The following is a 132,137-nucleotide window of genomic DNA, read 5'->3' as shown; positions in this document are numbered from 1 at the left end:
ACTAACAATCTCGTCTTCAGAACCCTTCCACAAAGAGAATCATGCAGGTGGATAATCTCCGATTGGAAGATCAGATGTTCCGCGGCTCCATACCCTACGAAGAAGGTAAATAAAATCGTGATATGAAATGTATAGATCTTTCAAAGTTGACTTACATGGCCAGGTCGACGACCCCGAAAATGTCCGTTCGGTTGTCCATTCGATCTATCTGATCGGGTGTACCATTGTACGAGATGGAATCGCTGTCTCCCTGTCTACGACCACTACTGCAGGTACATTCGGTCAACAGTCTACCTTCGAACCTTGAAGCCGTACTGCTTCCTACTGTTCATCTTGCCCATCGACGCGGCTTATAGCACTGTTATATCACTATACGCCCTTTGTGACACGTCTACAAGATGGACAGCTCCGTTCGTTGGTTCAATCATCGCCTGTTCGCTGGTGGTCTTCATCATCGTCCTCGACAACTTCATAGACGGCTTCAGACGCCTCGTATTGAGGAACTGCGTAGGACCGGAGCTCGGTGTTCGTTCCCAAATTTCCTTCTAGTCTCTGTCGTATATCTATCAATCGTAGCTTTGTGTGGATGCTAACTCATCATATAGGAGGATAAGTGGACACTCGCCTTCAAGTACCAAGACAACGACGAGTACCGCCTTCGAGTACACGAGTTCGAAGAGAACCCTTGGGATGTAAGTTAAACCTCTGTCATTACTATATCGAAATTATCTGACAAGAAGTACTAGCTCGGCCCGATGGAGAACTTTCGCCAAATATTCGGGCAACGTTGGTGGACGTGGTTCTTTTTCTGGTGGACTTCGGAAACTGTCTTGCGTTACGGAGATTATTCGGATAGAGATCTCCCGTACGCAGACTTCGTCACCAGGGAGTTCACGGATCAGATCATGCCGAGACTGACCGGTGTCGCCATTGACCTACCCGCCCCTTCCCTGGGTGGCGAAGGCCTAAATCGCCGACAGTCAGCTCTCTCGGATATCGAACGCCGCCGTCAACAACGACCGGGTGATACGTCTACAAACCATGTAGGAATGATCACTACTCGGTACGAACACGGCAATATCCGTCGGCTGGTCCAGGGCCACTCAAGCGGCCATGACTTGGGACCCTGATCGACATCCGGTTCTTCGTCGAACGGCGTGTAAGGGCATGTAGATGGAGCGATGGGACCGGGGATAGCCTTGGATTGACTAACCCAAAGCTAAGTCTACCCTCTCTTATTTCTCTCTTCCCCTTTGCTTCTTCTTTTCCCCTCATGTCTTTCTCCCCTTTCCCTTTCCCTTTCCCCTTTCCCCTCATGTCTTTCTCCCCTTTCCCTTTCCCTTTCCCCTTTCCCCTTTCCCCTTTCCCCTTTCCCCTTTCCCCTTTCCCCTTTCCCCCTCCAATTGCTTCCTTCACATTTCCTTTCGTCGTTCGTTTAAATTGGTGTCATTACTGAATATTACGTAGTCGCGTTTCGGCGACTCGCCGAGTCCTCCGCCGCGAGTCGCCCCCCTTTCAAGAACACCGCAGCTGCCCCGGATAACGCACATATGCTTGCCTAGCTGCCGACGTGAGCACCTAATCTTAGTCAAGAACACCGCAGCTGCTCCGGTCAACGCATTGTATGCTCGCCTAGTTGCCGACGCGAACATCAAACTTCGGTCAAGAACACCGCAGCTGCCCCGGATAACGCATATCTACTCGCCTAGCTACCCACGCGAGAACCTAAATTCGATCAAGAGCACCGCAGCTGCCCCGGTTAATGCAGGTTGGAGTTGGTATTGGGTTGTATGGGTTGTATGGGTGGATGGGTTGAGTGGCTTGGATAGGGCTATGTGAATTGGATATGTGGATTGGAGGCATTGGCCACGTGTTTTTTGTTGTTGTTTTCTTTCTCTTTTTAGGAGGGTTCTTGGTTCTTTTTGTATCTTGGTTTGTTTGTTGCCCATTGGGTGGGTGGTGGGAGTCTCACTTCGGTGAGCGGGTTCAACCCCTTTGGGCTTTTTTTTTCTTTTCACTCAATTACGCGTTTTCGTTTTTGCGAAAAAAAAGAACCTTTCATTGGCAATTGATAAGTTTTGTGAAAGTTCAACGTAGTAAGACATGAGATATCCCTTTTAATCTCCCAAGTAATGGTCATTCATGTTGGATTCCATTCTATCCGAATCCTTTGTACGATCTCAACCGCTTGAACAGACTTCAGTTTGCCACCGATTTGACGCCTCGCGACATCCTGGCCTACAGCTCGCACACGCATCCCCGATACAGAACTGAAGGTGCTCGTGTAACCAGGCCTGAACGGGAATCCACTTTGAATCTTAAAAGTAAGTTAGTAGTTTCTTCTTATAGAGAGGGATTTAAGTAAGAATTGTAGGAATGTCTTAGGGATGACTACCCAATCAAAATGATTAGGAAATTATCGTTCCCAAGGCAAGCCAAAGGAGGGGAAAAAAGAAACAGGAGAAAGTGGCTTTACATACGGCACCATTGGTGAACAGTTAGTTTCCTAACATCTCCGAGACTGGGCCAACCATTGTTATGGTTTGCGTTGATACAGTCTTGATAGCATTGGGGAAGATCCTGGAAAGGGACAGGGTCATTTCGGTGGTATCTGCTAGTAGTCGATGTAAGATTCATATTTTCTGGACTATAAAGGTGAAAGTCCCCAAGGATATCTTCGTCTGCTTGGTTTGGGATCTCTCTAGGAATGGCATTGTCCGGTTGTGTTGGTATAGGAGCTCCGATGATGCTGCCTGCAAAGGCTAGCCCCGTAGACAGTGTAGCCAAGAGACGCATGGCTATTTTTCTTCTGCCTGATTTAGGTTGTTCTTTTCGAGTTGGTATTCTCGGGTATGCTTTTGTCAATCTTATTGGTATTATGCAGTAGTGGCTGGGGGGAAGTTGCTAGGAGTAGCGTCTGAGTATTGTTTTGTTCTTGGAGGAAAGAGAAGATGTGCCGGTTGTAAGATGAGGGAATGGATGTGCTTTATATACCGGGACTTCTGGGGAGATGATGGGGTTGAATCATATCTCAGTGTCAATTATCGGAGATAAGTTGGAATAGACGTAGATTCTAAGGGTGAAACCTTAATCTGAGATTAGATTTATTGTAGGGTGTATTGCCATGAAGGCAAATTTCATTATAAGTCTATTATAAAAATAATTGCCACATACCTACCTAGGTAGATAGTAATACTTCACTTGACAGTATCATGCTGACTTAAATGGTGCATGGTTTGTTAACAAAAACTCTGGATTAAAAAAGGTTAAGTTCATCTATAATTTACACGCCACCAAACAAACATTAACGCCTATCAAGGGACCTAGATGATGTTGAATAGGTAGTGTACGAATTTTAACTAACACATGTCCCTGAGAAAGTGGATGATATTTATACCTTCACCTAATCACGTGCCATTTGGAGGATATCCATGGAATCACTGAATCACTTACCTCTCAAGTACACTCATGCTTTTTCTGAACTAAAGATAAAGACTAGACTAATTACCTACTTTCCTAGGGATATCATCTCAAGAGCATCTCACGTAAACAACATATGCTGCTAGGTCTAAGATAGATTCACAAACCAACCGCGCTTTTAATAGAGCAAGGCTTGTTCTTCTTACAATAGATCAGTTTCTCTTAATCAACTTTCTCCATTGGTTTGCCACAGCGCTCTAAATCGAGTCATGAATCGAGGCGTACGGGGTCTATAAACTAATCTTTCATGCGAAGCTAGGTCAATGTCGTCAGAAGTCTAACTCTTACTACCTAATTAAGTATTCACGTATATATGACTCCAGAATAGCTAAAATGCTAATCCATGGCACGATTTATTTGTGCTTCATACACTCATATTATGGAATAGGGGCATAGTCCTCGAACCCGTGAACTAGGCCATCACGATCCCGTCTCTTCACCCCGCTAGACAGGGCAACGCCATCCTTCCCCGGTTTCAACCCTGCGATAGCCTTTGCGACCTTCACATAATCTCCAAGGAATGGGTGGGCACGGGCATCCCTTCCGCGAATCACACCGTGGCCTAGCGTAACCGCCCAGATACCGCCGAATTTAAGGGCATGGGCTTCAGTGTTGCCATCTGGCTCGAGAAGAATCGAGTAGATGGGCCCTGAGTAGAGCAAGAGCTGAGCCTGTCCTGACGCAAGCACAAGGTTGGCTGGGAAATTCCATTGAACAGCTGTTCCTTCATTGTCGAGTCGGATTGGGTGCCACGGCGTGATGACTAGATCTCCAACCCTACACATGGAAACTTCGTGAACCTCCGTCTTTAAAACAGCTGCGACGGACCTGCTGCCGACTGGCGTGCGTACAGATGAGCCCTGCCGTAGCTTGCGAACAAGTGATTGTAGGCCGTTAGCGAGCGTCACCCTGCTCGTACCAGTGAAGCAGGGTCCACTCCGGGTATTCAACCGCGACATAGAAATACGAGCGGTGGTAGCAACGCTGGGACAGGACTGCTTAGGTGGGGGAATGGTATCGAAGGATCGATCGAGGTTATCTCGGCATTTGACGAAAAAGGGGTTCTGGTTGTACATCAACGGGCCAGGGTCCTTAAACGAATTGCATCTATCAACCAATGTGGTTAGAATATAGGTGTACCTAACTAGCTCTTAAATGGGTTGGGCGGGATGCTAGATCTCTATCCAACGACAAGACTTACAGTTGCTTCGCGTGTGCGTTCCATAGGCTGAAGAAGTAATGACAACCCCATCGGCGAAAATAGCTTTCGTTTGACAGAGCCAGAGATACCTGGCCAGACGGTAGGCTGCCTACGAGATCTTCCATCAGAGACCTGTTGTACTCGTCATCGTAGAGCCTAGCCGGTATGTTGTCTAGCAGGTGCCGGAAACCTGGCGCTTGGCGCCTCACATTAATCTCCCTGCGAGTCTCGTATTCGCCGTCATTTTGAAGAGGGAAGAAGGAGGAAAGAAAGTTGCATATCATCGATCTACTCCGGTGGTAGGCGACTTCGGCCTCGGGAAGATCAGAGGCTTCTAGTACATCCTTCATTCCGAAGCTGCACAACTCTACGGCTCTCATCTGAGAGAACCTGAGCATGGCGTTGATAGTAGTACTTGTAGCGGGATCGAATATGGCTCTATGACCCTGACTGTCGATGTTCTCGAGGTATATATCCCTAGACTGGCCATATTGCAAATTTCCAAGACGCACAGTAAGTTTCCTGTGGCCTCCTACGTCTTGTGCCTGATGGTCTATGGTTTTACCAGCCGTCGTTCTTAGACGAATACTAGCTGGCATTGTTACTTGAAGCGAACATTTCGTGGCGTACGTCGTTTGAAGATGGGCGATCGCGTGGACGAATACTGTTCCCTATATTGGATTAGCTATTTAACTTCGGATAGGTCACTGTAGCTCTCGTACTATCATGCCAGCATCGGGGATGAAAGCATAGTTGCCGCCCCCGATCTCCGCAATAGACTTTAAAAGTCCTGATTTAATGTCATAGCCAAAGCCAAACGTATGAATCGTCGCAGGGAGATCTTTCCAGATGCTACGTATCTTTGGGACATACCCTTGGGCAGGACATCTGCGAACCATGTCAGCGAGTTTCCTTTCCAGGTTGCTTAGGCAGGGTAGGTGGGCATTGTTGATACAAGTAATTAGGCAGGCCGTCTGTTAGTACCATAACCGCGGGTGCTCGCCCCGTGTCTTCCTCTCCCTCGAAAAGGCCAATCCCTCTCTGTAGGCCATGCCAAAGGTTAGTCAAACTATCTGGTGTCATCGTATCAATGTTGGACTCGCTCAGTCTCTTATTGTCAGGTGTCATTGATAGCAATTTCTGGACTACCTGTTCATTGGCCACACTCGATTAGCAGGAAATCTTTGCAACACGGTTACTTGGGAAACTTGCCGTGGCGTCTTTGCTGAATGTTACGATTCCGAGCCTGTCTCCCTCATCCAAGGTGCTCAGGATTGTGCGTGCAGCGTGCTTCACCAAGTCAAGTATCGACAATCCAAAGTTCTCCAAACTCAGCTTTCCATCGTCACCGTTCATCTTCGCGGGGGCAGGCAGATCCATGCTACCGGAAACGTCTATGACGAGTACGATATCACATGGAATATGATGGAACCGAGGGTTACTCGGGTTTTCTGGTGGCTGTACGCGGACGATAACTCCATCGTGAGCTGGTACGGGATGTATGCTAACTTGGACGTCCTGGAGAACCCCTTTATCCGAGGGAGAAGCTTGGGAGACATGTTCCGAGAGGCGTTCCCTTATGGGAAGTGCGTGTTGCTCCCTTTTTACCTGCGCGTTTGTTAGTGCGGCAACGGAATCCACGATATCTATTGCTTACCATATTGGCGGTGATAGTTTTGATAAGTGAAGAGCCACCGATGGAACTACTTCAAACAGGCGTTTCAAGTGCTTGGTTTATAGTGTCTTAAAGCAACTTCGGTCACCAATTCGAACTAAGGAGAGCAATAATTTTAGTAAGTTCTGGTCACCAGGAGTCCGAAACTGACTCTATCACCCATATTAGCATGAATCACAGACTGAAATGTTGAGGCGCGGGGCGTCATGGAATGGAATTATCAACTAGACTGTGTAATGCCATTATAGCTAGTTCCCTCTCTACTTGTCTCCATTTGCCTCCATCACCCGAGGTGGAGAGTATCTAGTAGTGGCAGTGCGATATCTCGAAGCGACTAAGTTCAGGTCGAACTCCTTGACCTTCCCTGTAGGCCGTCGATTCAAACCAACTGCCAATTTTGGGAGTGTCCTTCTTTCCCATTTGTCTAGTGTTTGCCTACTGGTTTGGCGAATTGTGGACTCTTAAGGTGGCTTATTACCGCACTACACGACCTAGTTAAGCAGGGCTGACAAGTGGATTTAATGAGACTTAGCACTATGGTGAGTCTTCGTTCTTGCTTCACCGACGGCACAGCTGTTTCTTTATTGTCGATGGTTCCAATCGGTCGGTTCCGGCGAGCATGACAAGCATTGGATTGCTCTAGGAGGTTACGTAGCATTTCAACCATTTAGTAAGTTGGGTAGGTATTTATTTTTCTCTCTCGGAGGAGGCGAATTGTGAATTGTTCAAGTCAGATCATGACTAAATATCGACAACGTCGGACAAACCGAGTGGTGAGGCCAATGATGGATGGTTTATGAACCCCTGTTATATGATGTGCCGCATAAATCTCTAGGTATTCATTGGTCTGATTTACAAACAACCGGGTCTTGAGGCATTGCTATGTGGGGAATACGATTGCGGGCTCCCTTCTGCACCGGTGCACTTTTACACCTCGCTAATCTCGCGTTGAAACCGCTCGATTTACTTGGGACTGAGACGTAGTCTTGGCATATACGAAAAATCGTCTCCCTTACTCGGATTGACTTAGGAGTCTTCCTTCCTCTTCTCAAGTTCCTACACGGCGTCAAATGTGTGATGTCTCCTTTAAAAGGCAGGACGCTGCGATTCGAAGAAAAGCCGCCAGAGCGGATGTGTCAAGTCATCATTAAGAATGTTAATTCCAGAAGGTATTACACCAATAAACCAGTAGACTATCGTACATCCTGTTACGGCGATGGAAGCCATACGCGAGGTATTGTAGCTGCCCAGCACGGGAATATATATCCAGACCAAGACCTAATTAGAGCTAGAAGAAGACCCGAGCGTCGTTCGTTGCCTCTCCTCTCCAATACCCAATCCCCGATTCATCCATTACCATTACTATATAGCATCGTCGCCAGGAAGCTACGTAAAATGATCCAACTAAATCGCGATCTTCGTGAGACAGAGCTTTGCCGACGTCCCACCACGAGACAGCTGACCGCCTGTGTTGGCTCGTGGCCCAATCGTACGAAGATCCGGCCCCGCCGCGACTACGAAAGAAGACAAGAGGCTGTGCCTTGGTTAGCCACGTTCGTCTGAAAGGACAACTGCGGGCCTGACCTATTCTCAACCTCGCCCTCACTGTCGCTGTTTGAAGCTAGCTCAGCTCAACGACACTCGGTACATTCTTTATGCTTGCACCATGTGCAGTTCGTGTTGATGACAAAAATACCTCCGCATTTGCAACAGTGGGCGGCATACATGATGGAGAGGCAGCGAGTTGAGGGTGTTGATATCTCGAGATTCGGATCGTTGTGGATAGGTAGGGGTGTAATATGTATTAGTAATTGTCTCTCTTGGTGTTTAGTTTAAAGACTTTCGAAGGTGCGTTGATAAATTTCGAATGGGAAGAAAAGAGTGCGGGTGCCTCGAGGCCTCCCTCCACGGGACGCCGGCTTGATATACATGGCGCAAGGGCGAACTCTCTCCCTTTACAGCGGAAGCGTGGGAGCAAAGGAAAAAGCCAAAACCAAGACCAAAAAGAAAGCAAATATCGCAAACCCTCGTGCTCAGGTAGGTAGTCATATTCGCCGCGCAGGGTCCAACGGACGAACTGCGCGTGAGTCGCACCACAGAGAACTACCCCGCATGGGATTCCAGTGCGCGGAAACGAATCATAACTTGCGGTTAAGATGCAGTAGGACCTAAGAGGAAAGGCTGGTTGTTGGGGGTTGATCGTGAAGGATCAACTGCGAGCGTGACCGGCGATTTCGCAGCCATGTCGCACCCCACGTTTCTGCCCATCCCCGGACGACCAGACTTTCTACTGGTGCGTTCTATTTCCTTATACCATCGCAACACATAATCACGATGTGTGAACCACACATATTGCCCAGAACATCTCGGGCTAGTGGCGACGACGGCGACGGCAGTGACGGTAGTGACGACCGCTGGTTTCCGCTCTTGAGATTCATTGGCTGTGAGGCTGCGGGAAAAACCGGGAGTTGGAAAGACGTTATGGTCAATCATCTCTGGGGGGCATATCCTAGGTTACTCATTAAGGCTTCAACGCCATGTTTTCCTGGTCTCCGTCGCTTGGGATGTGCAGGCGACTCTCTCCACGGGAATACTGTGAATTCCTACCTACCTACCTACCTACCTACCTTTCTACCAATCTCGATCCCCGTGATCGCTCGACCATAGGCCTATTCGACATGGTTGCTTCCGACTACTAAGAGTTTGGATGACGTTTTGGTCATCGCGAAACGTCTTGGGACGTGCACATCTCGGTCGATCTCCTCGAACGATATATGATGGGCTTCCACAGGTGGCGATATCCCTTTCGACATAGAAATTTTTGACTAGCATGCGCATCTATGAAAGAATAATTGCATATCTAGGTAGGTATAAGTTGGAATAGCCGTGTAGTACCAACTCATCGACAGGTCGGATTAAAAGATGACTGGTTTGTTTCCTTTTCTTTTCATCCCCATGGTGGGCCACTTAGGACGCAGACCCCGAGATAATATTTCGAAATTAATGATCATTTCTACATAGAACTTTATACCTAGCTAGAAACTAACTACCTAGGTAGGCATTTTGCGGCTAGATAATATGAGGAATGTTGTCCTGGCATCTCATCTGAGACTTGATTTACATCGAATGCCCCTCGCGTAATATATTCACTATATGTACACCTGTAAGTAAGCCGAATATTAATAAATCCGAGGGAGTTTGTGTGCCACGATTATAACGACCAACGACCTTCACTTTACGGTGCTGCGTTACGATGCGATACGCGAAGTCCGGGTTAAGGCTGTAAACCCTCCCAATCCAGTTAACTGATCAGAATGTCGAATATGATACGTAAATTAGGGTGCGCTTCCTACATCCTTCGATTCCTGTGAGGCACGGTGTTGGTAGCACATTGTCATTGACGATATGCATGTTGCAAGGTTCTGTCAGAGGAGCGCGTGTGTTTGATAGAGTAAAAACATGAAAAGAATTCTTTAGCGGGAGAATCGATCTTCTCTGGGTTCCAATGCTAGATGAAGCAAGGTATTTCTATTGGAAACGCAAGGCAAGTAGGTAGTGATATATGTTGGTAACACATTCATCTTTAGTTCATGCATAGAACCGTCTGTACGGCGGTAATACGTATGTGGCTGCTTGTTTGCTTGTGTCACCGATACATTTCCTGTGCTCGTCGTGGTGTTTTCGATTCTGTCGATCTATGCCTTGATCTTCGGTCGAGGTAGACGTCGATTCGAGTGCTTGGGTCGAGGAGTTACAGAGCTTAGGAATACTAATTTGCACGCAGTACCTAGGTATGTATGAAAATTGTTTGTAAAGCGCCTATGGCGATGGTTTGCACTTTCTGGGTTAATATGTCGGGAGAGTACCGCTGCGAGTGATACTTTTATCCACAAGACTGGAACTCGACAACTTGGAAGCCAAGGATTTGTCATCGAGATCTCACAACTCAGAACACCCAGAACACCCTGAACACCGTGCTTAGGTACATACCAAGGTAGGCAAATCAAGATGCGAGATGTTCAAGATTTGAAGCGGGCCGGTGAGTACGGAAAATGTGGATTCTACATAGCCTGATAGTCCGCACCGTCATATACACCCAGACCAGCCTGCCAGCCCGACGACTCGGGAATTGGTTCGTTTGATAGATATGTAGATGCCCACGTAAATAGGTACCTAAATAGGTAATCACATACATACTATGTAGTATGAAATCTGTGCAACCCTGTCTTGTTTCATAATATAGCGTTGGGAGATAGACGAGAGGCTCAGGCCAACGATGTCGTCTTTCCGTCCATTATGTGACGAAGGTCGGAAAATAGTTGTGATGCACAAGGGACGTACGTAAAAGATATATCTGTGAATGCCCCACGCAGCGTGTTTCAGCTTCGAGAGGTCCAGGAGGTCCAACAAGATATTACTTTACTTCTTCTAGCTAGGCACACGTCTCTTTTGCTCTCGCCTGAACGGCCCGTAAGCTCGTAACTCCCGAATTTACTATGGTCCATCGTGTATTCTGACTTATAAGAAAACGGTCTGACTAGGAAGAAAAGCCTGACTTAGATTTTGTCGATGATAGAATGGGGCGCGGATACCACCCACCATTTTCAGGGGTTAAAACCCAACGCGGTCAAGCGCCAGGAACAGGAGTGTAATTGGGCCGCGGACTCCTTGACCAACCCACAATAATGGTACCTAGCGCACGTCGATGCATCCATCACCTTGTAAGTCATGGCGCGGTGTAGCTAGCTGCTAGCTAATGCGAGATCCCATGATTAACTGTGTGGCTACGTACCCTGCCTACTCTGCCGTAACTAGGTACGTACCTTTCAAGCGACGGGTGGAAAGGGATGGGCTGAACTGAACTGATTCCCACGAGCCCCTGAGTTCCCGCCTGTGCACCTTTTGCGTTGTCGCCACCTAGTCAGCCTCAAGGATTCGTATTCGAGTCTTACCGTGTCGTTGGCGATCAAATTCCCGTGGGCCGTGGCCGTTGTGGCGCGGCAAGGACACACATACGCCTGGGCAGGAAGCTGGCAGGTAATGCCAAGCCGCCTGTGTCTTAAACGCCATGATTTCTCATTTTCGGGTTTACTTTGATAATTTTATTTCATAGCGAATTGATACTATGCAAGGTGGAAAATGATAACCGTTAAAAGCAAGGTGGTCGACTCCTCGCAAGCGGAGGCAAATTGCAATGACACGTCTTGAGAGGAGCCGTGTCTCTCGTACTATGTAGAAACTGATGATAGGATAGGAGCAATCTGATAATATGGGTCAATATGTTCAGGTGAGTGAGCTGTAAGGCGGGGAGGAAGACGGGTGATGTGCCGTGGCTGCATATTGGCTTGAATCGCCAGGGACGGGGCCTATGCTAATCTGGTCTTAACTGCTTCTTTTCTTCTTCTTGGGATCAATAGATTCCTCCTTAGCTCAGAGATTCAGCTGACCAGACTTAACAGTTGGACAGACGCCATAAGCAGTAGTGCGACTATGAAACCGCCAGTTCCTCGAAGCCCCTCGAGAGCTAGCGAAACAAGCCACTGGTTAAAATGAAAGGAAAATTGTACGAATTCAACACAAAGCAATGAGAGGCTAGGAGGCCGTCCAGTCATCAAGCCACCGAGTCATCGAGTTCTAGGAGCTTTGACAGAACGAAAGGCTTAGATACATATGTACCTACCATACCTACGGGTATGTAGTGCAGTACTTGCGTCTGTCTTTCACACGGAATAGCCGTCGGTTCGGTTACTTTTTACGCACATACATACCTACACATTAGATGGAGGTAATAGGACCTCAGCTGAACGGAATACGTATCCACCAATAACAAGATGGATAACCAAGCATTGCGATCGTCGGATTCTAGAAGAACCTTGGAGTCAGTCATCTCGGAGCTTATCTGGGCAAGTTGATTAGTTGATAATACATATCGTCGTACCTTGCCTTGACTTGCTCACTCGCGTAGTCTTCGAACAATTGACGAGATGAGGGTGAATACTCACAATATTAGAACAATATTAGAACAATCAGAACAGGAGGAACTATCATTTCTCCACTTCGATTTTTTCTTTCTTTTTCTTTTTAGTCAGCAACTTCGATCTTCCCGTCCTAAGTGCTAGGATATCTCATACTCATTAGGTACCAGTAGTGTGAGTGTCCTCGAATAACGACATTCCACAACTTACCTGAGTAGGTAATATATATAAGTCGAGATATCGAATCGGCATCAATGTAATGCTCTTTTAAGTATAAAATCCAATACTGTACATATGTATTATTATATCATGGACGTGTATGTACCAGACCCGGTAATACCGATCTAATGCGCTGGTCAAAAGTTTCTTTGGCAATCAAAGCTCGGCACCTAAGCTATGAGCGGTTAATCACTTTTCGGAGTGGTCCTGGCCCACCATACTAGAATACTAGTTGTCCAATAAGTCGATTTGATTTGGGTAGAGAAAGGTAGAAACAGAAGCGACAAAAAAGAGACAGTGCAATTTCCCGACGGATAACACTGGCAACACGCACTATCTAGTGGTAATTAGTGGTTCTTCATGCAGGGGAGGTAACCTTGGAACAGGGGATACAGGAACCTTGAAAGAGAGGGGTTTCTCTTACAGGATAAGGTTCATTTTGGAATTCCTTGGCAGGAACCTGCAGGAACTCACAGCGTACATATGCCTCAGTAGTACCTAGGGCTACATTCTAGTGTAGTGTATGTGCAGCATAGTATGTAACGGACAAGCATCAATGTGTAAGTATTCGTATAGTACCTGTATCGGATTGGTGTAGGTGTACGGAGTACCTTCTACGCCCTTGTTCGATACCTAGGTACACGTATTGAACCCCCGTTTTCAATGTTCCACTCGCTCGGTTTTTTTCCATTTTCGCATTTTTTTCGCCATGACCCGTCTTCAATTCACTTGTTTTTGTCTCGTCTAATCTGGTCTGGGTCTGTTCCTATCCTGCTCTGTTGAGTTGATCAGTTTAGTCTACACTGGTCTAACCCTCGTTTAGTTTACCAGTCAATTCTACCCTACCAGGTTCTTGTTTTTTTCCCTTTCTTCTGCTCTGCTCTGTCCGTTCTTTCGTCGGCCTTCCTTCTCTGCGTCCGCCTCCACGTCCGACTGTTCCACTTCCCCGACGGCGACAATCCGCTTCTCACCGTAGTCATTCCTTTGATCTCGACAACAAGGCGAGTAAGACGGATAGTGTAGTACGTTGGCGGAAACGATTGTTCAACGTTACCGGTTATCGAAGAAGACGAGGAATAGGAATAGGAAAAGGAAAAGGAAAAGGTCGATACTCTTCAAAGCGAGAAGACAACAAGATCCATCATTCCACGCAAACCCAAGTCCAGATCTTGCAGATTCGTCTGTCACAACATCGGATTGCGGCATTCATCTGTTACCTGCCTATCCTGCACGAACCATTGGCCCGGCCTGTTGTGCTACAAATCAATCATTTTTCACTCTGACCATCTTCCACACCAATTCGCGAATACCGTCTCCAGATCAGACTTTCCCAGACCCTCTCAGATCCCTTTGTCTCTTCTTGAATCCGTCTTCGTTTCTCTTTGTCTTTCCAGGACTTGATGAACTCGATCGTCTGTTTCTGGGAAAGGGACGAGGAGCATCGCCTGAATTCGACTGTCTGATCGTCTGCCGGCCCATCTGCAAATTCATGCTTGATTTCCTCCACCCCCATCGATCTGTGAAACACTACCGATACCATTCATCCTGTCCTCAGGTAAATTCTTCCAATAGATTTCTCCAATTCCATATCTCAGATCTCCCCCTCTTTCGAGACTTTGTTCTGTAATTCCATATCACTGGACGAAAATAGTGGGAATTCTTCCAATTAACATCCTGTCTACTGAGCATTAAACTTGTACATATTTTGATACCCCTGGACGAGACCGGGGCTAGCCCCCTTTTTTTTTTTAACTACTGCCCACCCCCAACATGATATCTAATGAACATCCCAGCTGACATAACTGATCATAGATCCATTCATTTGCAGGCCGAAATCCCTACATTCATTCTGTTGATTTCCGTGTCTTTTGACTTTGCTCGCACCGACGAATGAGCCTGAAGCTGCTGGTGTAAACTTACCCTAGTCGATCCTTTTTTTCTTTCCCTCCGCAATCTTTTATTACTTTCGTTAATGTCATGCGGAGGGTGGTGTTGCTTTAGTCATCACATTCAGGCCAGGACTCGAAGTCATTCATTTTATAGTGCACCACTATCTCGACTGTTGTTGTCGCTTTAATTATCAGAGAACGAAGGACAGTCTATCGGATCCACGATGAATCGATTTCGGACTAAGAAGAAGGTGAAGGAGGAGATTTCGGCCCCTAGGCCTTCCCAGGACTCCGAGTCATCCATTCCTTTCCGGCCTTTTAGGAAGGGGAAGAAAACGCAGGAACCCGAGAAAGTCGAGATTGATCTCTCGATGGCATTGCCATCCAACGACGAATTTCGCACGAGCTTATTGATGACCGGCCTTTCCGCCCGATTTTCTATGCTGAGGGAACAGGATGACCCGAGTACAAAGATCGGCAAGGCCAGTGATGACAGCGTCCTATTTCCCAAGAGACAGTCGAGACTAGACTATGGAGGTTTCCGCGGGTTGGGCGATATTGCTGAAGTAGAATCCATCAAAGCCGCCGCTCCTTTTGCCGGAAAAGACTCTTCCACATTTGACGATGGGGATTCGTTCACGGCAAGTAGCGTCATGGGGCGCTCTAAACCGATAGAGGGGAATAACCTTTTTGGCGGGCGCCAGAAGATCTACAAGATTCCCGTTGGCACCAACCCTTCGAAAACACTTGCTGGGGGCATGGGCGGTCGGGCATTGTACGATGACGACGTGGCGTTGTCGGCTTTTCAAAAATGGAGGCAGGCTGAAAGAGAGCGTAAATCGTCCGAGGAAGACAGGGACGGGAGTGAGAGGAGAAATTCAGGAGAGATGGAAATAGACGTCTTTCGCGCGGAATCGCCAGTTCTCAGCAACTACAACCAGAAGCGAGAGACGTCGTCAACGACATTTTCTATACCATCGCTAGCTAGAAACTCGACCGCCGCAACTTCGGTGGCATCCTCTCATCGCGCTCCGTCCTTGAAAGAATGGCAGCCATCTACTAGCTCCGGCCCTGCTATGGATAGAAGCGTGACACGTACAAGGCGATTATATGAGTCTGGGCTTAACAACGACCTTCACGAACAGCAGTCTTCGGCGTTGTCCCGCATCGACACCTTGAGCCGGCAACGCACCTTCGGGACTCGAACACCTGACCTGGCTCAAAACTCCCCATCCCCTACAACTATCGGGTTTGCGGAGCGATTCGCCGGGGAGCGAAAGATCTTGGCTAAGTCTAGTGCACCGAATCTCAGATCGTTGAGCCCCCCTACCACAGCTTCTTCGGCCGGCACCCCGGATCTAGGTGTTCGTGTCCCCAGCGTAACGGAGATGCGATCGAACTTTGGTGGAGCGCCGCCTTTGAGCCCACCCATCAGCGAAACGGAGGAGAATTCCATATTATCCATACACCCTAGCGATCGAGGGAAGGCTACCGCTCTAGGGGTATTCCAGAAACCTTCTCAGCCGTACGATGAGTCGAGGTATGCCCAGCGGCAATTGCAGCGACAACAAGGACGGGAGACGCCGACGCTTAAATCTAGAGACGAACTAGGAACGTCTTCCATAAATCAGAGATCCAGTTCCTCATCGTCGGTGCATAGTCGAGGATTCGAGTCCCGAGTCGATGCTACCGCTACAGCTGCCAAATCGACCTCAAACGAGCAACCGGCGACATCTTTCCTAGCAGATCCCAATGACTCAGATTGCTCACCCGCCGTATCACCCAAGCCAGATCCATCTCCACAAGTCTTCCTGAGGCGTCCATCTGACCGCGAACACCCGGCTTTTCGCGACTCTAGCGTCCCGACACCCTTATCACTAGATTCAAAGTCTGGTGATGAGACATCGCAAATGGCAGAGAACTCGTCGTCTCTTTCGCCAAATCCAAGAGCGGTCTCGCCAGCAGATTCTCCCACCCTCGGTCCAGCCCCAGGTGCCGGTCTCAGCGGGATGGTACGACAGCATCTTCGAGGAGACAGCAACGCCTCGTCAATTTATGGTATGATCCCTCCCACTTCTGGTTTCGAATCTCGGTTCCCGGCAGATTCGGAGTCTGCCCAGGATTTCCACGAGTTGGGGACAAGCGCGAATCCGTGGGATTTGTCTGATGCCGGTCGCGATTGGTCCTTGGACCTGGATGTCAACGAACCTATGCCGGATGTCCAGTCTCGATTTTCCAACCTTCCTGATTCCGAGGACGTTCCCGGCATCGTTCTTGGTGCTATGCGTAATACCAGCGAAGACGACCGAGATGAATTTGCGAGTCAACTCGCAGACGGAGCCCGCCGAGTGCGCGAGCGTTTAACTACATATGTCGAGACCGATAGCCGCTCCACCTCCCCTAATCGACTTGGAGACTCTACCGACTCGTTTAGAGACCAACCGCCGCCGCCGAGGCAAAATGGGCTCAGTCTTTTGCGACCAAAGAATAGTCGTGGATCTCTAGTTGACCGCGGTCGAGATGCATCGCAATCAAAGGCAATGAAAATGCTTGGATTAGGTGCGTCTAGCAATTCCCAGACAGGGGGCTCAGTGCGGGAGCCACCGAAAGAAGAGAACGTCAGGGCCCCGAATTCTTTCGATTACGGTGAGACGGAGGACAAGGCAGATGGTACAGACGAGACCCACGCTGGGCTTCGTGCGTTTAGGCAAGCAAGACGTGAGCTGCAGAAGATGAAGGAACAAGAAACGCAGGCAAGGTATCACCAGCAAGAAGATCATGTATATGATGGCAGTTCGGTGCGATCAACGCCATGTAAAGACCGCCCCTCTGGACGGCAGTCACCTGAACGAGAGCGAAAACCGCCTCCAGTGTTCTACAAGGAACGATCAACAAGTGAAGAGTCAACGCAAGGAAGCCACAGCTCTAGATACGAAGGTCGGTTGAGGCCAGACGGTGATAGGAGCGGGTCGGATTCTAGCAACGATGGACAAGCAAGCGGCTGGCCAACAAGACCGACGAATCCTTCGTCTCTCCGTGGGAATTTACAGGTTGGTCCAAACGGAGCCATGGCCCGACCAATGCGTTCCCCTGGTCTCCCGGGAACTGATATCAAGCGTTCGCCTATAATGCCGCCTCGGCCGTATCCCGGCTCTTCTCAAACTAAGCAATCGAGTTCCAACTCTAATGCTGGCCTCCACGTCCAGACAGGCCGTAACTATGAGTCTGGTCAAGCATCGCCTATCTCGCCCATGCCTTCTCCTTACTCCCATAATCCCTCGACCCCTGTTACATTACCTTCTTCGCCTCGCCCGTCAGCTTCACCAAATCGTGGCCAGGAGAATGCAAGCTCTAATATAAGCGATGCAGCTAGACGCAAAATCAGGACAAAAGATATATCTGACCCGACGTTTGTCATGTCTACCTCCCGAGTTCCAACAGTAGCACTCCCTGACGCGCCACGGAACAGGTCACGCAGTAACAGTCGGACAGCGCCTCCGCTACCTCCTATCAACCCGAGGCGACGACAGGATTTCTCCAGCACTCGGGCCGTCTTTGATAACCTTAGTCGGCGGAATGACGGCGGATTCGATACTGGTGTCGGTCGCGGGGATAGAGACGACTCAAAGCCTGAGCGCAGACGTCTACGTTCGATTGGGCCCGATGCCTCGGGCATCCAATCGAAGACTCCCAATAATCAATCCTCCATGAATGTCGGCCCCCCCACGTCCAGGCAGGCCATGAATCAAGGAGCGAAGCATCCAGGTATGAACTTACCAGGCGGTATGATTTGATTTAATCGACTGGACTCGACCCTCAGCTCCGATCCTTGTTTAATTCCGGACCAGGGTGATTTACCCCTGTAACATTCACGAAATGTAATGAGATACCAATTTCACCTTATTTCTTGTTCCTGGCGAGGTCAGTGTCGGACGGTTATTGTATATTTTGTAAATTTGAAGTTTGCGCTCGGTGTAACAAATCTCACATTTCCCTTAATTTTTCGGTATGCGGACTCGCATGTCGCTCAAGCATCGGGCTGGCCTCGGGGTTGAAGCATGAGGCGGAAATACCATCTAATTAGCCAAAGGAACTACGGTGCGGTGAAGACGTAGCCTTAGTACTTGAGCATCATATATCCGGAGCATATGTACCTATGTATGATTATAAAAGGCGTCAGGCCAAAATGGCAGAAAAAAAAGGGTCAGGTGTCCGAACAGGCCGTGAATACTTGCCTTGAGGATTAAATAACAATTGAGAATCCATTATTGAGCTAGTATAACGATGGACCGTTGAATACCAGGCCTGAAGTATCATTTCCAGTGTGATGACGCTGTAAGTTGCTTGTCCCGTTCATTATCTATCGAAGCATAGTAATTTCGTGACAAATATAGAGTCATAAGGCCCGGGCACCTTTTATGGGTAAGTAACTGCGAATTCCTCACATTAGCATCTAATTTTCGATATAGTCCCACTTTTGAAAATGATGTTTAATCCGGCAGCGTTATAATGTTTATCTTCGCTCTCCTGGCACCTACCATAGGTATGTCCTTAGAAGGTCGATAGCCACTTTCTGCAGCGAAACTCCATATGGATAGTAAACGAATAGGCAGTGTCATTTAAAACGATATCTAGAGTGTCTTAAAAGATCCAGGTTTCTATCTTTTACACTTCAAACTTGGTGACCCAAGGCTGGACGACCGAGGACCGTCCTTACGAAGCAATTATCTCTAACAAAATTACTCTATATTCTCCAGCATGCCCTCTACTTGATAAGAGCCTTACCCTTTCTCGCCTAAAATATCTCTTAGTCTTGGAATGAGAATGGAACTCATCAGACATCGAGTCTTAGCGGAAGTTGGATAGGACGAATGGCCCATAGCCTGTTCCTCGTTAATAAGCGTCACGGCATCCGTATAAGTAAATGACTACGAGTATAATCAATCATATTGCTTCTATCAATCTTTCCCCTTCGAATGTTTTCTTCCTCTCATATACTCTAACCGTATCAACATCACAATCGCGTGAACACAACACTTCTGCCATCACCAGGGGAATATGACTACTAGTATAGTTTAGAGACTGTATATTTCTAGAAATTTTATCTGCGGAAACCTTATAAGCGAATGAATAATTTTGAAGAGATCATATCATACATCCTTGACCCCTGTTTGTGCTGAAGACTGTGCAGTCAAACCACAAGGGCTAACTATATTCCCAAGTACTTCACTTCGTCTCTTAAAGACGTACTCTGATAATGTGAGAAATCGCAGCCTGAAGTTGGGCAGGCCATGTCACTTTATAGCATCCCCGGATAGCGTTGTCTATGATCAATCGTAGTATATTGTCAAGATATTTGTAAAGGCATCCCTACTTATCTACCTAGATAAGAGGCGTGGTCACAGAAATGGAATATGTGACACCGCGGCCAGAACAGTTTACACGACCGACCTTGCTGAGCCCAATCAACATATCTGTTCCACGATAAGTATCGACAATGTAGTACCTGTGTAGGATCTATCCCACGGGGCACTCTCAGAATGATGTCACACACTGTCCTAATAAGGTATATATAGGGATCACCACAGCGGTGCTGCCGTAATACGTTGCTAGTATCCCGATTTCTGCGAGGGACAAGCCTGTATAGAATTCGTGGTGCCAAATTCCTAAAGGTTTATTTTCCCCCTTTTTCGTTCACGACCACGTACTTAGCATATAGGTATATGCCGCATTTGAACAAAACTACTTGCGATGGTTGGATTCGCAATGTTTGGAGCCCTTGGGCTATTTCTCCCGATTGCATGCGCGCAAAATTGCACCCCCCTAACACCATCAGCGCAGATTAAAATAGCTGATGGTTATACGGCACAAGTAATCATGAACGGGCTGAAATATCCGCGCGGCCTTCTTTTCGACACGGCAGGGAATCTCCTCGTATCTGAATAAGGTGAAGCAGGTGTGAGGAGAATCGTCTTGGACGAGATCGACGGAGATACGTGTGTAGCCCCGAGCAAGCAACTGATACCCGATGCTTCGGTGAGCGTGGATTATGAAAATACTCATAGGAAAGGTCATATGCTCATACCTACGTCAAGCTGAACCACGGCATTGCACTCTGCCAGGACGGGAAAACTATCTTCGTGTCTAGCATGGCGGAAGTTCACGCATACTCATACGATGCCGAGGCGGGAACTGTCGGCACAAAGAAGATTCTGATACAAGGAATGCGAAGCGGAGGCCACACTACTAGAACGCTGCTTGTTCCTACCGGTGCGCCAGACGTACTCATAGTGTCGCAAGGGTCGGATGGGAACATCGATAATGCTACCACCGACATCACGGCTGAAAGGAGCACGATCAAGATATTCGATATTTCGGAGGTACTAGCCTCTGAAAATGCGACGGACTACGCGTCGGATGGCGAGGTCTTGGGTTGGGGGTTAAGGAACTTCGTTGGAGTCGGAGAGGACCCTTCTACCGGTGGCATAGTAGGCTCTACATCCCTCGAAATTTCATTAGTGTCTATGACAAGGCTGTAGCTAACCTTGCGATTAGTGGTCCGTCGAGAACTCGGCCGAGGAGATACATCGCAGCAACGTAGACCTGCATAATGATAATTCAGCTGAGGAGATGAACTATCATGGTAGTGTAAAAGACGTAGAGAATTCCATGAAAGAAAAAAATTAAGGTTATCCGGCATGGTTCTCTGCTTGGGGAACGGTTGATATCCCGTCCAACGCAGGAATCATCATAGGTTCGCAGTTTGGTGGCATGGCCGGGACTTCTTTCAAGCAGGTGACCTCAGGCAGCCCGGTGGAAGAAGTCGACGAATTCTGCCGAACCGAACGGCAAGGGCTGCGCCTGGTCTTCCCAGCTCATACGGCGCCCCCGGATATTAAGCTCGAGGAAGATGGGAGTGCCGCGTATATAGCCTTCCATGGTAGCTGGTGAGTATCGTCTATCCCCCCGCCGATATCTTTCTTAGTGTACGTGTTCGAGTGCTGTTGGTTGATCCACTCATAGGGACCGAAGCCCACCGGATGGGTTTCGGTTAGGCAAGGTCAAATTCGCGGATGGTCAACCAGTGGCTAACGTTTCCGATACGGCGGCCGTAGAGTATGTCCTGGAGAACCAGGACACTACTAAGTGCCCAGGGGCTTGCTTCCGTCCCACTGGGCTTGTGTTCGACAAGAAAGGCCGTCTGTTTATGACACGCGATCAATCAGGAGAACTCTTTGTTCTTGCTATTTAGTGCCTAATAACTCCGTAATGGACCATCTCGAATAGAAGAGAAATTTTACCGCCTCTGCTGGGTTTGGAGGATCTTGAGTCCTGGTCATGTCTTTTGGTGTATAAACTGAAAAACAGGGCCATATATTTCTGTCACTCTTGGTATACGCGCACTGCCGGATCACACTATGGATGGGATTGATCTTCTATTTGCTAGTGATCGTTATGTCGTTTTAGTTGAACAATCTAATTAGCGCTAAATGATCGACGTCCTATGATCTAGATCTCGCAAAAGTATGTCGATGTGTATCAAGCTGTTCTCTTATTAAGATGTACACGCTTGCGAGCGCGCAACGTTCTATTAACGAGCCAGCAATTAGTATCTAAGGTACGTATACCAATCGTCCCTCGCTTGCCAACGATGCGTCTTTCCAAGCTGTGTCGATATTCTTCAACGGAACAGAGCGGGCGGGAAGAAGCTTCCAACGAGCCATGGTCGGAACCAGGGTGTGAAGCTCCTCTTGCAGTGCTGATATGCTCCATGACCCGGCGCCGGCGCCGCGGATGGTCAGGTCGAAGGACCTAAGCAAGTGACCGGGAATTTCGGCGGTCCTTTGAGCAAGACAACCGATCTCGACATACTGTACCGTTTTCTTGGACTTGCTTAATGACGACAGCAAGTGTACGGTCGTGTCTCCGTAGACGTAGTCTAGAACGAGATCGCAGTCACGCACTTTGGAAAAGTCGGTCTCGACAACAGGATCCCGAAGCGCGACGTAATCATCGAGGCCGTCAACATTTTCTAGAGTAGCGGCGTTTCGGCCGATGCCGATGACCTTTCCAGCCCCCAAGGCCTTGGCAGAGTGCGCGGCCAAGCGACCACTAGCACTTGTGGCACCGATGATGACGGTGGTAAAGTCCTTGGGCAAGTTGGTGGTGCGGTGAGTGATTGCCATCCAGCTGCTCATGGCAGGGTTGACGCTGGCGGCGAAGGAAACAGGATCAACATCGCTTGGGAGCGGGTAAACGATAGATTTCTCGGCATTGATGCGCTCAGCAAAAGTACCGCCTTGGAGAGTGAAGAGGTAGTAGAGCTGTCCGGTAGCATCATCCCTGCCGACGCAATCAACGCCAACAGTGTGAGGGAGTTCTCTGGCCGAATAATGTTGTCCCGAGGCACGGGAACGAACTACTTGGTGGGCGCCTGTCGCCAAGACGCGGAGTTGGATCTGACTGTTCGACGGCGTGGGCAGGTCATCCACTTCGACATACCGTGGCCCCTCAGGCCAAGATTGGACTTGTGCGATATGCATTTTTCTGTCTTCTCCCTTTTCTTCTTCTTTCTTCGGATTTATTTATTCCTTTGTTCCTCGATTTTCAACGGTGCGTTTTATTCAGGTATAGATAGAGAAATGCCGCCAATATTCCCAGACCGACGTACGTTCGATACGTCTACTTTATGTACGAGACCGAACTGCCTAGGCAGCATGGCCAGCTTGCTGCTTTCAGGCGGTACGTATCGAGTTAGCATCGCGCTGACAGGCGTTTAACACTAAATCAGTAGCCAATCCGTTGGCGCTGCCTACGGTCCGAAGCTGGGAATAAGATTATATCAAGAAGCGAATGGAATGACGCGTGCTAAACACCGAGAGAGCGAGCGCTGCTGGTGCTTACCACGCACTGCACGCACAGCACGCACAGCACGCAGTAGGTATAAGACGTGACAAAAGTGTCCTGCATGCTCCGTAGGCAAGCATCCTCCAATCGGATAGGCTAGGAATATCTCCCGTATGCGTTGATCGTTAAGCATCCGCAATCGGGGGTGCGAAATATCAACTCTTCATGACTATGCATCTTTACTCGATGTCTGTCCATGATAGCCTTCGGGGCCCGACTTGGGGGCGGAGCATCAGAAGATCTTTATACATGTTATGCGTCACGACACGTAGGGATAATAGTCTAAAAGTTATTACGGCCTTGTGGGAGAAGTGGCGACGAGATAGCAGGTTGACAATGAAAAGGACCCCTTCTGCCCTTTCTGCTCTTGAGTTGCAACTCTGGAATATAATTAGTGTTGTCGAATCATGGCTAGTTTCACCAGCCTCGAGATCTTCACGACTCCGCAGTGGAAGAGGAACGGCCCCTGTTCCAAACTGCCAACTTAGCCGGCACACCAAGCCTTACAAGCCCACAGAGGAATTTAGCTGAAAATCCTCCAGAGGGTTGTGGGATGTGGGTTGGTCAGACCGTCAGACCGTCAGACCGTCAGGCCGTCAGACCGTTGAAACCAGTTAAAGAGTTAGGGTTCCGTGATTGAGTCTTTTATGCCCCCCCTCTTTCAATTATCTCTCCTGCTGTGCACTAATTCTGTGCACCAATTCTGTGCACCAATTCTGCAGCAGCAAGGCACGGGAACGAGGGTAGTTTGAAATCAGCCTTGAGGTGATGTTGTAGAGAGAAGGAAGTAAAAAAGAACAGAGGAAAAGAAAGCGACGCATACCTACCTAGTAGGTACCTATGTACCTAACATACTATCTACCTAATGTACTATAGTACATACCTACCTACATAGGTATGCGCAGGTGACAATCCTTCGAAAAGGGAATTAGTATCCTGGTCATTTATGTACTTCCGCATACATTTTATTAGTAGCGTATACCTATTTCAAGTAACGTCATATGCTTCTATTTTTTAATCCCCTAACTTTACGCTGCAGCCCTGCCGCTTCTGTTAGGTAGCTTCGGACTAAACTGACTAATACATCCATGGTACGTACATAACATACCTGCATATGTGTGTACTGCATATTATTTCTCCTGTCCATAATTATACAAAGTACCCGGATACATCATTGGACACATTATGTACCTAGGTAAAGAAGGGGGGCGCAGCAGAACGGGCCAAGAATGTTCTATTAAGAGACTAGTAGGCAATCCGAGCTCTGTTCCCCTTTCTTTTGTCTTTAAACATTGGAATATCCATGTAGGTGAAAAGAGACGCCTACAGAAATACATCATATCATATTCCGGGAAGTCTAGACACATGTACGCAGTATACATATAAGCGTGGTTCATGACTATAGCGGAGCATATTATAACGACTTCAATCAGTTACGAATAAATTGACGAACAACTAAAAAAAAAAAGTAGAAAGGTGGGCAAGTTGGGAAAAGTGAAAATAAAGGCGAAAGATTGGAGTTAAATAAGGAGGGAAAAGAGGGAATATATAAGAAAAGAAAAGAATAAAGAGAAAAAGGAGGGGAATTGGTATTCGAGAGGGAATCGCGCGTCGCAAGTAACAATATCAGTCATAACGACGACGACACGACACGACACGACACGACACGACCGACAACAACAATATGTCGGCTTCGACATCAACATCTCGAAGCCGAAGTCCGCAGACGGCATCTAGTGCGCGCACCTCATCTTCTTCCGATCATACAGCTGTAACGATACACAGTTGTAGTTGTCCCTGCGAGAAATGTTGCAACAATTCTTCCAGTACGAGCGAACCCGCCGTGACGCGCTTCGATGCTCCCTTGATAGCTATCCCGCGACTCTTCAACGCCATCCTGGGCCTTGCCACCGTCATCCGTGTCCACACAACCATCGACGCCGGATGGTGGCCTTGGGAACACAAGGTCTTGTTCTCCCTGTGCTGGCTCTCCTTATTCTGGAATCTGGCACACGGCTTGTGTAGTATACTTGGTTACGCCTACTGGCCTTCGCCGCGCCGCACCGTCGGCTTGCCACCCGTCACCCTCGCGGTGAATGGTCGGACTATCGTCTCGTTCGGCGGTCCCGACGAGGATGACGGCGCGAGACGGAGGCGCACCAAGCGTATCCAGTTCACCATCATTGATATGCTCCTTGCCGTTCCCATCTTGGGTTTCCTCATCTACTCGGCGCACATCATGTACCCATGGTGGGGTTCTAGATACGTCGGCCTGTGGCCGCCCACCATAGGCCTCATTGCTTCTCTCGTGTACGTTTGTTTGCCTTTATTAGACTCTGGATCATATAGCTTTATTCCTTGAACTCCGTCGCGCTGACAGTAGGCAGGTCTTTCCAATTTCTCACAGCCTTCTTCCAGCTATTTCAATTTTTCGAGGCTAAGGTCATCGGCGTACAGCTTACGATGCGAGATATATACGAGAAGGATGACCCCGTCGGTCGTTTACAATTATAGGACGACCGAACAAAAAAACGAACCAACGAACGATAGTAAGCAGTGTCATTTATTCTTTCTTGGGGGGAGAGGGGAGAGAAGGTCAAGCGGAGCGGAATAAAGCGAAGCAAAGCGTAGCACGGTCGTTTTTTGTAATAAACATTTGGGACGGCGCAAGGTGTTTCGAAAGATACCACGAAAATAAGGGTAACATTACGCATATACTACACACATACCTAGTTGGTCGTCATGAATCACGATATACCAGTACGAGATAGGAACACACCACTTCTTACTCCCGCATCCCACTATTTCATCAAGCCCTTCGGTGGACTGAAAATCCAGCTCAACGAGTATATCATGCCACCTATAAGAGATGTAATAAAACGCGGGACTCCACTCTCGGTCTTGATTTCTGCCTGTGTAGACTCTGGGTAGACTATGGGTAGGCAACTAATTCGCTTAATAGAAACGTAGATATCATGCACTCCATACTATTTACAACTAGGTAGATGTGCATAGAATACGGACCCCAGATGTGCCATGAAAAAACAATAGAAAACATACCAAATTTACCGAGCCTGTTCCTCTATTGACTAATATCCTATCTATATACTACCCAACCACGTTGTGACCTGTCCACAAAATCATAGCGACTGTCGGTCGATCTAGTCTAGCCATCCTAGAAAAAGAAAGAAAAAAAACGCCCAGTACAATGCAATTTTACATGATGTAATAAAATGGGAAACGTCCGCCGCAACATATAGGGGTCGTGATATCGGATATAACCGGTATAAATTAGGAAAAGCTATCAGGATATGAATGTAAATGTGAATATCAAAATGGACTCGTGAAGAGAAATATGCAGCGAGGTCTCAACAGACCATGACCGCCTTTCTCGCTTTTACTCTTTCTTAGACTTCTCTTCCTTCTTCTTGCCCTTGGGAACACGAGCGAGCCAGTAAAAGAGCAGGGCACCGAAGACATTGAATACAATGTAGGCCCAGAAGATACCGAAGTTGCGCCATCGTTCACCTGCAGCAAATAACGTTAACTCAGATCAACAGACGCGGATATATACACCAAAAAGGGAGAAAAGGACTTACTGTAATAGGAGTTGGCCTGGGCCAGATACGTGTTCGTCTCGTAAACGGTGCAGTAACTGCAATCGCTAGTGCGGTTCTCAGTGCCGGCTTCGATATAACCGCCTGTGGCGTTCCTGTAGACGTCGAGGTATTGGAAGCAGGTCATGCCCTCAGGGGGGTCGAAGTGCACGTATTCGTTGGCGGCGCATTGCACGTGAGTGTTGGCGAGCGCCACCGATAACATAGCTGACACCAGATACGTGAACGGACTGACACGATACATGAAGATCCAGAATCTTGGGAAGGTGCTTGGGCTGGCGAGGACACCGCAGAAGATCAGGCAAAGCATGAAGAGCAAGTTGGCAACATTACCACCACCCTCAGCGGTCTCGAAACCTGCGATGATCATGTCGGTGAATGTCGACGTGAACAGCATAAAGGCCCAGAAGAGCAGGAACATAAGAGCACCACGCTCTGTAGTTTGACCTAGCTCCGTGGCGTTGTTGTAGAGACCGACAGGGTAATACCAGCAGAAGAACATGAACACGGCCATGAGAGTGTTCCAAGGCAACTCAACGATGATCTGCGACAACATGAAGACCTTCCAGCCGTACACTTTAGAGGGACGCTCGCGGACTTCGTATAACGACCGCTGGATGACAAAATGAGGCATCGTCTGCTGAACAAGCTGACCGAAAACAGTCAAGAGGTTGAAGATGGCGAACATTTGGTTCTGAAGACCTTGGATCGTGTTCGGGGCCCTGAAGAAGACGAAGCCGATGAAAAGAGCGATCAAAATACACAGAGTAGCCTTGGAGTAGATGTACGACGGCGTTCGCCAGTACTGCTGGAACACACGGTACGTAACAGCCCAGAGCTGGGTCCAAAAGCCGGCGGCGTGCTCACGGTAGGACTGATCGTGCTCGGCAGGAGGATGGCTCGATGCGCCGTCCTTCAACGCCTGTAGCTCGGCCTGCACCTCGGCGTATTCGGTGCTGTCACGCCAGGTCTGGAACCAATCGATATCGGACACACTACCGGGCGCGGCCCCGATAGCATCCAGCATCCATTCCGCGGGGTTGGCTTCGGGAGGGCAGGGAGGGGCACCATGTCGTTCGAAATAGCTAGTTAACGTCTTAGAGTTCTCCCCGATATCGCCGAAGTAGACAGTCCTGCCACCTTTGGCGAGGAAAAGCAGGCGATCAAATCGCTGGAACAACATGGCCGAGGGCTGGTGGATGGTGCAAAGAATGGCCTGTCCGCTCTTCGTGAGCTTCTCGAGGAGATCCAGAATGGCCCAGGAAGTCTGAGAGTCAAGACCGGAAGTAGGCTCGTCGACAAAGAGTAGTAGAGGAGGCTTCGCCGCAAGCTCAACTCCAATAGTGAGACGTTTACGCTGTTCGACATTAAGGCCTTCACCGAGAACACCGACGACTGCGTCCGCGTACTCTTCCATATCCAATAGCTTTATCACCTCGTCGACATAGGCGAGCTTCTCGGCACGAGGGACGTCGGCAGGCTGGCGGAGAAGAGCGGAGAAGTTCAGAGCCTCGCGGACGGTGGTGGTCGAGAGATGGAGATCTTGCTGTTGAACATAGCCCGTCTTCCGCTGGAAGGAGTTGTCACGGAGATGGCCGTCGACAAGCATCTCACCGGTAATGACGCCCATGGTGATTCGGTCAGCGAGCGTGTCCAGAAGAGTCGTCTTACCAGCACCGGAAACACCCATTAGAGCTGTCAAAGTCCCAGGCTTTACCCAGCCGTCCACATGATCGAGGATACGTCGAGGCTCGCCCTTGATCTTGATGTCGTAACACACATCCTTCCAATGGAAAACACTGGACTGCTCCAGAATAGCGCCGGCTTCCTTGCCGTCACCATTGACGCGACTAGCATTGGTTACAGTAGGACCAACACGCGGACCTTCGCCTTCTTCGACGTCACCTTTCTTCTCCTTGAATTGGGCGGGTTTGTGACCACGTCGGAAGACCAGTACCTCTCCCTTCGACTTCTTTTCGGACACGAGCTCCGCAGCGATCATATAAGTGATCAGGAAGCCGATCATGAACGCAATCAAGATACCAAAGTTTCGCCACCGATGTGAATTATAATACCTGAATGCGCTATTGATATACGCATCGCCGTTCACGGTGGAACTTCCAGCCACACTTCCAGCAGGACTGCAGGCATGGTTCATGGGGCCGACATCCCCGTATCCGGGAACCGCAGGACTGGGTACGAATGAATCACACTCAAACTCACGGTTGTGGAATTCATTCACCATGAGTGATTCGAATGCGTAGGCGAGAGGATCCAGATAGTTCAACCAGCGGCACCAGCCCAGCATATAGTCGATAGGAATGACGAAGCCGGTGAAGATAACTAGGTCGAGAATCAAAAGGGCAGCCGGCACCATAGCTTGCGAGAGGGTACGAGAAGCAGATGCGATGGTTCGGAAAATCATACTCATTACCATGACCGTGACGAACGTGATGAGTAAAAAGAAGAAGAAAGCCCCGGGTTCACGTCGTAAATTCGTCATGAAGTAGAGACTGAGGTTGAATATGATAGAGTTGGCGATCTTGTACGGCATGTCTACGAGCATGGAGGCGACGGCCTCAGCCGATGGATGATAGAGGGCATATCGACTATGCTTTTCGACAATCGGTCGTTGCGAGTAGAGCGTGAGAATCTAGAGACGGTTAGTATTTGGTATTTTGTACTGGATTAGTTCTGAAAAACGCTCGGAAGGGTTGAGACTCACTTCCAAGGCACTGGAGAAGGCATTCGATAGACAGGCGAAGAACAACAAGGCGCCCCGTTGATAGAAGCTCGAGGAATAGTTTTGGAGGTTGTAGAACACACTTCCGATGATCAGAGACATAACGAAATTTCCTGCTAACGAACCAAGCGTCAAGCTCGGATCTCCTATCAGTCGTTGCCAGCCCCGCCAGAGACACAGTTGAATTTGTTGAAAGTAAGATAAGGTGTAGGGCGATTGTGGCCGTTGCGATCCAGCCTGCTGTGCCCTTCTCGAAGCACGAAATACTTCGGCGTCCGGGCCGTTGAGCGGATGCTCCGTCTTATACTGTTCAATTTCGGCCTGGAGCGCGACGTACTCGGCGCTGTTCTTCCAGGCGGACGCAAATTCGTCGGGGGTTCGCGGGACCCTGCCTTCAAAACCGGGCCGGACGACGCGTTCAATCGGGCTCGTCATCGAAGTCAAGAAATCAGGGGTGGTTTGGCGAGCGGGGCACTCGAATCCTAGGTTTATGAAATATTGCTTTGCTTCGTTAGCTCGGCCAAAGAAGATCTGGCGACCCTCATATAAGACGAGGGCCTTGTCGAAGAAGTCGTAGGCCGTCTGTGGCGCTTGGTAAATCGAGACACACGCGGTGGTCCCGAAAAGTTCCGTCTGAGTACGAAGCGTCCTACAGAACTCCACGGCGTTGGCGCTATCCAAACCCCTGGTACTGTTGTCCCAACACTGGAGAGGAGCACGGCTCAAGGCGGCCTCGGAGATGGTTACACGTTTTCGTTCACCTCCGGACACACCACGCACGTATTCGTTGCCGACGCGCGTGTTCACTGTATGGGAGATACCAAACATGGCCATGGTGACGTCTCTGAGATGGGTAGCATAGGTCTTCTTGTCGACGCCAGGAGGAAGGTGACGCGGAGCCCTGGCTTGGGCGGCAAACGTCAACGTATCCCCAACCGTTAACATGGGGAAGTGGACATCGACTTCGGCCGTGTAGATGGCCTCTCCACGGTGATGACTATGCATCTCCTCGGCAGTTAGACCTATTGGCGTGATTAGCTCTAGATACAAACCCATCGGAATCGGTAGATCTAATGCTCTTCTTACCTTGGTAGTTGAAATAAGAACCATTCTCGACATAAATACCATTCGTCTCACCTGCAATCGTCTTCAAGAATGTCGAGCAGCCGGACCCCGGAGGACCTAGCACGACCATCATCTCACCCTTTTGAACTACACCGTCAAAATTCTGAAGAATGTCAATCTTAGTCTGGCCCTTTCCCATGGCCTTGCGGACGAGCCCAGCCGTCTCCAGCCAGATATTGGCGACATCCTTCTGGTAATCGGTGGCAGCTCCGAAGCCATGGACGTTGAGGTTCTGGAAGCAAACCCCGGCGGTTCGGAAATGCTGGCCTTCGCGATCGGCCACATTGACGACGGCCTTAGCCCAGGCGCGCGGGTTGAAGTTAGGCGAGTGAGGGTTGAGCGGGGAGTTTTCCCCGTCGTCCAAGTACGGGTTCCGTCCGGTGACTCCAGTCGCATTGGACTGGGTGGTGTACCTGCGAGCCAGTTCATGCACGATGGACTCGCGTCGTTCCAGCTCGGAATCATCCTCTACCTGAGTGGCATTGCTAGAGCCGACGGTGTCATCCTTCTCCACCTCGTTGTGTGAGATGTGAGATGCAGCTGTCGTCCCTTTCTCCTCCCCAGCTTCCTCGGTATGCGAATACGCCATTGGGGGCGCTCCTGATGTTTGCGCCGTTCGATCGTAGTTCGTAAAAGCGTTGCCCACAAAAGACATAACAAAACAGGGGGTGTACCCTGAACCACCTAACCAATCACCACCTAGCGACGATCGCGAATTGCTGGCTGACCTCTAACGATTCTCCCTTCCCCCCTTCTGCAGTATATTTTCTGGCGTTGCGTCGTGTTGGTGTTTTTTTAAGGGGAGGAATTAAAAAACGTTGCCCGGACCAGGATAATTCAAGTAGCAATAGACTTTTTAATATAAACTTTGCGCTACTGGCACGGGATGGTTGGACCTCGCATACAGTTATACTGGAATTTCCCAATTTTCAGGTTAAGGTTTATTAAGGAATAAGGTTATAGGGATTAAAAGGCAATTAGGTAAAACGAACTCCTACCTAGGTATGGTTAGAGCTTCAATGGGGGGATGAAGGAGGAAAAATTAAAAGGGAAGGATTACGCCCTCAACTAGCGAATATTCACTGAGCTGAAACGATGAGGGAAAGAGAATCCCGAGAGTCAGGATGGACGGTTGTTTTTAATAGTATTCGCCTCGTTTTCGTATTCCTACATACATGCCTCCATGTAGTCAGGGTCCTCGACTCGGCTCGTTTCTAGCATATACTACCGGGCTACGAAGTACATGATACGTATTCGTACAAAGTTTCCATGTGGCTCCATGGGTACGAATCTTACCGAGAAAGTGCATTGTACCCTCAGGGGCGACCCGGGCGGGAAACCGCGTGCTTGGGACTTTCCGGTCGGTGGATAGATGGATTAGGGTGGAACGGATAGGTACGTACACAGGTTAAGTGGGTAAAACAGATAGGTAGGGCAGTCCTTATCAAGTTATGCAAGCTTCTGGCCGTTTGACTCAATCTCCGATAGTGAGATTATGAGATTATGAGATTATGTAGGGGGTGATTAATGACTCCACGAGATTGCGGGCTAGGGTGTATACATTTACAGTACATGTTTATGAGCAGGAGCTAGCGTTCTCGAGGTCCCACGCTATTACGCGTAGCAGCATGATTAGCTGCAAGATTAATAAAAGTCTACAAGGGTTTACGGGTGGGTCTTGCATAGCCCAGTATATTCTAAGTACCCATCCCCGCCGCTTGTTTGCTTCGTCAATCATCCCCAGACGGACTTAGCTCAAGCCCGCAACCCGTCAACTTATAATAAGATCCGGTCGACGGGTAGTTGTCAATACCGCAACACAACAACAACTTAGAATAGACCTCCTCGAAGAGTCGATCTTCAGCACGGCTTAGCGGGTGTGCGGGAGCTCGAAACCACTGGGTAATGAAAAGTGGAAGATGGAATAGAAAGGAACATGATGTGAGAGGATAAAATAATAAGAGCCGGAGAGGGAAAAAAGGGGGGAATGTGTTCTATGAAGACGATAGTGGTAATTCGCAAATAGAAAATGATATTTCATAGCAATGCAAAGTTTGAAGAGACTTTGTTAACTCGGAAAGGATGCATCATTAGAGTATCACTGATATATGAATCATGATGACCCGTTAAGTAGGTAAATTATTCAATACTATACTACGCACACGCTCCCACATGACATAACATATAAGAATAATGTCATTGTCGCGTGATGTGAAATATTCAATTAGTAGAAAAGGCACGAGTCAGCATTTGAGCTATCCAAATACGTACCTACCTAGTTATGCACTACATTAAAAGCTGTTACATGTCAGCATAAGAGCTTTCCTACATATGGTTGGTTATGTTTTTGGAAGGTGAGCTAAGATCAGAAATATATGAAATCGGAATTCGCATCTTCTAACCAATAGGAGAACTTAGATGTGTCCCGGATCGAGAAAGAAGTCCGGCAGTTTGTGCAAGCCGAGAGCGACGCGAAAATACTGAAGGGCCGTATATTTTCGGGGTCTTCTATCTGTCCGACAACCCGGAACGAAACAGAAGGATGATACGCAAAAAAACCTTCCATCACAACCCTAGCACGTTATTTTTATCTTTTTATCTTCAATGGAATATAAAAACTTGAAACATACCAACATTGAAGAGTCATCAAGTCATGTACATAGGTATGCATATGCAGAATACTAAATATAAAAATAAAATAATATTTCAGCTACCATTATCTAGGTACTTATCTACTACGTAGGTATGTGCGCAACAATATTTTGATACAAAAGACAAAGAAAGAAAAAACATCCGAGATCCCTCCGCGTCCGGTTCTAAGTTTTGTGACACGTAGTCTCCGAACAAGACCCTTAAAATATTTCTAATCCGCATTTCGGGAATCCCACATTTTCCGCACCCCGAACCCGAACCCGGCGGTAGTATTCTACATAGTACGGCGAAGCAGGAACAACCAACTCTTTGAAAATGAACGGTCTAGCCTTTACGCCTTACACTTTGCCTACATGGTAAACCTTACCGAAAACATGCATGCATTTGTTTGTACCATACACATGAAAGGGGGAACATGTATTACATGAAACCTTGGAGTCGTATCGCTTTGACATATTTTGGGATCCTTCTATCCATCTTATAAACAGCATCTTCCTAGGAATCATTTTTCTACTTCGGCAGAGTCTCTAAACCTGCTCGCATGTCAGACAGTCGCATCTCCCCTAAACTGATATCTCGTCGCAACGACAGTTTGTTATAGCTGAAAATTATACACCCTACCTGTTTACAAAATACAACTAGCTGGATCATGCATGCAGAATTACTGCTTAGGTAGGTACCGAGTTGGCCAGTGGCATTTGATGACATCTCTAAGGCTATGGATCATTGGCTCCCAACATTTTATCGGTCACCGAATCCACGTGGACCCGATGTCAGTGCCTACGTAAGTAGCTAGGTACGAATGTATCGTATAAGATTACAGCGGCGAGTTATGTAGAAGCGTGTTGCCGATCTAGATATACGGTACTTGCCGATCTAGGTACATGTAGATAAGACCTAACCAGGTAGATACATACCTAAACAAGTACTCGCATGTGCATGTAAGTCTGCAAATAGGAGCTGGGTCTCGTACTTGCGATTGCTTCATCGATGGCTATACTAGCTGTATGCATACCCTTGCAGCTGAGAGTACTATATCAGGCAAATACCATTGGGTAACCGAGCACCTGTAGCCCTAGACGCTGATTAGGATGATGTGCAGCCAGTCAGTCCCAATGGTATTCCGGCCTTCCGAACAAGAGCAGAAAGGTCGCCAGGGGCCAATACTACCTAGGTATCTTAGCCCAGCTTGTCATCCTAAATAAAGCACCTACCTATGCATGACTAGTCTGTCGAGACCTTGGCTAAGACTCGGTCGTGCCTGCGTAGCTGTCCATATATCCCAAACCTCGTCGAGACGCCTAAATTTCCAAGACCTACAAACACCGTGGTAGGTGTATCCATCACATTCCTTTTTTTTCTTATAATAAGTCCCTATCCACTTATCATTATTGAAGATACGTTTACCTAGGTCTTGTGCTCACGAGATTAGCCGATCCCTAAAATATATTGGAAAAGGCTACCTAGGTACCTACCTTTTAAACTACTCAAAGCACAATGTTTCAACTACCACACAGATCAGGCTTACCAGGCAGCTTGTTAAATTGCCATGGAAGCCATTTAGATGTATCTAATAGTAGAGAGTATCCAGTGTGTGTGTGTGTGTGTGTTTTTAATAAAGCCATCTTATTCTCGCAGTTGCCAGATAACTCACTGTCCCAAATCATTTCTTGTTGGACTCTTCCATAATATTTCTATTATCTATTAAATAGAGCATACTGTTTAATAATATATGGGTAATTCACGGTGATCGCTTACTCCATTGTCAGCTTCTCGCTCCATAACGATGAACTAATAAAACGACACGTTATCATTTTAATGCCAAGTTAATAAAAATGTATTCTATTTCTCGTTAGACTCTCTGAGGAAATATGGGAAAGCTAGGCGTTTATACCTTCAATACCTAGGTGGCTTTCTTTGTTATTACATGGCTCTTTTGGAACCACTAACTCTGTTGAAGGAGGAGATATACTTACAGCCCTAATTTATTCCAAGATATTCCAGGCAAACCGTACCTAGGTATCTTTTAACCACTTCACTACAGGCGCATGAGATACTCGATTTTTCTAATCTCGACAACTTCTACGTGTGATGCTAGTTTAAGGTTCCTGACATGCGAGACAAGAGCTGATAGCTTAGTACAACTTCAACCGTGGGACTGCTTCTCCTCATAGCTACTGTTACTAAAACTGAACATTGAGAGCCGGTTATCAGCGTCATAGGTAACGTTTCGGAAAGCGCGGAAAAGGCAGAGTGCCGAAACTAGGTAGATCACGCCATTACCTAGCATCTATGTCTCATCAGGTATTAACCAGGCTGCTGGAGGTTCGTTTTCTCGCAATAGCGTGTTTCCGAACTTGATTGTTTAGACTAGCGTCCCTACTATATAATGCCATTTTCATAGACACTAGTCTGAATAGATCGCCTAATACGGCTCTCGTAGCCAACCTTTGTAAATTTGTCAATATTTCAGAATCTAGAATAACCAAGTATACACAAAATTGATATGTCAGCAGAGGATATCTAATACGTTTCTTTATGATCAGAATTTTAGGCTTTCCCCTTTCTCCCCCTTGGGAATACCGATTTCCAAGCGTTAGAACTCACAGCTAATCTAATGATGTGGGAAAATAACAGGCAGTTTCTAGAGTCATAGAGGCAATCCACAAATTTAATGTCTATGAAATACAAACTTCATACATTTAAACGTAATCTACTAGGTTCAAGTATATTTTCATCTCTTGATCATTTCTCTTTTCCCTCCTCCTTTTACAGTAAAATCTCTTCATGTGGCTGTCTCCATTTTGCTGCAATTGCTTAAAGCTATCGACTCACTTACAATCTCCTCTATTATCTTCGTTTTCTTCTCAAATGCTTAAACGGAACTAAAAGGCTGAAGAATACCGACGTTATTGCGCGAAGAGCTCTGACTACTCCCTTCTAAGGGATGCGGTATACATACATAGACCTTTATCTACAGCCAAAAGGTTAACTGCTAATAGGGAGGCCTCGTACAAGCTGACTCCTGATCCTTCTGGGCTACTAGCTCCTACAGTGGAGACTTCTGCCATATATGGTAATGGCAAAGCTTGGAAATTAACTTTCTTTGCTTGTTCCAGACAAAACAGTTCCCTCACGCATTATCTACGCCAAAACATCCGGTACAACGTTAGGTATCGAACACCTTTATCATGATACAGCCCCAATGATATGGCAGTGATGGCATTACTTGATGAACTTTAATTATCTAGGACCATGATTGCTGATATAGGCCGCTTTATTCGGATTGTATTTATCTGTTCTTGCCTGAGACTGGCTACTAAGAGACCTTCTCTCAAAGAACCAAGCCCCTGGATGGTCGAACTCCAATCCTACTAGACTTCCAATGGTAGCCACAGTGTTCAATACCTATGGCCTTTACGTATTGCAGACAGCCCTAGAGGATAGGAAGAATCATCGAAAAACGACATGGGCGAAAATTTCCAATGGGGTTAGTTCTGCCTACCTACCTAGGTAACACACTGGTACTCCAAGCGTCCTGTGCATTTATATATTATACCCATAGGCATATAGGATATACATCCCTCAGACGTAAGTAAGCTCATCATCATTTCGATAGAGAAACCCAACACATAATACACACCATCATTCCAGTATCTATAGTGTTAACAACAGAACAGCTACGGGATTCCAGGCGCAATATGTGTAGGTGTGGAGGCATGTACTTTGCAACATGATTCATGTCATGCTTGAAGTCCCTTTCTAACTGCAACCCAAATAGAACATATGAAAGATTAGCCAAGGAACACAAGGAATCACCAAAAAAGTCCTCGCAGGTAGGCGTGTAGAAGCTGCTAAACTAAATTTATTTGATTATATCCTAGACGCCCAGAGCCTTTTTTACTGTCGAACAACGTTCTACCATGCCTTCAGACCAACCGGAGATTTCCATCCACATTTCCTATGCACTCGTCCAAGTCAATCCTTTGCCTGTGCCAATTTCCTCCAAGGTCCATCAGTTCCGCCTCGAGCACGCGGCCATTCTCAATGAGACGGATATCCCTTGCCGTAGAACTGAAGTTGCCGGTTGATTGACCGGGTACCTGCAGGTTTTGCCCCGGGTAAATCATATCTGGGTTACTGAGGTTATTGGTCCTCGCAATATCCTCGACCCTGCAGTTGAAGCGCCGCGCGATATCCATCAGAGTGTCCCCTTGCTGAACGGTGACGCTGCTGGCACCAGAACCACCTTTCGCCCAACTGAAGCGCCCGTTTTCGTTGCTAAGTATCTTATTGAGATTTAAACAGCTGGTCTGGCGACCACCGTCTCGGCGTCGGCAAGCAGCGTAAAGGTCGTAGTCACCCTCCAAGTGAATGTCGTCAGATGAAGATGAGAAATTTCCGGCGTAATTCTTTATCGACCGGTCATGGCCCGGGGAGTGATGTCCTCCGTGATGAGGCTGAGGTGAGTATTGCGGCCCCGGGGAATAGCTTGGTGGTGGTGGTCCCGAGTGTAGTTGATGTTGCAGCCTCTCTTCCTCTTCCTTCTTTTCCTTGCGGTCATGCACGAAGTCTTGTAACTTATGGCCGGCCACAGCACCGCCTATGGCTCCAATAACTCCATGACCCATCTTGTGGCCACCGTATGCCCCGGCCGCAGCCCCAGCTAGCCCTCCCATTAGACCGCGCTCCCCGTCTCCCTCCGGGCCGGCATTTTCAGGTCCGGGCCCCGGGTAAGATGAATGATGCTGACGTTCGTCGTATCGATCTCCGTTACCGTTATGGGGGTATTGAGGATTAGGCTGTTCGCCATAATAGGAAGAAGCTTCGCCGCCGTAGCGTGGGTCCATTCCTGTTTATAGCAGTCTTCGGTCGCTTTGGATAGCTTTGGTCACGGATAGGATAAGGCTAGTTCTGAAATGCTGTTTGATCGAGAGGCTTAATGGGGGAAGATGGAATATGGAAGCAAATATAGATATGTATTAATGTCTGAATAATAAAAGTCACCGCTTAGGGCGGCTATTTGGCGTGATGCTTCAGCTGACGTGGGCATCTTCAGCCCCTTACCTTGACGATTAAGTGGCTCCTCATTATGTAGCGCGGCAACCGTTGTTTTAGTCCCATGGAACTCGACTCACATATTATGGTGAGATTTGATTTGTGGTGGATGGTCGGGTCAGAGCTGCAATACGGATACTCGGCAGTGGTAGTGGGTCTGTCATGATTGGTACTACGAAACGACGGTTTATGACTGGATTCGCGTGAGACGAAAATCATGCTGCCTAAACAGAAGAACACTATGACTGTTGGTGGAGTAATGCCAATAATATGAACCCGACTGCGTCAAGATGTAGAGCTTCCTGTCCATTGAAATGGCCAAGTGTGAGGCTTACCCCCTATTGGAACAACGCGTCTTATCCCTAGAAGACAGACAACAAAGTAGTTCACCTAGACACTCTTTTAGATATGCCGTTGAGGATGCATCATTCTTCGTGTAAACTGCGTGTATAAAGCCACTCGTCATTGTTGCCGACGACCTTCGCACTACCATTTCCACCAGAACAAATAGGAGAGTACACATACTTGTCCACACGTAAACCCAAGCTCTTTCACAAACAGAATCCAGCGGCTTGTTCCGGGGTCCATGAGATACCATTCTGATGAGCTGACTGGAAATAATACGAGAGTGATCGCAAGAGGACGTGCATGTACCACAGCACGTAAATCACGGTAGGATCCAAGTCGTGACACTATTACCAAGTAGGTTGCCACTCCATTGCTCGCCGCTGGTAGTATTCAGCGTAAGATAAACATCGTTGCTCAACGTGTTCTCGATTACGACCGTCCGCGTACCATCCGGATTCTTCGAGGCAACTGACTGGATACCCGAATACCTATCATAAGTGTAACTACCGGAGCCGCTGAGGATGGTTGCACCCTTGGGGATATACTTAGAGAATTGAGCCAACATGTAGTAATCGACAGTGTACTCAAACGTTTTTGCACTTTCATCCACGATAAACAGGCCACGGCACGTTGAGCACCCGCCTGGGATGTAAGGCCCAAAGGTACCGTCCGAAGCTTCGGTCCATGTGCCCAGAGTCCACATCAGAGAGCCTTCAGCCCAGTTTTGTAGCGGGCCAACGGTACTTTTAGAAGACTGATACCATGACGTCTGAGAGGCGGTCCAGCACTACAGCAGCGGGAGTCAGTGATTCCTTCTTCAAGGCATATTTTGGAAGAAAATCCTCCTTATTCGGTTGGGTTAAGAAGCTTTTGCCCTTAAGCGAGCCTAGAGGAGAAGCTAGAAAACTCACGGTGTTACATACCTCGGTCATGTACTGCGATTTCCCGGGATTTGTATTATGAAAATCTGTGAGGACAGTCCAGTTGAGGTCAATAGCATAGCAATGCCACGCAGTGGCCTGAACGTACTCGCTCGCGGCGTCGATGACCGTCTGTGGGTAACTAGGCGTGTCCGTATTGTGATCGTAAGCCCAGATCTGCGTATCCAAGCCGGCGTCACGTAGAGCAGGCCCGATATAATCGCGTGTCACCTTTGCGGCCTCGTCGGCTTCCTGGAGCATACTTATGTGTCCGTTTCCTACACTGATGAGCGGCTCGTTCTGGATGGTGATCGCATCTACGGCAACACCAAGATCCGCATAAGCCTGAAGATACTTCACGAAGTATTGGGCATATTGGTTATAGTATTGCGAATCTAACGAGTTGTTTTCGGCATTGCCGGTAAGAGCCTAAGTTATAGAATATGAGCACAGGTGGTTCGTGACGCGGAACTGAAATTGGTTACCCTGTTCAGCTTCATCCAACCTGGTGCACTCCACGGACTTCCGAGGATGGTGGTATCGGGTCTGATTTCCTTTATTTCCTTCAGTAAGTTCGCCATAGCCGTCCCCCGGTCTCCTAAGCTGAAGTTGCTTAGACTGGGATCCGTGTTATTGCCGTTATCATCGTAGGTGTAAGCAGGGGGCTCGGACAGGTCTGACGCCCCGATGGTATGGCGTAGCAAGCTCAGATTGGCCCCGTCCGAAGTTAACAGTTCTTTCAGCAGCTGAGAGCGCCGGTCCGAAGAAAGCGCATTTGCCACGATCACCGTCGCATCCGTTACAGTGCCACCGAAACCGCTAATCTTTTGTTTATATCCGGTTTCTGTATCGTCGATGCTCAAGCTCCATGTTGATGCACCCTCCGAGTTACCTGCTCCCGGAACCGGCGGGTCAACTATATCAAGCTTGTATCTGAGGTCTGAAGTTGAAGTATACGCTTGAGCTGCCGCCTGGTCAGCCCTGGTAAATAGCGACGAGGGAGCGGCGAGCGCTCGCCCAACAAGGACAGCAAGAATCGATAGCAGCATCTCGTCTGACTGAACGTGTCAAATAGGGAGCAGGCTTCTCACCAGCATATAGTCAGCGGATTGTTCAGCTACCCATTCGTCTAAAAGATTTAGCAAAGAGAGTATGGGTATGGTAGATTTTAAGTATCTCCCTCCCTTCACCATTTTTTTCAGATCGTTCATCTATAAGTACCGAAACAACAAGGCATCATTCCTGAAATGTAACCTCGCTGAGTGCAACAACTCATGGAGCATTTCTGCAATTTTATCCGGTAACACGGCATCGAGGGCGGCAGGGTCGAGGTCTAGTCCGATGGCTTTGCGGGGATTCTCTGACCGGATCTGGTAGGTGGCCATTTAGGTAGAGACTAAGAATCTACTACCATGAACAATGTGAATAATCAGAGACTCGTATGGTTTGAGTATCGGAGAAGTGTAACTATGTCCGGGAGAGACGAGATGGGTGTTAGATGGTTATAATGCCCAAAATACGTGATTATTTCTTAACCAAACGTTGGCCTACATTACCATCTTATGGGTAGGTAGGTACATATGTACCATAACAAAACATAACAAGGCGAGAGAATGCGGCTGAGAAGTTGTGCACTAAAAATAGAAATTATACTCCAAAAAGGTCTTATTCCAGGATCCTGGAAAGCTGATTTGACTTCCAAAGAGCCAGCAACTTGAACTACCATATAGTAGTTTTTGAAATTTATATATTTCTACTTCTGTATGTATTATTACTGATATCTAATATTCAAAAATTAGGATGACGAAAGTATTTTTTAACAGTCGGGGTTTTTTGCCAAAACTCGACCTCTGTTGATAAGAAGCCCCCTGAAATCATGAAATTTGGTCGTGACGATGCCACTCCATAGGTAGGTAGTATGCTAGCCGGACCGACTGTCAACGAAACATCTACTAAAGTAGGTAGTTAATGGGTAATCTCATGAGCTGCATATGCCTGCTATGTATAGTCTTAGGTCGCATGTGTACATACATCGTATGATGTGATGAAAGTCTTTTCGTGTCCGCAACAACTGCCGAGCATAGGTATATGGTCAGGTTTCCCCAGGAGTGTGAGGGCTCGCTGGTAGCCCACGCACACCGGAGATACGGGAGGCAAATATTCCAACATCTGGAGAAGGGATCGGACACAACTTTTGTGTTAATTTGTTTGCGTAACATAAGTTTTGGTATAACCTGTTTGTAAGTCGCCCCTGTCTGCGCTTTTACTGGCTCCTATGGTAGACTTAAAACCCATATGCTATTTTGAAAACGATGAACAACCAGTGTAAATTCAATCAAGCTTAAATTAAAGAGCTTCGAAGATGTCTGGTACCTAGCTAGGTATGTACTTACGTTTCTGGCTAGGTTTTTAAATATGTACCTACAACGCAGAACACCACCAAAAATCCAGGTTCCCTTAGATATTGACCTTGGCCAATTTGCCTATGATTATATCATGGGCTGCCTCGAAAACATGCCTAGAGAGCTCCGTTCGCATTAGGGGATAGGTCCTCAAATACCGAGTGTCACTTCCGACTCGACCGAGATTGCTACAAGTCGTGAGAAGTAGGTATGGCTGAAGATAACTTGTTACAATCTTGACGGATCTCGGCAACCCTAGCTACTACGACCAATATTCGGCATGAGATTCCGAGGATGCCTGACCTTAGTAATATTATAGAAGAGTATGTACAAGTTCGGATTTGTCCCTGAGAAATGAAAGTATTGTTAATAGTTTACCCCTTTAATTACCCCTTTATCTCTTACTCTCTTACTCTCTTACTTTATCATAACAGTTATAAAATTGTGCTTTATGTAGGGTGTGTATTGATTTTTATGCAATACATCCATATGCTGTAAATTTACGCGCGAGCCGGGATCTCTAGGGCAGAGACGAACTTAGATCCGCTGTCCCGATGGCAGGTTCTCCCCGCACTAGGAGGGTAGGGGTATCGCCGCTTCAGGCGCCACAAATGCTTATGCCACAGATTCGGAAGCCACACCACCACCTCCACCTTTAGGTAATATGCACCATAAACGAATAGTTATACATACGGAAAACTCCCACTTGGACGCTTCACATTAACTTCTCTTCCGCTCCTCCTTTGTCCTACAATTTCGCATAGCCTCCCGGGGCTCTTCACTCCTATCACCATGGGTCATCTCGTAACTGTTGCGACATGCTCATTGAACCAGTGGGCCTTAGATGTAAGTGTTCCACGACTCGACGTAATATATGCTGCCCTTGGCCTGTGATAAGGGGGACTAAGATTGACATATACTGTCTAGTGGGAGGGTAACGCTCAGCGCATCATCGAGAGTATCCAGTTAGCCAAGGCAGCGGGTGCACGGCTACGTGTCGGGCCGGAGGTGAGCATCCGTCTTATTTGCTTATCTATCCTTCTCATCCGTCGTCCCTTTTTGACTCGGGGCTGGCCAGTTGGAAATATGCGGCTATGGATGTCTCGATCACCTGATGGAGCAAGACCTCTACCTGCACTCCTTGGAGATGCTTAGACGGATCCTCCTTGATGAGAGTTGCTACGGGATATTATTGGATATAGGCATGCCTATCCAACATAGGAATCAGCGGTTCAACTGTAGAGTCATATGTCTCAACTCCAAGATCCTCATGATCAGACCTAAGATGTGGCTTGCGAACGACGGTAATTATCGGGAAATGAGATTCTTCACACCGTGGATGCACCCCCGAGAGGTCGAAGATTATCACCTGCCTCGCATGCTTCAAGAAATTCAAGGGGCTATACATGTACCATTCGGCGACGCTGTTATTTCCACCCCAGACACCTGCATGGGCGCCGAGACTTGCGAGGAGCTTTTCACTCCCGCAGCACCTCATATCCCTATGAGTCTCGACGGCGTGGAAATAATCACGAACTCTAGTGGATCACACTTCGAACTTCAGAAACTTGAGACTCGACTCCAACTCATAACGGAGGCTACCCGAAAATGTGGAGGTCAGTACCAGTTGCCCAGTTCCCTCATACCCCTGCACGACCCTTATTAAGTGATCTTTTATCTAATTATCTAAAATTTACCTGCTTAACAAGTCGTCCCTCTTATGGCATATGCTAACATTCGTACGACCACGGCTTAGGCATTTATCTCTATGCGAACCAACGTAACTGTGCTGAATTCCAATTTGAGAACCAGTCGCTAACATAACCGCAGAGGGTTGTGACGGTGACCGGCTGTATTACGATGGTTCAGCCATGATTATCGTGAACGGGGATATCGTTGCCCAAGGCTCGCAATTCAGCCTCAACGACGTCGAAGTGGTGACGGCAACCGTAGATTTGGAAGAAGTCCGGGCCTACCGGTCGGCTATCTCTCGAGGTTTACAGGCCGCCAGATCCAGCGCCAAGTATAGACGTATTCAGACTACGTTTGAGCTCAGCTCAGAAGAAGACGACTTCGACGTTGGAAAGCGCCCATCCCCACCGGTCAGACCACGGTATCATACGGTGGAAGAAGAGGTTGCCCTCTCTGCAGGCTGCTATCTTTGGGATTATCTGAGGCGGTCCGGTGTAGCAGGATACCTAGTTCCCCTAAGCGGTGTGTATCACCGTATTCCCCGTCTCCATTTGCACGTCCAATTAACTCATATAATATAAAAGGAGGCATAGACTCCTGTGCTACGGCAACTATCGTTTACGTATGTATCTTTTGCTTTTCAATTATTATTCCATGATTTCTCTCCTGTTGCTACCCCTGGGGTGGAGTTTCCCCTTCGCCTGGACATGACTTTTGAGAGCAACTGCTGATGCATGCTGCTATAGTCAATGTGCCGCATTGTGATGGACGCTATCAAAGAAGGAAACACTCAGGTGATCGAGGATGTCAAGAGAATCGCTAAGTACAAAGGTGAGGGTGTTCTTCCCGAGACCCCACAAGAGCTTTGCAACCAGATATTTTCGACCATATACATGGGGATGAAGGCGCAGAGTTCCCGTGAGACAAGACAGCGAGCAAAGGACCTAGCAGAAGCTATAGGGAGTTACCATGTCAACCTAGACATTGACGACATCTATAATGCTCAGAAAGCACTTGTCGTCAACACGCTAAGCTTCGAACCGAAATTCAAGGTCCACGGTGGCAGCCATCAGGAGAATCTCACATTACAGTGTCTCCAAGCACGAATTCGTATGGTCACGGCTTATGAATTTGGGCAGATCTTGCCGACTGCCCGAAATAGGCCTGGAGGTGGGAGTCTGCTTATCCTTGGGAGTGCGAACGTAGGAGAATCTCTGCGCGGTTACCTGACGAAGTACGTTTATGGCCCTGGCTGATTCTCGCTATGATGCTAACAATTTCACAAGATATGATTGCTCAAGGTCAGCATACACTTTTCTTCCCCGATCGCGGGAATGACATTCTACTTTTTTTTTATACACAATCGATTTGCCTCGCGCTTAACCATTCTTACAATCGCTAACTTCCACTGGATCCAGTGCCGACATCAACCCTATTGGTTCAATTGATAGTAAGTTCTCCTTTCATTTAATTAATAGCTGTCCCCTTCAGCTCTCATTATGAATCGTGGCAATCGATTCTTGGCAAAATTACCGCCGTTGGTATCATAAAGGGTGAATGCTAATCCTCGATGTCATATAGAAGCCGATTTGAAGTCTTTCATAGCATGGGCCGAGAAAAATTTCAATCTGCCATGCCTACACGATTTCCTAACTGCTACACCAACCGCCGAGCTTGAGCCTTTGACGGAAACTTATGTCCAGAGCGACGAGGCAGATATGGGAATGACTTATGCCGAGCTAACAATCTTCGGGCGCCTGCGTAAGGAAAATAAGTTGGGACCTTTCGCCATGTTCCAGCGGCTTGTTCACGATTGGAGCGCCGATCGTGTCAAGAGTCCAGATGACGATGCCCCTGAGTACACGCCCACCCAGGTAGCAGAGAAGGTCAAACGCTTCTTTCATTTCTACGCCATTAATCGCCACAAAATGACTACTCTTACTCCTGCCTTGCACTGCAACCCATATTCTCCAGACGATAACCGGTTCGACCTCCGACCGTTCCTGTATCCTTCGTTCTGGAAGTCGTGGTCGTTTAAAAAGATCGATTGGGAATTAGAAAAGATCGAGAAACGTATGAAGAAGAAATAAATCAGCAGCGTGCAGGCTTGTTTCTCAGCTTGGAATGTAAAATAAACAAAGTCGTCACTCGACGCATGATTCGTGGGAGTGATATAATTGGAGTGACTATTTGTTAAGACATATCAATGTTACTTGTTAGCGAGGGCTACATCATAACTTAACCATTATAGAAAGAAACTCAAGATTTACGATGAGCTAGCCTTAGCTTACAAAATGAGTAAGTAAATACGCTTCATGGCATGGCATATCCTCGGGACCTAGAGGCTTCCAAGACCTCATGCGACGGTAGACGACGAGGGAAAAAAATTAGAGCTGGTGAGCTGGTTGAGTTGGCGGGGATACGTGAGATTGCCTACATTCTTACATTTAGAATCACTGGAGCAAAAGGGTCGGTGCTTGGGGGATATTGTTCATACTAATTAGGCGGGCTGGCACTCGAGAATCTGTCTTTGGGAGGTGTTTATTCCTTTAACTGACAGTTACCGCCAGCTACGGATTAGGGAACAAAATACACCTGACCGCCCACCAAAGATGATTAGGAGAGGATAAGACGTTGTATTGCTAGAAATAATCTAGACTCCGGTTTTAAGTCTATTAGCCCCTTTATATTATATGTCTGGTACATCGGGCCGTGTGAAACCATCTATTTTGCCTCCTAATCTCTGGCTGGAAAGGGTTAACATAAGTATGCATAATACGAATAAACTTTCATATAAACACGCTTAAGTATAAAACAACCCAACTTATACTCGAGTGGGGTGTTAGTTCCTTGTATATATATCACTGGAAAAGAGACTTTAGTTTTCCTCGCATGCCCCATCCTGTCTCCAACTGTGCCCGTATGAATCCGTTTCCCCTTGGCCAGGGGCCTCGAAGACATTGTTGTCGGACCTGTCAACAATGACCGTATCCTACAAAGGATTATCCTCGCCAACCCTCGAAGTTCCATAGCCTATTGTGCTGTGGAAGGGATTATGAAAATCTGTGACGTGTCCCATCCTCCATGCCAGTCTTCTCAGGATTGACGTGCGAATCCATTCTCCCGAACTTGCTCACATTGGAATAGTATCAAGGTATGAGTGAATTATATCCCACCAACCAGGTGCGTTGCGTCTCTGTCTTCGTGACACATTAATGAAAAAAAGAAAGATAAAGGTATCTTGATTCTGATCGAAAGTCATTCCGAGATTTGAGACTTAGACCATTGAGCTCCTTCCCCCAGGGCAAACAGTAAACTGACTCCTCTTCGAGCAAAGTAGGGTCGAGGACGACGACCTTCCAATTGATCATATAGTTTATGCCAAGGTCCATGAGGATGATCGCAATCCTGGCACTGCCAAGAAGTTCCTGGTAGAGAAGGAATATAGGTAGCCCGTTTCGTGGACTCATGAGGTGGTCGATGGCTTTGTCGGTGCCATCTCCGAAAAGGTAGTTGGCGTGGACCTCCCCAACATTCGGGGGCACCACGGGGCATGGCTCAGTCCGGGCATCAAGACTTAGGGGCATATCCTCCAGGGCTAAGGTGGATGACAAAGATTGCAACACTGCTCGGTATTTGGTGATCATCTTTGACGGGGCGGCCAGTCTTGGTGCGTGATAGTATGCGTAGCCCGCAACGTTGATGGGCTCATAGTAGCCCCTGAAATGACACACCAAAACTTTGTCGGCGACACTTCAGTGTCATACACACTGGACTCCTTTCCTAGTCGTTCGTGGAGGCAGCTGGATTGACTGTTTGGCACCTGCGGGCTCTCTGTAGAGTCGAGTTATAGAATCAATCAGACTCTAGTCATTAGTTTCTTTCTCCGACTGAGAGCGCTCGTTGTCGATCATGAACGCAACCATCCTAGCGCTCTGCTCCTTGAGGGCGACTAAGGTAGCCTTCGTATCGAGGATTGAAGTCAGCACGGCCTGGTACTGCTTGTTGTAGTCACTCCTGGTAAGTGTAGGAGTTCCTCCGTATGTCAAAAACCTTCTCTGTGAGAGCTGCTAGCCAGAGGTCTCGTCAGAGTTAGCTAGTAGCCCAGAAAGATCAGGAGTCGGCTTGTACATGGCCGCCCTATTGGTAGCTGGCCCTTGGCTGCAGACAAAGGAAGGTCTATGTATGTACCGCATCCCCTGGAAGGGAGTATTTGGAGCTCTTCGCGTAAAAACGTCGTTATTCCTTGGCCCTTTGGTTCCGCCTCGTGACACCGTAGGAAGCTTGCTTCAGGTAGAGGGCAGTCGTGTAGCATTCTGACTCCCTTTCTTTTGAATTTCTCTCTGTGTGTGTGTCGAACAGGCTTTTGTAATGTACGAATTTAGCCGATTCGGATTCATTGATAGTCTGACTCTTGACTATTATATCTAGATAGCAACTCCACATGCGAGAAAGACCGCTTCCAGCTACCGGTCGGTGGCGGGGAAGAAAATGAAGGCACTGAGATCATACCAGTATAACTGTGATCGACTACCTCGCGTAGTTCTCCTTGTTTCTTTGATATCCAGGGAACTGGAGTTGAGTTCGCTGGAGACGAGTTGCGACGTTGACCCAGTCTTTCACCTCGCGGCATGGTGATGTGGTAATTCTAGGATACCGTGGGCTGTGAGTTGTGGGTTGAAGGAAGCAAGAAACTGATTGAGGAATCCGATTGGGCGTATAGATAATATAATTGGTGGCTACATGGGCAATCCTGTAGTCAGATTAAATCCAAGACGCTTGCTGAATATCTCAACGTTAACTCATCATTTATAAATAATCAAAGCCTAGAAGATGCGATCTTTTCACGGTGTTTATAGACACCCCAACGCTACAATCCTGTCTGATTATTGCCCACTGCGCTGGAATAGGCGCGGACTAGTTATACTTGTTATACTTGTTATACCAGAAGGTTAAGTTACTACCTACTAAGGGACTTTCGCTTTGTTAAACCATGGAAATATTGTCGACAGGATATACAGGTATAATTATTTCATCAGATTTCCTGTCTTAGAAATAAATCATCTCTTTCTGAAGGTTTGGTCCAATCGAGGTTTGGCCTGCCGGAGACCCCTTACTACTTATTCCTAGGGCAGAAGGAACAGAGGGCATCGCCTATGCCTATCTATACATCAGTCCTGGTTAGATAGGTTAGGTTAGATCTCCCCATTCACTAGTAGTAGAATATGATAATCATATACCATAGCAAGTCCAATATGCCGTCAGATATTCTTGACATATCACGATAGCATCGGAAAATTATGCAGTGAATCTTAGTACCAGGTACGCTTAGATACTCGATATCATAGGCCAGAATCTTCCTTAATAGGGTAAGCATATTGTTAGACGCTGTAATGTATACACTCACCCGGGGTTTTATTAGGAGCAAGGGATTCCTGTGGCATTCTGCGCATGGTGCCGAAGGAGAAAATCTTTTCGAACGTATGACCCCTCGGGCTTGCCGACAAGACTATGATCAGCTCGCCTAATGATGATCTTGAAGTAAACAACATCTAAGTACATACATTGATAAATTTCTTACGTACAGACAATGGTGAGTTCGGACTAACACCGATCCTTCAAGGGGTCATGGTCCTTTATATGCCATGCCTAATGCGTGGGGGCCTATATCGAGTTGATTGGATACTGTCATGTATAAAGTCTTACGATGAATGGCGAGGGTATTGCCATAGCTGTGGAGAATAAGAAACTCCTTATGCGAACTGAATGTGGCCGAGGTCGATGAGCCTGTGCTATACCCGGTTTACAGACACTGGAAATAATATGAATTCATAACAAGAAATGTCAATGTAACCTTCCATACCCATCAGTTTCGTGGCAGGACGCCATGGTTGCCGTACCGACTGGTTTCCCAGGGGTAGGATGTAGAACCTTGATGGCCACAACTACGACGTCTTAAACCCTGACGATTTCCTATCCGCAATCCGTTACCCTCTCCGCTTTACTCCTCTCTCACAATGGAAAATCTCTTACACTGTGAAACGACAGGTCCCTTCGCGATACTAAAAGGGCGTATATCCTTATCCACCCCTAAAAGTCGACAATCCCACTACCCACCCATCCTCGGGGATCCTCCCTTAAACTCGACAGCAGAAAAATCGAATACGATCCAAATCCCAACTTTAACGCTCTCGATATGAATAACCTTGGAAAATTCTAAACTCGACGTTAAGAAGGTGCCCCGGTCCATCCCAATAAGCCTACCTAAAGCAGGTCTTTTCCAGTTATCCACACACATACACGCACACCCTCACGAGAGGCCGAGATTCCCAGTGGATTTAGAATCACCAGACTTCGTCGGACCTTCTGTATACTGATTAGGTATCCCCACCTACCACTCCTACGCGGCCTGAGCCAGGATGCCTCCCGTAGTCGGACTGTCAATATAGAGTACAAAGTGTTAGGAAGAAAGGATTACTTAAAGAGATATGGATATTAATGGTTACTATTGGTGGATTATTTCTGCGATACTAAAAGCCTTGTTTTCTTTCTCTTTCTTTCTCTTTCTTTGTGAACGCCGTAACACCACAACATCTGTGGAACGGCGTCAAGATTTTGTCACCCTACTACTGGGGACACCTGCGATGCTTTCTAAGGACAGCATTGGAGGCGACTTGGACAATACCATAGTGGTCCTTTAAAGAGTATTTCGTAACCTCTATGCTTTTAAAAATGTATGCCCCTAATCAAGTTGCCATGTTTATATGTACCTAGGTAGGTAATCATAAGACGTTTCTAGTGTACGCTTTTTCTGATCCTGTGACGAAGCGAGGGCTAAGCAGGCGATTGGCTGCATTATCGAAACGAGGCAGACTCTCATTTTCAACATTCATTGCTGTTCCCCTATGGCAACTAATTAACAAGACATATATGTATTTATTGACTCTTCATGGCTTAGTTTATTAGCTAATAAATACTACGAGTGTCAACGTATAACAGCACCAAGCTGGATCGCAGATGGAGCTAACACAGCAACAGGCAAGAAAATTTCCCGCCGATGTCGATGTTACATGCAGCCCCTTGCAGGTCTACAGCAGTCGACTCAAAATCTCCGGGTTCAATGTTCCCTACTATGCAGCCTACTGCGTGCGAATCTAGATTATCCCTTGCTGCCAAGATTGTCTGACGCACCGCTACCCATAGTTCCTATATTCTGGCTGTCACTGAATTAGTATTCGAGTGGGTATTAGAGGCCGTCTGTATTTCTAGTATATCATCCTATCCTTAAGGCCGCGGGATATGTTGCAATCTAGGGTTCTGATGTTGCTATTTTCTCACTTTCGCCCACGCTTCGAGGCTCTTCCAAACCTGGCGCGGCTTGGAGTTGGCATTAGCTAAGTGTAAGTTTTAGACCGAGATACTCTTAGGAATGACACACATAATTACTTTATGGCATTAGTCAACGGTATATTATTCTCTCAATTTGTAATCATTCCGTCTGTAGACTTATTATAGGTACTTGTCTTTAAGCATCAGGAGCTCATTAACTGAAATCCAGCTTATTGCGCTCGAGTATTACAGTGACGGACTTTATACCACTATATTGTTTTCATTAGGAGGGATTTTGAAATTTCCAAATGGGGTCTTCTGTTCGCCTATGGCTATGACAGAATTCCCGGTTCAGGCGTACGCCGTAGAAAGCCGATATCGAGTCAACCCACGCAACGTCAGATTTATCGGCGGCATTTCTCATTCGACACAGAAACATATGGATACTTAGATTAGTAGACTAGCAGACTAGTAGCGGGTGCTGAGGTCGGATCTCAATGGCTAAGTTCATTGGACCTACTTTCTACTTGCGATACCGACAACTGGATTCCATTAGTCAAGCGAGCTCAAGCGGATCGAGCACGGGGTGGGCGTGCTGATATGGTTCCCGAGGCGTCGTATATCACCTGCAGGCCAAGTCTGTGGGGCTCTCGAAGGAGCCAAAACTCGGACAACACCGACCAAACAGCAGTTATCGGGTGCCGCACCTGACCACACTCCCCAGACTCCCGCAACCTCGATCAGCATAAGCTCCCACGCCTTTGATCCGAAACGTGGCAAATCCCGTTCAAGGACTCAGCCGCGCACTGGACTAGCGTGTCGCGTATAAGCTGGCTAGTGGAGGGTTGATAAAGGACGGCAATGAGGGATGGAGGGAAGAGTTGCGAGCTGGGCTTAACAGGAGAGAAAACGCAGGTATACTTAGCCGACGGCGACGATGCGGAAATCGAAAATGGCAAAAGGGGTGTGCAATGTACGTCTCATGAGCATGTTGACGAGCTTTCCCCCAGATCCGTCCTTTGGATTCTCCAACACTACAGTAGATGGAAGCCCTAGAAGAAGTTAGTGAAGCAATCTCGATATCCCTGCCGATCAAGACACGTTAGCTAGGGTTGCACGACTTCGACGGACTGTATATCCCCCCGCACTAATCCCCATCCCGTTCGGTATCGCGATCTGAATGGATGGTCAGCATGTGATAGCAAGCCACTTAGGCCGCGTGAAGCGCCAACTCACACACCCACCCCACGACAATCGTGTAGATAGCTAGCCGTAGTCGATCGAGGGAGGGTGAAGGTGACCACAAGAGGATTCCTGCTACGACTATTCCTTGTAGCTAAAACGACTATTTAAGGCCATCAAGCTCCCCCCTTTTCGATAGATCGTAATAGCCACATAGTCACATAACAGCTCCGTACAACCAAGACACCTCATACACCAAAACAATTCGATTATATATAAGCTTCAGCTCAACCCCCAAACTACCTTCAAAATGGAACCCGCCACCTGTGGATGCGCTACTTGCTCTTGCGCTGACTGGTAAGCTTCCAACCCCCTTTACGCGTAGCCCGTGTCGCTCCTCTACCTTCTCTTCCTCTCCTTCGCCCTTACTCTCCTTCACCCTTCCTCCCCGTCCTTCTTCTCATCCCCTTGTCTCTCTCCTTCTCATGCTCTCTTCCCATCTCACCCCCTCTTCCTCTCTCCTTCCTTTCTATTAAAAGCTCATGACTAACATCGAGAAACGCAGCAACTCCTGCTCCTGCTGCGTAAGTCCCTGTCCGACAGTTGTAGAATGTCGTCCTCCCCCAACTCACACGTACATATAGAGCCACTAAGCACAGGTCATTTCGGCCTAGAAACAAGCGTCCTCGTCGGATTGAGGTCAGGCTGGTTGGAGGATCAATTGGGAGATCGTAGGGGATATATACATTACGGGGTGGTGTTTGCTTCGCACGAGACTCGCGTTGTATGTGTTAGCAGATTGGCCAGTCGCGTCGAGATAAATATACACTCTTTGAAAATCCATTGTTCTATCATGCTTGCATATGGGTATCGTTATGCCGACCATCTACTAACGCCGCCTATTTCATGTGCCCATCGCTCGTGACTTCATTCATTAGAGGGTGCCCAATTAATTAACCAACCCCTTGCCCTATCTAGATCAGGGCCCTCAGCTTCACACGCTGCAATGCACCACTCCAGATCCCAGTCGTCTTCGGCCGCCAGCATCTCCGCAAGCTTCCTCCTACGCTGATTCGCCTCGTCGACGCAGAAGTATATTTGTTTCTGCGTATCACGGACGGAGTCCATCAGAGGCCGAATCTGGGGCAGCACGAGCTGCGCGGTCGACGGTTTTGCCTCCAGCTTCAGGTTAGCACGACCCGTCTTACACCACTCGTTAGCACACCACCTCTTTCCACACCCTTGCATCATTTGCGTTAGATAACGACGTTCGATGCGTCTCTTCAAAGCCTTCCCCTCAGGATCGTACAGGCTCACGTAGAGAGGAGAGAAGCATAGAGAACATAACCCTAGATCGTTGCCAGGGCCCTGTCCCATTCGGGTGCCGGCGTTGACCGTGCCATTCCTACCGACGCCGTGCAAGGTCCGTCCACAATTAACGTTCCGGCAGATTGGGGGCTTCGGCCGATGAGCCTTTTCAAGCTCGTGATACTTCAGGTGAGTCGACATATCGCGGAGCCGGATAATCTTAGAGCACAAATGGCAATCCGTAGTTCTCGCGCCATCGATAAGCTCATGTTCCGTGAGGCCCGTATGAAGCATCTCGGCGGATGGATTGAAGGGGTCGCCTTCTTGGCAAACTTCCAGGTGGCAGAACTGGCACAAGATGATCTTACCAGGACAAAGCGTGGTACGGTGGCGCGCCAGATCCGGGATCGAATTAGTAGTGAATGGACAAGATGGACATCGCCGCTCAGTGTGGTAGATGGCATCGTGCTTAGCTTTGGTCATCTCTGACGAGCCGTACGCCTCGTCACGAGGGCAATGCCAATGCTTCCTCCATTCGTCCGACGTCTTCTGGAAGACATTTCGACATTGAGGACACGCTACATTATTGCGAAGACAGAAATTCTCATGCAGGATAATGGTACGCTTAGGAATCCGTTGAAGACAATTCTTGCATGTTTCTTCATCCGGAGACTCCTCCTGCATTTCCGGGGTGGCCGACTCGGAGACTGCTGGTGCGTCCGTCGTCATCGCGTTATTCTTGACCCTTAATTTATACGGGAGAGGGGAGGCGTCTGTCGGCGAGACGCTCGGATCAGGGGTATACCCAAAAACGGAAATAAGTAGGCTTTCGGCATTCTCAAGCTCGACGTTGGTGGGCTGGATGATTATACGCTTGCTTCCGTGTTCCGTATAGCTGAAGGCGCCGAAAACATATTCCGACTGGCGAGGCGGCACTCTCTGACGCGAGGATTTCGGACTCACAAACAGGTCTACGCCGTACTCGTCCTGTAACTCGCTGATCTCGATCTCGAGAACCCTCGACCGAGCCCACGAAGGGAGTTCATAATCCACGTAATCTCCAGGAAGAACTTGGCCGTCAACGGCTTTCCAAATATTAAGCTCCTGGCCGACCGAACTGCCACCTACGGTCCCAGGTGCCTTTTGTTGCCTAGCTATGATCTGTCTCATGGTTTCCCTGGCTTGCGCCTCGTCCAAGGCCTCAATGTCGACTTCGAGATCAGTATTCACGACGCAAATGCCGTCCCCCTCCGGCCTGAACCCATCAATAAGGAGGCGGAATAACTCGCCCTTGACACCTGGCACGGATAAAATCGCGCCGTTTGTCAGTGTTGTGAAGCTCTCACGGAGTTTCCTCTCGAGCAAGGATTTCCAGTCGTCGGGATTATATCCTGCTTCCAACGGCCTCAGGCGAACATATGTCCCCTTCGGCAGATGTTTTGCGTGAACGGTGATTCGTGACGTTGTGGCTTCGTTGCTAGACGAAGCAGTTTCCTCATCTGACGGGTCCTTGGTGGAATCGACTCCCAGAGCTTCCATTAGGTACGGGCTCAGCAATACCTCGTCTTCCTCGGCCGAGAATTCGCGTATGCCAGCGTAGACGGCGTTACCATTTGACGGGTTAACCAGTCGAAACATAAGCGGGCTTGGAAGCTGCTGATAGGGATCGCCGTCAAAAGCATACGGAGCTCGACTGTATGATGCGGATGTTGACGTTGATATACGGAAGGGGTTTGACGAGGCCGAAGCCGAGATAGAGGTGGAGTTCGAGGATGAGGTTGAAGCGGCGAGTAGCTGTTCGAGTGCAGACTGAGGGAGGATGATCTTGTCGCCATCCAAATCTTTAGATGGGTATGTGGCTCGAGAGGCAACATTTAGAGTGGTAGACCACTCGATAGTAGGTTGTTCGTTCATATTGGACGGGGTTTATGGTTTATGGTTTATGTCGAATGTCGAATATCGAACGTCGAACGTCGAATCGGATAGCCACTTTTTCGTATTATAAGTGCTTGTGTTTTAAGAAAAAATAAAACGATTCGTAAGCTACGAGAGACATCCCTAAAAGAAAGGAGAAAGGGAAGAGAAAAGAAGGATGTGCGATGGGGCCAGCGGCCAGGCCAAATAAAAATAAGTTGATGAGAAATGAAGTTGTGTGGAGAAGTTCATGGTTATGGAATCGTGGATGAAGAAGATTGCAAAAGGATGAAATTGATGAAAATGACGAAAATCAGTCAGCTATTTCCTTCGAGTTCCATCCAACGGGATGACGCAGCTGCCAACCTGCTCAACCTGCTCAACCTACTCAACCTACCTAGGTAAGGTACTCAACCTACTCAAAACCTAAAATTAGTCGATACGTGTACTCGAGAAATACAAACGCTCGCCCGGGAGAAGGAGGGTTCTCGCAAGTAGATCGGTGGTCACTTTCGTAGATTGCCGACGAGGACTAGCGGGGCTGCTCCTAATGAAGAAAACGTGTCACCGGTATCTCCGCCGCTTGCCGCATCGGGGCTAGGTGGGCATTTCTGGCATTTGAATATTGGCAAGTCCTAACCGAACTGGGGTATGTGCATGCTGAATGTAGTATTTAACCCCGAGCATGGCCATTTCGGCAGGTGCATACTATGTATATGCCATGTAAGAATTCTCAACAGAATTTCGGACATAAGATTTATTATCATTTGTATCGTACCTAATACAATATTTATGTACATATTATTCAAGGTCGACATCTTACCACTCGTCACGACAAGCACAGACCCAGACTCATACAAGACGATGATTGACAACATCGAAACATCGAAACATCGAAACGGCTAATAACTGTTGCATATTATGTGCGCCCCTGGCCAAGAAGTTCCAAGACGGAATGGTGTGGGAGAACAGGGAGAAGTAAAAGAGGCCAAGCTCGATTGGTGAGTTGGTCGAGGAGCGTCGATCTCATTCGTAATGAGAGTTATTTAAACGACAGTGCTGGCCACCAGACGCACTATGAGATATACCTACGACCATGGCCAGCATGGCTAACGCTATCCCCGCATCGACGAGGAGGCGAATGACTCCGACTGCTGCAACCTTGGTCAGTCTCGTCTGGAGTCTGGCAGTCTGGCAGTCTGGATAGCCTTCCGGTCTAGATTCGAGAGCATCCAAGTGGTGCAGTTGCACTTTGCTGGCTTTGTTCTATTGACTTGCATGTGTGGGATGTTGGGAGGTGATGCGACGCTGTTCGGATCAACCTGCCAAGGACAGGCAAACTGCAAGACTATTGCCATCCTTACCCAAACGATACGCAATAGTGCGTCTGTCTTAATGAGCGAGGAGCCCTCTGCCAATGCTTCCCATATGTCTTGAGTAGTCTTAGCTTCTTGGGCTCTTAGCCTCTCACATACACAACCTTCTCACGGTGGTGGGAATAGGGGATAGACGAGAAAACACCTCACTCTACAGTAGGTATTCATAAGCCTCCCGGTGTTTTACAAGGGAGTATATTAGATAGCCACGTTTCTCCCGTCACCTTCTCCGTCGTGAAGCGGTGCTCATCCGACTATTTTGCTTGCTCGTTTGCTCGTTTGCTCGTTTGCTTGCTTCGACGTTGAAACTTGTTACCCCTATCTCGATTTTGTAAACGACCTATATACTTGTATAACTGCTCAGATATTCAAGTGCACTGTGTAGGTATACTCCTAATACCTATAATATTCCCTATAAGACGTCTACGGTCTCAGACACCTCTCGAGTCTATCCACTTCTGGTATAACTACTCTCTTACCCCGGACTGCCCAGACTCCACCACCCCATCTATTAATACTACTTATTGATACCTTGCTACCCTACCCATCTCTCTACCTAGCCCAGCTTCCTAACCTTATTCATTCTTAATAGCTTTCTTTTCTGACTCGTCATCGCGTCGCCTTCTTTCTTAACCGGCAGCTGGTCTGTATTTGTCTGCATGTAATGGCATCAGGAGTCGCCATTCAACAACACGCGCGCCACTTTTCCGGTTCCCAATCCGCCGACGAGTTCACCCTCAACCCCCTCCTAAATCTCCTCACCAACACTCTCGTCCTACACCAGACCATCCCCTACCTCCCCATCTCGAGCCTTCTCAACCTCGCCGCCACCTCGCCGTCCTTCCACGACCTGCTTCTGCGCCGCACCCCCGGCGTCTTCCGACATCTCGACCTCACCCGAGTCAAGACCGCCCAGTTCGAGATCGACGGCGGCATCGATCATGGCGGCGAAGTCTGGCGCAACGTCCAGGTTGACGAGAACCTGACCGAGGACGACTTCTACTCAGGTCCCCTGCGCGGCATCATCCAGAGCATCCGCCGCCGCGACATTCTACACCATGTGCAGACGTTAGTCCTTGACGGCCTCTCGGTCACCGCCGAGTTCTGCAACGACATCCTCGTCGACCCCACCCTTCGCGTGCGCATCTTGTCTATCCGCGACGTCAAGAACCTCAACGAGCGCAAGCTGATGCAGAGCCTCCGTTACGTCTGCCGGTCCACCCGACCCGACGACACCCCTCGACTGAAGGGTCTATACGTCTTCGGCGCTAGGGATGCGCCCGACCTAACCGCATCTTCGCCGACGGGGCAGAACGGAACGGCTCGAGCAAGCTCTAACATTAGCATTGGTTGGAACCACAAGTCGCAGCACGCGTTGAAGGAATCTTTCCGGGCGGAAGGTGACGACTGGTATCATAGGAGAGGGCGCATCATTGGCAGGCACATCACTGACGGCTGGGCCGAGACGCTTTTAGACTGTCGCGAGATGATCAGGTTCGACGCTGTGCTCTGCACAGGGCCTCGTCATCAGAACTCGCCCGCGTTCGGAAAGGTGCCGGTTATGTCGGGTGGGACGGCGCCCGGTGTCGACAGCCCATGGGGTGTTGCAACTTTCGCTCTTGGAGGGTGCGCGTCCTGCGGATCTTCGCCCGAGGGCTTCACGGAATACGGAGACTCCCCGGCGGAGCAGTTGCCGCTACTGGCACCCGTCCCGCTTCATTCGTCCACCATCAAGGCGGCAACTTGTCCGAATCCCAACTCCGGCTCCGGGACAGGTAAGGAGACGCATAAGTTTATCCCGAGGTGCCTGGAATGTATCCGCGAGAGATACTGCTTTAGCTGCGATCAGTGGTGGTGCGAGTCGTGCTATCAGGTGCCGAGCCGGCAGGAATTGAGCGCCCAGCACGTCCACATTGTCGACCAGACTGACGGCTTGTTGGACCACGAACTGGCAGCTCTCGAGCCGCCCAATGTCAAGGTACGGAAGGGTTATTGTCTTAATTGCCACCCGCAGTCCACCGAAAGGAGACCTGGAATTCGGAATCCTTTTCCACCCTGAGTGGTTCCGAAGGAAGCCATGTAGCGAGGGATATATAACAACCACCATTACCCCATATGATCCAAGTTCATGTAGGGATGGGCGAGAGTGGGCATATCGACTGCTTTCGATCATCCTTGGAAATTGTATGCGGCGAGAACCCCCTAAACGTAGTCACATTCTCTCTCGAGTCCCCTCGAATCCCCTTCGAATCCCCCCTCGAAAAACTCCTCCATGGAAGAAATCGTGCTAATATTGTTCATTACTCTAGAAGCCTAAAATCAGCCGGAGCTGCTGGGAATGCGAACACAACGTAAGTTCCTTACCGTCCATCCCCGCGTAAGGATGGTAATAGTCCTAATCCGTATAACTTTAGTGTTTAGATTGCATCGCCAATACTCAGAAGCTTTGTAGAGGATGCGGCGGCGGTTACTGCATCATCCATTACGAAGGTTCCACGCTCACATTTGTATGTCCTCGTCGTCCTACCCTTTTATACAGCTGAGCTAACATGAAAAACAGTGTGACTGTATGAATTGTCATCCTATCTTTGTAGACTCAAACTCCATGTGCATTGGCTAACTGTGCCACAGGGTGCTCAAAACGCCGTGGCCGAAGATCTCGAGAAATGTATTGATATCAACGACCGACTAGGGCCAACCAAGGCCAACTAGGGTCGTGATGATACTTAATATGAAGGGTTATGATGCCCTATCATAGCTAATAGCTAGTTACCTGTTTTTGGCATTTGAGCACATGCATAAATTGTTCGGGACATATGGTTGTATGGTCGGTTGCAGGCGTTGAGGATTCTCTACTCCCTTTTGGCTGGTGCTTGGTTCGGGCGGTTGGATCAATTATGAATGAATTTTGAGATGGACTGCAGCAGCACTTGCTCTGGTGCTTGGGATTTTGCACATATCGCGACCTCGCAACTGTTGCCCTCAGGGGTTTACAAACTGAGAGGACGAGAAGATGATACCCAACTTACGTACCTACCTAAGTAGTTTTTATGGACAAATCCACTCCCAATTTCTATCAATCATTGTGCCAGTATATTTCTAGGATGGAGATACTTTTAGTTTTGCATATTTATGTACCTGGATAGGCACCTATGTAACTACTCTATGACATGGTCTAGAGAAATGCAGCACACGATGGGTAACTATCGAGTCCTTTAGGACTCGAACGAGCACAGAGCCCAAGTGGTATAGTTGCAGTATTAGGCCCCAACTGTCGACATGCATACAAGTCTCACCGCATCTATGACCACGTTCTCTCGCGCCCCAATTCATGTCATGGGAAGACCGGACCAATGGTCTTCCAGGCGGAATAGCACATAGAGTGAATACCTACTTGTTATTCAATCCGTAATAAATTTGGGATGCCCATGGACCTAGACGTGCTTGAAGGTGTCGCCTATGACACAAATTAGTACACGTACGGGCGTTCAATGCCATAGAATCATTCATAGATATTCAACGCAACAAGCCACGACTTTTTCACGGCTTTTTCATGACTCCAATCCGACCGAGAACTTGCGTGCAACCCAGGCAGCGCCAAATTCTTCATACTCCTGCTTCGTAACAGAGAGGGCGTTGATGTGTTCGTGCTTCGCTAGGTTGGCACCGCCTAGCCAAGTGCTCGTTAAGGGGTCCGCGGGGCGGGCAACCCGGACAAAGCAATCGTCTGGGACGAGCTGGACGATCTCTTTCTGCAGCCTCTCGACAAATCCGTCGAAGAGGGAGTTGCCGCCAACAACGATGATGTTAGCAAGGAACCCAGGCCACAGCCCAATAGGTAGGCCACGCAGCGACTGCATGACGAGATTCGCAACACCCGGCTGGCGTATGCCGATATCTGAAGGATGAAATAGAAGTTCCGGAACAGTGAAGCGTTCGTTCCTGAGGGTCAGCACATCCTCGCTAGACTCGCCTACCCGGCCGGCAGCTAGTTTTCTAGCCCTAGAAGCTTGGACGGGGTCGAACTCGCGGACGATACCTTTCGTTCTCGTATGGAAATCCGGTAGTACGTAATCTTTGGCCACTCCTCCACCACTGAGATAATCTTCCCGGCGTTCGCCCTTGGTACCCTTCCAAGTACGTTCTAGGTCTCCTTTGAAGTCAAGAGAGACGTAGCAGGCCGTCTCCTTCATCTCGTTTACAATATACGTCTCGTTGCGCATATCATAATGACGAAGAGAAAGCAGTCGGGTCAAGTAATTTGTCAACAATTTCCCCCCTACATCGAGTCTCCGGATGGCCGGGTGAATCGGCCTTCCTTGGAGGATGGGCGTAATGGTGGTGTGAGAATACCCGCTATCAATGAGTAAAAGGATCTCGGCCGGGAGTTGAGCGATCGTTCCCGGATCTCTGGGTGTTCGGAGGATGCCTTGCACATCATGATAAGAATTCAAAGACGGACCTAGTAAGGTCTTAGTAAGCTGCGAGCTGCGAGCTGCCTGACAAGTTTCGCTCTAGGATGTAAAATGTGACGACGACAACCTACCGATGGCCCTGTAATAGCTAGCAAATCCAAACTCCTCGAATACCATCTGATCGCAGTTTGTTTGTAAGGCAGGAAGAGAGTTGGACGGTTCGGCAAGTAAAAGTCGAGTGTCGGATGGATCACACAACTGGGGGGCTTTATCGTCGAAGAATTCGCGCTCCCAGATCTCTTTCTCGGCCTCCCAGTTCACGATGAAGCCTTTCTCAACCGGCCGCCTAAATGCGACTTCGCTGAAGTCGGCGCAACTGTCTAGTTCGGATGCGACATAGAGTTTCTTGTTGCGGTCTCTAGCGATACAATTCGGTATAGAGCGAGGCTCGTCGACGAAATCTCCGGCCACGTATCCTGCTTTTATCGTGTACGCGCCGTTATCGAGGACGAGAGTCCGAGATGGCGGCGACGGTTGGTGAACCTTGGATTTCCTCGCCGGCGCCATGGTGTTGTCTAGGTTGTTTGGTATTGTACCGTATTTTCATCTGGATACATTACAGCATTGACTATTTCACGTTAGTCGATGAACGAGTGGTGTTCCGTCGCAACATATCGAAGAACGTTTGCTGATCTGGTGTCAAGTGGTAGAAAAATATATATGCAAAGTAAAGAAAATATGACGTACTCAGGTATCTAGAAAATATTTAGGTATCTACACATTTCACATGTCACATGTCACGTAGGTATAGGTACGAAGGTACTAAGTACTGAGCTACCCCACATTTTTGTATATAGTGGTACTACTCTCTCACGCCTAAATACATACATGCCCCGCTACTTATTAATCCATCATCGGATGTCCGCGAATACTAAATAATATCTCTAATGTGAAGTACCCCTATTATATTATTTATATACCCGCCTATCCCTTCTTCCCTTCCCATACCATCTATTTGATGTTATCACCATGTCACGCATGTATTCTTATCTCTGCCTCTACTCATCGATTATATACAGGTACACATTTTCTTCTACTCGTTTTCCTCTACCTAGGTAACAATTAAGCATGGTCGCCTGTCTCAGCCACGCCGTGATAACGAACGAATGCCTCGAATATTATAACTCTGTACTGCTCTGATTATAAGTCCAAGTTTTTGCAATACCCATTAGACTATCGTCACCTACGCTGGGGTGTTAGTCGTCACCCACTCCTCGAATTGATCAGACCTCGCTCCGGCCAAGTCATGAATCCATCGTCCGACGTTATCGTGGATGCTGAAGCCGGACTCCGGGTTCGCCGGCTCTTCTACCGGCGTGTTTGAGAAGGCGTACGCGAAGTTAGTGTCCCCCGCGCCGTTGAGGATGTATGGATTTCCGTCAAAGTCCGTCCAGCTGGCGCAACCCGTGCAAAGAGCCGTGAACTTGAAATGCGTTTCGTTGACGCCAGTGCCTTTGAGGACCGTGTACTTGGCGTCGTCATACGTCGCAGGAACATAGTATCCGCTTCTTCTAATCAGCCCGCCGTTTCTTCGCCTTCGAAACAGGAAGTCTATGAAAGTTGGGTGCGTCACTCACGTGGCCTGGCGCGAAGAAAACTGGACCGAGTCGCCGTCCTTCCACACAACAGTGAGAGGGTTGTACGTCATCGCGCCTCCCCAAGCCCATCCAGCCCAGCCCAACTCGGTCGGTGCTACAATTTGAAGGATTACGTCGTAGCCAGCATCGCCGCTTGCCTCTGCCGGAAGGGCCAATCGATAGGTGATTCCGTCCGTGCTGGTATAGGACTGGAATGTAATCCCAGTATCAGCGTCGACGAATGGAGTCGAGTCCGTCTGGGCGATGACTGCGACATCGTTAGTACCCACCCTACTCAACCACTTTCTCCGGAATTGTCTCTCGTGAAGATGGCATAGTGCTACTCACCAGACCCGGCAAGGCCGATAACACCGGTAGTGACGGTGGACAGCTTCATGATTGATTATTAAATAAGGTGTCGGAGGAAAATAGAAATACCAGACCTAAGACCTATGAACAAGCCGACACGAGTATCTAGAAGGGACAGCGCACTTTATATCAACGAAGGTTAACAACAGACAGCGTCATCGCACTCCAAGGGCATGGTTTCAACCGAGGGAAATTAATTTGGAGAGCTCCTCCGTAACATCCAATACGGGTAGAGCAATATAGTGCCGCTGCGAATCGAGGCACCATCTGGGTTACCATCCCGGATAGGTTCTTCATGATGTAAGGTCGAGGAATACCAGGGCTTCCCCTTGCCACGTTCACTTGAAGGGACATGTTATTTCCAACACGGCTAGAATCAACGTGGCATAAATGGTTAACTATTTTGAGCCGGAATAGCATACAGCGCCAAGTACGAGTCCCTTGAATGAAGTGTGGCAGATCATGGGCTATGGAATATAGATTTCTACTATGAAAAGTTGGGAATGGAGTTCTTCACTCCGCGTGGAGACTCCTGATTACAATAACCTAAGTTGGGAAGAGACGCAACCGTAACCTTCTAGCAGCATGTGCCAGGGTAGCTGCGAAACGAGGCCAAGAAATTGTCCTCTTCCACGCACATCAGCGTCGTGGGTAGACTGAATTAGTTTTACCTCGGACTTGATTGGGTCTGTCGGGGCCCCTGGCGAGGATTCCCGGAGTCAGTATTAGCCTGAATTTTCAAGCGGCTCTACTCTATCTCTACGTTCCGCCCAAGCTTTTTAGCAATAACCCTCCGTGGCAAGACCAAGACTATCCTCTTCAAATGTAAAATCATAAACGGGGGGTTTTTTTTTCTTCATCGAAGCCCCTTAATTCCCCACGTGGAAATGAAACCGCCAACCAAAGTCAACAATTTAGCCTATCGGCGCACGACGAAATACAAGTTAGAGATACTCACACGCATTCATTTAAATCCAACGTGAGCCTCATACTTTATTTAGTAATGCTATTACTTCACCTAGGAAGAAACTTAAACCTCGCTGTCGGGCCACGACCTGGACTATCCGCAATATCGCGTGTTCGCTACCGTGAGCAGATGTAGTAGGTAGGAATGACTGGCAATATCATATCCTATAGTTAGGCACGTGTTGGATCTATACGGGATTCACATCTCAATCTAAGTATTGATATGTCATCGTAGACAGGTTGAGAAAAAAAAAAACCAACGACTTGTTAGGTACATGTTCCTCGTATGCCCTACAAATCGTTAACTGTGATACTTCCTAGGGGTTGATTGGGTATCTATCTAAGTTGTCCTAGTTACCAAGAATAAAGATGAAATAACAAGAGCGTTGCCGGCCATTGCTGTCATCATCATACCCTCACACTGCCTTCATACCAATGGAGTATTATTCGATTTAATAAGCTTAACATGAGAATATACTCATGCTCTAGTGTATCAGTCATTCACAATAGGTGAACGACTAGAAGTGAATACGATTTAGTCTCCTTAACTAGTAGTTATCGTTAGTTACCTAGGAATTAATTAGGAGGCATGATACATCCAAGCACCCGCCAAAGCTTGGGTTTGAATAAATAGGTCAGTACATTAAGGCACAGCTGGTGCAAGGCGAGGTTGGGTCAAGATCATATACCTTTAATATGACCTGAGATTCTTAAAATTCTAGGCTCGGTCTATTCGATCATGTAAAGCTGTGTCTCTATTTCTAATCCCTGACGACAACTACCAGTTAAGGGGATAGGAGTGTTTCCTACCTATTAAAGCCCAAAGCAAACAAGTAACCATCAATCTTCACACATTCAATCATAGAGTTTTTAGTACATGAAGATGAAAGGATCTCGAACATCATATCGAAGCGGCTAAACGATCATGGTACGTACACATGACGCCAATCAGCCGAAATGAGTCCTCTCACCTTAAGCTACCTGCCCTGGAGTGAAGGGGCTATCGTAGATCTATCATGCCGCTATCCATTCCCCGGAGGCGATTGACAAATCAGAAAATAGGTACAATTTCGTCGATATAAATTCCGAGTCCATTAGCGACCCTCTTGCTTTTGGAACTGCAATGCGCCGATAGGTTAGAAGAGATCATCCCGGAGGGTGCCCGGAGGGCTGGGAGTTTTCTACGGCGGTTTTCCCAAGTATAAACTGAATTACCAGGGGGCTGATGACTTATTGCCTTTCAACGTGATGATGAATGCAATGTGGTGGACCTCAATGTAGACACGCGTGGAATTGAGAGTCGACGGGTCAGTGTTGCCCCATGCCCAGCATTACCACTTCGATATACGCGATGGTCAACGATGAAGATAGTAGGTAGGCCGTGTTCTTCTACCTTACAGAGGTAGGCTGCATATGTGGGCTAAATTTCTTGTTTCGGGGCTGATGGTGTTAAATCCTATATGAACATAGCTGCGAAAGGATACCGTACCTTGTATTCATGAGGATTAGATATAAATCATAGGTGGATGATATCTATCTAAGCTTCATATTTTTAGGTTCTTCCTTCCTACGTTACAATGTACTTAGATACATGGATAGCTGTTTTCGTCTCGGTAAGTGCCGTAGCGGCGCCACAAGGCTAACCGTGCGCGTGCGAAGATCGCTGATAGGACAAAAGTTAGTCTTGATGACGTGCTTCCAAGCTCTGTTATCTTGCATAGTCCGAGATTAGATTCCACATCTCCTTGAGCTTTCTTTCCTATAGGCCCAGAGGAGACAAGCCACTTTGCTCATTACCTACATAGATACCTACCTAGGTAGGTAGGACCTAGGTACCTAGGTATTCACCCAAACCAACGCTTCCCGCTTCATGTAAGAAGTTAGAAGATATGCACAGAGCACTAACTTCGATTCCGTACGACATAAGCAGAATCCAATTTCATCTTTTCTTTTCCTTGGCTTCTTGCCTGTCACCTTGTCACCTTGTCACCTTGTCTCGTAGATGTTTCACCGCCGATTTCCTAAGCCGTCTTTGTTAGAATCTACATAGGGGTTTGTATAAGTGATGGTGATCCGTCTATTATAAAGATGACGATGACGATGACGATGATGACAACGATCAAGATGGATATTCCGACCAGGACAGCAGACTAGGTAGCTTACGTTCACGCATAACTTCTCACTACACACCCCTTTAGCTTTTACCTCTTTTCCTCTAGATCGATTTCCCTATTCTCCTATTTCCCTACTCCCCCCCCACTTTCATGTGCAAGACCCTGAAAATCCCTCGACCATATTTTTATTTTCAGGTGCTCGTCCCGACTGTACCGCCGATACCTATGTAACATTATTTTCTGGCCTACAATATAATATAGCATAACAAACCAACCGGGTTTCCTCCCGCAATATCATCGCTACATTGCTGGTATACCCTTGGATAGAGTCGACCAGGAGTCGGCCGCCACCCGTCTTCGCAATGGGTTCCCTAGTCCCGGACCGTCAACCCCTCCACGACTCCATCCCCCCTCTGATCCTTGGTACGGCTACGTTCAATACGCAGTACGTCCCGAACCCTTTCGACCTACCTGCCCTGTCTATCGTATCGCGCGCCCTCGAACTGGGCGTCCGTGCTTTTGATACTTCGCCATACTACGGTCCCTCAGAGTGCATCCTGGGCGACGCGCTGGCGCACCCATCCGTCACTCAAAAGCACCCTCGCTCATCTTATTTCCTCGTCACCAAGGCCGGCCGCATCGCCAGCGACGTTTTTGACTATAGCCCAGCCTGGATCCGGTCCTCGGTGATGCGTAGCCTCGAGCGCCTACATACTTCCTACTTAGACTTAGTATATATGCACGACGTCGAGTTCGTCTCCCCGTCCGAGGTTCTGGTCGCCGTGCTAGAGCTGCGCCGTCTACGGAGCGAAGGAATTGTCCGATATGTCGGCATCAGCGGGTACCCCGTCGAGACGCTGTGCACGCTCTCCGAGATGGTGAGCCGTGAGACGGGCGAGCCGCTCGATGCTGTGCTAAGCTACGGCCACTACACCGTGCAGAACACGACGCTGGGCGCCGATGCGATGTCGCGTTTCGGACGCGCCGGTGTGGATGTCGTACTCAACGCTAGCATGCTGGGCATGGGCCTGCTGACGACGAGGGGCGCCGACGCAGGGCCTATGGCCAAGTGGCATCCCAGTCCGGAGGGGCTGAGGAAGGCTTGTCAGGATCTCGTACCTATCGCGGTAGGCGCGGGCGAGAAACTGGAGGTCGTCGCAATCCGCTGGGCTTTAGACAACTGGGCTCGAGCGGGCGCGTCTAGAGGTGGCCGTACTCCCAAGTTGCCAACAGCCGACCGGGTCGGTGTTAGCGTCATGGGCATCTCCAGCGTTGCCGAATTAGAGGAGACGTACCGTGTCTTTAATAGCGTGATCGAGGGGTTGGCACCGGAGACGACCGACATCGAACAGATGAAGCGACGGCGATGGAGCGCAGACCGACGACAGAAGATTCAGGGGGTGGTTGAAGAGATGTGGGCTGTCCTAGGCCGGTGGAAGGACTACAGCTGGAGTAGTCCTGATCCCGGATTCGTCAACGCCAGGAACCCTCCCGAGGACGTTAAATCACCGATGAGCGTAGACGTTGAGGAGTTGCCAACGATGAGTGTATGACACCCCTTTCTTTCCAGGTTACTTGGTCGTTATCTGGGCATGCATACACATATCTTAGTATCAGTAGTTGCTCAGGAGTTAGATCTTCTATACTTGCGGATTGATAAACGTTCGCAATAGTCGTCGCCTTATCTCTAAAGCACCGTAGTATGGTATCTTGCTTTCTTTTTTATCCCCACTATAGATCCAGGACCAAGACTAGGTATATTTCTTATGTTGGGACATGTAGTACCAATGTGTTGCTCGAATGCCACCGTCACATTTTGGAGATATAAATCATCTCCACGCCCGTACTCAGACAACCGATAACTTCAATAATTACCTACCTGCCTGGGTACCTACATATCGTGCAGGAGCTCACTACTAGATGTTGTGTTGGCATGGTTTCGTTGTCAACATGTCACTAGGTTAATTCAAACCCATACATATATTAGTCGTAGAGTTCTCCATTTTTGATCCCTTCCCTATTTCAAATGTGTCTTGCGGCGATCTGCTTGACGATGACCTTTGGTACCGGATAGATTTAGTCACGCAGAAGTACCTCGATACTTATTAACGCCTTAAATCACCCGACTTCGATTAATGTAGGCGCAATCCATTGACACTGTCTTAATCTTCTCATCGACGTTGCTGCTAGTGGGTTTAGGTACAAAGGCGTCAAATACGTTGATGATGCTATTTATTGTTCACAGCAGCGCTGGAGATAGGAGACTACTACGCCCTATTCGCTTAGGAGATCTCTATTTCCGTCGAAAGGAGGGAGACTTTTTTTTTAATCCCCATATGCCTCATCGCTCAACGACCTCGCTCGAGGGGATTATGTAAATAACCATTGAATCCACGTAATCTATGTATACAATCCTTAACTCCAAACGAATGAAAGTCAACAGTGCCTGCCCCCCCTTTAATGCAAATATCATGAACCTTGGACCTAAAGTCTCCATTTTACCAGACTGTCCCGTGGCGGGGACATAAGAAACAGCGAAGAAACGGGGTAAGTTTATTGCGTGACTTCGGGTGATCTCTCCGCCAAGTTAACGTGCCCGAGTCGCTTAGAATCCTCGCTGCCGTCATCAGCGGGCGCTGGAGTGTCGGGTGTGACCATGAGTTGCGGCGGTGGCGAGGTGACGTCTTCGCTCCTTTCTGCCGGGCTTTGATTACCTTGGCGAGCCTCCTGTTTTTGCGGTTCCCCTTGACTGCCCCATCCGTTGCCTACGGTGGGACCTGCGGCATGTTCTATATGCTCACCGTGAGCCTCCTCGGCATCAGCCGGCTTGCTACCCGGACTCACATCTTCGCTATTAGGTGACTGTGCTTCACCGTCAATGGGGACGCCGACCATCTCTGCTAGACTCCGAAAATTGAACATGGGTTCCGAGTTCGTACTATCGCCCTCTTCGCTACGAGCGGCCAAACTAAGACCGCTTGACCGTGGGTCCTCGGAGTCGCCACCTGGGTTCTTGCCAGTATAGCTGCCTGGTATACTATCGAGCCCGCTGGAGCTGACAGAGCTGGCGTTGCTCATCTGGCGGAGATGCGACGATCCTCGTGCGGGATGTGATGGTACGGGGATTGGTAGAGATGCAACACCTGTATCGTTCTTTTGGCCTTCTTCATTATCGCTACGGTCGATGGCCTTCCCTTTGCTGCTCGACGCCGGGGTTGAAGCCGACGCTGATGCGGAAGCTGGGGTTGTAGGTTGGTCGCTAGCTTGACCAGCGATAGTAGAGCTGGCAGCGGTCAAGCTAGCTTCCATACGCAAATTGCTGGCAGCGCTATTGCCACGCCTTCGCCCAAGTCCCAGACTAAGGGAACTCGCGCTCGCACCACCACCACCACCACCACCACCACTACCACCACCATACACATCGCCCTTCTTTTTGGAGGCTTTTCGGTCTTCCTTCTCTCGCTTCTTGGCTTCTTTTCGAGCTTCTTTCTCGGCCTTCTTCCGTCGCTCTTCCTCGTCTGCTAAGCTCAACCTTATCGCTTCAGCCATCATGAGACTCTCCAGATGCGCGGCATCTATCCGTTCCCGGCTCGGACCAACCCGGCTAGATGCAGTACGAGCACCCGGATCAGGGGCAGAGGGAACATCAACCTCGCCATCGTTGGGTTGTAGGTTAGAGCCGTTGCTTGGGCTCTCGTTACCCCGATGCCCCCCGGTATTCCTACGACTGAATCGGGACGATCGGCCAAAAATCGTACGTGGTTCCTGGTTACCCATCATGAAAGCAGCATGATGTAGGGCATCGGCGGCTGCTGCTCTCCGTTTCTGCTGGGCTCGGGCCGCGGCTAGCTTAGTAGACCAGTCGGGTCGAATGCGGTCGGTGGTGATGACCCCGGGCGCGTTGGCAGACACGCTCTGCGTCCGCCGGCGATTAGCGTTGGCGGAAGGCGTAGCTAGAGTCGGAGAAAGGGTCGAGCTGAGAGAGCTAGAAGAGGACATAGCCGTGCTCATAGCACCTAACGTAGACGGGTTGAACGCGTATGTGAGGCCGCGGCGGAAAGGAGGAGGTTCGTACGTCACGCCAAATTCCGTCTGAGTACAGTAAGGACATTTGGCCGGTTCCATAACGAGCTCGCCCTCACGCTCCTCCGGGTTGGCCGGCGCTTGGGCACCCTCGTCGTCTGCGTGATGCTCGGGAAGATGCGGGTCGGGGCGCTTGATTTGCACGAAGCATTCGCTACAGATGATCTGGCAGCAGCACCGGGTACGATTCAGGTATGGCGGATAGTACATCAGGCAAAGAGGGCACTCGATTCCTTCTTTATATAAAAATACTTCGAGGGGCTGGCCGTTGACGAACGGGTCATTAGGCAGATTGATCTCGCGAGGGGTAATGATATCCGTATGCGGCCCACTGCGAGACAGATTGAGAGCTGCGGCCAAAGACTTCTTATGGGGTTTAAAGGGTGAGCTAGTCCTCGGCGCAACAGGCGATGTGGGAGACGGCAAGGTTGAGCCAGGATTAGACGCAGGGTTGTCAGACGAGATCGAGAGGGTTCTAGGGCCCATCGGGACCGTGAGATTCGGCGTCGAAGTAGCTGGCGACTCGACAGACCTGGGCTGCGGAATAAGATTCTCAGGAACTTCATCGGCAGGGGGAATATCGAGACCACGAGCGGCAGCGATGATTTGATGCTCGGCCCAGTTATCCTTGAAGTCGTCCAAGCCACGCCAAAAAGGCGCTATCTTTCTTTCGATCTGTCGTTGCCGACACGCAAGATTAGTCACATGGCCGGTAGATGACCCTGAAATGACACTGCGACGAGGAGGGTGCGTCACTTACCTGTAATTGACGAACCACGGGCTTGTTAAAGTCCTCGGATGCGGTATATATGCCCATCGTAACCAGATAACCGCCATCCACATGTTCCTCTCTCATACTGCGTTCGCGTTCCTTGAGCCGCGCTACTCGTTCCCTCTCGAGCCGCCGTGCCTCCTTCTCCTGTTTTGTTTCTCGATGCTCAAAGGGAGCATCCTGGTGACGGGAGCTCGACGAAGTGCCGAACTGCAACGATAAGCTGCCTAGGTCCGGTCGACTAGCACGCCTCGATCGATCAGGTAGATCTCCGTGATACCCAGCACCGGTGGAACTCCCACCGGGATCCATGTGAGAGCCATGGCCTCCCATACGGGAACCACCCCTCGCATCTTTCGTATGCGTATTCCCCATCTTTCGACGTTATTAGAGAAGCCCACGAGAGATGCAGCGCTAGATACGTCTAGGCAGATCCGTGACCTGTATGCGACGAATATTTGCCCTTCTTTTTCTCTCTTTTTTCCTTTCTTCTTCTCTCCTTCAACAAGAAAAAAAGCCTTGGGGACTACACCGTTAAAGCCGATCGGCAAGGATGTTGGACATATACATGTATGATGTTGGATATTGGACTAATGAAGGTCGAAGGATGAGGTTGGTAGATTAGGGCTAATCAAGTAGATGGTGAAAAGGACGCGGGCCTTCGTGCGTGGATATCGCTATTTCAAGGTGTGACCTAATAGGCTCGACCGGTGGGTGCGCCGTATTTATATCCTGTTTTACTGTACGGTCGTCAGAATGCGGCTCCAAATGCACAGGCGGAGGAAGGAAATAAAAGGACAAGAGACAAGACGGATAGAGTTGCGGGCAGACGGCAACATAGGCAATATACACACCAGATAGACAGATAGAGAGATAGAAATAGACGTTAACCAAGTCGTAAAAAAAGTCAAGGGGGCAGATAGATGCTGTCAGTGGTGAAGTTGGAAGCGGAGGTGGTGGCACCGGTAACACATATTGTTGATGTTGTTCTCCAGTGACATGAAGCCCGAGTCCATCTGGGGAAATGGCTAGTCTTGCTAGTGCGGTGCGTCACCGAACGGAGGCCGGGTATAGAATATGTGTACCTAGTACCTAGTAGTCAAAGAGCCAGGGCGTCGGGGTACAGTATGTAGTGGTAATTGGTAATGTACCTCCAGAAGGTAAAAATGTAAAGAAAGGCAAGCACTGTACCTTCTAGTGTAGTGCGTAGGTAGCACTGTAGCAGCTTAGCAAGGTAAGGTACGGGCGGATAGGAACCGATAGGAATTGATAAGGATTGGGGACGAAAGCGTTGATGCGTTGATGCGTAGATGCGTAATGCGTAATGCGTAAATGCGTAGGCGGGATTTCCTTATTTCTTATTCCATGCCTGGGCAAGTCGGGCAAGTCTTTCCAAGTATTCCGGTTCCCATTCGTACTTTCCAGCTTTGGCCCCAGTTCTACGTACTACCTAGTGGATGTATCGTGTAGTTCCAGTTCCAGGCACAGGGCTGAACTTGGCTGGTTGTCTAGCTCTACAATTCGCTAGTTCCTCGAATTCAATCTTGCCGCTAGGTCGGTAGCTCGGTATAGTCGGCTAGAAATCTCGACTCTAGAATGCCCAGACTGCCTTAGGTGTCAGTTCAGCTTTAAGTTTTGCTCAGACTTGATCTGCTTTGCTTTGCTTTGACTCAATTCAATTATCTTCGCCTGTATTCTTATTCCGTAGGAAAAGAAAAAAGAAAGGGAGAAAGGAATGGAATAGATACCTATATTATCATTATTATGTGCACCGAGAAAAAGGACACACTAGACCTCCGCTATTTACCACCGATGCACTTCGTACTAGGTACTATGTAGAGTAAGGGGAGAAAAGAGAATTGATGATTCCGCGCTATTTGTGATAGAAGGTGAAATCATGGATACGACCAAGTAATGTTAGGTACCTACCTACTGTACTGTACCTACCTAGGTAAGGTCAAGTTCAAGTGAAGAGGTGGAAAGTCAAGCTTGAAAGTTCAGAGGTGGGGGACAATCCGAGGTCAGTACCTGTACCAATTTACGCAGTACATTCATATCTGGGTAGCTCCACAATGTACTTGGGTCCTTATCCCAATCCCGGATCCGTACCGCAACCTACGCACCTACATGATCAACTAAGTACCTAGTAGGTACCTGGCCCCTACCCAACCTCAAAGTACTTCTCCATCCACAACCTTTCCATTAGCTCGTCGAGCCTCACTTACGAGGGGTCAATTTATGCATAGTTGCATACATATGATTAACTACATATACTTAATTATCAAGCTGCATGTAATCTTCTTTTTCAACGTCACTATCCTGTCACGATGAATATATTATTCATTTCTCCCTTAACCCCGAACATGTCACCGATTCAAATCATGGTTTGTCTATTTAGTCCAAGTATAACAAAAACCGCCGCAGGAATTATATATTAGCTATCTAGCATTCAGCTACGATGACGTTTAAAGCCCTTGCTCTCGAATTGCTGCCACCGAATACACACATTTAAGGACGTGCACTCGTCTTGAACCGTTTACGCGTAGCTAACCACCTCAGAACAGAAAAGTGTCACAGGTTCATCAAGGCAAATCGACAATGTCAAATTATGTTTACGTACCTAGTCTTTGCCGTGCGAGCCATGTTGATCTAAACAGGGGCCACGATGCTCATCATCTCGCAAGGCTTGACAGCTTATTCAGTGGAAGACACTGTTCATTCGAATAAGTCACCTAGAAATTCGGCTTGACCCTGAACCTGGATCTTTAGACATCGTCATATCGTATACCTAGGTACTTATATGAAGCGCGTTTAAACACCTAAATGGGTTCGCTTATTACGGGTAAAAGACATAAGAATTAAAAACGAACCCTTAGTCAGCAGCGTATTTGGGGTAAATGGCGGGGCATTAAAGATTGCCCCGCAGTTACAGAACGAAATGAAAAATAAAATAAAATAAAATAAAATTTAATCAACTCAACTCTGTTCTACACTTGATTCTGCGTTAGGTACAATACCTATAAGTAGGTAGTCATGGCTGGTAATAACGCAGCCGGCGACTCTATCGAGTCTTTGAAAACGGTAGTACAATCTACGATAGACCTCATTTCTCAGCTCGAAGCGCTTCTTCATGACGGCGCTTCCGAAACTGCCACGGCGCCATCGTCGTCGTCGTCGCTACCGTCACCACCGTCACAATCCTCGTCAATCAAACCAGTAGATCCTCTTTCCCTCGCCCACGACTCCGCCACTTTAATAAAGGCTCACACAACGAAGCTATCTCTGCTCATTATCAACAAACCCTTCACCCCCTCGGCTATAATTAAGGTCCTTCAAGAGCTCGTTGCTGGTCCTATCCCTGCTCTCGCTTCCGCCGTCCAAGTTTGCGACGTCAACAAATATACTACTGTGGCTCGCCAAGACCTTTCTTGGCGATGCTATAGAGTGTTGAAAGAGCTCAAGAGCTTCGTCGGCATTATACCTCTGGATGGAAATGTTCTGTCTAATGAGCAGAAGAACGGTACCCAGGGAGGAAAGGGCAGTATGGCCACTACTGGCGTCATATGGGCTGCTTGCGACGACGTAATTCTTCTCAAGAACCTGGGTATTGCCGGACTGCTTGTCAGGAAGGTGGAGGAATACAGGGATACCTTGAAGGATATCCTGGAAGAATTGAAGGAATACAGCGAGGAAGTTGACGAGGGCGAGGACGAGGACGGTGCGAATGAGAATGGGAACGAGGACGATATCAACAATGTCACGAACCAGATCCAAAACACGCACATCTCGACGCAGGAGATGCTCGATGATCTCATGAATCCCCGCCACATACCCAGAGATGACCCGGACAAGTTTAGAGAACGTCTTGAGTCTTGTATGAAACGGCTACGACTCACTACTCTACTTTATACCGCTATCGTGAAGAGGCGGCTCAAAACTCTACCACCGCTCCCCAATACTACAGAGATACCGGTCGCCCAACGCCTTGATGAAGTATTTCCTTTACTAAAGAGACTACCGCACCGATTCGGCGAAGTGGCCTGCGCATTCTACGAGCTAGATCGCGACTCTATCGACCGTGCCGTGGATTCTTGCTTCTTCGACGCTTTTGCCGCGTCAGAGATGCTCATGAAACCCTGGGAAGGTCAAAGAGACGAATTCACCGACTGGGCAGAGAAATTCCAAGTCGGAATTAAAAAACCAGACTAGGTGTGCCGTACCAACTGAGTAAATTTTGAGAAGAAGATATATATACATATTGCCCGTCAAGATTAAAGGATGAAGTACCTCTCCGGAGCTAGGGCATACTAGGAATTCAAAACTAGCAGACACGAACTTCCCGCAGCCGCACTCTGAATAGGATATCTCATCACACCTGGATCGCGACCGCGTTGAAGTTAACCTTATTCCGCTTGTCAGTTCCGCGTACACAAATGACATGCCATGGACTGGGGGGCTTACATGACCTGAAGATGGACATTCAGTTGAGATCGCAGGTCCGGTCGTCGACTTGCCGTTGACCGTGACAGTAACAGCGCCGGACTTTCCGCTGAAGTCTACCTCATAGAACGAGGCCTTGCCGACCGAACTGGACGCGCTGACGCTCTGACTCGACCCTCCGATGGCAACAGTGATGTCGCCGGGGGTGTTGGATAGCACAATGATCGAAATTACGTCTTTCGTACCACCTGCTGCTGAAGCGGTTCCACCTTGGCCCCATACGGTACCTATGGTTAGGTGTTAGATAAGGACAATTGGTGATGGTTCAATGTGACTGCTACTCACCACCATCGCCGCACACCGTCGCTGGCGTGGTTCGGTACCATGCTACAGCTCCCTCCGAGGGCAAGTCTACGTTTGCGTTGCCAGCCTTGTAGGCACTGATGAAGTAGGGCAGCACGAAGCGGAAAGCCGAGTGTCCAAACCCATCGACATATCCCTCGGCACCGCTCACGATTTGTGCGGCAACCGGATCGGTGATGTAGCTAGACTCACCGAAGTCATTCCCTGCTCGTGTTAGTCGCCAATTCAAGAATTTAGCCGTCAGCATGCGCAGTAATGGACTTACAAGTGATAATCTCGACGTATTCAGGTAGAATATCCAAGACTTGCGTCCAGCGGTCATACCACAGAGAATCGCTAGACGAGTACCAATTCTTGCTATATTGGGGGAGGTCTGCATTTCGTGATTTAGCTCCTGGTCATTGTCCGTGTAGTCTGAGGATTAGGTGGACTATCTTATACCTGTGTAGAAATAAGGACTGACTCCCATCATGTACGGCTTGCCCTGGAGAGCTGACTTGTATGCCTGGTCGTTTCCGGTCGTCATCGTATACTGGTTTGCGTCTGGCCACGCGCCCCAGTTGACTATATCGCGTTAGTGAAACGACGATTGACGCTGCTAGATGATGGGAAACACCTACAAGCACCGTCGATCTGACTTAACTTGCCGCCGACTCCCTGGGCTCCCAATGAGGACCAGTCAGGTACCACTGCGACATTTCGGATTAGTGTGTGTCTTTATACGACCTCGGCATGACTCGAGAGTTGTAGGGATTTGACCAATGAATCCGACAACTCTGCAAAGCCATACCAAGTGACCCGGGGTATATACTCACAGAAAATATCACCAGTAGCAGAGCGCACCGAAGCCCAGTTGTCGGCCCAGGTTGGCCCTTCGAAGGTCGAGACGAACGGCTTGCCATTAACTTTGAGCTGGCTGCTGGCGCCCTTGTATTGGTTAACGAGCGAAACAACCTGGTCAACGGTCCAGGAGCTAGCGGCCATATCAAAGGATAGAAATAAGCTGAAGCTGTTAGAGGAAGCCGTGTCGTAGGCTAGCTGTAGCTGCTCGCTATTCCACGAATCCGCGGACCCGACATTCAAAGCGAAACCATCGATACCGGCTGACTTGGCTTCCGTGATATCTTGCTGCCATTGGTCCTGGGATTGTCCGTCAGTCAGGCCGACCATATAGTGTGCGAAGACCTGGCGACCGCTCGCCTGCCGAGGCATGGCAACCCCAGCCGCAGCGGAGCTGGCGAGCAGCGCAACCGCTGCTGCGACGTTGAGACGCATTCTTGAACGAGTGAAGCACTGCGGTCGTTATTTTGTGGATAAAGCTAGAAAATGTGACGAGGCTGTGGTTGAAACCGTTGTCGAAAGTGATCGACTGGGTCTAACATAGGGGATAGTCGTGATGTATATATACGTGTGCGTGTGTGTGCGCGTACAATGGCCCCCGATATTGCAGATCCTATATTTAAACTTAAGTCTAAATCCTACTCACGACTAGGTCATATCAGGGGGTGGGCTATGCCTAGGTGGCTGCAGAGCTACATGGGAGGTTGAGGGAATGGGCCGAGAGCGGCCATAGGCCGGCAATATCGACGAAACCTTCTTCTTCTTCATCATCATTACTCTCGTGTTCGCTTGATATATCCGAGCCGGACGAGATGAAGCTGTTGTCAGGCTACGAATACATACCACACAAGTTCAAGAGCGTCGGTGAAAGATGAGTAAGATGGAAGTATTGAAGCTCTCCCATAAGAGGTGCACTTAGTCACAGATACCAAGAGTGTCCTAGCCTTAACAATAATGATAGTCTTACTACGATATTCACATATTTATTGCTTATTTCCTCCAGGACGGTGAATCAGCCAGAGGATCATTAGGCCAACCGAAAACGGTAAACCTAGTGGTCGAGAACATGCCACGAACTCAAGGCAAGGCGGGACGACGCTGGTTCAGCTCCGCGCTCTGTATTTTGACGATGGAAATTGTGGAGATCATAATGTAATAAAACAATAGGGGCTTCAATAAATACCAAGTTTAGCATGATGTAAGACTTAACTACCTATGAAAGGTATGCATATAAAATATTGGATGATCTAATAGGATAGGCTATGGCCCTCTCACTAAAGGCCAACTTTTCTTGTTTAGATCTTGAGCGTGATAAATCCCTCCCCTGATCAGCTCAGTGCTCGCGTATATTTATCTTGCCAATTCTCGACTGCTTCGCCTCTTCTCTTAAGTGCAGCTCAACTTGGATGATACGTTGTAATTACAAGCACAGCTGCCCCGGAGATTCGGGAGGTCGATATAAATAACACCCAATCATTGTCACTCGCTCCTCAATCCGCGGCTGAAAAGGACTGCCCCCTTACGGATCTTGCATACATACCCTAGTCAACTCACTCGCTAAAACTGCTTAGGTTCTGGGTAGATTAACAGGAGAGTGTCGTAGGGCTTCGAGATCACGCCGGCCTGCCTGTTTAGGCAGTAAGCTTTCTTCCCCTTTACGGCTAGACCTTTTTATAAATCGGATCCCCCATTTTTTTGCCCCTTTTCATTTTCACGATCTCAAATACAATTGGATCTTGGCTCTCCGTAATAATTATCCTGTTTTTCTCCTCCTTTTCTTCGAAAGTGAGCATGAGAAAAAGGAGAAAAAGGAACAACAACGACAACACTAATATTAGTATTCAAAGTTGTTTCGTAGGGAGAACGATTATTTATATGACAACGGCCTTCCTAACACGACGCTCTTGAGAATATTCTCCTTGGCTTATTCGCTTTGCTCCTTTAATAATTCCGTCAATTATCATCCACTATGTATAGGATGCTCTGGCTAGTTTCCTAGCATTAATACTACGTTGATATGCGTATAATTAATTGCTGGATACTCGTAGTGTTGTTCTGTCTGTCTCGATTTGTCTATACAGCCGACACCGTGGCATACCAAGAACGCCTCGACTCTTCACCATGACTATATACCCTGTGTTTTGAACCCCACAATCTGCCACCCAGCTAAATCCCGCCAATCATCAAATTATTGCGGTTAAGACTGCGTATAGTTAAAGGACATCTTCTCGGTCTTGTGCTGGACCGAGATGGTCTAGAGGAGTTTACCCTCTCTGTATTTTTGAAAGAGGGGAGCGCACTTTGTGTATATATATAAGGTATGCCTGTGTAGGTAGGTATCTACGTCGATGATAATCCATAGATCTACTGCGTAGTTAAGGTTGACGATCTCCCGCGCCTGCATTAGAGCCTTTTTGTTACTAGGTTTTGGTGCACAGCCGTAGATAAACACCATGCTGTTACATCTCCTTTCCTTTTCTGTGTTGACTTTTGCTTCCTCAGTATTTGCCGCATTTGGCTTCACCCAGTCCGGCGGCAACTATGTCATCGACGCCGGCTCCAGCAATGCGTTAGTCTTCACCGTCAAAGGAAGTAGCTGTGATATCACCTCGATCAAATACCGTGGCACGGAGCTCCAGGATTCTTCTGGTAGCACCCAGTTGTCGTCTGGCCTTGGTTCGGCAACCGTCAAGGTCGAGTCAGTCACAGCCAGTATGTTGTTACTCACAAGAGACGGATGACGATTCGGTGTCGGAAGCCTTCTTACTTTCTACATAGGTTCCGTCAATCATGTCAAAGTGACCTGCACAACTTCGACTTTGACTCATTACATGGTGGTTAAGGAAGGGGAAAGCAACATCTATCTCGCTACCTACATCAAGGAGGAACCTTCGGTCGGAGAACTGCGCTTCATTGCACGACTGAAGTCATCCGTACTTCCCGAAGAGTATCCCTATGGCAAGGTGTCGACCACCTCCGGCAGCTCGGCTACCGTAGAGGGTTCTGATGTCTTCGTCGTTGACGGGGAGACTCGGTCTAAATTCTATTCGAGCACCCGGTTCATCGATAAAGATGCGCAGTGCGTATATGGAGGTTCCGATGTCATTCATGTATGTGTCTTGGCGCCGCACCCCGAATCTTCCTCTGGTGGACCATTCTTCCGCGATATCGAAAGCAACAATGCTGGCTCCGCCACTAATCTCTACTGGTACATGAACAGCGGCCATGTCCAGACTGAGGCTTGGCGAACCAACGTGCTTCACGGACCTTACATCTTGACCTTCTCACGATCAGGCGTGCCCAAGCTACGCGACGCCGACACGTCCTTCTTCTCGGGGTTGAGCATCACCGGTTACGTGGCCGAGTCTGGACGTGGCCACGTCTCCGGTACTGCCTCTGGGATTTCGAGCAGTTTCCAAATCGTCGTCCATTGGTATAACGCACAGGCTCAATACTGGACCACCGCATCGTCCAACGGTGCTTTTACGTCACCCGCGATGAAGCCTGGCACCTATACCATGGTTCTATATCAAGGCGAGTATAAGGTCGCTACTGCGACTGGAATTTCCGTCAGCGCCGGCAAGACAACATCCAAGGACATTGCTAGTACCGAAAGGTCGCGAAACTCGTTATGGAAAATTGGAGAATACGACGGCCAGCCCACCGGGTTTCTTAACGCGGACAAGTTCCTCCGAATGCACCCCTCCGACTCTCGCATGGCCGCCTGGAATCCTGTCACCTACACCGTCGGTTCTTCGTCCTTAGGCCAGTTCCCCATGGCTCTATTCCAGACGGTCAACAACCCAGTGACTATCAAGTTTACTCTGGCTTCCGCCCCCGGCGCTGCTACCCTCCGAATTGCAACCACCCTGTCGTTCAGCGGAGCCCGCCCACAAGCCAAGGTTAACTCCTGGACCGCAACAGCCCCTTCCGCTCCTACTAAAATCGATAGTCGTGGTGTGACTCGTGGGGCATACCGTGGCTATGGTGAAGTCTACGACGTGAGCATCCCTTCCGGGACTCTCGTGGCCGGTGCGAATACCATCACGATCACATCTATATCAGGAAGCGGCGGCACCACTTTCTTAAACCCAAATTTCGTAAGTACTATCGTCATGATCTCGTTCTGCGTAGACCGAATTAGAATTAATGGGAATAACTACAGATTTTCGATGCAGTTGAGCTCTTCACATGATACTAGGTATATGAGCATATACCAACGCCTATAGGAGCAATAATTGATCCGAATAACAGCTTTCCAGGGGTATATGTAACTAATTCCTTAAAGAACTTGTTTATTATAGTATTATTTGTCTGGAGACATTAAGAGCGTACCTAGACGTACGCTCCACGTTTCCGCCCCCCTTACGTACCTATGTAGTTCTTTACTGTATAGGTACTGCCAATGTTCATACTATCATGTGGGCCAGATTGATTGAAATAATCAGATACAGGTAGTCGTCCGTGTTGTATACCTACATAGGTATGGTTGTTACCCTCTTAGTTATCTAGGTGAGTACCTAATAGGCAGCTTCTTGAAGAATATACCTATAGGAAGGACTGAGTTAGGATGAATTGCATAAGAGGCAGGCCTATATAGACAGAATCCAGTTTATATTGGTGATTCAACTGGCCAGAGTATTGATGCTCTTCCGCGCTAACAAAATCACCTATAAAGAGCACCAAGCGTAGGAGCTTGCCGAGTCCAAATCTAGTATTCATCTCCCTCCATCAGATACGACCAACCCAGAGCACACAATGCAATAGCTACTAAATACAACCACCAAACAAGTCCAATGATACCCTCTTGGACTCCTAACGCAAACACGTAACCCCCAACGGCCGGTCCAACCGTGCGGGCTAGACTCGCAAGCATGTTTCCGGCTCCGTGGACGGTTCCTAAGACCGTCTTTGAGGGCGCCGCCTCGGTCAATAAAATGACGGTACTCGGTATGGCCATCGTACGCGCCATGATCTGAGAGCACACTACTAGCCCTAAGAATACCCAACGTAACGCCCCGTCGTCCTCGCCTGCTAAAAGCGACAGATAGGGTGCTGCCGCGTACGTGATTGGAAACAAAACCAAGGCAATCCGGAAGACGCCTCTTGTTCCAATACGTGTCTGTAGTCGTGGGTATATGAGGAGCTGCAATAAGATACCGCAGATGCCGAAGGTTGAGAGCCACATGCCGATAGTCGAAGAGCGCAAACCCAAACCGCCGGCGAAGGCAAAGAAGGATGCCTCGCCATTGTCAGCCGGTGGACTGCTCAGGTACACAGGAAATATATGCATGAAGGCCGAATTATGTAGTGGGAGCAATCCAAACGAGACCAAAGCGCATAGTACTTTGCGTGTCCAGATGTTTCGAAAAGGGAGCTCCTGACGACCAACACTTGTTGCTTCTGGTCTGGGTTTCTCGAAATCTGGCCGAACTTGCCCTAGGAACGTATCTTCGCCGCTATCTATTCTTATGTACTGTTGTCGTCTACGCAGTATGTGCTCGACCCATCGCGTAATCGCCGCTCCGGCTTTTAAGCCGACATCACTCTGACCCTCCTTTCCGGGAAGTGTTTCTTTTAGACCGGCTACAGCTAGAATAAGAGAAGCACCCAGCACGACAGCGTTGAGGAGCGCAGGAAGCGCATACGGAAACTCAAGAGCCCAAGCTACGCCGTCGGGATTCCGACTCGTATTAAGGACACCGCCCGGCCCGAAGAGCCACGGCATGTTGACGACAGGCTCAGCGAGGCAACCCCCTAAAGCCAGACTTGCCACCATACCGGCATTGAATACCAAGGGCAGTAGAAGGAACGCCTTGGTCTGGTATCTTCGCTCGCGCACCACCTCCGCCGTTACCGTGCGCATTATACCGACGTTTCCGTTTGCGAAGCCGGCCAAGATCCTCCAAAACAATAGAGCGCCGAAGGACCGCGAGAACCCGAATCCAACGTTCGCCAGCACCGACACCGCGAGCCCGGCAACGATAGAGAGGCGCCGCCCGTGTTTATCCGACAACTTTCCCCACGGCAGACTCACGAGGAACTGGGCTAGCGGGAATGAGGCAATCAGCAAGCCGGAGAACTCGGAGATGCGAGCGGCCGTCGCCTCGGCAGCTTCTGGGACTTCATCGCCGTCTGAGGGGGTCGAGGTCGGTGGTAGGACCGAGCGGACGAGATAGAATATATAAGGTAAGAGACAGACGTTTGAGAGAGGCTCCGACAGGCGACAGAGTGAAAGGATGAATAGCTGATCCTTGTTCGGAAGGTCACGCCATCGAACCTGTGTTGTCTTCGACGCCGCCGTCGATTGGAGGCGAATCTGCTCGCCTCCGAGATCCCCGCGAGCTATAGGTGTGGGATCTGGTAGGTCTTATGACCAATAACAGTCTATCAGTTTCAACATGTTATGATAACTTCTCCGTGGGATTTATTGTCGATGGTCGTGGAGGTAGAACCCTTACCGTTCGCCGAGCTCACAGAAACACTGCCCTCGTTACTTGCTTCTCGGCCCATGTTATATTTAAAGGGTTATGCCGATAAAGTCGAAGCTGTTCAGTTCCAGTGCCGTAACTGGTCATCTAGCCTTAAATAATTTCTGATCTCGTTATACTGATAGAGAAGACACAATTCTTATCCCTTGTAACGCAACGAGAAAAGGGGAGAAAGAATGAGATACATATTCCATTACACAATGTAGTCGTATCCGGTCTCTAATAAGTATACATAAACTAAGAGTGACACAACGTACTATGGTCATCCTTTTAGATCTGTTCCACGGAAGCTCACTCAGGTAGATATGTCTTCATAAGGGCTAAATGCTCGTTGTCTCGTCTTCACCAAATTCGTTCATCCCGGATGGCTCGTGGCAATAAGCTAATTATCCAGACCACATTCAGTAAAACACACCGGATCCAGAGCCCATGCTGTCCCGAACCGATGTGTCTTTAACGGCAATTCAGGTGGTATTCAGGGTGGTACCAAATTCAATTTATCCGCGCCCAATGATACTTGACGCCTCCAATATATCGTCCGCCGTCCGTGTCTCTACACAAGTATATAGAGTCGTACTAGATGAGCCTTGGCTTGCATTTTCAGACACCAAGATATCGGAGAAATAACAGGGGTTGGTCTCCCCCTTAGCCATGTCATACCATCATGGCACCCAACTAAGACGAATAGACGGGCTCACAACCTGGATGGACAGCTAATGCGGGGGTAACATGCGGGCTATTCTTCGCTGCGGCAGTCATTCATAAGAGGATGGGCAGATATATATAAATGTTCTTGTTACAGAATAGGAAGCTGAGTGAGGCTGCCTTGACAGCTCTACTAGAGGAACATCGCGACGCGGGGGCAACGTCAGACTATAAGCCGAATCGGAACTCACAGGAGGGTGTGAAGTGTCCCGCTTTACTCTGTTTTGTGGCAGTATGAATAAGTTATTAGTTTTCAGCATTTATAGGTCTTGAAATGGATATCTTTTCTTTTGCTTCCCTCCCGCCTTCGTCCCAGGCCTGACTTTGGTCCGTAGGTAACGCCAGAAGACTTTGTAGATTTTGTTGCCTTGTTTTTTTTCTGTATCTTAATACTTGCGAATATATTTGCGATGACGTTAGTAACGAAAGCAGATATCCGGCTTCATCTATTGTGCATCTTCTTTGCGGTTGGCTCATTCGTTTGGGGGTGAGAAACTACCTACTCTACTTCAGTATTTCCATCAACCCTATTCATCGATAATCGGCAATCCGAACCCCACGCCCCATAAAGCTCTTGAGGCATAAACCCAAGCATTAGGAGTCGTTGCTAATACTTTCTACGTAGGTATAATGTCGGTATCCTTTCGTCTGTTCTTGTTCATCCCGGGTTCATTAAGATCATGGGTCACCTTACTCCGTCACGAAAAGGGGTGATTACCGCTATTTATTACCTTGGAACTTGGTGTGTTTCTATTAAAACAGTCTGATTTTGATTGACTGCTGCATAAACTAATCTGGACGTAGTGAGTGATTTTCATCGTGTACGGCTCCTAGTATCCCCCTATCTTAGTTCATGGTTGGTCGCTGCGGAAGAGCCTCTTGAAACTTCCTATACATGGTTATCCATATGCCTTTGAGAGGCAGCGTCTTTGCCTATGCCGAAAACTGAAAAATGTCAGGGTTGAGCTATGTTTTCATCTCCCATCCGGCGAGTGATCTCTTTGGGCGGCGCTACGCGGCTCTGACCGGCATTCTCATCGTCGCCGTCGGCAATGCTTTTGAGTGTGGTGCAACAGGGTCCGGAGCATATGCCATGATGATTATAGGCCGCATAATATCGGGTATTGGCGTAGGAATGCTATCGACTTCTGTTCCATTGTATCAAAGGTTGTCCCTCCCTCACTCCCCCCTCGTCCACCTTTTTCTCCTAGTAATGGTTGTGTGAGTCTGTTAACACTGCCTTTTAGTGAGGTGGCCCCGGCCGGCAAACGCGGAAAATACGTCGTTTTGAACCACGTCGGTTTCGTTGGCGGTTTAGCAGCTGGGTTCTGGTAGGTCCTCATTTTATTAGACCTCCGGTGACGAGGATATGTTAACGGGAGAATCGATAGGGTCGGATATGCTGTGACTTTCTGGAACACCACGGAACACGACTTATTTGTCTCCTGGCGCGTTTCTCTCGCCGTTGTACTAATCCCATGCTTCATCTTTGGAGTCGGACTTCCGTTTCTCCCTGAGACGTAAGTCCCGCCGTTTATAACTGGAGTAAAAAAAAAAAAAAACAGCGGCGGCTGTCGAACTACCTGGTTGAACATGGCTAACAAGTCATACAGTCCGCGCTGGCTCATTGAGCACGGTCACTACGACGCGGCGCATAAGTCATTGTATTGGCTGCGTGAAGGTAGTTTCACGGAGCTAGAGATCGATGCCGAGTTGATGCGCATCAAGGAGGACGTAGAGGTGCACCATACATCAAGAGAAGCAAACTGGCTGTCCTTGTTCAGAGATCGAGGCTTGTTCGAGCGCCTATGGCGCGCATCCCTGCTCCAATTCATGGCACAGATGTGCGGCGCTACAGCTATGAAATACTACTTGCCGACGCTTTTTGCAAAACTTGGCTTACCCACGAGAGTGACATTACTAGCTGGAGGTATCGAGTCGACACTAAAGATCGGCATGACGGTTATCGAGATGTTCCTCATCGACCACCTCGGCCGTAGGGTGACGCTGACTGCAGGTTGCGTTGCGATGGGGTTTAGCATGTTGGTGAGTCGATTATGAATTTGCTTGCGTTCCCTCGGCTCTCCTTTGATGATATACAGTTTACGGTATATGATTCATTAATGCTTTAACCCTAAGATCAATGGGGTGCTGGGACAGGTTTATCCGGACAACACGAATAAAGCCGCCGACGTGGTTTGTATTGTGTTCATCTTTGTTTACGCTCTTGGATATAGTATGGGTTTTGGCCCAGCAGCTTGGGTATACGGCTCCGAGGTACGATACCTATATTCAAGTGCCGTCCTGAATGAGCCATGGGAATTTTAACGTCAGATTCAGATATTCCCAACTTCTGTCCGAGCGCGTGGGCTTAACTTTTCCGCATCAGGCGGAGCTATTGGCTCCATTGTCGTAGCCCAAGTTTGGCCTGTTGGCATTGATACAATTGGCTCCAATATCTATTTCTTCTTTATGGCAGTCAACTTTGTCTGCATCCCTGTAAGTTCCTACGTCGCCAGTTCGTATATGAATTCATAAATCCTAACCTCCCGAATCAGATCATCATCCTCTTCTACCCCGAGACAAAGGGACGACCGTTGGAGGACATGGACCTGCTATTCAACAAGGCTATCAGGGGGGTCGGGGAAGACGTTGACGAACATTCCGAACCGGTGCTACCTAAGAATGTTGGCCGTCCATCGCAGAGCTGACGGTGTCATTGGAGGAACGCGCTCTGAATTAAGAGATCAGGGTAGGCTCTATCGTGACAGCGTTTATTCTCATTAGTTGACCTTATGGACAAAGAAATATGATACGAATAGGATCAACATCTGGATCTTTTGGAGGTTGTGGTAATAATCAGAGGCATCGTCGGATATAGGCAGACCCAGGTAGCTTACCATACATAACGAATTTTCCATTTATTTAACGAACAGATTGATGCTATGTGCTGTTCGATTATCGTTCTTTAGTCAGACCGTTACAAGCGATATGCAGAAAGGAGAAATAAATATCACATTTCGTTGGTATCTACCAGAACGCCTACCCAATGCTATTGCTATTATCCGTCGTGATCGTGATAGAGTGATCGGTTTAGATGGTCATTTGAATGATATCTCTCATTCGAGGCCCATCTGAGCCTCGTCTCCGATACCCCATTGCCCCTGGTCTTTGCCATGCCCCTGGATTTCCAACTCGAGCGCCGGTGTCAGGCGACCTTCGTCATCGTTAGAACGTAGGCTAGCGGCTTCGCTCGTTCTCCTAGATCGATGTGTGCCGCCTGTGGTCCGCCGACGTAACGGGGGGCCAGACATCCTGAGCCTAGCCGACTTGGACGAGGTGCTGAGGACCGAGACCGCGTCGTCTTCCTCCTTTGACGACCCATTCTTGTCCGGCTCCAGGCTCGTAGAGATTTCTGGATTGGAAGTAGAGAAAGTAGAGACATCGACCTTTTCCGAGCTGAGCGTCGGAGCGGGTCGTGGTCGAGCAGGCAACTCGGGAGGCGGGGGAGAAGAGGCGTTATCTGTGACCTCAACGAGTTCGGCGTCACGATACCATTTGCGGCGTCGTGTCCATCGACCCCACCCATCATTGCCTCGACGACCGTTCTGCCACTACTTGGTTGTCAGCAATACTAAAAACTTCACCAACCTAGGGGTTGCACAGAACACATGCCTTGTTGTCGTAGAAAACCCATCCATTCTTGCCCGCGTCGGTGTCATAATCGGCCTCATCAAGATCGGGCGCGCCGTCGACTCGCCATTTACTCTCTTCGACCCACCTCCACCTCGCATGTCCGTCCTCCACTTCCGGCAGCTCGAATTCGTCTTTCGGAGGAACAGGGTTGTTGTGCTCATCCGTCCAGGCGGCACGTTCGTACGCGAACAGGCTATTCGTCCACCCCAGACCTAGCCAGCGTCTTTGATTTTCGTATATGATGAAAGTAAAGCGCACGCCCGAATCCTTGGTCCCGGAGCGACCGCTACGCTTGAGGGCAGCTGTTAGGGCAGACGATGATACTTTCGCAGTCTCGTTGTGTTGCTTCGTCTTAGAACCTATGGCGATATTGGTCTGAATACCGTTGGCGCCGTCAAGCTTCGACTTGGCAGGTTCGTCGAACTGTAATCCCGTCACTAATCTCGCCAGCCTGCGCATCGTAGCACTCCGCCATAGGAGTGTCCGGGATACTCGGCAGACTCTCGAGTGCCACGTAAGGAGTAGGGTGCCAAATACCAAGACGACCCTCTTCGTAGTTATAATCCTCAGGGGCGGAAGCGTCAAGGCAACCCAAACGGGAGTAATTGCTAGTATTCGAACAAACAACGTGGTGAGCGCCGGCCTGGTGGTCGCGCTGGTCGCAGTCCGCTGAGTAGATAGGAAATCCGTCATCTCAAGCAACGGTTCGAGCAAGATATTGCACCTCGTCGTGAAGACCTTGACGGTATCTACGATCTCGTCCAACGTCTTCTGGTGCCTCGTGCTTGTTATCTCACTCGCATTACGCTGATGCTGACCGTTTGCGCCCCCTATAGCAGATGCGCCGGACGGTTTCTTGTCTTTGCCGCCAGCCATGCTCGGATGTTCGGCCCAGCCGCTACTAGACAGCGGACTGTACCGCCGTCCATACATGCCGCCTATAATGCCCATGACGACCGCGATGGGGCCGGCAAACTGTACGACGACGTCTCCATACTGCACGGTAGCCCAAAAGACCACTAGCAGCAAGAAGCTCTCCCACGGATCACCGGTAGTCCAGGTCAACAATCCCACGAGCTTGTTCAGGGGTAAGAGAAAAGGGTGGCTGTAAGCGAGGGCGCGGGTGATCTGGGGAGGTGTAGCGAGCAGCAGCGGGGACTTTTGGTGGACGAGGATAGTTGATCTTCGCTTGGCAGCCGAGGCGGCGGTGGAAAGGTTTGCGGGAGAGAAGGAGGCGTAGGTAGGAGGAGCGTAGGTTGGCGGAAGATCGGAAGGGGTAGCAAAACCGTAGCCATCGACGTCGCCGCGGGGAGCAGATTTCGGAGTCGACATGTGTGTCATCCAAGGTGTATCCTAAAGCGCGTAAAGGAGAAGAGCATGAGCATTAAGCAGGCATGAGGAGGGACCGAAACAGGAACAGAAACGGAACCGGAAATAGAAGTAGGAGTAGAAGTAGAAGTAGCAATAGAAACGACAGCAAGGGAGAAGGTAGAAGATAGGATTAGTCGGTCAATCTTTTAATCGTGATGCGTAAACATGTTTTGTTTCGTCTGCCTAGAGATTGCCTAGATGCGAAGCCGAAGGTGGAGTTGGAAAGAGGCTGAAGGGGTTTAAGGCTAAGAGCGTCGAGGATTACGCAGTTCGTAGAACTGGTATATTTGGTTTATTCATCCACCGGTCTGATGACGCCTTCATTAAACTTAAGACAACGGTGGAGGAATACGTATGCAAGCTGTACTTTATGTATGGGTGTGTATATGTTGCATATGAATGAGAATATGGATGAATGTATGAATGTTCGAATGTATGAATAATAAAAATATTAATGGATAACTTACCAGAGCAGCCATCAAGGGCCGTTAATTTAAGAAAAAAAAGTTGTCACTGCGCACGATGCGAACCGACCTTTTTTTACTTTTTCTTTTTCGTTTTCGTTTTCTTTTCTTTTTCTTTTCTTTTTCTCTGGCGGCGTTTGGTTATTGAATAATTCAATAATCCGAACACCGGTACTACTTACCTAGGTAGCTCTTGCTATTGCTTTTCGTCTTCTGAGCACGACGTCATTCGACAATGATGTATATATCTCAGTACGCGTACCGATCTACCTTATTTGGTATCGTACATGGAAACAGCTGCCTGCCATCGAATGTGATGTAGGTATCTATTGCAACGTGTCTACCCAGGTATGTTCCTTGGATAAAATAAATGATAAATAACAATGAAAATAATGAAAATGATAAAAACAACAAAAATAAAATGAAAGAAAAAATAATACACTTGGAGTTAGGTTATTTGGAATGCATCTTAAAGTCCAAATGTTCGAGCCTTCCACGGTTTCCGCGATTCAAACGTTTCCTTGTGATATTCATATGGGCTCCAGGGCTCTTACTAAGTTACCTGGCAGCCCTGGGTAGGTAGGCACTAGTTAGGTACCTATCATGTTTAGCTCCATTACCACCTCCGGATTAGCTCCATCTATCTAACCGCCCCGACTCGTCCATCGAAGCTGCGCTGGCTGCGTTACAATATGGACCTCAATGCGGGGGAGCAACGCTAAATTCTCCCCTCGGTACTGACATGGATCCAAGCTTCTGTTTTCACATGCATTGATTAATAATGTACCTAGGTATTTTATGTACGCTTTCACTTCCGTTGCCCCAAGATCTTACCCCCTATTGTCCAAACAGGCACCAGCAGATAGACACGAAGGTTTTCGCCCAGATAGTATTATACTAGTAGGTATCACTATTAGGCAGATCCAGAATAAATGCAAAAGCAAACGTTTATTGATTCTCAGTTAGACCTTAACTATTAAAATTCAACGCAAACTCATCGCGGAGCATTACTGAGAAAAGAACCCGGTAGTCCTGGTCCTATGCCTTTTTTTTTCCCCTCTGTCGGGGTTCAGTTGCCAATCACATGCAGACCCCTGGGATCTGCCAGCCCTTCACCGTTGGCCTCCCACCTATCCACATTCCTAGCCCTCAATATACCAGGCGTGGTTATGCTACACCTGGGACTAAAAGCATGCAATATCAGGCTTCACTGTCCGTAGCCATTTGACAAAACCACGAGCCTGGATCTTTCCGTTGCCCAACTTACTTCCTCTGCTCCGATCAAAGATAAGCCGAGATGATGAGCCGTTCTCGTGCCTCAACACAAAAACCGTATTTCCCTTAGAATCAGGGATGGTGTCCTTTTCTCTAGAGAACCCTACCATCTCCATGGGATTGATCGTGATGGCTACGGGACCCTGCCTAGTCGACACTGTCTTTCGGTCTGCGCTGTGGAAGAGTTGGACGCAATCTTCTTGTTCCTTCGTCCTCTCCCACGATACATCGCCGTTTTTATAGAAGGAGAGTTCGAAGTCTGCATCGGTAGGGCACGGTTCGGGCTTTGCGGCGCCGCTGACATGGCCGATGGCAGACGCAGCATTCTCCACGTCGACCAGTGGCTGAATAGATGAAGAAATCACGCCACCTTTAGGTAACGCATCTGTGGACTTTGCGTCACTCGCCCCCTCCTGACTGCGCCGTGCCGTCTCGTTCATTTCACTTGTCGCAGAAATAGTTGGCTTCGTGCTGTGATGGGTTTCATGCTCTGCAAACAAAGCATCGTTAACACCAACTCTGCTAAGGTCGTCATCGCGTGTTAGTCTGTTTCCGGTCGAGTCTTTGGTAGGTGACGCTTCAGAAACTTCTGCATTAACGATCTTAGAAGTTGTTGTCGGCGATATCTTTTCGCTCAATCGGCCTTGAGAGGCGGCGACAGCGTTCGCCGATGACAACTGAACCGGGACGTCTTCAATTGGTCCCGGCGTTGCCTTATGAGGATCATGTCTTATGCTCGGGCTTATGAATGTTCGGTTTTCCGATGTTCTGCTAGTAGGATTGTAGACTTCGTTCCTAAAATTAAGAGTCTCGGCGATAATTTGAGCCAGGTTGTTATCATTGATTGATGCTTGGTCAAGAGGTTGCTGGCTGTATGATCTCGACTTATCCGATTGATCAGGATCTTCTGGCACTTGGGGATTACACTCGGGCGACTGGGCAATGGCAGATACGGGAGTTATATGGAGATGAAAGTCTGTGGCAGATGAACATGCCTCTCTCGCAAGCTTGCGTGCTGAATCCATACCTTTGGTCGACGACACTGCATGGTCCTTCTCTTGTACTTCACGCGTCAGGTCAACTGAAGCCTTCGGTTCGTTAGTATTCTCCGTATTTCTCAGGCCGTAGAACGCCCAAGGACGGTTTGTGGTGTTATCGAGCTTTGCGACAGGCGGCGAGGACCGGTTCCAATCCTCTATCTCACAGTCAAGGGAAGCATCAATGTCGGAATCGGAGTGCGATGATGCTACGTAATCTTCATCGCCGGCTATTTCGCCCCCCTTTTCTCGCAACTCTTGCATCATCTTTTCCGTGACCGCCGAGTTTACTGACGGCGCATCCGACTCAGAAATCCAGTCGTCTGAATCGTTATCCTCTGCGTGATCGGTATGAGAGGCGGCGTTAGCGGACTCGGCCGGCGTAAGCGGCGAAACAGACGGGCGATGGGCTGTGAGAAATATTGTTAAAACGTGTGAGCAAGAAATTGAGAAGAGACAAGGCGAGTGAATTTCTTGACTAGCATCAAATTGAATGACTTACCACCAGTTCGCGCCATTTCCCGATCCTCCCACGTCTCGAAACCTTCTCTCTCGGCGATCCACCGACGCGCAGCGTTAAAAGGATGGTCAGGTTGGGCCGGTGCCTTGCGTTTATCTAGCGGAAACTTCATCAAGTCTCGAGCTGGGAACCATCCAACAGTCTGCGACTCATCAAAGAACATGACGGGGAATTTCCTGAACCTGACTTTGGGGCCACCGTCCTCGTATCCAGGCGCCCAACCGGTAATCTTACGGGAATCGTAAGTATAGCAATTCGGCGGCTTGGCTTTTTTCTTGAGGAGGCCGGTGGCGTTGAGGTCGCTATCCTTCAGACCACTTCCGTTCTGGCTATCCCACCCTAGAACCATGACCGGATAGATCCGATCCCGCTCTTTACCAAGGCCGTCGTCTTTCCAGCGTCCGTAATATATGTGGAAATCCTTCGGGTGCGTGATCCCATCCCCCGAGTCGGAGGACTTTTGACGAGCCGACGGCGTGCCTGACTCTCGACGTTCCTTAGCCGCGACTTTTTGGGCACTCGACGACATTTCCTGGGCCGGACCCGGTACCTGATTAGCCGCATGCGGTACCGAAGGCCTACTAGCTAATCCCCGACCTCCCAATTGCTTCTTCTTAGAGCCCGTTAAAGGATCACGCTGTTTCTTTAGTCGAGGTAAAGGTGGTTTATAACCATTCGCATAAGCTTCCTCCGCAACCTGGTTATTCAATTTTGCCAAATTCTCATCGCAGCCCGTTACCAGGTAACCGAGAGTCTTGACCGCATAATCTCGATTCCGATCCGTGCGGCCGTGGCCATTACCGTTCAGGTGTTTAGCAGCACCTTGGACCGAATTTCTCGTAAAGCGAAGACCGTGCTGCTCACACTTCAGGATATACCATTGCCGGCTGCCGGTCGGCCATTCGACAATAATGTCCTTGTGCTTCGCACGGCCGTCTTGATAGACTTCGTCGAAGGTGATTGTCCGTCTTGGCGAATGGGCGGGTTCGTTCGCGGGCGTAGGCGCAGGAGTGCGGACTTGGTTGACGGAAGTGTCAACGCGTAATCGCTTAGGGTGGGTTTCTTCGGGTGTGGACGCCTTGCGTTTTTTTGACTGGATACGCATTATTAGACGTCGTTCTCCACACATTGTTTCGCACTTGACAGTCCAGCTCAAGGGTCGGCGCAACCCAAATGGCAGCTTGAGATTTCGAGACGCAAAGGCATTTTCTGGCGTCGGTCGACGATGCCCCTCCAACCCGTCCAGACCAGTACTTACATTTTCAGACACCGAGACGTGATCACTCCGATCATCAGTCGACTCACTAAGGATTGGTAGAGAACCAGGCTTCGGAGCTGGCTGGTTCTTATTCACAAGGGCGGCCTTGAGCTTTTCTCGATAGAGCACTTCATGCTGAGCAAGCGCTTTCGTATGCTTGTCCTCGATAAGCCCGATTCGTTTCTTGTGACTGGCTTCAATCTCGCGCTTGTCATAGTTAAAACTCTTTTCGGCCATGGGCGAGATGATGTCCCTGTACAACTTTGACGGCACAACGGCCTTCAATTCTCGAAGGTTGCTCTCGTTGACCGAACGAAGTTCCTGCACCAACTTGTCGAACAACTCCTCTTGGAGGGCAAGATCCGACTCGTATTTGGCTACCATATCATCCTTCTCCGTAACCCAAACATGATGAAGATCGGGAGCGGCCGAAGGCTCCATCTTGTATTACACAAGATATTCCTTGGTCGTAGACATGCGAGCTTCGGTTAGGAGGAACGGATGTGGCAGATGTACAACCCAGCGAGCAAAGAAACCTTGAGTTGACCCTTAGTTAAGGAAGTATCAAGGAAGCTTTAAAGTCGATGGATCTACAAGGTGTCAGTAAGTACGGAAGTGAGTGCGGAAGGAGGGTCGAGTTAGTATGAGTCCCGTCAATAAGACTCTCGAGTAAGTATAAAAAAGTAATTCACGGTGAAGAAGAAAAAAATAATGTAGATAGGTAGTTTTTTGAAAGTACAAATAAGCAACTTACTACGAGATATGGATATGCTGAGGTTAGAGGAATATCTCAAGTCACGAGATGAGACGAGATCAGACGATGTACGCTTAGATGGCACAGAAAACGATTAAAGAAGCGAAATTCTTTACGACGAGCGTATTGATATGTGCCTAGATGTCGTTCAAAGAATCGAGAGTCGGCACGAACGTCAACGTTGTTCCACGTAGGAACTTGGTCGGTATTGGTTCATTGGTTGAGGTGAGGTTTGCATGTATTGCGCATGTGTTGAGATGGAGTGGTTGGATTAGGTGTCGATGGGATGTAGGTGTGAGAAAAGCATTTGAAGTTGTGATAAACGGAGAAGGATATTGAAGATACTAAAAGTAGATAGATATAAAGCAATACCTACCTACGTAAGTGCCGTATGGGATATTTATATGCATTTATGGCAACTCATGAAACGCTTCGTTTGTAGGGAAAGAGGAACAGGTATAGTTGAAGATGAGCAGGCGCCAGCGGGTAACTAGGTACATAAGGAAGGTAAGGTAAGGTAAATAAACGGTAAGTGCAATATTCCAAATGAAAATGATTGGATGCTAAGCTTTTAAAATGGGTAGATGGTTAAGAAGTAAGAGCGAATCAAATAATTATGGTATTGGAATATCAAATGATTTATGATAAAATGAGATAAATACTATAACATTAATCATTTTATGGTAATTATTTTAAGCATTGTTTCAGCCGTTGTCTTCAATACCTACTTAAAATGAACTTCGTCTTAAGGGAAGGGAAAAAAAAACACTAAATTTTCTCGAGCAACCTTATAAATGCATATTCTAAACGACTCTTATGTTTAAATGCATAGGACATAATATTGTCAGATTGACCAAAATAATCCTAGTTCTGCATAAGTCATAATTATTTCGAGTAGTCTAAGCTCAAGTTGCTTGCTTTGGCCGACTACTTTATTTTCCACGGGTCAACCATGATGCCATTAGCTTGACAATAAAAAGACCATCTTGTTGCATATATTCGAACTTATCCAAAACGAAGACACGATTTCGCTAACATCTTCGCAGATGTTTGCAATGTCCCAGTTAAGAATATGCTGCAATCTCAACTCAACTGAACTCCGGGAACTAGATAAGCTTTCCGGGCTTTATTACCGTGTTAGAACTCCGGAATTGGTGCGGCAAGAACTCGACAACACAAGCAAGCGAGGGCAGGATGAATAATGACATTCGTCGTGATTGTAACATTTTCCCAGCGTAGCGAAAATGAGAAGCCAATGAGAAATTTACATACACGGTTTAATTTAACAACTCATCAAAACCGCCTCATGTCTACCACAACAATCGAGGCCTCCGCCTTCAGCGCGGTATGATCGCTCCAAAACCATGTCACCAACAAAGGAAAAGCTGGAAAGGGTTTGTAAGCCCCGGATGTACTACATGCATCCGCGTTTCGTTAGACGGGTCGGTTAGGTGGCATGGTCGTCGCAACGGTCATCTTCATACACTCACAATGTTACCCCTTTTCGTCTTCGCCCCCAAGCCAAGGGTAGGGTTCGATACAGTCCCACGTTCGAGAGCATATGAATCTTCGTCGGACCGACAAATGCCAAACCTTTGATCGGACCGACAAAAGTGATACGAGAATGAAGTGTTAGGTAGGTCAAGCTTGTTGAATGTGTAGGATGCTTGAGTAGATAAAGTCAAAAACAACGTTGTAGTGTAAACAAACTGCCCGGTTTATTTCCGTGTAATATTTGGAACGTATCGATGACACGCGCTTCTATTACGCACCTGACGTTTGATGCACCACACTTGTTTTATCTCTCGTCATTCCTTTCGTTTTCTCGAATCTCTATACTAACGTCGTTCCTCGTGTTTCTATCCGTGGATATATAAATACGATTAACTATCAGTCTATTACATATCACGATCCACTAGAGAGCTTGCTAGTAGAAAACAATAAGTAATGTTTGCGAAATGTCTCGTCGGATCAGGACTCGACCAGTTTGAAAGAAGTGAATGTGTCGAATACTAATATTTAGCAAATTGTGTACTTATGCAGATAAAAAGAAAAGATTTTCGAATACGAGAACCCTAAGCAAATGCTATCGTTGCCCCTTTCACGTTGGGTGCATACTGCCAGAAGTTTCCTCCGTAAGAACTAATAGTTGAAGATCTCGCCGGGGTTAGCTAGTAGCCTAGAATGATCGGGAGTTGGTTTGTATAAAACCGTTTTGTTGGTAGCTAGCCTTTAGTTGTAGATAAAGGAAGGTTTATGTATATATACCGTATCCCCTGGAAAGGATTAGTTAAAGCCCTTCGCGTAATAACGTCGTTTTCCCCTAGCTTCTTGGTTCCGTCTTATAACATATACCACGACACGACGGACCTACCTAAGTATGCAACAGTTTTAACGTTGGCAACATTTATAGCGATGATATTAAGGGGTACATACCTAAGGTAATTTAGCAGTCTTTTTTAACCACGTCTTACAAAATTACAGCATTTCTTTTCTATTAACTACATACCGTCATACGTCGCTATACGCAACCCTCGGACGCCATCACATTGCGAAACTAGGGAGCGAGGAGCTCCAGGCTAGGTAGGTACTCTAGCCTGGGGAATATAGTATGCATAATAAATAAGTTTTTCGTTCACTATGTTTTAGCGTAGTCATTAACAGGTTTCCCAAAGCTGAAGTCCGATCCAGCTTAACTTTTACTCACCGCTCTCCAACAGACTAAACCTCTGGAATAAATAACGAGGTCGTTTTTGTGAACACGGTTAGTGTTGCAACACATCATAGGTAACTTAAACCGAGAAGTTCAGTTTTCATGATATCCAAGCAAGGAAAAGTCATAAATGGCACATATTTAAATACCTTCAAAAATACTTAGGTAGGTATACTATACATTTAGACTTATATTGGATGTATGGACCGTTATAAATGACTTGCTAGACGAAAACGAGTACCATTTAACATAAATATAAAGATATTAAGCATTTACATCTGCCCAAGTAATTTTATACGGGCCCATTTTATACATTTCCATCAATCTTCAAGGATTACCCGTTCTTACGCGGCGATATGCCTCATGTGCGTACTTGCTCATCTATTCTGATACTGGCCAAGAACTTGTCGGAGACAATGTGGTTTAAAGTGGAAGCTGGACATAACAGACTTCAATTACTTGCCGACACTGTAGGTAGGTAGGCACATAATTGACAACAGGTACGAGCCACCGAGCACAGGGCGATCGCATAAATCATTCACATCATTATCCTAATCTAAACAACTTCCAGCCTTGAATCTATTCTGTCATGATTACTAAGTTAGCTAGAGCAAATTTAGTTTATCTGTCTATTACGACGAGGTAGGTAACTGGTCGGTTGTTAGCCTAGTATCATTCACCAACAATCCATTAAAAGGGGCTGCCCTTCGATCCCCCCTTCGAAATGGATCGATCCTTTTCGTCTTGTCATGTCTTGGAGGATAACGCCGTCTGCAAGAAGCACAGGAGCTTCCTAATCCCTAATTTTAATCGGATCATGTCTTCTGAACTCGGGTGGGAATACTGTAGGTCTGTAGAAGCTCGACTCAGCATGGCGTGTAATATGCCCCTTATTCCTAGCGAACGGTAATGTACTCTTAACATTACGACGCAATTCAACTTGATATAATCACGAACGCAAATCCAGTATGTACGTATTAAGGCGCCTTATCTTTCCTTAGCCAGCCACCCAGTCTAAATCCACATAAACGCCGAACCGGATCTTCATCCTCGAATTCATTCATAGAACCGTCCACCGGCTATACCTAGCCTGAACCGACGCAACGATTTCACCAGAACGAGCACCAACCGATATAATGCTGACACAAGTTCTCCAACTTCGTCGCTTCCATGATTAGCTTATTCACTTGAGTCACCACGTCAAGCTCGTCGGTCGGCTTGAAGTCGCGGCCGGTCAGCTTCTGGTTTACGCGGTCTAGCACCTCAACGGCGCGCGCGTTCTGTATCTCGGCCATCTCGCCGTCTAGCACCTGACCCGCACCGTTGACTAGACTCGAGTTGGTGCGCGCCCTGGCTCGAGAACCGGGCGGGCCGCCGGGATGCGCAGAGTCGACGCCTGCAACGGCCTGCTGTGCCGCGAGGAACTCGGAAGGCGGGTGCTCCGCGTCCAGAATGCTCGGCCTGCGAGCCCGTTGCGCGCCGGCGCCGAGAGAAGACTCCCTATCGGACCGGAAATTGGGGCCAACGGGAGACGCAGCGTTCGTCAGGCGCCAGGTTAGCAGAGGATCGTGAATGAACTGTAATAACATCGCGTTAGTAATTATAAAGTCTTTAAATGCGTCAAGGAGGTCAACTTACGGCCTCAAGAACCGCCATCACACTTTCTTTATTTTCACGTAGCACGCGCATGACATGCTCACACGTGATTCGGAAGCTACCTTCGATGTTGCTGACTTCCATAGCATACGTCAGCATCCTAGTGAGACGGAAAGGAACCCTCTCCGGATATTTGTCTCGCTTCATGGCCACCTCGAAGCAGTCGCCAAAGTCGATGTGGATAATCTTGCCGGTGATACGGTCGAGCATCAAGTTGCTAGGATGCCTGTCCCCTAGGCCGAGGATATAACCCACCATGCTCATAACTCCCAAGCTGCGCGTGTAGTTCGTACGCCTCTCGAGCCAGGCCTCGGAGCTCTTGCTCTTCAGCCACAAGACGCGGTACAGGTCTTGACCGGTCGTGTTGTCCAGCGCATAACCGAACACCTCAACCTTCTGCATGAGCGTGAGGTTGTCGTAATCCGGCGCCATCTGCAGCATGATGCGATGCTCTATATTGAGGAGGATCTTGCGGCTCTCGCGGTATTCGCGGATCAGCACGTGCAGGGTATCGCTATTGGGCACCCAGCCGAGGAGACCGGAGTTTTGACTGAGCGGTATCGCCGGATATCGCTGGATACCGAGGTGGCGTTTGTAGCACTCGGAGTCGTTGGCGAGGAGGGTATTGCAGAGGCCAAACAGCTGCATGACGCGTTCGTCTTGTCGGATGTCCTCGTGTCCCTTTAGCAGGAAGGCGTACGAATTGCCGTCGCTCCCGTTCGTGTTCAACTTCCTAGGCCTCTGCTTGGAGTTGATCACGCTGAAGGTCGAGTCGAACGAGATGATGCGGACGATGGGGGCACCGCTCCGGTACGTTCCGGGCACGGCTAGGTCGAGGTCCTTGGCGGCCAACAACTTCGGGGAACAATACGCGAGTTCCAGCGACGACATCTGCGGAAGCTGTCTTCCTATTCGTCGGAATACCTGGTAGTAGAGGTCCCAGGCTTGGTTAAGATCGTTGACGTCGTGGCTGGTCTCGTATTGCCGGCACCATTCTCGCGCTTCCGTGAGGTCCCTGCCGAACGTCTGCGCGAAGCTGATCTCGCGCAGCGTCTCCGGGCCCCGCTCGAGCAGCTCATGCAAGGGTCCGAGAGTGGCGAACATACCTTCGATGTTATGGTCGCCGAAGTATAATCGAGAAGCTTCCTCGAGTCCCTCGTGCCAAAGCTCGTGCCACAGCACGGCGACCCGGATGAGCTCGTTGCTCACGGTGTCGGCCTGCTCGACGAGCTTAGCGCTGTGCGCGCGCATGCTATCCATGATCAGCGCGGCCGACTTCGACCTCCTGGAGCTCTGAGCAGACTTCATCGCCACGGTCAGCGGGTAAACCAAGGCCTGCGGATGATTTCGCCCGACGTCGGCGAGCAGGTTGTGGATAGACTGCCGCACTCGCGTGTTAGGCTGATTGATGCGCGCGATGAGCTGAGGGATCACCTCCAGCCACGTGTCGACGCTGACGGTTCCGAAGCCCTGAGTGACCGCCGCGTTGACTTCGCTGCTGCCGCCGTGGGCGAACCACAAAGTGAGGAGGCGTAGCGTATCTTGGAGGGAGCTTCCCGACGACAACGCGATGGACTTGAAAAAGCCCTGGACGGCGGGGACGACGTGATTGACGATGACGGACGGATCCGGTCTCGGGGCGTTCCTGTCGGCGGCGGGAATGAGGGCTTGGACGATCTCGAAGTTGGCCAAAGCCCACGCGTGCCAGGCCTTGTACCATCTGGGGTTGTAGTGGGTGGCCTTCGAGTAAGAAGTCAAGATGTCCTGGACGTTGCGGTGCTGCCAATCATGCTTGTTCAAAGATACCTGCCACTCCCCCTGCTTGAGGAAGCATTTCGCGAGGAGCACGGTCTGATCCTGGATCAGCTTCTGAGTTCTGGAACTGGGCACACCCGCGTCCATCCCGCTGTGGAAGCCGTAGTCGCCCGTCGGGTCCGGGCCGCTGGGCGCGGTCTGGATCGAGGCTCGGGCCATCTCGAGGGCCTGCGCGGAGTCGGCGGTGAATTTTCGGAGGCAGAAGAGCGTCTTCTCGGGGTGGCCGGTCTGACGCAAGTTAGGCTGCTGCCCGTATTCCCAGTAAAATTTAAGCACCGCGTATACTACTTGAGGCGGGATCCTCGTCGCCGGGCCTTGCTGGGGCGGGCCGCTCTCGCTCCAATACGGGATTATCGTATCGAGGGGATGATCGGTGCCGATGAGCTGCTTGAGGGACTTCTCGGCCAGGCCCATCCTCCCCGACTTCCGACACAAGTTCGCGAACTTGATCCACATGTGCATGTTCTCGGCCGGGGTGATGACGAGGCCGCGCAGCCTCAGCATACGCTGCCATACCTCGACGTTCCTCTGGCACCCTTTCAGACGACTCTCCCACGTGCGGCGCATCGTTGCCCTCTTCGGGTCCTTGGCCTGCTTGTAAACGATGATCTCCTCGAGCTCCGCAAGCATCTGCACCCGGACGATGACCTGGTACGCGCGATTGTAGGACTCGCTCACGAGGGCGCTAAGTTCGGTATCGAGACCTTCCCGCGTGGCTTGGATGCACTGGGCAGCTTCCTGGAAGTGGTTGCGATGGAGCGCCAGTATCGCGCCGAAGAACGAACGGTCCGGAGAGTTCCGCTTCATGGATTGCAGATAGTTGTCCATGGAATCCCACTTGCCCAGACCCCACGCGGCCGCGGTCGCGAGCGGCGCGATACGCCGCTGGATCTCCGGCGCCGAATTGGCCCAAGTATTGCTCGTCAAGCTCGCCAGGGCATCCCACTCGCCGAGGGCGTGCAGGCAGCGCATCTTGCCCATGACGATATCCAGAGGGATCGCCTGGTCTCGCGGCATCTCCGACTCCCTCTTGTTGTAGAACGCCAACGCTTCCTCCCACCGCTCCAACTTCTCGAACCACGTCTCTCGTAGCTGGATGCCGTCTTTGTAGAGCTGCGCCTTGCGGAGGATGCCGATGGCGGCGTCGTACTGCTGGAGCTGGTTGTTTATGACGATCAAGGCTTCGACGGCCGGCCCGCTCTGGTCCTGCAGGAACTCCAACTCCTTATAGTGGAGAGCTTTCGCGTACGCGTGGCAACGGCCGGCCTCCCTGCCGAGGACCCTAATATCGATAGGCAAGGCCTTGTCGTCGTGCTCCATAAACTCGGCGAGGTTCAACAGGAGTCCGAGCAGGTCCGGCGGCACGTTCTCGGAGCGGATGGCGTTTTCGATGTTCTGGATGAGCTCGTCCTGGAACTGCTCGTAGAGCTCGCTCCAGCACGAGACGAAAGCGGAGTTGAACAGCTCGCGGGCCAGCGGCAGATGCACGCTGCCGAGGATGGCGCACGCGCGGAGGGCGTGGTTGGGCGACTCGGTCAGGAGGGTGGTGCTGAACCGCCGAAGCCACTCCTGCCAGTCCTCCTTGGTGGACTTCCCCTTGGTATCCCAGGCCGCCTTCAGGTGGATCGCGTTCATCTCCAGCTTCTTGTTGCCGAGGTCGGCGAACGACGGCTCGTCCAGCTGGTCGACGAAGCGCGTCTCCGAGCTCAGGTCCTGCGGCAGGGCCTCGCCCTTCTGCAGCTTGCTAACCAGGAGCTCGTAGTTCTGATGCTGGATCTGGCCGGCCTGGAGAACCTTGGTGACGGTGCCCATGAAGTGCAGGTAGTCCCTGCCGAGCTGCTGAATCAGGGCGCAGAGGGTGTCCAGCGCCGCCATCCGCAAGGACGACTCTCCGCTGGCGAGGATCCTGGTCAAGGGGTGGATGATCTTGGCGGCGTAGTCGTTGAGGTTGACCTGGCGGGAAATCTTGCCGACGGTCTCGATAGCCGACTTCCGCAGGAACGTGGGCTGGCCCTGCTTCTCAAACGTCCGCACGATCACGGGGATGATGAGGTGCATGTACTCCTCGCTGCTAGAGCCGAAGACCAGGAAGGCGTGGAGGACCTTCTCGGAGGGAATCCGCTTGGTAGTCGCGTCCTTCTCCAAGACCCCGAGCATGGCGGGCAGCAGGCTCGCCAAGTAGATCTTGAACTCCCCTTCCAGCGACCTCGAGATGGCCTCGATCAGGGACAAGATCGTGGCTTGGAGAGACGGGGCCATCTCCCAGTACGGGGGGAGCGACTCGATGATCTGCGGCAGGTAGTTCCTGATATGCTGGCGAACGATGCTCACCAGCGTGGCCAGCTGGTTGAAGTACGACTCGAGGCGGCTCGTGGGGCAATCCTTAATCACGTCCAAGAAGGCCGGTATGATGCGGTCCAGGAACGAGACGCACTCCAGACCCAGCGTGCGGAAGATGTTCATGATGGCCTCGATCACCGCGGCGTGGTGCGGCGCGAGGGAATGGTCCTTCAGTATGTTCAGGAGGGCGTTGATCACTACGGTAGGGTAGTACTCCTTGTTCGAGGGAGTGAGTCCTGTCATCATCAGCGATATATCGGTCATCCGGTTCGTCTCGACGCGCCGCTTGGCGTCAGGGGCGCGCTCTTCGACTTGCTGCGGGTCATCCTTGTTAGCGTTCTCTTCTGACGATCGGTGTTTCTTTTGCTTCTTTTTCTCGGATTTCTTCGGAGGCTTGTAGGAAGGTCTCGCGAGCGGCTTCATGAGAACCCTCTTGTCTATCACGCGCTCCGGGTCGAAATCTTCATCCGAGCTGAGGGGACTTCCATCCTCATCCGCGGGGCTCCCCCACCCGTAGGCACGCTGCCACGCGTCTTCGTGATGGGGATCCTGTAGGGGATTCTGTACCTGATGCCTGTAGGGATCTAGCGCTCCTAATATTCCCATCAGCTTGATCGTCTCCTGCCGCAGGGCACCGCGCTGGGGCTCGGCGCGGATGATGTGCTGGAGGAGGTCGAGGAGTTCGGGGTATTCGAGGTAAGGGTCTATGACGTATCCGGAGTTGCTGGCGAGCTGGCCCAGCGTGTGCAAGGCGGCCTCGCGCTTGAGGCTGGACGCGTGGTCCTTCAACGCCCTGATGATGATCGGCATGAGCTTGTCCTTGTACGGGAGCATATCCTCGCCGCCGACCGTCGCGAGCTCGCCGATCGCCTTGAGGACGGTGGCCGCGACGGCGTGATTGGAATCGTCGGCCTTCGGCAGGAGCACCGAGATCATCGGCTCGACGTACGGCTTGACCAAGAGCCCGGCGTTCTGAACGAGGTGGCTGAGGAGCCTGGCGCTCTCCTCCTTGTTGCGCGGGGCGTCGGAGAACTCAAGCTCAGTAAGCATCTGTATCAAAGTCTTCCGGAGCGAGGGGATGACGTAGGCCGGGTTGTACCGCGCTAGACGACCTATGATAGAAATCGATACTTCCCTTATGTCAAACACCTCGTCGTTGAGCGCGAAGAAGAGGGTCCGGATGTTCTCCGCCTTGGCGAGGTGAGGGTCGAAGCGCTCGTCGAGAGCCGCGAGGACCGTCTGTCGTATGGTCGGTTCCGGGTCGGACACGCCTACGGTTAGCAATTTCTCGATGACGTCGCCGACGACCTGCAACGCGTGGTAGCTCGTCTGGTTCACGATGGGATCTCGCACGTAGAGCTGGCAGCACGTGAGGGCCGCCGCCTCGCGGATCTCGGGGTCGTCGTCTTCCACGTACTTGATGGCGACGTCGCGGACGAACTCGTTCAGTATGTGGCCTTCACGCAACGTTAGCACCTAGCACCCGCGATTCGCAGCGCCGCGCCGCGCCGGCCTCGGCAAGAGACGGAGTCAAGATACAGGGACGAAGGAAAAGGAAAAGGAAAAGGAAAAGGGGGAGGGGGACCCGAAGCACAGGGGGTACCCGAGAACTTACCTGAGAAGTCGAAGCTCCCCAACGTGTTCAGCGCCAGCTTCACCTCGGCTTTCCGGTGCTCGTACGCCTGCGGGTCCTTGGCGTCCCTCGGTATGATGGGGACGGCCGAGAGCGTGTTCGGGGTGGGAGCTCCGAGGGGCTTGAAGGGCTCTCCGCAGAGGACCTTGCTGAGCATGTCGAGGAGCCTCTCCTGGATGGTGGCCTTCACCGGCGGTATGTAGAAAGCCATGTCGACCAAGGCCTGAGTCAGCTTGGGAGTGAGCTCGCACGCGAAGATGGGATCCAGCAGGGCTTCCATGTATTTGCTGAGCGTCTGGCCGACCGCGACCGCAAGCCTGCTGATGCAGTCGAAGACCGGGTCGACGGAGCCCCGCTTCCGAGACTGGAGGCTGAGGCCTTCCCGGACGTAGATGAGAACGCTGTCGAGGTACGGCGCGATAGCGCTCTTGACGGCGTTGGCGACGTTTCCGATGGCGAAGAAAGCGTCGTTGCGCTCCTTGTCCTTCTTGAGCATGCCGGAGAGGTAGACCATGAAGCGGTGGAGGTAGGTGTGCGCGAACTCGGTCGGGTTGTAGTTCGCCAGGTCGGGGATCAGCAGGACGACGGTCTTGCGAATCGTCACGTCGCGATGATCCTTGTGGGTGAAGACTATCTCGCAGGCGTTCTGGTAATGATCCTGCATGTACATGCCGCCTTGTTCGAGGAGCTCCTTGAGCACCAGCAACGACGCGTGGACGTACTCGACGGTGCCCGTCCTGAGACCGGCCTGGGCCTCGTTATACATCTTGGTCATCCACGCCTGCTTCATCTCCTGATCTCGCTCGCGGATGATCATGAAACAGGCGCTGACGGTCTCGGCGGAGGTCGCGCGGATAAGCTGGCGCGGATCGCGGAGACCGACCCACACGAGGTCGAAGACGAGGCCGACGTAAGCGTACATCAGCGTAGGCGCGTTCCGGGCGAGCTCGCGGAGGACCAGGACGGCGCTATATCTCTTCTCCTCCACCCTGTCCGACTGAAGCCACTCGAGAGCGGTCTTGACCTCGGATTCGACCAGCTCCGATATCAGCGACCCTCCGGGCTGGCACAGCTTGCCGAGAGCGACGGCAGCGGGTTGCATAGGAACGATATCCTTCCCTCTCAGGATCGCCTTCAGATTCGCGGTGAATCGGGTATATTTGGCGGTAACATCGACACCCTCGACATCGACGAGGGCGTCGAGGGCATAGACACCGCCCAGCCGCTCGGAAGAATCGTTGCCATGGAGCATCAACGTAGTGATCTTATTATTTACGGAATTGTAGAATATGTGAAACTGCTCGGGTGGGAAATCTGCACGAAGACGTCGTTAGCCGCGTGCTTGGGGGATAGCGGGAAGGAGAATTCCCGGTGTCGTATCGCAGGGATATCAGACACAGCAAAGAACATCGTACGTACCTCTCTGACAAACATCTACTAGCTCCCTCAGCTGGAGAGCAGCTCGTTTCCGGACTTCGTCTCCCGCCCTACTCAGATAGTAATGGTTAGTCGGAGGACAGCGCTCGGCCGAAGGGGTGGGGGGAGAGGTCGCACCTCGATTTCAGATCCCTCGTGATGGCATCGAGGGTCTCGAGAGCCAGCTGCTGCTGCTGCGCCATGACGGGCAGCAAGGGGATACGGCGTCGGCCTTACTATCCCTCATCCGCGTCGTGGACAGCTTCAGGATCCGACCGCAAACAGATTCATCAAGAGCAGACTTGACGACACCGCGACATCAGATCGCGAGAAATAGAGGGGTCGACGAGTCCCGCGGAAAGAAGATCGAAAGCGATAAAGTAAAATAAAAAAACGGTAGAAGTAAGGTAGAACGGGAGAAAGCTTCGCGATAGTTTGAAGCAGAAGCGGTAAGAAGGTTGTTTGTCGAGGCGCGCAATACAGAAGTTCTGTATTTTTTTTTGGTTCGATAATAATCTGAGCTCGTGACGGGAGAAGAGAAGGGTAGCTCGAAATGGTAAGTAACTTGTCAACTAGGGTAACCGTAAGTTGATTAGTATATTACCATAGACAGCGTAGTCTGGTGTGTTATAGGAAATCCCTTGTCACCGTGAATGGAATAGACGGTCGCGGGTTATGGACGTAAAGTCTATGCACTGTCTGAATGTTGAGTGGTGTTAAAATCCAATCGTCTATGACGGAGGGTCTTAGGAAACAGCTGAGAGGTTAAATTCACAGCAAGTCTAGCGGGTATCACAGTTTATCCTTCCAGCACTCTCCAACATAAACTGTGCTTTAGCTCGGTGTAACTTGCGTAGTACATAGGTATCTGCAGCCTCCTTATAGGTGCACAGTACAAGGTAGGCCTGCACGCGGCACCTACATAGTATCTAGGCACTTTCCACCGAAACTTCAGCTTTCAAGAAGCTTTATCTTATCGATAGCGCTAAATCGCGGGTTGTGGATTCCCTCCTTTCAAGGTTCAAACGGTCAACTAGCTGGATGCAACGCCACTAGCAGATTAGACTTCAAGTCAGATCTTAGCATCGCAATTGTCACTTCCACAACCAACGACCAGCGACCAACTTCCAGTTCTTATTTCTCCACCATTCGAATCAGCTAATCAACTTCTCCTTCTCAACAACGTCGTATCTCAATCTATTTGTGACGAGCTTCTGCCAAGTCAATTGATCTTAGTACTACGAGGTAGTCGACACCATACGATCTTTCTAAAACCGTACCAACCACAACCTAACCGGCTCTTACATCAACTACTAGGTGCGCATCTTCGCCATGGGAAACGACGGCGGCTCGATCCCCAAGCGTCGCGAGCTCGTGCGAGAAGCCGCGCGGCTACCTACCGCTTCCGAACTGAAGGCGACGGCTCTCGAGTCTCTGACGCACGCCTGGACGACGTGTCCGTTGTCCGACGCGCCACTCGACCTCTCTAACACCGTGTCCGACTGGCGGGGGCGACTCTACAACTACGAGTCGGTTCTGCAATGTCTGATGCCCTCGTCTTCCGAGACCGCCATACCCGAAGCCCAAGAGGCCGAGTTCGCGCGCACGGGGATCAAGAGTTTGAAGGACGTCGTGAAACTCAACATCACCACGAGAAAAGACGAGAAGGGGCGCCAGTTCGCCGCCTGCCCGGTCAGCATGAAGGAATTAGGCGCCGCGACTAAAGGCGTATACGTCGTGCCGTGCGGCCACGTCTTCGCCGAGGTCGCCATGAAGGAGATCTCCGGCACCGAAAAGCAGTGCCCGGAATGCAGCGCAACATTCGAAGAGCGGGACGTCATACCCATCTTATCAACGGACGAGGCCGAGTTAGAAAAGCTAGCCAAGAGAGTCGACGAATTAAAAACGTTAGGCTTGGCGCATAATCTCAAGAAAGAGAAGGCCGCGGGCAAGAAGAAGCGGAAGGCCGGCGAGGAAAAAGAGAAAGGACCCAACGGCGAGCCGGAAAAGGGGAAGGAGAGCAACAAGACGAGCAAGGGCAAGGAGGACAAGAAAGATATCTCTAGCCGGATAAACAACCCTATGACGGCGTCTCTCACGGCCAAGGTGTTGGCAGAGCAAGAGGAGAGGTCTAAACGGAGAAAGGTAATAGACGGGTATAAGAAAAGCGAGGCCGTGAGATGATTAGGTTAGAAAGATACGAACCAAGCGCAACTTGTCTCATCACGTAGCACGTAACGAATGATACCACTATCTCGAATATTGCTATTGCTCTTCAGGATCAGGCCAACGTACTCTCGTACCCCCTAACACAGTTCCCTCATGTTCCGAAGCACCCCTTTCGACAATTAGGAAGGTCAATGACCAGGCAGGGAAGGATAAGATAGAATTTCCGGGAAAGTTGTCATACCATATGTCATAAACAGCGTGATTCTACGTCTAGATTGCTAGCCCCTCTACCAACGCCATCGTTACAACTCATCCTTGACGTGTCCGGGCTCGACGACTTCCTCGCAGACCGCGGGCGTGCCGACCTCCATCTTGTAGACGCACTTCTCCAGTTCGCTAACACGCCACAGCTCCTCCGTCTCGGCGCAGGCAAGCCAGACATCCGTCTTCCGGTTCGGGCCGTTCCAGCAGCCCTGCCCATTCTCGTACCTCAGCACCATACGCTTCCCTCGCCCGAGCCCCTTGCCGTCGTGGCGCTCCTCCTCGTCCGCCTCGTCGAAGTCGAAGCGGTCGAAGTTGCCCATATTGGTCTTGCCTCCGCCTTTTTTGCTCTTCTGGCTCGTCTTATCCAACCAGCACAGCTCGTACTCGTACTCGCCGGCTTCGGTCGTGACACACTTTCCTTTGAGATATCGGAAGATGTCGTCCTTGCCGTACTCCTTCTCCAAATCGCGCTGCTGCTCCTCGAGGGTCCGCCTCTTGGAATTAACCTCGTCGGCGACGGAGTCGTGAGCTTCCCGCGCGGCCCTGACGAGACGCGACTCGCTCTTCTCAGAGCCGGAGTCGGCCAAGACGCCATTCTCGATCAGCCAGATTCGGAGAAGGTTGATCTTGGAGTGCAGGAACTCGCGGAGGGGCCCGGGGAGATACGCCTCGAAACTGTACACTGCGATCAAGTTAGTCCTACGCGCACCCACGGCGACCCGGGCATCTTCGGAGACCTACGAATATCCGTGTCGGAAGGCTCATCTTCTTCGAACTCCTTCCAATTGATGCCGGACTCCTCGCTGTCCTCCTTCGCGACGTCAAGAATATCCGCCTCGCTGAGCTGTTCCTCGGCTTCCCCCGCCTTCTTAGCAGCGTAGTCTTCCCAACCTCTAACAGCCTTCTTGACACCCTCGTCGTTGAAGTTGGGATTATATTCTTCCTTGAACGCCGCCAAAATGCCTTCCAGCTCTTCGACCCTGCTTCTCAGCCGACGACGCTCGTCCACGACCTTGCTCAGGGCATTACGCAGCTCGTCGACCCTCGCCTTGGCCAGCCCGGCGAGCACGCCAAGCTTGCCGGGCCCCTCGCTCTTGACTACCTTGAACCGTTCTTGGCGTTCGACTTCGTCGAGCTTCGCCTTCAACTCGTCTCTCTTGACTTCGAGCTCCTTGATCTCGTCAGCGAGGCTGGTAATCTTAGCCTCGACACGGCGACGAAGTTCCTTAGACTCCTTCGCCATGGTCCTCCGGCGCTTGTTCGCCCGCTCGAGGTTGTCTTTCCGCTCCTGCTCCACCCGCCTCCATTCCTTGCCGATCTCGGCACACCTATTCTCGCACTTGACGCCCCCCACGCCCCCGTACTCCTCGCTGCCGTCGCAGCAAAGGTCGTAGTCGCAGACGCCGTCGTTCACGTACATGAAAGGCACGTAGGAGCCGACGTGACCCTCGTTGGCGCACCAAAAGCCCGGAAGAGCATTTGCGGTGTTCGTAGTGCCGGAAAGGGAACCCGGCAGGGGCTGCTCCGGAGATAGGCGGTCTAGAAGAGCACAAGCGGCAGTGCCAGGCTCGTCGGTGCCGTCAGGGCAGTCGCACGTGTTGTCGTTGACCCGGGACGCGGGGATAGTTATAGAAGGGTGACCTATACAGGTGAAAGTGTCCTTGATCTCGTAGAATTTGACGACTAGATCGAGCCAATTGGTTAGTGCTGGAGATCGTCACAAGGTATTTTTGTAGACGGAGTAGCCACGATTAGGAATTGTTTGCGGAGGAGCATTTCTTGGAGGATTAGCCATAGGAGAAGACTAACATTCAGGACCGACGCCTCGAGGTAGAGAACCAGCTGCGGATATCCCATGACGACTTAGGATGCCCAAAAGCACCAAAGCCTGAGGTTGGCGCATCTTTATACAGGTAGAGAAGGAGAAGGGATATTCATGGATATGGCATGGAATCGAATCGGGAATTACGATGTGAAAAACAACATGGAATTAATGGAGAAGTCCAAAAAGTTAACACGAAAGCATCTCCAGATCCCAGACCCCACTAACAGCAAGCTAGCAAGCTTGGCAACACCGATCAACGTAGCTCCCTTACCGCATGTTAGCGCTAAACGTACCAGGCAAGGCCTGTCGAGTTATCCAGACACCAGCCACATACCCACATATGCATTAGCAAAACAACTGCGAGGTACATGCAAAGCTTACTCGAACATTGAATTGCTTAAGTGCTCTAACCGCTAACATCGAAACTTTAAGCTCTGTATATAAATATTGAATAAATATTTTTTCCTAACTTCACCTTTCTAGTTTATCAACGCATAAGTTAACTATAGAATACATAATAAATAACAAGATGTTCGATCTCAGATGATTAGGATTATGAACGACACAAAGCAAGATTACACAATTACCTGTGAATATTCAAGTAGGTGATCAAAAATGATTTTAGAACAAGCAGCAACTTGGGGTTTTATCCTTGGGCCAATAACGGTTTGAAAGTGGTCGATTACGTGTATGCCTAGCATCTTTCAGCTCTGCTTAGAAAGAAGCAAACGTTGAGTGGAAGGCAACAGACATTCACTGAAGATCAAGTGGTTGAGGAATACAACATCCAGAAAGGGAAAATGACAGAAAAAATGACAGCTCTAAAACGGACACCTGCGCCCGTCAACCCAAATATCATATGCTCGATTCCAGAGTTTACGTATTAGACATTACGACGTCTCTTATTCACTTCTCACATCACTCAGTTAGGCATGCACACATCTGACAAAGGCTAAAGACTGTAACTTTAGGGAACGTCAATAGCAAACGCCGTTCCGTCACTAGATTTCCAATGTTTCAGCGAGAAAATTTAAGGTAACTTGGGGCAAATACATCAACGACAAGTATCAGCAACGAACACTCGTGGCTCAGTATGCTGTTCAACCTCGTTTGCTTCGAATGTTCTGGCTCCAATAAAGTCGGGCGAACCACACAAGAATAGCTGGATTCGGCCTATGCATTTCTAGACAGAAATTAGGCACCTCTGTTTGCATCCTCGGTATGGGATGGAGGCTACATGCTTCTACTAAAGGCTGCCTTGTTGACTTAGTCACAGCACGATGAAATACGATCGTCTAGCCCGATCTCAATACCATATAAGAACCTATACCCTTTATATTATATCAGGACAGTGTAGGAATTCTAAGCCTCTTCGTTTCATAACTGACACTGGTACTTTGGTCAAATTATCGCGAATCTTCTCCCATACGTGGTACCTTTCTCGGTATTATTATGGATTTTTTTGACTCAAGAAGTATGTTACAGACTATGGCTGACCACAGTGCTAAACTCGAGACAGCCCTTTATCCCCCATCTATTTCATCCCCTTCTATTAGAGGAGGATCAATACAGTAAGTATACTTCACGGCAAGGTATATTCACGTTTAAACGGCTGATAAGATGTGGTGTTAGGAATATGGATGGCAGCTCTGAAAAATCCGGGAGCAAAGGCGGACAGAACGGAGGTGGAAGCTCCAAATTAGCACACAAAATGCATGCGAGCCTACATAATCAGATCTCACTTCTCAGGAGACTTCCGGAGAATGACGACCTTGATGAGATAATGACAGCTCCCCTGTTTACCTATCCGGTACTCAGAAATGCTGCGAGTCTAGCTACCGACGCCTCCAAGACTCCATTCGCCCAATACGCACTCCTCGCCGGGGACGCGGACATAATGCGAGACGTTCCTAAAGCGGACCCGCACATATTTTACAACGTGACCACGCCGTCGAGCATGTTCATCTGCGGTAGCCAGGGGTCGGGCAAGAGTCACAGCCTATCCTGCATGCTCGAGAATTGTCTGCTCCCCGCTCCATTACTTGGGAATCTCCCGAAACCCCTGACCGGCATCGTATTCCACTACGACACATTCATTTCTGATTCCGGGGGCATACCTTGCGAAGCGGCATATCTCTCCACGGACCCTCGCGTCAAGGTCCGCGTCTTGTGCCCACCAACAAACGTTACCACCATAAAGGTATGTTGAAGTACTCTTCACGGTCGAAAACTACACTTAACAACGTTATAGGATACATACAGCTGCCTTAAGAATGTGAGGGTTGAGGAGTTACGGCTTAAGGAGTCATATCTCAACACCAAACGTATGTTAGAACTCATGGCATTTGGCGACGGACACCAGCCTCTCTATATGCACGTCATCCAGAGAATCCTAAGAGACATGCGAATCGCACAACAGCAAACCAGGTCCGGCTTCAAGTACAACGACTTCGTAAGAGCGCTACAAGACGAGAAATTAATGCCCGATCAGATGCGACCTCTACAGCAACGCCTGGACACTCTAGAAAGCTTCATGGTTCCGGAACAAATTGGTCCTGGAGCGCAAATGTTCCCTGCTAATTCTAAAGCTCAGAAGCGTGCGAATAAGAAAGCAACGTCTGGTGGCACGAATTGGACTCCTCAGGTAAGTGTATGGTTGCAATTCCAGGTCTCTTCGCCTACCTGGGTACACCTGTTGGCGTTTGTTAATATGCCTAAACTAACTCTTCTCAGTCGGGGGAACTTATCATCGTCGATCTCTCATGTCCATGCATCACGCCGAGCATGGCGTGTTCACTATTCAACATATGCCTCGCAATATTCCTGGAGCAGAAAACCCCGCTGGGGCGAGTCATCGCCCTAGATGAAGCGCACAAATACATGGGCGAGACGGTCGAATGCGAGACCCTCACGAACAACCTGCTGTCGGTAATTCGCCTTCAGCGTCACCTCGGCGCTCGCGTTATCATTTCGACCCAGGAGCCGACCATATCACCAAAGCTGCTCGATCTCTGCAGCATCACCGTCGTGCACCGATTCACCTCACCGGATTGGCTGAAGATGCTCACGAAACATCTCGCGGGGATTTCTATGGCGTCGAAAATGGAAAGAAGGGGCGAGGACGGCAACCAAGACGCAGGGTGGGGGATCGGAACCGACAGCGCCAGCGGCCTACATGATTTAGTGGCCTCGTCGAGCGATCCTATCATCGAGCTCTTTTCTCACATTGTCAGGCTCAAGACCGGCGAGGCGCTGGTGTTTGCTCCCGGCGCGATGATCGACTTTGAGAAACAGAATTCTCAGACGGAGAAGATTAAGAGCACACGACTGGCTCATCGCATCATGCGCGTCGTGATCAGAGCTCGCATTACCATGGACGGAGGTAGGAGTATTATGGCTACTTAGGTATTTAGATGATTCGGGGATCATGTCAGTCGTCTGGTGTAAGATAGGGGTTACCGTTTTACGACATTTGTTTTCTCCGACTATTAAAAGCTACTGGGTACCTACTGTCGGCGCTCTTGTGATGATGGTTGATAACTTGATTACTTGTTAATTGGATTCAAGATCGGGTTATAAAATTCGAGGCCTCGAATATTGTAAAACTCGCTTGTCAAGGTGTATTGAAATTTTAAGGGTAATAAAGTATTCCCGTACATGGTCAAGAGGGTCGATCTGATAGCCACAACATGGAAACTAAAATTCCTCTGATGGACTGCTCGTTAAATGTATTATGGAGGTTTTCCTTTCTTTCTCTTTCCGTTTCTCCACGAAAACCTCTAGGTAATTAACTTGCATGCCGTGATAATAATAAGCTTCTATGAGGGGCTATCGAAACCATGCAAATAAAATATAGTCAACTACCTAGGTACCGAGGAGTTGGGGAGGATAAAAGTGTCATGCATCGTGTAATAGGACTCGATTTGTAAGGAGAGCAAGCGAGGAAGAAACCTGCAGAGGATAAGGTGCAGATCAGCACTTAGGCAAAGATTTAGGATGTACTCTTTTCTAATATCAATCGCTCATCCCTACCTATATAAGACTAGATTATATCAAGGACATAAGCCCAAGAGGGTTCAGATAGAGGACCAAGAAAGCTAAATCACTGCCATACACCCCCCTGCCTCCTCTCACAGAACGTTGGGACGGGCAGTTACACCCCCTTTGGCAATGGACGAAGATTCTGCCTAAACCATGGAGGCGTATAGGAGACCGATAAAGAAGGATGAGTTTATTAGAACTGGACGAGTGGAATATTATAATATGTACTTAGTCTAAATTACAAAAAGTCGAGTTTGGTCTATCCATCTAGGTATAGATGATTGTATGTCCCCTTCTAGAGTCCCTCGAAGATTAGCTTCATTATAGCTCCTTAAACATTAGAAAATTGCAACACGGACAAGACATCAAATGAAGTCAAACAGATTCTCGAGTTTCTGGGACTTCATCGGATTTCCGGGTCTGACCTGCTTGCTCTCTGGCACGAGCCTTCAAACTGCGCCATTCCACAAAAACGCTTCCGAAGATAGTCAGCCCAGCTGTAGCTACCATCATGTAGAACACGTCGACGAGGGCAGAATTATAGTCAAGCAGAAGCGTCGCGAGATCGTTCCCAGATGCAAGGTTCCTCAACTCGGTGGCACCGCCATCCGTCACAGAAGCCGGACTGATACCGGGGAGATTGGTCAGTTTCGAAACGAGGCTGTTGAGAAAGATGTTTTGCCCAACGGGTAGAAATATCGCAGATCCAAGAAAGCGCGTAAACATAACCACCGCGGACCCGGTAGCGATATCCGGCCTCTCTAGGACGGTCTGAACAACATTTAACGGCTGCTGGGCACCAAAGCCGAGACCGAACCCGAACACAACCTGATAACCGATCCACTTGGGATGACCTGTAGTCGGCGTGAAGGTCGTCAAAAGGCCCGCCCCGATAGGCATGAGAATCGAGCTGAGGTAAAAGAACGGCGTGTAGTAGCCGAGCTTAGAAATGACCACGCCGGAAGACAGAGAACCGACAACCACAGAGAGTATCAGGGGAAGAAGCATAATTCCGGACTGGACGGCGTTGACGTCTTTTATGGCCTGGAACCAGATCGGAAGATAGTACGTCAAGACCATCATGCCGGCGCCGTGGAAGAACCCGAACCAGATAGAAGCCGCGACGCTGCGCTGCTTCACGATGCGAGGAGGAACGGTCGCCTCTTCTTTCTTCCAAACTTGAATGCCCACGAAGACGAGGCAGAGAACGCCGCAGAGGACCAGAAGCGCGATAATTCGGGCGCTCCTCCACGGGTACACGGTTCCTCCCCATTGAAGAGCAAGGACTAGGCATATAATACCCGGGAAAAACGCAAGGTTGCCGATAGGGTCGAGCTGTTTCAGCTTCGCGAACCATCCTTCGGCCGGCGCGTCAAGCTTCTGGTTAGGTATGTGCAATATCAGCGCCGTGACCAGGATCGATACGGCGCCGACGGGAAGATTGATGTAGAAACACCATCTCCAGGTCACCTTTTCGGTAAAACTGCCTCCGATAAGAGGTCCGACTACAGACCCGATGGCGAAGACCGCGCCGAAGATGCCTTGGTAGATCGGCCGCTGCTGCAACGGAATGGTATGAAACATGATGACCATCAACCCAGAGAATAAGCCGGACGCGCCCAAGCCTTGGATGGCGCGGCCGACGATGAAAGCCGTCGAGTTAGGAGCCGAGCCGCAGACCGCGGAGCCGACCTCGAAGATAAAACAGCAAGCTAAGAAGAGAGGCTTGGCAGGATAGAATTTAAAGACCTTGCCCATGACAAGCTGAAAGCTACACATGGTTAACAGATAGGCCGTGCCATACCAGCCGACGTCGCCCAACGAGTGAAATTCGTCAGTGATGCGCGGGATCGCCGTCGAGATGATATTCTGGTCCTGCAGGTTGCACCGAGCTTAGCTATCGTACAGCGATTCTGGAAGAGAATATGGAAGAGTTAGTTCCCTTCAAATAGGAGGCTGACATACCAGAGTCACCAAGAAAGAAGCCAGATAGAGCGCCGCCATAATCACGACTCTCTTTTTGTTGCTAGGATATGTGGCGTGATCCGCCTTGACGTCCGTCCCCTGAGCACCCTCGGCAGGCCGACCCTCCGCGAGCTTCTCATCACCATCTGACGGAGAGTTAGATACTGTCATATTGAAGGAAAAGAGATAGGTATGATAGGTAGATAGAGAAAGTTTGCACGAAATTTCTACAGCTCATAGCCAAGTTTATATAGAATACCTATATATATTTATATAAAAATATACGAAGGATGCCTAATTTTCTCACATCATTTCCGGGATCGACACGCAACGCCGAGATCAGGGGTTAGGGTGGGCGAGACTCATGGCGCTTCTCGGAGCTCAAAAGTTGGGTTTTATCCGAACCCCGAAAGGAAGATCCACTTGCTACGCCACCGAGGCCTCGGGCGTCCTCCGATCTTATTTCCATCGCGACTTTTATGAGTTCGATGTGATTTCAGAGATCGACCTTAGGGATGAAATAAATCCGGATATGTCTCATTCGCCGGCAAGTCAGAATCAGCCCAGTCTAGAAGACGGGTTGAAAAGCTACTCCTGCTTGATCTGCAGGCAGCGGAAGGTCAAATGCGACCGGCGCGCCCCGTGCTCCAACTGCGTCAAGGCAGAGAAGCAATGCAGCTTCGTGCCTCCCGTACGCGGGAAACGCAAACGCACAAAGCCTCGCAGGGAGGGAATTCACGCTAAGCTGAAGCGGTACGAAGAGTTGTTGAAGTCGTACGGCGCGAACATCGAGCCGTCCGAAGAGTTCGACGATTCCGATACCGACACGGTCTCGCAGCCCGATCTCGAAACAGGTAAGGGCGCCGAGACCCGAAGCCAAGCCCGGAGCGATCCGTTCGGGCTCCAAGAGACCAAACCTCGACTCATCACGGAGGAGGGGACGTCAACTTACTTCGAAAGGTACGTCCGTCGTCGGCGTCTCATCTTACGTCGTGTCTAAATGTCGTATCGAATTTTCTCAGCGCTCCCTGGTCCAACTTAGGCGACGAAGTACGTATCCTACCTCTACTCACGAATCTTCCTCGCGCAATCTGCTTTCTGACCCCCCGACGTAGTACCATCACCCCGAAGTTGGACAAGTCGGCGCCTTAGGCGATACGATGGATGAGTTAACTACCAACGAAAGCGGGATGTTTCTCGATCCCGAATACGGAAACAAGTTCGCAAACTTGGCGGAGCTCCATCCCCCGTCTCAGATATTGCTGAAATTGAAAGAAATCTACCTCGAACGAGCCGACCCATTAATGAAGGTCTTGCATTTCCCTACATTCTGGTCCGCGTTGACGGACGGGCTGCGAAATCCGCGAGACATGCCCAAAAGCCTAGAGGCGCTGGCGTTCGCCTTCTACTTCGCAGCCGTCACCGCCCTCAAGGGCGAAGAGTGCCAGAACTTGTTCGGGGCGTCCCAGCCCGCCACGCATTCTCGTTATAGGTCGGCAACTCGCCAGGCCTTGGTGAAGGCGGGGTTCTTGTCGACTTCTAGTCCCACTACCCTCCAAGCATACGCAATCTTCCTGGTAAGCCGCAACCGCAGAGGCGTCTCTCGCATCCGACCCCGATCTGACAGAAAAGATGTGCGTGAGAAATAGCTATCGCTGCGATACCCTTTTCGTGCTGACAGGAGTGGCGGTACGCCTCGGGCGTAAGATGGGACTCCACCGAGACGGCACGTCTCTCGGGCTGTCGCCGTTCGAGACGGAGATGAGGAGAAGAATCTGGTGTCAGCTCGTCCACATGGACTTTCGCACGGCCGACGTAATGGGCGCGCGACCGTCGCTGGACCTCTTGTGCGGCGATACCAAACCGCCCCTGAACGTCGACGACGACGACCTCTACCCGGATATGGCGGATCCCCCACCCGAGCGCGACGGCATCACCCCGACCACGCTCGGCGTGATGAGATGCGACATCCTGGATACCCTACGCAAGTTTCCGGCGTCGTGTCCCGGCGACGTGCGGTGGGAGGTGCTCTCCAACCCGAGCGTCCCGTTCGCCAAGAAGGAGAGCATCATAAACGAGATCGAGGATAGGTGGGAGAGGAGATTCATGCGCTACTGCGACCCTGCCAAGCCGTTCCACACCTACGTATCCGTCTCGATCAGGTCCTCGATATGCAGGCTGAGGATATTCGCCCACAACCCGCGACAGTTCGCCAACAGCCCCGCCAAAGCTTCCGAAAGGGAGCGCCGGGTCGTATACGCAAACGCGAACAAGCTGCTAGAGTACACGATACTGGTACAGAAAGGGTCCCACGGCCTAGACACGTACAGGTGGCTATTCGGCTCGGGCTTTCTCTGGAACACCATGCTTTACGTGCTCGTCGAAATGCGACACCGCAAGACGGGGCCCGAAGTCGACAGATCGTGGCAGCTGATCGGCTCCCTATTCTCTCACTACCCCATCGTGTTCGAAAAGTTCACGGGAGCCGTGTCGGCCGCGCTAGGGAGGTGGACGCTGTACGTCTGGGACGGATACGTCGCCGCATCCAAAGAAGAAGGCCTCCCCGAGCCGGCGACGCCACGATACATCGAAGCCATCCGCCGCTGCCGAAGGCCCTCGGAGCCCCCGGCCAGAGCCGGAGACCCGGTCGCAGATACCGGATCCGCCGCTCAAGATCCACTCGGCTGGGGCGAAAACCCACTCCGCAGATACGACGCGAATATGTCCGGTTTCGAATCTTTGGAGCCGTACCAGGCTTCCGAACTCTTTTCCTTCGACATGGACCCGAACGAATGGGTGCAGTGGGAACAATTGCTCGCAGAATAGAACGGCTTCAGATAGGTCGATCATGTGACATTTTCCGCTTAATACTTTGCATGCCGAAATTTCGAAGGTTATTATAGGATTCAACTTGTTAGATAAGATTATTATTAATTTCAAAGGAAGAAATATACCCTTAAATCTATTTTTTTGTATACATTTTTATACAAGTGCCATGCCCACGCCGCGGTTGAGTCTCGCGGGAGCCGCGGGCGCATAATACGTTACATTCGGCGACGACCTAGTCTACGGCTACGGTCTAACTAAACCCTTCGACAATAGATAGGAGAGAGCTCCGAAGTCGTGTAACGGGAAACCTCCGGACGTGCTGAAACACCGCGGGATCAGGGACCTGGGGTTGGAGAAGGGGCCGAGGAGTTCCTACGGCCTAGGGGACTCTTATCTCTCAGCTCTAAGGAGGGATGAAGACTTGAGTTGATGCTGGTTGCACTCGTTGGTTTTTCTTCCCTATTATCGACTTTCTTAACAAGGAGGTTTGGCTGGCGGGATGTCTAATCTTTGAAGGTGTCTAGTGGAGTATAGCACAGTTAAAGGGAAGGATGTGGGCTACCGTTGATATAGCCCCCCGGAAATATGGCTGACTCGTATATATTGGTTTCTGGATTGGCCAGGCAGACTTTCGCACGCCCTTTGCCCCTCGGGAAGCTGGGAACATACGTCCCCCTCGGCGTTGAATAAATAAAGAAGCAGCTGCACGATGGCCTCTCGCCCGTGCTCGTCGGCATATCATAGCAGCGTTTTACCATGTTTGTCTCTCGCATCGGATTCAATATCGCTTCGTGTTAGCATCCGAACTACAGCTTCTCGCCCACATTCGGACGCAGGCGAAACAAGCGTCCGTCGGTTACCATCTCTCAAGTAGTCTAGGGCATCACTTCTGGCGAAAAACATATCATCAACTCACGTCCTTGCCTAACAGCGTGTAAAATCGGTGTCAGCCCATTCCTATCCGTCGAGTCATAACTTGTACTATCAATTTCTTCTAGATAGATTTAACGATCCTTCCAGCCCTTAATCTCGCTCTGCTGGATAGTATATTTGGAATGATGTCCAGTCACAGAAGTAACGTCAATGATGAAATACGTCACTTCTCCATCCTCGTCCTTCCCCTCGTATATCGGAGATCTTCCACTGCAACCCCGCTCCGCGGCAGCATCGTAGCCGTCCTGGGGATTTCCATTCGAATCGACGGCGGCTGATTTGCGGCTTCCTATGACGGGATCGGTATACCCCTGACCAAAGTGTTAGCACTTCTCTGTGGTATAGGTGGGCGAGAGCCGTTGATCATACAAGAGAGAAGCGAAAGACAGTGTTATCATCCAAGATGACCTTCCAGGAATTACCGCCCGATACCCCAGCGAACCCCGTCTTCTTACAGACGGAGAAAGTTCCCGCTGAGAACTTGGCAATCTTCTGCGGGGGCGCTTGATAGTACGTGCCGGAATCCCAGTATTCCCGGTCGTACACGATGTCGAACTGCGTTTCGTTTAGGACCGTGCAATGCATCCAGTGGTCCTTGCTTTGGAGGGTGTCGTCACCGCTGTCCAGAGCTACGACCAGCTAGAGGTAAGGAACCGAAATTGGTCAGAACATAGACTGTAGATCCTGTCGTAGGGGAGGGATTTACCTGGCCAACACCCACTGCGAGCGCGGCCGCTGTAAGTATGACACCGGCGACGGCAACTGTTTGCGCCATGATGGCGGAAGCTTGAATAAATGTCACGGGTAAGTGGCTAGGTGCTCAATTGAAGACAGCCTAGAAGTCAAGGAACATTTTATCCAAGAAAAGGAGCCTTTCACGAATTTCCAGGGCCCAAAAAACACCATCTGTCTTACTTATAGCTAATGGGTAGATAAATGGGCAGATGGAGATTGCCTACTCAAACTCCCAAAAGAGCCTACCTGAAGCAGAGCTCGGAGGTCTGTTTGCCGGAAAGAATCCGCTTGGTTTCATACTTGGAAGTTTGTGAATAGGAATAGTGGATGTCAATCAGCGACCATCTGCATATCTTTTCAAAGGAAGGATGCAGCTGAAATGCACTTCCAGATGCAACGTTATTGGTGGAACCAGATGGCTCGTGGCAAGCTACATTGCATTCTATCCAATGATTCCCATTATTGATGAGGGATGGTGACCCGATTCAGAAAGCTCTACAAAATGGAAAAGGCTAGAAAGAATTGACAACGCATTCGTCGTGCATGTGCCTCTTATCTCACCTGTTGACGCCTTAAGCGATAGTCTCATGGTCTACTGGCCAGGAGGCGCCCAAGTAAAGGGAGCTGAAGTAGAAGCCGCCGACATCGTGGCTGAGCCAGTCATTCTAGCCTTGCCTTCCGGACTATCACAGCGGACCTGTACTTGACTCGACAAGTGCTGTCAAGTCCGAGTCCCTACAAAGCTGAATAGAAAATCGGGGTGCGGCAAGGGTGTGCTAGTATCGATAGCGTGCCAGGACCGAACCCTACGTATAGCCATATATAAGGCTGGAGGGGATGTAGAAGTTCCGCGAGAGATCCTTAAGTGCTCTTCAAGTACTCTCCCCTGCGTCTCTTTGCGTACTGCAACTCGTACCATGCCTGGAGATCTCAACCAAGCTGTATACCTCAAAGGGCTTCCAGACGGCCTTGACTTCACAGTCACTGCCATCACCCCTTCCATTCCCGACAAGAGCGGGTGGTCGGCCGGGTACGACCATGTCGATCACGGTTCAATTACTGTCAACGATGCTGTGCGTTACTGTCCCCTCAAGATTTATGCTCCTCAAACCTAACTTACACGTTCCAGGGTACATGGGACTACCTTCGCCTTCCCTTTAAACTCCTTCCCAACGATAGGGATGGCTTATTAGGCCATTTCAAGCTGCGTCCCAACAGCGGTCTTTACTGTACCGGCCCCGGTGGAAAGGTCGACGTTACTTTCACAATCGAAGGTACCACGACAGTCGCTGGCAAATCCTACACTATTCCGAAGAAGACAGGATACATCTCGGTCTCTTCCAGCGATTGGTGCGGGTTAGCGCGTCCGGACGTTTCCAACGTCACGTACTCCGTGGCTGGAGTTACTCCCGTCAACCTTTCTGTGACGGTCCAGCCGAACATCGGGCTTGATCCCGACGACGCATACATAGTCGGTGGCATCGACAAGGAGAAGAACAACTTTGGACTCAACGCGACCACACATTCTGACACGCTTAAGACCGTTCTCAGCTACGCTATCAAAGGAATTCTTTGGGGCAACGAGAGACTTGCTGGTTGGGCGGTTTTCGAAATAGTTTTATAGGGAAGTTGATTTACAATTGAACATGCAGTTTAATCGGACCGCGATTGAACAGCAGTTGAACTGCTGGCTAAACTGCGAACGCACTGCGATTGAACCTATAGTTTAATTGAACCTGGATTGAACCGTGGTTGACCTAGCTGACTAATTGAGCTGCTATTGAACCTGTATTGAACCTGATTTTGGACTAGGGAGGATTTTAGACTTCAAGGGATTTCAGACAAGAAGGGATCTTAGACTAGAAGGGATCTTAGACTAGAAGAGATTCTAGACTAGGAGAGATTCTAGACTAGGGGAGATTTTAGACTTCAACAGATTTTAGACTGGAGGAGATTTTAGACTAGAAGGGACCTTAGTATGGACCTGATTTTAGACTAGAAGAGATTTCAAATTAGAGGTCATTTTGATTTAAAAGTTAGTTTAGATTTAAGGCTCTTTTGGACTAGGGGAGATTTTAGACTTGAGGAGATTTTGGACTACAAGGGATTTAAGACTAGAGGAGATTTCGGCCAGGACCTGATTTTGGACTAGACCTGACTTTAGATTATAGGGCATTTTGGACTAGAACTGATCTTAGAATAGACCTGATTTTAGACAAGAAGCGATCCTAGACTAAGGGCCATTTTAGACTGGAAGGGATTTTAGACTAGAAGGGATCTTAGATTAGAAGGGATCCTAGATTAGAAGGGATCCTAGACTAGAAGGGATCTTACAATGGACTAAATCTTCAAAAGGACCTGCAGTCCAATTGACCTGCGATTGATCTACAGTTGATCCAGTAGTCTAATTGAACTGCAACTGACCTGCTGACTAATTGAACCTGTATTGAACAGCTGTTGAACCTGTAGTCGAATTAAACCTGGATTGAACTGCAGTTGAAACAACAGTCTAATTGACCTGCGATTGACCTGCGATTAGACTGTAGTTGATCTACAGTTGAACCTGCAGTTTAATCGAACCGAGATTGAACAGCAATTGAAACAATAGTCTAATTGATGTTGTAATGAACCTTTAATCTAATTAAACCTGTCTTGAATCTACAGTCTAATTAACCTGCTATTGATTTGTAAGGACCAAACTTAAAAGCAGTGGCATTAAAGCCGGGAGAGCGGGGCTGACGTAAGCAAGGATACAACTAATCAAAGCAAGGGAAGAAAATAACGTCGAATCAACCGTAAAACAGCGGTTAAAGCGCTATATTCCAGGGCATGGATTAAAATAAAAAAGTTTATTATTTATTTTAATTATTAAAAAATAAATTAAATATATATAAAATATATAAAAATTAAAATAAAATATATTAAATAATACGATATATTATAAATTTATTTATATAATATAATTAATATAAATAAAAATATAAATATTAATATAATATTAAATATTTATTAAATTTAATTTAAATAAATAAAATATATAAATAAAATAATAAAATAATAAAATAATAAAATAATAAAATAATAAAATAATAAAATAATAAAATAATAAAATAATAAAATAATAAAATAATAAAATTATAATAATAATATAATAAAATAATATAAATAAAATAAATAAAATAAATAATAATATTAAAAAAATAAAAAAAATAAAAAAATATTATTATAATTTATTTAATAAATAAATACATTTTATATAAAATATATTTATATTATATAAAATATTTTAAATTAAAATAAATTTTAAATAAAAATTATTAATATAAATAAATAATATATATAATTATTTTATTTAATTTAATAAAGTTATTAAAATTTTATTTATATAAAAATATTATATTTAATATATATATAATAAATATTAAATATAAAATAAATAAAATATAAAATATTTTAAATATTAAAAACATTATATATAATATTATAAAAAATAAAAATAATATAAAAATAAATAATTTATTATAAAAAGTATTTATATTACGTTTTAAATATAAAATTTAATGAAATATTTTAAATATTTAATAAATAAAATATATAATTTAAAGTTATTAAAATTTTATTTTTAATATAATTAAAAAATTATTTAATATTTTAAATAAAATAAAATAATATAAAATATTTAAAAGAAAATATTAATTTTTAATTTAAATAATATTAAATTATAAAAAATAATAATTTAAACCATATAAATTAAATAATATATTAATATAGAGCAATGCTAGCCGCGCAGTATGATGTTGCTTATCTCCGCCGCGCAGTGCCGCTAAGAATCGCGCTAGCGTTCGAACGGTGTGTAGAACACCCTCTAACGCTGTATTTAAGTTCAATCAATTATTTCTCGCTCAATACTAATTCAAATATCTTGCAATTACAATAATTCAAAAATGCTCAGTCTACTCTATATACAGCTCCATTTGCAGGACGTAAAACGGGCGTCTGAAAGAGATATTGGACGTTGAAAAGATCGGTCGGATTGAAGCATTTCCAACACTTGCGACCGCGATCTAAGTACTCCTCCAACTTCAACTTTGAATATCTTTGCAAGGCTTATCTTTTAGGTCCTGCAACTAGGACTGTATATAGAATGGATTGAGCGCTTTTATTATATTATAATTATTGGAAATTTGAACCAAGATTCAGTGAGGAATAATTGATTGAAGTTGATTGAAAACAAGTTGTGTGTCGGTGTTGCAAAGGTACATTCAATTATATGACGGTTTGTATGGGAGCAAAGGTACCTGATCTATACCTCTTTCGGATGCGCTTTTTTAGCGCTACTGCGCGGCGGAGATAAGCAACATCATACTGCGCGGCTAGCATTGCTCTTAATATAAAGGAAAAAAAAAATTATTTACGATGAAATTATAACGTATTTAACGTAAAAACATTATATAATTATTAATTAAATTTAATAATAAAATGTTTCCCGTTAATATCGTTATTAACATATAAACGGGAAATATAATAATTAATGCGTTAATAAATAATATTATTAATTTAATTAAAATAAGTTTAAACCGTAATAATAACGCGTTTAATAATAAATAAACCATTAAAATAAATAAAAAGAAAATATATTAAAATAATAAAAATATAATTAAAACATTATTTTAATAAATAATAAAAATAAATAAAATTATTAAATAAATTATTTAATAAATAAATATATAATTTAATAATAATTAATTATCGGATAAAAAAACAGCAACGCTTTATAATTAAAAAATATTAAGAAAATATTTTTTTAATAAAAATTAATTTTTTAAAAAAAATAAAAACCGAAATAAATATTATATATTTCTTTTTAAAATTAATTTTATTATAAATTAATATTATTTTAATTTAAAAATTATAAGTAAATATAATTATTAATTATAATAACGTTATTATTTATAATTAAATATTTATTTTAATAATTTTAATTAAAAAAATAAAAAAATGATAATTAAAAATATTTAAACGAAATTTAAATTTATAATATATAATATTAAAAAAATAATAAAAATAATAAATAAAGTTTTAAAATTATAAGAAATTATAATTATAAAATAATTATAAAACGGTAATATTATATTTACGTTTCGTAAAAAAATAAAATAATATAAAAAAAAAATTTAAATTAATAAAACTTTTAATAATTAAATATTTAATTTTAATAAAATTAAATAATTATATTATAATTATTAAAATATTTCGATAATTATTTTTTAATGTAAGCGCATTAATTAAATGATTTATATAATTTTAATTTTAATATTTTAATAATTATTTTTTTCGATAATTATTTTTAATTAAATAATTATATTATAATTATTAAAATGTTTTAATAATTATTTTTAATTTTTATTTAAATTAAAGCTTAAATAATTATATTATGATTATTAAAGCACTTTAATAACCATTTTTTAATATAAACGCATTAATTACATGGTCCGTATAACTTTAATTTTAATACCTCGATAATTATTTTTTTTAATAATTATTTTTACCTTATAATTTACCTTAAAGCCTTATAACTTACTTTAAGTTATTTTAAGGTTATTTAAGCTTAAAATAAAAAAAATCTTAAAATTATTTAAGGTTAATTTAAAGTAACTTTAAAGTTAAAGTTACGAAAAAAAAAAATTTTAAAAAATTTTATTTTTTTTATTTTTAAAACGTTTAAAAATATTAAATTTATACGTTTATATAATAATAAATAACTTTATAAATTTTAATCTTATCATAATGTAACCAAGGTTATTATATAATTTAATTATTTATATAAACGTTAATATAAAATATATATATATATAATTAATATTTATAAAGTTATTAACATTAAAAAAAAAAGGTTTTATAAGAAAAAAAATATTAAATTTTCTACGTATAAACCACTTTTTTTTTATAATAAATCAAGTAAATTATAAATAAAATAATACTTTCACAAGCCGTAACTTCCGAAAAAAAAATAAGAAAAATAAGCCGTGAATTTTATTTAATAACAAATTAATTCTTTTATTTTTTAAATTTTAATTAATATTTTTATTAACTTTTTTTATTATAATACACGGGTTTAAAAATAAATAAAAGTATAAAATATAATAAAAATGCATTGGGTAAACACCGGTTAAAAAAATAAATAAAATTTCCCGGCAATAAGGTAAAAAAAATGGATAAACTTTAAATAAAAAATATATACCTTTATCTAAAAAAAAAAAGCCGGGATAACTTAAATAAATATCGGAAAATAAAAATAAAAAAAATATATAATAAAAATTTATAAGGATAAATTTTAAAAATTATATATATTAAATAATAATATAATACATAATATTTAATAAAGCATTTATTAAATAAAATTACGGAATACATTTATAAAATATTTTATATAATATATTAATAAAATATAATTTTATTATAAGTTTAAATAATATATTTATTTATTTAATTTAAAAAGTTTTTTTATAAAATTAACATATTAAAATTATATTAAAGTTAAAATATTTATAAATAAAAAAATAAATAATAAATATAAAATATATTTTTATTATTATTATAATAAAATAATTTTATTAAATATTATTTATAATTATTTTTTACGGTTATAATTTAAAATAAATCATTTATAAAATATTATATAAAATAATAATAATTTTTAAATAAATATAATATTTATTAATAAAAATTTTAAAATATATTTATATAATAAAACCATTATATTTATATAATAAAATTATTATTATTAAATAATAATTTATATTAATATTATTATTAAATAATAATTTATATTAATATTATTATTATAATAATAATTTATACGTTTTAAAATTATAATTTAAAGAAAAAATATAAAGTAAATTTAATTAATTTTTTTATAAAATAATATTAAAAAAATATTTAAAATAATTTTTATAGATTTGTTTTTTTAGATAATATTTAAAATAATTATAAAATAATTCTTTTAAATTAAACTTTAATATATTATTTAAGTAAAAGTAAATTATTTCCTAGAATTTTTTAATTTTATTAATAAATTTAACTTTTAAATAATTTTTACGGATTTTTTTTATAAAAATTATTTAATATAATTATTAATTAATTTTATTAAATAATATTTACGTTAATTATAAGGTGGTTTTTAAAAATCTTTTATTAAATAATAAATAAAGAAGTTATAAAATAATTTTATAAAATATTATTCGGAATAATTATAAAATAATTTATTTAAATTTTTTATAAAATATTATTTAAAATAATTATAAAGTAATTTATTTAAATCTTTTATAAATTATTATTTAAAATTATTATAAAATAATTTATTTAAATTTTTTATAAAATAATGTTTAAATTAATTATAAAATTAAAGTTCCGGATTTAAATAATTATATTATAATTATTAAAGTATTTTAATAATTATTTTTTAATATAAGCGTATTAATTAAATGGTTTATATTATTTTAATTTTAATACTTTAATAATTATTTTTTTTAATAATTATTTTTAATTTTTATTTAATTTAAAATTAACCCCATCCTTAATTAACTTAGGACCCGTTTTTTTAGGGTTAAGGTTATATAATTAAAGTTAAGGTTAATTTTTATTAAGGTTAAAGTTTAACCCCCGCTTACGTAATCGGCTTTAAAATTTAAAAAATAATTATTTCGATAAAATAAAACGTTTAAAATAAAGTTTAAAAAAACGTTTATAAATCGATAAATTTTATAAATATAATTATAAACTCATAATTATTTTAAAGCTTAAATTTTCTACAATCGATTAATTTAAGATATACTAGTATAAAGGTAAAAGTGGGGAAAGTATTAATGAAAGAATTTTTAAAATAAAAAAAAAAATCTTATTTTTTAAAATTTTAAATATATAAAAAAACGGAATTTCCCCGGTTTAAAATTTATGAAAAAATTAAATTTAAATTAATTATATTAATTTAATTTAATAAGGATTTTATAAATTTTATAATTATTATTTTAAAACGTTTTTAAATATAATAATATAATTATAATTTTTATTAATTATTATAATTTTTATTAATTATTATAATTTTCATTAATTATTATAATTTATATTATTAAAATAATTATTTTTTATATTTTAAAATTTTTAAAATAAAAATTAAATTATAATTTTTAAATTAATAAATTTTATATATAATTTACGTTATTTTTTAAAATTAATTAATATAATAAATTAAAATATAATATTTAATTAAAAATAACGTTTTTTTTTTAATATTTTATTATTATTTTAAAGTTTTATATAAATGTTTTTTTCGGGGTTTATTTATTAATAAATTAATAATTTTTATATATTAATATATTATATATTAAAAATATAATAAAAATTATTAATTTAAATTTAAATTTAATTAATATTATATTTAATTTATATTAAATAATATATAAAATAATAAATTAAATTTATATAAAATAATTATTGAATTTTTAATTAAGTTTTTTTTTAAATTATTTTATAAATTTAATTATATTAAAAAATAAAAATGTAATAATTATATATAATATTAAATAATAAATCATAAATTAAAAATAAATTATTATATTATTTATTTAAATTATAAAAGTTATAATAACTATATTAAAAAAAATAAAATATTTAAATTTATTATAAATAATAATATTAAAATAAAAATTAACCGGGAAATAAATTATTTAAATATAAAATTAAATATAATTAAATTATTAAAATAAATTAAATTTATTTAATAAATGTATAATAATTATAAATATAATATTTTATATTAAAAATAAAAATAATAAAAAATAATTATTTTTTAATAAATGAAATAAATTAAATTTAATATTTATAATAATTATAATAATAAAATGAAAAAATAAATTTAATAAATTTAATAAACTTAAATAATATATTAACCGTGGGATAGCGGTTAAAGCGTTATATTTTAAAGAATATATTAAAATAAAAGGTTTTATTATTTATTTTAATTATAAAAAATTAAAATAATTATATATAAAATATATAAATATAAAGGAAAATATAATAAATAATAATTAATATTATAAATTTATTTATATATTATAATTTAATTAAATAAAAAAAATATAATAATATAATATTAAATATTTATTAAATTTAATTTAAATAAATAAATATATATATAATAATATAATTAAAAAAAATTTATTAAAGAAATTTAAATAATAATATTAATATAAATAATTATATTATAATAAAAAAAATAATAAAATATAAAATAATAAAATAAATAAAAAATAAAATAATAATAATAAAATTATTAAAAAATATTATTATTATTTATTTAAATTAATATATTATAAATAAAATAAATTATTTAATATTTATTATTTAAAAATAAAACATTTTAATTTTAATAAATTATATATATATTTAAAATTAAAAATAATTAATATAAAATAAATATTATATAACATATAAATTATATTAAATATAAATATAAATATTTCATTTTATTTTATATATTAATTATAAGTTTAATATAATAAAAAAATATAAAATAAAATATATATATTAAATAAATAATTAATATATAAATAATATAAATAAATAAAGATTTATTATAAAAATATATAATTTAATATAAATAAATAATTGGAATAAATAATTTTTAATATTATAATAAATATAATAATATAGAAATAAATAATTTTTTAAAACGAATTTATATTACGAGTTAAATATATAAAATCGGAATATTTTAAAAATTAAATAAATGAAATATATAATTTAAAATTATTAATTTTTATAATTATATAATTATTAAATATTTTAAATAAAATGAAATTATATATAATATTTAAAATAAACGATATAAATTAAATAATATTAATATATTATATATTTAACTTTTATTTTAATTATTATAAATATAAATAATTAAATAAATAATAAAAAATAAATATAAAATAAAAAATTATTAAACTTAAATAAAAAATATAATTAAATATATATATTTATAATAAATTATAATATAATAATTAAAAAAACAAATATAAATTATTAATATAAATATATAATATTTATATATTTAAAATAAAAATTTAAAATTAAAAATAATTAAAAATATAATATATTAAATTAATTATTAATTATTAATTAAAATATAAAACTTTATTTAATATTAATATTTATTTAAAATTAAATAAAAAAAATTACATGTTTTTAACGGAAATAAAATTAAAAGTTAAATTAAAATTATTAAAGAATTAAATTATAATAAATATAATAATAAATATAAAATAATAAACATTTAAATGAAAAATAATAAATATATTATTAATATTAAAATTAACTTCATGTTTAAATATAAATAATAAAATAATAAAAAAATTAAAAATAAATAATAAAACGTTTAAAATAATAATTAAATTTAAAAAAAATTAATTTAAATTTATATATAAAAAAATAATGAAAAGTTTATATATTAAATAAATAATAATAAACCGAAAATAAATTAATAAAATAACGTTTAATATTTAATATTTACTTTTTTAAAAAAATAAAAAATTAAAATTATATAATATTTTATTAAAAATAAATTAAATATATATATAAAATATTTTAAAAAAATTAAAATAATAATAATATTATTATTATTAATTAAAATAAAAATTATATAATACGTTTTAAATTTATAAAAACATAATAATATATATAAAATATTAATTTTAAAAATATTACGGTAAATAAAAAAATTTAAATAATATATAATTTATTAAAAATATAAATTAAATAAAAATATTAAATTATTTTTAATTTTAAAATTAAAATATATAATAATATAATAATAAAATATTTAATTAAATTAATTATAAAATTTATATACGTTTAATAAAAAAAATAATTAAAAATATAATAATATAATAAAATATTTTTTATAAATTTAAAATTAAATAATAAAATATTATAAATATTATTCGTAATATTAATTAATATACGTTTTTAAAATAAAAACGAATTTATATATAATATTTAAAGAAAAAAATATTAAAATAAATATCGTTGGTTATGCCGGGTAACTTGCGTTATAAAAACGCCGACAAGTTTGCTAGTATACAGTGTACAGCCAAAGATCGAACGTTTCCCTGAACCCCCGCCATTAGTTCAAATTTTTGTATGAGCGTTTCCTCGGGGCCCACTTATTGAT

General features: G+C 46.9%; 33 protein-coding genes across 33 annotated transcripts in view; 14 read left to right on the top strand and 19 right to left on the bottom strand.

Moving 5' to 3' along the window:
- F4807DRAFT_472098 (uncharacterized protein) overlaps positions 1–1,347 on the top strand; it is a 1,871-nt gene extending 524 nt beyond the window's left edge. Inside the window, exons 2-5 of the mRNA XM_048002988.1 lie at positions 21–105; positions 164–525; positions 606–692; positions 747–1,347. Coding sequence (XP_047848867.1) covers positions 21–105; positions 164–525; positions 606–692; positions 747–1,130 — 918 coding nt within the window. The 3' untranslated portion in view covers positions 1,131–1,347. The remainder of the gene's footprint in view (positions 1–20; positions 106–163; positions 526–605; positions 693–746) is intronic.
- A 2,362-nt stretch (positions 1,348–3,709) lies between these two features.
- F4807DRAFT_338847 (hint-domain-containing protein) lies at positions 3,710–6,560 on the bottom strand. Its single transcript, XM_047995352.1, has 6 exons — positions 6,339–6,560; positions 5,894–6,289; positions 5,637–5,830; positions 5,404–5,569; positions 4,682–5,352; positions 3,710–4,587 (listed from the first exon to the last, which is right to left on the bottom strand). Exons 1-6 carry the CDS (start codon positions 6,339–6,341, stop codon positions 3,858–3,860), a joined length of 2,160 nt encoding a protein of 719 aa, XP_047848866.1. The 5' UTR covers positions 6,342–6,560; the 3' UTR covers positions 3,710–3,857.
- Positions 6,561–9,938: 3,378 nt separating this feature from the next.
- Positions 9,939–10,325, bottom strand: F4807DRAFT_338843 (uncharacterized protein). The gene has a single exon (XM_047995351.1). The coding sequence runs from the start codon at positions 10,286–10,288 to the stop codon at positions 10,052–10,054; it is 237 nt and encodes a 78-aa protein (XP_047848865.1). The 5' UTR covers positions 10,289–10,325; the 3' UTR covers positions 9,939–10,051.
- A 3,982-nt stretch (positions 10,326–14,307) lies between these two features.
- On the top strand, positions 14,308–18,424 carry F4807DRAFT_338810 (uncharacterized protein). Its single transcript, XM_047995350.1, has one exon. The coding sequence runs from the start codon at positions 14,664–14,666 to the stop codon at positions 18,231–18,233; it is 3,570 nt and encodes a 1,189-aa protein (XP_047848864.1). The 5' UTR covers positions 14,308–14,663; the 3' UTR covers positions 18,234–18,424.
- Positions 18,425–20,190: 1,766 nt separating this feature from the next.
- F4807DRAFT_454738 (soluble quino protein glucose dehydrogenase) lies at positions 20,191–21,691 on the top strand (the record flags this gene model as incomplete). Its single annotated transcript, XM_048000618.1, has 6 exons — positions 20,191–20,373; positions 20,422–20,475; positions 20,535–20,927; positions 20,995–21,082; positions 21,128–21,386; positions 21,463–21,691. The coding sequence occupies 6 exons, from the start codon at positions 20,191–20,193 to the stop codon at positions 21,689–21,691; spliced, it is 1,206 nt and encodes a 401-aa protein (XP_047848863.1).
- A 157-nt stretch (positions 21,692–21,848) lies between these two features.
- On the bottom strand, positions 21,849–23,246 carry F4807DRAFT_338802 (uncharacterized protein). The gene has a single exon (XM_047995349.1). The coding sequence runs from the start codon at positions 22,980–22,982 to the stop codon at positions 22,053–22,055; it is 930 nt and encodes a 309-aa protein (XP_047848862.1). The 5' UTR covers positions 22,983–23,246; the 3' UTR covers positions 21,849–22,052.
- Positions 23,247–25,030: 1,784 nt separating this feature from the next.
- F4807DRAFT_465787 (uncharacterized protein) lies at positions 25,031–25,860 on the top strand (the record flags this gene model as incomplete). Its single annotated transcript, XM_048002320.1, has 2 exons — positions 25,031–25,656; positions 25,734–25,860. 2 exons carry the CDS (start codon positions 25,031–25,033, stop codon positions 25,858–25,860), a joined length of 753 nt encoding a protein of 250 aa, XP_047848861.1.
- Positions 25,861–26,401: 541 nt separating this feature from the next.
- F4807DRAFT_338731 (ABC-2 type transporter-domain-containing protein) lies at positions 26,402–31,698 on the bottom strand. Its single transcript, XM_047995348.1, has 4 exons — positions 30,793–31,698; positions 29,689–30,728; positions 26,946–29,616; positions 26,402–26,874 (listed from the first exon to the last, which is right to left on the bottom strand). Exons 1-4 carry the CDS (start codon positions 31,484–31,486, stop codon positions 26,744–26,746), a joined length of 4,536 nt encoding a protein of 1,511 aa, XP_047848860.1. The 5' UTR covers positions 31,487–31,698; the 3' UTR covers positions 26,402–26,743.
- A 5,141-nt stretch (positions 31,699–36,839) lies between these two features.
- F4807DRAFT_447773 (carbohydrate-binding module family 50 protein) lies at positions 36,840–38,680 on the bottom strand. The gene has a single exon (XM_047999900.1). It carries the CDS (start codon positions 38,331–38,333, stop codon positions 37,413–37,415), a length of 921 nt encoding a protein of 306 aa, XP_047848859.1. The 5' UTR covers positions 38,334–38,680; the 3' UTR covers positions 36,840–37,412.
- A 30-nt stretch (positions 38,681–38,710) lies between these two features.
- Positions 38,711–41,148, bottom strand: F4807DRAFT_447771 (glycoside hydrolase family 30 protein). The gene is made up of 3 exons (XM_047999899.1): positions 40,295–41,148; positions 39,813–40,238; positions 38,711–39,676 (listed from the first exon to the last, which is right to left on the bottom strand). Exons 1-3 carry the CDS (start codon positions 40,856–40,858, stop codon positions 39,209–39,211), a joined length of 1,458 nt encoding a protein of 485 aa, XP_047848858.1. The 5' UTR covers positions 40,859–41,148; the 3' UTR covers positions 38,711–39,208.
- Positions 41,149–43,003: 1,855 nt separating this feature from the next.
- Positions 43,004–46,532, top strand: F4807DRAFT_472092 (glutamine-dependent NAD(+) synthetase with GAT domain-containing protein; the record flags this gene model as incomplete). The annotated part of the gene is made up of 9 exons (XM_048002987.1): positions 43,004–43,057; positions 43,139–43,219; positions 43,290–43,827; positions 44,042–44,425; positions 44,488–44,525; positions 44,650–45,137; positions 45,190–45,204; positions 45,322–45,353; positions 45,485–46,532. The coding sequence occupies 9 exons, from the start codon at positions 43,004–43,006 to the stop codon at positions 45,991–45,993; spliced, it is 2,139 nt and encodes a 712-aa protein (XP_047848857.1). The 3' UTR covers positions 45,994–46,532.
- A 504-nt stretch (positions 46,533–47,036) lies between these two features.
- Positions 47,037–47,550, bottom strand: F4807DRAFT_465782 (uncharacterized protein; the record flags this gene model as incomplete). Its single annotated transcript, XM_048002319.1, has 2 exons — positions 47,037–47,103; positions 47,225–47,550. 2 exons carry the CDS (start codon positions 47,548–47,550, stop codon positions 47,037–47,039), a joined length of 393 nt encoding a protein of 130 aa, XP_047848856.1.
- A 5,110-nt stretch (positions 47,551–52,660) lies between these two features.
- On the bottom strand, positions 52,661–55,750 carry F4807DRAFT_337963 (ubiquitin fusion degradation protein UFD1-domain-containing protein). The gene is made up of 2 exons (XM_047995347.1): positions 54,224–55,750; positions 52,661–53,491 (listed from the first exon to the last, which is right to left on the bottom strand). The coding sequence occupies exons 1-2, from the start codon at positions 55,634–55,636 to the stop codon at positions 53,342–53,344; spliced, it is 1,563 nt and encodes a 520-aa protein (XP_047848855.1). The 5' UTR covers positions 55,637–55,750; the 3' UTR covers positions 52,661–53,341.
- Positions 55,751–57,033: 1,283 nt separating this feature from the next.
- On the top strand, positions 57,034–59,449 carry F4807DRAFT_447747 (uncharacterized protein). Its single transcript, XM_047999898.1, has one exon. It carries the CDS (start codon positions 57,677–57,679, stop codon positions 59,069–59,071), a length of 1,395 nt encoding a protein of 464 aa, XP_047848854.1. The 5' UTR covers positions 57,034–57,676; the 3' UTR covers positions 59,072–59,449.
- Positions 59,450–60,094: 645 nt separating this feature from the next.
- On the bottom strand, positions 60,095–62,143 carry F4807DRAFT_447728 (Actin/actin-like protein). Its single transcript, XM_047999897.1, has 2 exons — positions 61,559–62,143; positions 60,095–61,474 (listed from the first exon to the last, which is right to left on the bottom strand). Exons 1-2 carry the CDS (start codon positions 61,992–61,994, stop codon positions 60,564–60,566), a joined length of 1,347 nt encoding a protein of 448 aa, XP_047848853.1. The 5' UTR covers positions 61,995–62,143; the 3' UTR covers positions 60,095–60,563.
- A 106-nt stretch (positions 62,144–62,249) lies between these two features.
- On the bottom strand, positions 62,250–63,530 carry F4807DRAFT_447727 (putative iron reductase domain protein). The gene is made up of 3 exons (XM_047999896.1): positions 63,413–63,530; positions 63,065–63,332; positions 62,250–62,992 (listed from the first exon to the last, which is right to left on the bottom strand). Exons 1-3 carry the CDS (start codon positions 63,459–63,461, stop codon positions 62,671–62,673), a joined length of 639 nt encoding a protein of 212 aa, XP_047848852.1. The 5' UTR covers positions 63,462–63,530; the 3' UTR covers positions 62,250–62,670.
- Positions 63,531–66,656: 3,126 nt separating this feature from the next.
- Positions 66,657–68,566, top strand: F4807DRAFT_337511 (Aldo/keto reductase). Its single transcript, XM_047995345.1, has one exon. It carries the CDS (start codon positions 66,876–66,878, stop codon positions 68,064–68,066), a length of 1,191 nt encoding a protein of 396 aa, XP_047848851.1. The 5' UTR covers positions 66,657–66,875; the 3' UTR covers positions 68,067–68,566.
- Positions 68,567–72,274, bottom strand: F4807DRAFT_337527 (uncharacterized protein). The gene is made up of 3 exons (XM_047995346.1): positions 72,223–72,274; positions 71,357–72,108; positions 68,567–71,271 (listed from the first exon to the last, which is right to left on the bottom strand). The coding sequence occupies exons 2-3, from the start codon at positions 71,741–71,743 to the stop codon at positions 69,067–69,069; spliced, it is 2,592 nt and encodes an 863-aa protein (XP_047848850.1). The 5' UTR covers positions 71,744–72,108; positions 72,223–72,274; the 3' UTR covers positions 68,567–69,066.
- A 2,001-nt stretch (positions 72,275–74,275) lies between these two features.
- F4807DRAFT_337474 (uncharacterized protein) lies at positions 74,276–75,861 on the top strand. Its single transcript, XM_047995344.1, has one exon. The coding sequence runs from the start codon at positions 74,402–74,404 to the stop codon at positions 75,575–75,577; it is 1,176 nt and encodes a 391-aa protein (XP_047848849.1). The 5' UTR covers positions 74,276–74,401; the 3' UTR covers positions 75,578–75,861.
- F4807DRAFT_454727 (glycoside hydrolase family 71 protein) lies at positions 75,738–77,383 on the bottom strand (the record flags this gene model as incomplete). The annotated part of the gene is made up of 7 exons (XM_048000617.1): positions 75,738–75,770; positions 75,830–76,095; positions 76,154–76,375; positions 76,437–76,544; positions 76,613–76,735; positions 76,792–76,860; positions 76,987–77,383. The coding sequence occupies 7 exons, from the start codon at positions 77,381–77,383 to the stop codon at positions 75,738–75,740; spliced, it is 1,218 nt and encodes a 405-aa protein (XP_047848848.1).
- Positions 77,384–78,837: 1,454 nt separating this feature from the next.
- F4807DRAFT_447700 (polysaccharide lyase family 4 protein) lies at positions 78,838–81,616 on the top strand. Its single transcript, XM_047999895.1, has 4 exons — positions 78,838–79,723; positions 79,790–81,111; positions 81,177–81,212; positions 81,266–81,616. Exons 1-3 carry the CDS (start codon positions 79,465–79,467, stop codon positions 81,204–81,206), a joined length of 1,611 nt encoding a protein of 536 aa, XP_047848847.1. The 5' UTR covers positions 78,838–79,464; the 3' UTR covers positions 81,207–81,212; positions 81,266–81,616.
- F4807DRAFT_447695 (MFS general substrate transporter) lies at positions 81,617–83,783 on the bottom strand. Its single transcript, XM_047999894.1, has 2 exons — positions 83,473–83,783; positions 81,617–83,380 (listed from the first exon to the last, which is right to left on the bottom strand). The coding sequence occupies exons 1-2, from the start codon at positions 83,522–83,524 to the stop codon at positions 81,723–81,725; spliced, it is 1,710 nt and encodes a 569-aa protein (XP_047848846.1). The 5' UTR covers positions 83,525–83,783; the 3' UTR covers positions 81,617–81,722.
- Positions 83,784–84,214: 431 nt separating this feature from the next.
- Positions 84,215–86,918, top strand: F4807DRAFT_472082 (general substrate transporter; the record flags this gene model as incomplete). The annotated part of the gene is made up of 9 exons (XM_048002986.1): positions 84,215–84,694; positions 84,833–84,949; positions 85,174–85,374; positions 85,455–85,538; positions 85,599–85,727; positions 85,821–86,253; positions 86,347–86,484; positions 86,548–86,706; positions 86,766–86,918. Exons 1-9 carry the CDS (start codon positions 84,618–84,620, stop codon positions 86,916–86,918), a joined length of 1,491 nt encoding a protein of 496 aa, XP_047848845.1. The 5' UTR covers positions 84,215–84,617.
- A 408-nt stretch (positions 86,919–87,326) lies between these two features.
- On the bottom strand, positions 87,327–89,235 carry F4807DRAFT_454723 (Pex24p-domain-containing protein; the record flags this gene model as incomplete). Its single annotated transcript, XM_048000616.1, has 2 exons — positions 87,327–87,821; positions 87,883–89,235. 2 exons carry the CDS (start codon positions 89,233–89,235, stop codon positions 87,327–87,329), a joined length of 1,848 nt encoding a protein of 615 aa, XP_047848844.1.
- Positions 89,236–92,295: 3,060 nt separating this feature from the next.
- On the bottom strand, positions 92,296–94,414 carry F4807DRAFT_337277 (uncharacterized protein). Its single transcript, XM_047995343.1, has 2 exons — positions 93,829–94,414; positions 92,296–93,663 (listed from the first exon to the last, which is right to left on the bottom strand). Exons 1-2 carry the CDS (start codon positions 94,267–94,269, stop codon positions 92,476–92,478), a joined length of 1,629 nt encoding a protein of 542 aa, XP_047848843.1. The 5' UTR covers positions 94,270–94,414; the 3' UTR covers positions 92,296–92,475.
- A 3,897-nt stretch (positions 94,415–98,311) lies between these two features.
- Positions 98,312–106,570, bottom strand: F4807DRAFT_337233 (FAT-domain-containing protein). The gene is made up of 6 exons (XM_047995342.1): positions 106,294–106,570; positions 106,159–106,226; positions 104,722–106,053; positions 103,674–104,563; positions 98,934–103,421; positions 98,312–98,872 (listed from the first exon to the last, which is right to left on the bottom strand). The coding sequence occupies exons 1-6, from the start codon at positions 106,356–106,358 to the stop codon at positions 98,405–98,407; spliced, it is 7,311 nt and encodes a 2,436-aa protein (XP_047848842.1). The 5' UTR covers positions 106,359–106,570; the 3' UTR covers positions 98,312–98,404.
- An 832-nt stretch (positions 106,571–107,402) lies between these two features.
- F4807DRAFT_337201 (DUF602-domain-containing protein) lies at positions 107,403–108,576 on the top strand. Its single transcript, XM_047995341.1, has one exon. The coding sequence runs from the start codon at positions 107,488–107,490 to the stop codon at positions 108,337–108,339; it is 852 nt and encodes a 283-aa protein (XP_047848841.1). The 5' UTR covers positions 107,403–107,487; the 3' UTR covers positions 108,340–108,576.
- F4807DRAFT_447669 (glucosidase 2 subunit beta) lies at positions 108,422–110,706 on the bottom strand. Its single transcript, XM_047999893.1, has 3 exons — positions 110,398–110,706; positions 109,330–110,271; positions 108,422–109,270 (listed from the first exon to the last, which is right to left on the bottom strand). Exons 1-3 carry the CDS (start codon positions 110,489–110,491, stop codon positions 108,627–108,629), a joined length of 1,680 nt encoding a protein of 559 aa, XP_047848840.1. The 5' UTR covers positions 110,492–110,706; the 3' UTR covers positions 108,422–108,626.
- A 410-nt stretch (positions 110,707–111,116) lies between these two features.
- On the top strand, positions 111,117–114,298 carry F4807DRAFT_447666 (uncharacterized protein). Its single transcript, XM_047999892.1, has 5 exons — positions 111,117–111,887; positions 111,933–111,984; positions 112,046–112,613; positions 112,665–113,057; positions 113,147–114,298. Exons 1-5 carry the CDS (start codon positions 111,866–111,868, stop codon positions 113,816–113,818), a joined length of 1,707 nt encoding a protein of 568 aa, XP_047848839.1. The 5' UTR covers positions 111,117–111,865; the 3' UTR covers positions 113,819–114,298.
- A 313-nt stretch (positions 114,299–114,611) lies between these two features.
- On the bottom strand, positions 114,612–116,709 carry F4807DRAFT_447655 (putative efflux pump antibiotic resistance protein). Its single transcript, XM_047999891.1, has 2 exons — positions 116,420–116,709; positions 114,612–116,329 (listed from the first exon to the last, which is right to left on the bottom strand). The coding sequence occupies exons 1-2, from the start codon at positions 116,588–116,590 to the stop codon at positions 114,830–114,832; spliced, it is 1,671 nt and encodes a 556-aa protein (XP_047848838.1). The 5' UTR covers positions 116,591–116,709; the 3' UTR covers positions 114,612–114,829.
- A 242-nt stretch (positions 116,710–116,951) lies between these two features.
- On the top strand, positions 116,952–119,245 carry F4807DRAFT_454717 (C6 transcription factor; the record flags this gene model as incomplete). Its single annotated transcript, XM_048000615.1, has 4 exons — positions 116,952–117,379; positions 117,442–117,469; positions 117,535–117,996; positions 118,052–119,245. 4 exons carry the CDS (start codon positions 116,952–116,954, stop codon positions 119,243–119,245), a joined length of 2,112 nt encoding a protein of 703 aa, XP_047848837.1.
- Positions 119,246–120,136: 891 nt separating this feature from the next.
- Positions 120,137–121,057, bottom strand: F4807DRAFT_337103 (uncharacterized protein). Its single transcript, XM_047995340.1, has 3 exons — positions 120,888–121,057; positions 120,551–120,820; positions 120,137–120,492 (listed from the first exon to the last, which is right to left on the bottom strand). The coding sequence occupies exons 1-3, from the start codon at positions 120,954–120,956 to the stop codon at positions 120,253–120,255; spliced, it is 579 nt and encodes a 192-aa protein (XP_047848836.1). The 5' UTR covers positions 120,957–121,057; the 3' UTR covers positions 120,137–120,252.
- Positions 121,058–121,432: 375 nt separating this feature from the next.
- On the top strand, positions 121,433–122,985 carry F4807DRAFT_447647 (uncharacterized protein). The gene is made up of 2 exons (XM_047999890.1): positions 121,433–121,989; positions 122,046–122,985. The coding sequence occupies exons 1-2, from the start codon at positions 121,834–121,836 to the stop codon at positions 122,538–122,540; spliced, it is 651 nt and encodes a 216-aa protein (XP_047848835.1). The 5' UTR covers positions 121,433–121,833; the 3' UTR covers positions 122,541–122,985.
- Positions 122,986–132,137: the final 9,152 nt, after the last annotated feature.

The sequence above is a fragment of the Annulohypoxylon truncatum genome (genome assembly GCF_022578515.1).
Source record: "Annulohypoxylon truncatum strain CBS 140777 unplaced genomic scaffold F4807scaffold_59, whole genome shotgun sequence".
NCBI lineage: Eukaryota > Fungi > Ascomycota > Sordariomycetes > Xylariales > Hypoxylaceae > Annulohypoxylon > Annulohypoxylon truncatum.
This window is presented reverse-complemented; position numbering and strand designations above follow the sequence as displayed.

Bases quoted from the DNA above. Each gene is read 5' to 3' on its own strand.
- F4807DRAFT_338847 (XM_047995352.1), bottom strand. The intron at 5,570-5,636 runs GTATCAACAATG...CATGGTTCGCAG, and splicing joins GACGGCCTGCCTAATTACTT to ATGTCCTGCCCAAGGGTATG. The intron at 5,353-5,403 runs GTACGAGAGCTA...AATCCAATATAG, and splicing joins TCCCCGATGCTGGCATGATA to GGAACAGTATTCGTCCACGC.
- F4807DRAFT_338843 (XM_047995351.1), bottom strand. From the start codon at position 10,288: ATGACAAATCCTTGGCTTCCAAGTTGTCGAGTTCCAGTCTTGTGGATA.
- F4807DRAFT_338810 (XM_047995350.1), top strand. From the start codon at position 14,664: ATGAATCGATTTCGGACTAAGAAGAAGGTGAAGGAGGAGATTTCGGCC.
- F4807DRAFT_338802 (XM_047995349.1), bottom strand. From the start codon at position 22,982: ATGCATATCGCACAAGTCCAATCTTGGCCTGAGGGGCCACGGTATGTC.
- F4807DRAFT_338731 (XM_047995348.1), bottom strand. From the start codon at position 31,486: ATGTCTTTTGTGGGCAACGCTTTTACGAACTACGATCGAACGGCGCAA. The intron at 30,729-30,792 runs GTAAGAAGAGCA...TCACGCCAATAG, and splicing joins TTCTTATTTCAACTACCAAG to GTCTAACTGCCGAGGAGATG. The intron at 29,617-29,688 runs GTGAGTCTCAAC...AACCGTCTCTAG, and splicing joins CCTTCTCCAGTGCCTTGGAA to ATTCTCACGCTCTACTCGCA.
- F4807DRAFT_447773 (XM_047999900.1), bottom strand. From the start codon at position 38,333: ATGGACCCACGCTACGGCGGCGAAGCTTCTTCCTATTATGGCGAACAG.
- F4807DRAFT_447771 (XM_047999899.1), bottom strand. From the start codon at position 40,858: ATGCTGCTATCGATTCTTGCTGTCCTTGTTGGGCGAGCGCTCGCCGCT. The intron at 40,239-40,294 runs GTAACCAATTTC...TCTATAACTTAG, and splicing joins GTTGGATGAAGCTGAACAGG to GCTCTTACCGGCAATGCCGA. The intron at 39,677-39,812 runs GTATGTAACACC...CCGCTGCTGTAG, and splicing joins AATCGCAGTACATGACCGAG to TGCTGGACCGCCTCTCAGAC.
- F4807DRAFT_337963 (XM_047995347.1), bottom strand. From the start codon at position 55,636: ATGAACGAACAACCTACTATCGAGTGGTCTACCACTCTAAATGTTGCC. The intron at 53,492-54,223 runs GCGTACGGCTCG...TGCGTCGACGAG, and splicing joins GGCATTGCCCTCGTGACGAG to GCGAATCAGCGTAGGAGGAA.
- F4807DRAFT_447747 (XM_047999898.1), top strand. From the start codon at position 57,677: ATGGCATCAGGAGTCGCCATTCAACAACACGCGCGCCACTTTTCCGGT.
- F4807DRAFT_447728 (XM_047999897.1), bottom strand. From the start codon at position 61,994: ATGGCGCCGGCGAGGAAATCCAAGGTTCACCAACCGTCGCCGCCATCT. The intron at 61,475-61,558 runs GTAGGTTGTCGT...AGACCTTACTAG, and splicing joins TAGCTATTACAGGGCCATCG to GTCCGTCTTTGAATTCTTAT.
- F4807DRAFT_447727 (XM_047999896.1), bottom strand. From the start codon at position 63,461: ATGAAGCTGTCCACCGTCACTACCGGTGTTATCGGCCTTGCCGGGTCT. The intron at 63,333-63,412 runs GTGAGTAGCACT...ACGATGTCGCAG, and splicing joins TATCGGCCTTGCCGGGTCTG to TCATCGCCCAGACGGACTCG. The intron at 62,993-63,064 runs GTGAGTGACGCA...GATTAGAAGAAG, and splicing joins TTTTCTTCGCGCCAGGCCAC to CGGATACTATGTTCCTGCGA.
- F4807DRAFT_337511 (XM_047995345.1), top strand. From the start codon at position 66,876: ATGGGTTCCCTAGTCCCGGACCGTCAACCCCTCCACGACTCCATCCCC.
- F4807DRAFT_337527 (XM_047995346.1), bottom strand. From the start codon at position 71,743: ATGGGGAATACGCATACGAAAGATGCGAGGGGTGGTTCCCGTATGGGA. The intron at 71,272-71,356 runs GTAAGTGACGCA...CGGCAACGACAG, and splicing joins CCGTGGTTCGTCAATTACAG to ATCGAAAGAAAGATAGCGCC.
- F4807DRAFT_337474 (XM_047995344.1), top strand. From the start codon at position 74,402: ATGGCTGGTAATAACGCAGCCGGCGACTCTATCGAGTCTTTGAAAACG.
- F4807DRAFT_447700 (XM_047999895.1), top strand. From the start codon at position 79,465: ATGCTGTTACATCTCCTTTCCTTTTCTGTGTTGACTTTTGCTTCCTCA. The intron at 79,724-79,789 runs GTATGTTGTTAC...CTTTCTACATAG, and splicing joins GGTCGAGTCAGTCACAGCCA to GTTCCGTCAATCATGTCAAA. The intron at 81,112-81,176 runs GTAAGTACTATC...GAATAACTACAG, and splicing joins CTTTCTTAAACCCAAATTTC to ATTTTCGATGCAGTTGAGCT.
- F4807DRAFT_447695 (XM_047999894.1), bottom strand. From the start codon at position 83,524: ATGGGCCGAGAAGCAAGTAACGAGGGCAGTGTTTCTGTGAGCTCGGCG. The intron at 83,381-83,472 runs GTAAGGGTTCTA...ATTGGTCATAAG, and splicing joins TTCTGTGAGCTCGGCGAACG to ACCTACCAGATCCCACACCT.
- F4807DRAFT_337277 (XM_047995343.1), bottom strand. From the start codon at position 94,269: ATGGAGCCTTCGGCCGCTCCCGATCTTCATCATGTTTGGGTTACGGAG. The intron at 93,664-93,828 runs GTAAGTACTGGT...ATGCGTATCCAG, and splicing joins ACGTCTCGGTGTCTGAAAAT to TCAAAAAAACGCAAGGCGTC.
- F4807DRAFT_337233 (XM_047995342.1), bottom strand. From the start codon at position 106,358: ATGGCGCAGCAGCAGCAGCTGGCTCTCGAGACCCTCGATGCCATCACG. The intron at 104,564-104,721 runs GTAAGTTCTCGG...CGTTGCGTGAAG, and splicing joins GGGGAGCTTCGACTTCTCAG to GCCACATACTGAACGAGTTC. The intron at 98,873-98,933 runs GTAAGTTGACCT...ATGTTATTACAG, and splicing joins TGATGGCGGTTCTTGAGGCC to TTCATTCACGATCCTCTGCT.
- F4807DRAFT_337201 (XM_047995341.1), top strand. From the start codon at position 107,488: ATGGGAAACGACGGCGGCTCGATCCCCAAGCGTCGCGAGCTCGTGCGA.
- F4807DRAFT_447669 (XM_047999893.1), bottom strand. From the start codon at position 110,491: ATGCGCCAACCTCAGGCTTTGGTGCTTTTGGGCATCCTAAGTCGTCAT. The intron at 110,272-110,397 runs GTTAGTCTTCTC...GGCTCGATCTAG, and splicing joins TCGAGGCGTCGGTCCTGAAT to TCGTCAAATTCTACGAGATC. The intron at 109,271-109,329 runs GTAGGTCTCCGA...ACTTGATCGCAG, and splicing joins GCCTTCCGACACGGATATTC to TGTACAGTTTCGAGGCGTAT.
- F4807DRAFT_447666 (XM_047999892.1), top strand. From the start codon at position 111,866: ATGGATTTTTTTGACTCAAGAA. The intron at 111,985-112,045 runs GTAAGTATACTT...ATGTGGTGTTAG, and splicing joins ATTAGAGGAGGATCAATACA to GAATATGGATGGCAGCTCTG. The intron at 112,614-112,664 runs GTATGTTGAAGT...ACAACGTTATAG, and splicing joins CAAACGTTACCACCATAAAG to GATACATACAGCTGCCTTAA.
- F4807DRAFT_447655 (XM_047999891.1), bottom strand. From the start codon at position 116,590: ATGACAGTATCTAACTCTCCGTCAGATGGTGATGAGAAGCTCGCGGAG. The intron at 116,330-116,419 runs GTATGTCAGCCT...TGCAACCTGCAG, and splicing joins CTTCTTTCTTGGTGACTCTG to GACCAGAATATCATCTCGAC.
- F4807DRAFT_337103 (XM_047995340.1), bottom strand. From the start codon at position 120,956: ATGGCGCAAACAGTTGCCGTCGCCGGTGTCATACTTACAGCGGCCGCG. The intron at 120,821-120,887 runs GTAAATCCCTCC...CCTTACCTCTAG, and splicing joins TCGCAGTGGGTGTTGGCCAG to CTGGTCGTAGCTCTGGACAG. The intron at 120,493-120,550 runs GTATGATCAACG...CACTTTGGTCAG, and splicing joins CTGTCTTTCGCTTCTCTCTT to GGGTATACCGATCCCGTCAT.
- F4807DRAFT_447647 (XM_047999890.1), top strand. From the start codon at position 121,834: ATGCCTGGAGATCTCAACCAAGCTGTATACCTCAAAGGGCTTCCAGAC. The intron at 121,990-122,045 runs GTGCGTTACTGT...TACACGTTCCAG, and splicing joins CAATTACTGTCAACGATGCT to GGTACATGGGACTACCTTCG.